The sequence below is a fragment of the Thamnophis sirtalis genome, unplaced genomic scaffold (genome assembly GCF_051295495.1).
Source record: "Thamnophis sirtalis isolate CommonGarterSnake01/CBP01778 unplaced genomic scaffold, rThaSir2_p1.2 scaffold_2, whole genome shotgun sequence".
In the NCBI taxonomy this organism is placed as follows: Eukaryota; Metazoa; Chordata; class Lepidosauria; order Squamata; family Natricidae; genus Thamnophis; species Thamnophis sirtalis.
In genome coordinates, this window is record NW_028261382.1 from 170387506 (window position 1) to 170531684 (window position 144179).

General features: G+C 42.2%; 1 protein-coding gene across 3 annotated transcripts; it reads right to left on the reverse strand.

Annotated features, from left to right (window-relative positions):
- Positions 1-17592: 17592 nt before the first annotated feature.
- HIVEP1 (HIVEP zinc finger 1) lies at positions 17593-97432 on the reverse strand. Of its 3 annotated transcripts, none has more exons than XM_087707463.1 (10): positions 97329-97432; positions 95993-96114; positions 89167-89296; positions 43513-43566; positions 33790-39629; positions 26407-26531; positions 25313-25488; positions 23195-23296; positions 20322-20839; positions 17593-19493 (listed from the first exon to the last, which is right to left on the reverse strand). In XM_087707463.1, the coding sequence occupies exons 3-10, from the start codon at positions 89210-89212 to the stop codon at positions 18318-18320; spliced, it is 8037 nt and encodes a 2678-aa protein (XP_087563589.1). In that variant the 5' UTR covers positions 89213-89296; positions 95993-96114; positions 97329-97432; the 3' UTR covers positions 17593-18317. The 3 variants fall into 3 exon arrangements, with proteins under 3 accessions (XP_087563589.1, XP_087563586.1, XP_087563587.1); XM_087707460.1 differs by having other exon boundaries at positions 26407-26534; XM_087707461.1 differs by lacking the exons at positions 89167-89296; positions 95993-96114; positions 97329-97432 and adding an exon at positions 61602-61678 and having other exon boundaries at positions 26407-26534.
- Between the last annotated feature and the right edge of the window lie 46747 nt (positions 97433-144179).

The following is a 144179-nucleotide window of genomic DNA, read 5'->3' on the forward strand; positions in this document are numbered from 1 at the left end:
AAAAAAAGGAAGTGTGTTTTCAAGCCCCCCCCCTCCCCTAACCCCAAGACATCTGAATGCACTGATAAAACATGTTGTTATGAATGTATCTGCTCAAACTTTTTTTTTAAAGAAAAAATCCAGATATAATATTGTGTTCGCTTGCCAGTGAGGAAGTTTCTTCCCCCACGTACATTCCAGGATGATATCTCCAAACTCAGCTGCATTCCTTTTTAGGGCCACAGATGAGAGAGAGAGAGAGAGAGAGAGAAAATGATTGAGAGTTCCACCCATGGGGGAAGATGGATGGGATGGGATGAGCATATTTTGTATGCCCATTTCCCACCTGGTTCTGGAAATAAAATCACTGACTTTTCTCCAGTGCTGCTGAATTGGTGTCTAGCAGATAAGAGGTCAACACCCATAATTTCTCCATCATTGCTGGAGGAAGCTACTCGTTCTGGTGAAGAAGGTCTGGGCAGGTTTATGGAGCCTGTCAGGAATGTCTTAAAGCATCCTGAGCTGTGTCCCCCTTAACGTTAGGCCAGGAAAAGATGCACATGGTTTGAGATATTCTAGCATAGATGTCCATTTACATTCCATATTTTGCTCCTTGAATCTAGATCACTGCACAATCCTGTTAAATAATGGTATAATAGCCAGAGGTGGGTTCCTACCAGTTCACATCTATTCGGTAGAACCGGTTCGTCAAATCTACCGAACCGGTTAGAAGAGGTTCCACCAGTGGACCCGGAAAGCAGGCCACACCTACAGAAGAGGTTCCAAATTTTTTTGAAACCCACCACTGGTCCTTGGATATGATTATTCTACACTATCATGCTCATATTTATAAAACTCAGTGCCTCTGGGAAAGGTAAGGATGACTACTGCGTTTGTGGTGCAATCAGAACATTGCGTGTGTTGAAGTTGTTTTAACGCAAACCAAAGATGCCTTTTGAAAAACAAGTTTACGTCATATTCTTATGCATGCCAGTGCTGTGTGTGAGGTAATTTAAGGTGGTTCTGACAAGTGTCGTCGGCATCTTCATATCCGGTCACATGGGCGGCAAGCCACTCCCATCCGGTCACATGGGCGGCAAGCCACTCCCACAAAGGAGGCCACACCCACAGAGTAGGTTCGAACAATTTTTGAAACCCACCACTGGATAGGCTACAGTAGGTCCACACAAGATGCTTAGCCTGGTGATGTTTTCCGAGTTTGCTCAAAACACTGAATAATGAACCAACCAAACAGACTGCATGCTAAGAGACAAACAAACAAGTGAATCCTATCCAAATTTTGCACATGGTACAAATGCAACAACTGGGTCTTTCAATTTGTTTGGCTAAAACATATTATGCAGATTGAAGCAAACATTATGAATTCAGGGTAGAAGCCACAAGCCAACATCCCCGAGGACTTTACTCACGTACAGTGATGTTGGATTCATTAAAAAGGCGCATAACACATTCCCCAAATGGTGCTGGTTATTTTCTTCATTACTTTGCTCCTGTCCACTGCCTTAATCAGATTCATTTGATAATGAGTTTGAGTGAGCTATCAAATCAAATAGGATGAGTTTCGGCTTTGTTGCCTATTTCAGAGCTGTTGCCATATATTAAAGGAATTCAAAATTTGAGAGGACCTGGGCAACTCTCCATGAAAGAAGTGACACTATTGAAAGAGGGGGTGGGGGATCCATTCAGCCAGAATCAAATCAAATCAGCAAAGAATGAATGCCTAGATTTTGCTCCTAGCTATCCTAAGGGAGGGGTTTTGTAAAAAATACATTAGTTTTTGAGAGTATTTTCCTACAAAATGGTAAACAACCCACAATTCCTGAACCTCACAGTAAATGGGCATGCAGTAATGAATTTGGGAGAAAATGAAAACTAATACAGTAGGCACTATTCTGTATTATATACTACATAGTATTATAGTTTTGCAGCGTGACCCGTCAAAACCGCGCTCGACTAAGCCGCGTCCGATTAAACCGCGTCGCTGATGTCATCAACAGGGCGACAACAGCCAGCGCGGAGAAAGAAGGGCGCTTTAAATAGCGCTTTGAAAGCAAGCCGATTAAACTTAAGGTAAGGGTTAGGTTTAGGGTTAGGTTTAGAGTTAGGGTTAGGTTAATGGTTAGGGTTAAGTTTAGGGTTAGGTTAAGGGTTAGGGTTAGGGTTAGGGTTAGGGTTAGGGTTAGGGTTAGTTTTAGGGTTAGGGTTAGGTTTAGGGTAAGGTTAAGGGTTAGGTTTAGGGTTAGGGTTAGGTTTAGGATTAGATTTAGGGGGGTTAGGTTTAGGTTTAGGGGTTAATTTTAGGTTTAGGGTTTACAGCGTGCTTCTGTCTCCGCGCTGTTGTCGCCCTGTTGATGACATCAGCTACGCGGTTTAGTCGGACGCGGTTTAGTCGAGCGCGGTTTTGTGGTGGAACCATTTTACAGTAGTAAATGGTAATAGCCCTTCGTATGAGGGAAGCTTTCAAATGCCTATTTTTTCTTCATTTAAAACTCTACGGCTGACTAGTGGCCAGACTGAAAATAGAGAATATTCTACCCTATTTATCTGCCAAAAACAGCAATTGTGTTTGGATCTATTTGGGGAAAGGAATGTCATATGGCATGAAAAAATGCTGTGGTGTTGCGTGACCCGACAAATGCGCACCCGACAAATGCGTGCCGACAAAACCACGGCGACAAAACCGTGATGTCAAAAGCACGCCCACAGAAGTGCGTCAACTAAACCGCGCCAACAAAAGCGCGGTTAGGGTTAGGTTAGGGTTATACCGTTGTTTTCGCGTCCCACTATGTTGTTTGTTGATGACACATTTTTGTTGGTGCGCATTTGTCGGCGCGCATTTGTCGGCGCGCATTTGTCAGTGAACCATGGTATTGGCCTTCCCTGGAGACCAAATATTAAATTATAAGCCCACAGGGCTTTTTCAGGTAGGGCTTTGCAATGGAAGATTATATTGATTGGCGTTCTTCCATAGTGGATTTGGAGATGACACCTTGATGATTCACATGCTGTCATTGAAACACAACTTCTGAGAGAGGACTAACCTGTCCCCCCATAGTGTTAGGTTGGGTCTGAGTGATTTGGACTACACTGTAATGCTGCTGTTGTTGATTATAGTTTTTTTAAGCTGTTCCTATTTACAGTCTGTTCTATTTCATTGAATGTCTCTATCCTATAAATGTAAACACTAAATAAATAAAGATTCCAAATCTAGATGTCTATGGAGATTCTCAACCATCCAAGTTGTAGTTTCCCCAAAGGTGCTTTTTCAAAAAGCAACTGGACTTTCTTGTTGTTGTTTTTTCCTTTGAAAACAACTGAACTGAACAAGCTTCTTGGATAAGAAGCAAAATGTGTTTTGTTTTTTTAAAAAAAGAAAGTTCAATTGTCCTATGGAAAAAGCACCTTTGAGATCCCAAATCTAAATCTACTTAGCAACAGGATGGTAGATGTGCGCTCTTCTTCTTCAGACCCTGCCTTGATGACAAGCCTTTGCTAGGTTCTTCAAAATGTATGATTCAAGAAAAGAAGAGAGAAAATGCATTCAATTGCCTTGTTAGGCAGGAGATATGTCACCTGGGAAGTGGAGTCCACCTGGGTGTTTGGAGTATGAGTATCCGTGACCCGACAAATGCGCGCACGACAAAAGCGCGCTGACTAAACCGCGGCGAGAAAACCGCAACGTCATAAACGCGCCCACAACAACGTGCCGACAAAAGTGCCCCCACAAAAGCGCGATTTCAGTTAAGGTAAGGGTTAGGTTCAGGGTTAGGTTCAGGGTTAGGTTTAGGGTTAGGGTTAGGGTTAGGGTCAGGGTCAGGGTCAGGGTCAGGGTTAGGGTCAGGTCTAGGTTTAGGTTTAGGATTAGGGTTAGGGTCAGGTCTAGGTTTAGGGTTAGGGTTAGGTTTAGGGTTTGGTTTAGGGTTAGGTTTAGGGTTAGGTTTAGGGTTAGGTTTAGGTTTATGGTTAGGGTTAGGGTTAGGTTTAGGGTCAGGGTCAGGTTTAGATTTAGGTTTAGGTTTAGGTTTAGGTTTAGGTTTATGGTTAGGGTTAGGGTTAGGTTTAGGGTTTGGTTTAGGGTTTGGTTTAGGGTTTGGTTTAGAATTCACAGTTATTACTTGTTTGTTGAAGGCGCGCTTTTGTCGGCACACTGTTGTCGGTGCAATTTAGAACTCGCGGTTTTCTCGCTGAGGTTTCGTCGGCGCGCTTTTGTTGAGCACGCATTTGTCGGTGAACCATGAGTATTACATGGGGGAAAACTACCTCTTTTTTTCTCTCTCTCTCTCTCTCTCTTTTTTTTTACTTGTAAATATGTTTTATTTTCATTTTCATTTCATACAGTCACATATATACTGTGCATAACCGGGGCCGTATAACATTGAACAATAAACACAGCCATTCTTGTCAACAATACCCCCCAAAATACAAACCCAATATACCACTTCAACCCTCCATACACCCTTTCTTTCACCCCCCTCCAACTTTCCTTTCTCCCCTCCAACATTCCCCTCTACCCTACTTCCCCTCCCCCTCTATCACTCCTCTCTCCCAATAAACTCCCTCCCTTCCATCTCACCCTCCCTCCGATCCTCTCTCCCACCCTCTCTACCCCTCTTTCTTCTTTCCCTCTGCTCCTCCCTTCGGTGTATTTCTACTATCTATCAATATATTCAGCTTCCTATTTTTACACTAAAATTAAAAAAGCAACAGTATACAAGTACAATCATGTTACTTTAAAATCTAGCACATACTATATTTCCCCCCTCCCCCCTAGAACCCCACCTCCCTTCCCCCCCCCCCCCGACTTCCCAGAGCCCGTACACGGTATAGCTTTTTATCAAACACAGTCTGAAATATATTAAAACCAAGAAAATTAAAAAACAAGAAAAAAGAAAAAAAAGTCAGTAAGATCTCTGCATTGAACTCAGCCTCGTGCCGTTACACAAACTTTAAGCAGTTTACATTATTCCTAATCTTAGTTGTTTGATTACCTGCAGGATTTCCCCAGAGGTTATTGGTTGGTTCAACTTTTGCCTGTACTCTTCTCTAACTAGGGGTATTTTCTCTTTATCTAAGTATTTGTCCATATCTAAACCCTTAATTTTGTCCCCTTTGTACAATTCTGTAAAAAAAATTCCCGGAATGCCTTTTAAATCTCCTCCTGTTGAAACACCTCCTTCCCTCTATAACACAATTTGGATACATTTCAAATTTTTCTTTTAATTTCCTCTTCCAATTCTTTTCGTTTTTGCCCTTGTTTATGTCTATGTATTTTGTTTATATTCATCAGTACTCCTCTCATATACACTTTACTTGCATCCCCTACAAATTCCATGAATGTACCCTTATTCGTATTCAGAACACTACCTCTTTATCTGGGAATGAATCCTAATGCCTGTTTTCCTCCTAAATGGGCAGATAGGATTATATGAGAAGTGCATAATGCCTCCATATCTTGCTCCACATTTTTCTAGAGCTGATCTCAGGTGTGAGTTATTTTAAAGTCATGGTTGTTAGTTTGAGAAGACTGGTTTTCTTCTACCAATGATATTGCTTTAGTAGAAGTATCAAGCCACAAGATGGTGCTGTACTCTACATTTTTATGATACCAAAAAAACTAAACAAACCCTGGAATGGAGTAAAATACAAGCTAGAATTTAGTAGTAATCAGTGGTAACATTTTTCCCCTCCAGTGCTTTTAGTAGTGGAATAAAAATTCAACCTTCCTGCTTTCTCCATATAAAAGTAAACTATAGGTGAGATAATGAAGCCAAAGGAATGAACACAACTTGAAGACACAAGCAATTTTAGAGAACTAGGAATAGAACTTTGGAGACATTCTTTCAAATTTCCACCGAGCAATGAGGATCATTAGGAGATTTTAAGCAGTGGAAACACTGTGTTGTACCAAGGCAACTCCCATAATTCCTCAGCCAAGTTGGGAGTTGAAGTCCACAAGTCTTAAAATCTCCAAGGTTAGATATCCCTGCTATAAATGCCCAGATTGTATGGACCCTGGATGTAGGGTGAAAGCTATATCATAGATACAATATCGGAGGTAAGATGTATCGTGTGTTTAGGTAAGAGCTTTTGGATAAGACCGTTTTCTAAAATCTGTTGAGCTTTTTGTTCCGATGCCTCATCTTACAAGGCATTGCCATGTTAAGATTAATTATTTTCGTTTGAATTTTACTTCATTAGATTTGCTGTGTACTAAATAGATTTTTTTTAAAGGAAATGAGCCAGGTGGATTATTAGCATTTAAATAACGACGTGCTCTATTACTTAGACACAAGTCTCCCGCTTCTGAGCATTCAATTCAGCCATATTATCGCAAATTATTTCAAATTCAAGCTCTTAATGAAAGTGCTTCCTTAGAGCTACTGATGAGCACTTGCAAAAAAGATAAAGTTGCAACTTAAACTGCATTCCTATATTCCACTCACCTGGGAGTAATTCCCACTGAATTTAATGGATTTACATCTGAATAGGCATATATAGGATTATGCTATCAGTACCGGAAGTCCTTCAGGATATAAAATGCATTGGGGTTGGGTAAAAAAAAACCACAACCATTTAGGAAGAATTCCAAGCTTTCAGCTTTTCAGTTTAGGGATTTACAATTTGATTGCTAAGGAAGCAATATTGTGTTGTCCAAGAATAGACACAATGTCACTCAGGAAGAGATCTGCAAATAAAAGCTGATAATTAAGTAAATTTTAAAAGTGCAAACTTTTATGGTATGGTGGGCCATTAATGATCATTTCTACCACGGGTGGGTTCCTGCCAGTTCCAACCTCTTCTATAGAAGAGGTTCCACAAATCTACAGTGCCGTTTAGAACCGGTTCCAGCTCCCTCCCCCCGCCCGTCCGGACATCATCAAGATGAAGAGCGAGAGGAGGAATTCTGGGAGTTGAAGTCCACAAGTCTTAAAGCTGTCAAGTTTGAAAACCCCTGTGGTTTTTTTTCTAAAGGGTTAGGAGTGCAAGGGTCATGTAACTTGACAGATTTAAGACTTGCACACTTCAATGCCAGAGTTCCTGAGTCAACATGACTGGAGGAGGAATTCTGGGAGTTGAAGTCCACAAGTCTTAATGCTGTCAAGTTTGAGCACCCCTGGGGTATTTTTTTCTAAAGGGTTAGGGGTGCAAGGGTCTTGTAACTTGACAGCTTTAAGACTTGCGTGCTTCAAATGCCAAGAGTTTCTGAGCCAACATTTTGGTTGCTAAGCAAGAGCGTTGTTAAGTGAGTTTCACCACATTTTACAAGTTGGTCACGCCCACCCAGTCACATGACTGCCAAGCCATTCCCACTCAGTCACATGGCCGGCAAGCCACTCCCACAAAGCATGCCACACCTACAGAAGAGGTTCTAAAAAGATTTGAAACCCACCAGTGATTTCTACTGAGTGCAGAAATCCAAATCAGGAAGCAGAGGAGCAACCCCACAAAACCAATAAATCACAATAAAAAGTTGATAGTCTGCAAGTGTCTAAAAGGGCCGTAATGTAGTGCAAGACACTGTCTACTGAGGGATGCATCATCAAGAGAGGTAAAGGCATTTTTTGTACTGGGGGGGGGGATGTCTGTCTTGCAGTCAGGGTTTTTGGGGGGCATTTCACCCTGTTTTTTTCCTATGCCAGGCCTTTGACCTTTTAATCCGTCTGAAATAATCCAGCCCTTCCTTGTCTGGATTTGTTTTTTGACCTGATATGCTTTAAGCTTCTGAAGTAGCCTTCGGGCGGGTTCAGCTCTATTTTGGCTCTCATGCATTTTGCAAGCAATAAATTACAGGCTAGCAGTTGTGGTGAACCTGATGAAATGAAACCAAAAGATTTACCACTACAAGTTGCATGTAGCTAAAGCTTTTTGTGTGATTTTTCAAGGAATCGATGTTTTATATCTTTTCTGATCAGCCAACTATCCGATACAGTGTGTCTGTCGGAAGGCAGAAACAGCCTCTCAAAAACTAGGTATATTTAAGTGTTCTATTATTATCTGGTCACAACAATGTGATGTCCCTGCTGCTAGTTCTTCAGTTGGTGTTGGCCTTCACATGCACTGTATTCTTCCCAAGGACCTGGGATGTCATAATGTACTGGCATAGTATATGTGCAGATCCAAGCAGTGTGGCTTTTTGCAAGTAACAGATGGAAATTCTCTCAATGCACAGATTTTCTAAGCGCCATCCAAAGTTTTTTGGTATGGCACCCAGTGTAGGGGGTGAAATCAGTGGTGGGTTTCAAAAATTGTTCGAACCTACTCTGTGGGTGTGACCTCCTTTGTGGGAGTGGCTTACCGCCCATGTGACCGGATGGGAGTGGCTTGCTGCCCATGTGACCGGATATGAAGATGCCGACGACACTTGTCAGAACCACCTTAAATTACCTCACACACAGCACTGGCATGCATAAGAATAGGATGTAAACTTGTTTTTTAAAAGGCATCTTTGGTTTGCGTTAAAACAACTTCAACACACGCAATGTTCTGATTGCACCACAAACGCAGTAGTCATCCTTACCTTTCACAGAGGCACTGAGTTTTATAAATAGGAGCATGATAGTGTAGAATAATCATATCCAAGGACCAGTGGTGGGTTTCAAAAAATGTTTGGAACCTCTTCTGTAGGTGTGGCCTGCTTTCCAGGTCCACTGGTGGAATCTCTTCTAACCGGTTTGGTAGATTTGATGAACCGGTTCTACTGAATAGGTGCGAACTGGTAGGAACCCACCTCTGGGTGAAATGCTACTGGTTCGGACTGGTTCGCCCGAACCAGTTGTAAAAATGATACTGGTTCACCCAACCGGTAGTTGGGGGGAATGCTATCGGTTCAGGCGAACCGTTTTTTCTGACGATGAGCTGTGACATGCAATTTATATTAGGAGAAAGTAGGATTTCCTGCTTTCTAGATAATCTAAATCGCGTGGCACAGCGGATTCCCCTCCACTGCTCACTGTTTGCTTACCTTTGTAGGGGCGCTCTGCCCACCTACCTGGACGTCATCACATCCATTTTTGACCCTCTGCGCATGCGAACGGTAGCAAAGGTAAGTGAATTTTACCCTTGACCCAGTGTGCTGATAACCACTGGGACCGCCGTAGCTGATTCGTCCCATTATCTTTCTATTTCAATTTTCAGATTATGATACTTTGTGGTTATCTTCAATTCTTTGTCTTCTATTTGACTATCCCTTGGTAAAATGTTGAGACTCTAGAATGAGTGCAGAGAAGAGCAACCAAGATGATTAGGGGACTAGAGGCTAAAACATATAAAGAACAGTTGCTGGAATTGAGTATGTCTAGTTTAATGAAAAGAAGAACTAGGGGAGACATGAAAGCAGTGTTCCAATATCTCAGGGGTTGCCATAAAAAAGAGGGAGTCAAGCTATTCTCCAAAGCACCTGAGGGTAGAGCACGAAGCAATGGGTGGAAACTAATCAAGGAGAGAAGCAACCTAGAACTAAGGAGAAATTTCCTGACAATAAGAACAATTAATCAGTGGAACAACTTGCCTCCAGAAGTTGTGAATGCTCCAACACTGGAAGTTTTTAAAAAGAGATTGGACAACCATTTGTCTGAAATGGTATAGGGTCTCCTGCCCAAGCAGGGGTTAGACCTCCAAGGCCACTTCCAACTCTGTTATTCTATTCTTTTGCCACATCAATTATCCACACTTGCTTCTTTTGTATTATTATTACTATTAACTATCTTGGATAATCTCCAGATTAAGTGTAATTCAAGTGAATTTAAGATATGGTGCATTGAATTGAGTCAAGAGAGCATAAGTTTCATCCCTCAACCTGGCACTTTCCAGATGTGTAAATACCACCCTTCCAAACATTCTAAGTTGTAACACATTTGAGAGGTGCCACTTGGGAAAGGCAACCCTGCATAGAAACTTTATGCACATTAATTTGTAATCAATGAACCTGATTTCAAAAATGAAATCCGGACCCTACTCACTCTCATAGCCTTCCGAAAAGCTATTAAAAGCTGGCTATTCCGGCAGGCCTAACGAAACAGTTCAGCATATTCACCTCTGTTTGGAATGTCTCTATATTAGCAAAGAGTCTTTTAAAACTTTAAAAGTGAAACTAATTAGTAAAGATCTGTTGGCCGACTGTGAGGTGAAATTCCCTCCCTTTCTTTGAAGTTTTGAGACTCCGTATAATTAGATAAACAATGTTAGTCAGCAATTCAACTGGCTCGTCGCCATTTTAGACACTTCTTTAAATAGGTAAAGTAACGGAAGAGGATTTTGTAGCAAAGAAGCTAGATTTAAATAGACAATTAATGATCTCGCATACGAATTCTGCTCGTTTTGGAATCAGGTAATTCAATCTTTGAACTGAGTGGGAGGGAAGCTTACTTGGGGCTGCAAGGCAGCCGGAGATTTCCAGCGCGGAGCAGTTCTGCCTTCAGCTGGCCCCCCTTCTCTTCACAGACACAAAAGCTGCAAAGATCAGAAAGGCATTTGCTTGACAAAACGTCTCTCATTTCCCTTCTTTTCCCGAAGAGGAAGGTGTCTGTCAGATGTCTGATGGATGATCATCTTAACAGATAACGCCACTAGTAATACAGGAGCAGCTGTGTTTAGCTGCTACCATCAGTAAGTCCCGCCCAGGAAACCCTGTTTTTAATTTTTCTTAATGTCTGTTTCTGTAAGCCACCCGGAGTCCTCCGGGATTGGGCGGCCTATAAATTAAATAAACAGTTAAACAGATGAACAGTTAAATGCTGTGTATGGAAAGAGGAGTCATCTAATGGAATTGCAATGTTAGGAAATGGTTTTTTTTCTGTCCCATAAGCAATCTTACCCCTTCTCCAAATATATGAAAAAGCCAGGGCATGAGATAATTTGGCCTGTTTGCAGATTTTGATCCTTTTTTCCTCTTCATATTGTATGATTATATTCGTTTAAGTCACCATTAATGGGGCAAGGGCATGGAAACTGGGCTTACTAATATATACCACTCCCAACTTAGTAACTTCACCATTCCAGCTGAGAATAAATGGCTGTATTCATGCTTGCCATACTTACTGGCAGACTTACCAGTATCACCAGCCTCATCTTATGGAAAATATTCAATTGATGAGTTGAAGAATATAAATATAATGATATTTCAACCAATGCTCTGTCCCTTTCTTTGAAAAGTGCCCTTTTGACGCTTTCAATTAATCTCAGTCCTTGTAATAAGAAAAAATAGCAATAGCAGTTAGACTTATATACCGCTTCCTAGGGCTTTCAGCCCTCTCTAAGCGGTTTACAGAGTCAGCATATTGCCCCCACGGTCTGGGTCCTCATTTTACCCACCTCGGAAGGATGAAAGGCTGAGTCAACCCTGAGCTGGTGAGATTTGAACAGCCGAACTGCAGAACTAGCAGTCAGCTGAAGTAGCCTGCAGTGTTGCATTTAATCACTGCGCCACCTCGGCTTTACATGAAACTCCTCTCTGCTCTACTAAAGCCAGCTGTGATGGAACTTGCACATTTATGGTGAAATGAGGGAGATGAATCACTGGGACGAGGAGATAATTCTAACTCCTCTTAAAGTCTGTCTTTTAAAAGTGGAAGTAAATTGACTCAGCAGTGTAAGAATGTAGGACTGCAGTGATTTTGAGAGAATGGCATCAAAAAACAGGTGGGAATATCTTCAATTAAAGAGAAACAGAGCAATAGCAATAGCACTTCAACTTACATACTGCTTCACAGTGCTTTATAGCCCTCTCTAAACACTTTAGAGTCAGCCCATTGCCCCCAAATAATCTGGGTCCTCATTTTACCTACCTCGGAAGGATGGAAGGCTGAGTCAACCTTGAGCCTGGTGAGATTTGAACTGACAAATTGCAGGCAGCCGGCAGTCAGCAGAAGTAGCCTGCAGTACTGCATTCTAACCACTGTGCCTTCATAGTTAGGCTTATTATATAAACATTTACATTTCTACAGGTTTCCACAATAAATCTAATCGTATTCATAGGGAATCCTTTATGATTTAAGATAATATTGGTTCAGATTGGAAAAACTGACACATCTATTGGTTTCCAAATAATTCCTGAAAATTATTTGGAAAACCTCCTAATCATACTCAAGAAAATGAATCCAGTTGGTGGCGCAATACTGGAAGAAGGAAGACTTGCCTACAATCCAAGAATGGACATTGAAAGTCACAAACTTAGCCGAGATGGCTAAAATATCGGCATATCTTAAAGATCACTCAAATGAGAGATATAAACGAGACTGGAAAAAATGGATTGATTATATACAAAATAAATACGGGACCAAGAAATTCCAGTTAGCCTATGCTTAAGATCAGAAATGATTTAAACTGTTTAAAGTTAGTTCAGTAAGAAGAAGCTAAGGTCAATGTAGAATGTTATTAATTTCTTAATTTCTTTTTCCTCAATAGATTTTAGACTATGTTAGTTAAAAATCCATACCGTGTACGGGTTCTGGGAAGTCGGGGGGGGGGGAGGAGGAGGGGGGTTGGGGGGGTGGAGGGAGGGAGGGGCATACAAAAAAAAATGTACTTCAATGTTTTAATGATTGACGAATGATGAAATATTTGTGTTTTTTAGAAGAAATAAAATAAATATTTGAAGAAAATGAATCCCAATTTTGCAACGTATTATCGTTTCTGACTGGAATATCATATTCCAGAAATCTAAATGCCTCAGCTTGCAATTCAATAAGTTCATAGTGAAGTTTACGGAGGATTTTATTACAAAGAATAAATTTTCATAAAAATGACTACTACAGCACGGCTTTAGTAAGCATTTGCTCAGGAGAAAATTTTGTTGGGTGACATCAGACAGTCTGGAGAAGTGTTGTGCGCAACCGTAGGGGAGATGTTGGGCTAGGAAGAGCTAGTTTCATTTTCCTATTCAGCCATTTAATTTATCAGGGATATTGTAACAGCTGCGATAGAAAAGGGGAATGGAGAAATCCAGTTTCCTTGGGATAACACTGAATTACTTTTTTTTTTTCATCTTATAAAATTTTTTATTTAACTGGTAAAAGACAATACAACATCCACCGTTTCGCTTTACATTTGACTGCGTTTCAAGACATTCCCATAATATCAAAATCATTATAGACAACAAAGGTTTGGTATCTTCTTCCCTCCCTCCCTCTTTTCTTCCCTTGTTTCTTCTTTCCCACTCCCCTTCCTTCCCTCCCTCCTTCTCTCCTTCCCTCCTTCCTTCCCTCCTTTCTTTTCCTTTCCTCCTTTCCTTCCCCTTCCCTTTCCTCTCTTCTTCCCCCCTCCTTCTCTCATATCTTCCCTCCCTCCTTTCCTCCTTCCCTCCTTCCTTTCTCTTCTCTTAAGTTCCCTCCTTTCTTCCCTCCTTCCTATCTACTCTCCTTCTCTCCTTCCTTCCCTCCCTCTTTCCCTCCTTGCTTCCCTGCCTTCTTCCCTCCCTCCTTCCTATCCCACTTTCTTCTCTTTCTTCTCTCCTTCCTTCTTTCCACTTCTCCCTTCCCTTCTCTCCTTTCTCTTCCTCCTTTTTAACCTTCCCCCCTTCTTCTGCCTTTCCCTTTTTCCTGTTCCTCTCCTTTCTCCTCTCCATCCTGTCTTTCCTACTGCCTACTTTCCTACTTTTGAATTTCAGCCGATGACATTGTAAACCTTGCCATTCAAAACCATCATCAAACTCAGCAGGCATGCAACTTGAGATAACCATTTTCATAAAACTGCACACCAAAGTGTTTCACCGCAGTGTTTAAGTCAGACATTATGTCAAGAGAAGACTTTTTTTTCTGGCTGCAAGAAACTTCACACAAACCTTCTTAAACAGTTTGGTGGCAAATCAAACAAGTCTGTTTTAACATTTGACCTCTTTGGGCAATACAAACCGTGTCTCACAAAATAAAGCGAAGCACGCCTGGTTAATTAACTCATCTCAATGCAAGGTTTGGCTTCACTGACTGAACTTCAGGAATGCAGAGTGGCTTTGTTCACTTCAGGGGAATCTTAAAGTGGGTAGGAAGTATTCTGCAGGGATAAACCACAGTGATCTAATGGTTAATCTGGATTTTCAACGTCTTGGTCTCCAGCATGATTTCCTTACGGCTTCTACCCAACATTAGATCTCTGCCACCTAAACAACCTTCAGCAACGTTTCAAGAAAGACTGGCAAGAAAATCAAATGACTTTATGCTCGATCTCTTGCAGGATTTTGGAAGTCTGCTCAGCAGTGTTATGAAAGGTAATACAAGCGCTCATATAATCTAATGGCATCATATGAAACAGCAGATTAGGCTGAATTTTGCACTGAAACTTTAGCGTTTTTATTGCCATATATTTCTTCTCCTAGTCAAGCTTGTTAGGAATGTAGTCTAACAGTTGGGTTAGCAATATATAAGCCATGATAGTAGTACTGTTTCTTTTAAGTACTGCTGTAAATGTGATTGGTTGCTGTTACCTCAAGCGGCCATAAGATGGAGCCAGAATGACTGTTAGGTCTCTGATTGTTAGATGCTGATCGGTGGATACTGCTTGTAGATGTGTCGTGTATTGCTCAGCGTGAATTACTGTGAGTTTTGCTACTGTTAGCAACTTTGTGTGCTGAACTGATTATATCAGTGGTAGTCAACCTGGACCCTACCGCCCACTAGTGGGCGTTCCAGCTTTCATGGTGGGCGGTAGGGATTTGCTGTAACTCTGCTTTATAAATTTTATAAAGTAAAGTTGCTTCCCTACTTTATAAATCACCATTACTGTGGAACCGGTGGGTGGTTAGAAATTTTTACTACTAACAGAGATACAAAAGTGGGCGGTAGATATAAAAAGGTTGACGGTTCCACCACAAAACCACGTTCGATAAAGCGCGCTCGACAAAACCGCGTAGCTGACGTCATCACAGCGCGACGAAAAAAGCATGCTGTAAACGCTAAAGCTAAAATTAACCCCTAAACCTAAACCTAACCCCCCTAAACCTAACCCTAAACCTAACCCTTAACCTAACCCTAAACCTAACCCTAAACCTAACGCTAAACCTAATCCTAACCCTTAACCTAACCCTAAACCTAACCCTAACCCTTAACCTAGCCCTAAACCTAACGCTAAACCTAATCCTAACCCTTAACCTAACCCTAAACCTAACCCTAACCCTTAACCTAGCCCTAAACCTAACCCTAACCCTTAACCTAACCCTAAACCTAACCCTTACCTTAACTTGAATCGGCTTGCTTTCAAAGCACTATTTAAAGCGCCTTTTTTTCTCCGCGGTCGCTGTTGTCGCCCTGCTGATGACGTCAGCGACGCGGCTTAATCGGTCGCGCTTTAGTGGAGCACGGTTTTGTCGTGCCACGAAAGTTGACTACCCCTGGATTATATGATACTGAACTGTGTTTGATGGATCACCCCTTAACTGAGAACGTTGATGACTGACCGTTTTAACCATGTATGAATTGAACTCTGCATACCTCTATTTCCACAGACATAAAATACTATCTGTTTTACAATTCAGTGTCTCCGTATGCTGGTTTATGCGTTTCTTCCACACCACTCTCACTACGCTTCTCTGAACGCACTCGTTTTCCTAATGGGGAACTTAACCTAACAAAGCTTATTCTGTGCTACCATATTAAGAATGTAGTGTTAATCAACATATATGTGCATATAATCCACTTGGCATCTTAATAATGCAAGAGCTATTATTTTCAGCAAACAATGGTGACTTTTTTCCTTTTCTTTTCCAGGATATATGATCAGGAATTGTGCATTCTAAGGCAAATTAAGTCTAGAATTTTCCATTCTTTTCCCGTCTCCTCTTAGTATTAAGAATGTTTATATATTAACATTCTTGTTAATGTTGTTAATGTTTATATAATGAATATTTAAATAGCCTTTAAATATTAAATCTTCTCATAACTAGCTATGGACTAGGATTGTATAGGATCGCGATGGCACACATGCCACAGGTGGCACGCAGAGCCCCCTGTGGGCACGCGAGCCATCACCCTAGCTCAGTTTCGCTGTGCATGTGCACGCCTCCTGCCAGATGGTTTTCGTGTCTCTGCCATGCATGCATGGGGGGCAGGGCGCATGTGGGAGATGTGCACTCAAGCGCCAGGAGTGGGTTGCACGTGCATGCATGAAGGAGCGGGTTGGATGCGGGGATCACATGTGGATGCACAGGATGCATGGGGGGGGGTTGCACGTGTATGCGTGGTCTGGGCGTGTGTGTGGGTTGTGCATGTATTTCATATGGGTGTACACGCACACCAGAGGTGGGTTCCTACCAGTTCGCACCTATTCGGTAGAACCGGTTCATCAAATCTACCGAACCGGTTAGAAGAGGTTCCACCAGTGGACCCGGAAAGCAGGCCACACCTACAGAAGAGGTTCCAAAATTTTTGAAACCCACCACTGGTCCTTGGATATGATTATTCTACACTATCATGCTCCTATTTATAAAACTCAGGGCCTCTGTGAAAGGTAAGGATGACTACTGCGTTTGTGGTGCAATCAGAACATTGCGTGTGTTGAAGTTGCTTTAACGCAAACCAAAGATGCCTTTTAAAAAACAAGTTTATATCCTATTCTTATGCATGCCAGTGCTGTGTGGGAGATAATTTAAGGTGGTTCTGACAAGTGTCGTCGACATCTTCATATCCGGTCACATGGGCGGCAAGCCACTCCCATCCGGTCACATGGGTGGCAAGCCACTCCCACAGAGGAGGCCACACCCACAGAGTAGGTTCAAACAATTTTTGAAACCTACCACTGGCGCACGCACGTGTTTTTGGCACTCGTCGCCAAAAGGTTAGCCATCTCTGGTATAGGATGCGATTCCTCACAGCTTCCCTCTCCCCCATATATATCTGTTGTATGATTCAACCTCATCCAATCCTTCAAAGGTTAAGGGGCAGGTGACACTCATGTTACTTGCTGTCTTGGCTTATCGAAGGAAACACTTCTGTTTTAAAGATGTACTCTAAAACAGTAGCCCCCAACTTTTTGGGCACAAGGGTTCTGGTTCTGTTTTCATGGACTGGGGGGCATGGTTTCATGCGCTGCCTGGATCTCATGCATGCGCTGATGGGGCTTCACTCACTTGTTCATAACGGTTCCTGGCAGGCCGCAGACCGGTGCTGGTTCATAGCCCGGGGGTTTGGGACCCCTGCTTTAAAATCTTCATCCTATGCAAAAATGCTCCAGAGCAAGTATAATTTAAACTACTAACATAAATGAACAGCTACTATAGCATTTAAATCTTAACTTTGTTAAAAATGGAAACAACCAAAATACCTTTATGCTTGTTTTTCAGTAAAAATAAAAAGTATCCTGAAGGGTTTACCATTGTCACAAAGATAAACTACATTTAATTTTGTGACAGTCTGACTTTAACAAAGCAGCTAAATCTAACAAGAAATAGCATGAGCCTTCCTTTGTTTTTTTTCTTTTAATAAAGGACCTTTAACAAAAAAAAGAGTTGTTTTTTGAGAATATAAAAAAAAATCTATTGAAACAAGGAAAAAAAACTCCGCATTTTGGAAATTCTCTTTACAATCCTGCTAAACAAAGAAATATATCACTTTTCCAGTATCTCTTCTAAGAACTAATTGGATAGGATAGAGAGGAACAAGGGAGAAATTATTAGCAATGTATTTACAATTTTAATCTTTTCATCATCATTATCATCATCACAGAACAGAGTTGTTCTTTCTTGTTGGTTCATTTAGAAAGAGTTACAACTTACGCCAGTAGTAAAATCAGTAAACAAAAATTTTACTGAAATAGTTCAATAACACAGATACGGGATTTTTGTTTTAAGTGTAAAGCTAATGTCATACATGAGAAAAATGGACAGAACTTTTTTCCCTCCCCCCTCCCCCCCAAGACTAATATGGGTACAATAAATATGGAGTTGTACATAACTGAATCTGTACATACAAACTTCGCCCCACAGCCATAAAAATCTACATTTAACAGTGCAACATATAATTTAATCATTTCATTTGACATAAGATTGTTTTACTTACGAAACAAAAGTAACTACCCAGGTTTTAATGTACATATAATATATAATTTTGACAATCTGTACAAGTTTTCTAAACATAAAACACAAAAAAGGCACAATTGTCTATACAACATGTACAAAAAAAATGGCCGGAGCTGACAAGGAAACGACAATTATTGGTCAAGAGTTCATGATTGCACAAAGATTAGTAATGAGTTTGTGTCAGAAAATATGTGCTTTAAGTAAAAGGGAGGTTTGCAAAGAAACCTAGTTAAGTGTTACTTTTAAAAAAAACAACATACACACAAAACGAAACACCCGTAACCCCACACACAACTCAACAGGAAACCAAAACAGCCTAGGTTGCAATTATTAGTCTGTCCTCATCATCACTGCTGCCATCGCTCAAGTCAAGCTTGGGCAGTCTTTTTGGCCGATGGAATTCTTTATCCTGAAGGACCATCTGATGTCTGGGGGAACTGGATAAAATGTCTGGATTCACTTTTGCAGGAGGCTCCGACCCAGAAGGCTGCCCCACCTGAACAGCACTAATATTGCACTTTGGTTTTTTGGGACTCTCCAAGTCAGAACTTTCCAAGTCCGGATTATCCGGGATAATATCACGTCGTCGATAGTCCCTTGCAGGGCCCACTTCCGATCGATTTTCGATGCCGTACCGCTTGTCAGCAAGTGCCTTCTGAGAAGATGGAGCACTGGCAATCTGAGCAGGGTCCGGAGTAGCTAAGCTTCCAGAACCCTGGAGTTGGAACGTTTCACAAGTGTTGTTTCTGGAGGCTGGTGGTTCTACGATCCCCTGATCATCTGCAGTCTTAGGGCTCACTGGAGAAGCTAAAGTTGGCAGTGCTATGTTTAATATTTGCAGGCCCGGAATGTGTGCCTGAGGACTAGAGGTGCGCTGGGAGGAAGGGTTTGCAGTCAACACTTGTAACCCTACGGCGTTGAGCGTTAATCCCGAATGATGTATCTGCGGTGCTAGGCCGGTGCCAGCCAGGCCTAAGATATTCACCGTTTCCATGCTCAGGGATGGAAGAGGCTGCAGGGCTGGTGTACTCAGACTCTGGATGCCCGGCACATTAATTTGGCCTATAGGGATACAGGGAACCACGCTGTTCACTTCTGCTATACCAAGGTGATTTGCAGTGCCGGAAACTGCACAGGCTGGATCGCTGAGAGCGCTTGTAGTTCTGTGAATCACGCTGACAGCAGGAATAGTGAGCTGCACTGGCCCAGCTGGAATGGGTAGAAAAGTAGAGTAGGTGGCTAAGCCAGCAGGTACCACGTGGATCCCCCCCACTGGAACCACTCCATAGGGACTCTTGGTTTGTTGTTGAGAATGCAAGGGGAGGTGGCTAAACAGATGAGTCTGGGGAGGTCCTAATTTCATGGTCTGTTGGTGTTCTCCATGCTTTTGCTCTTGCGTCTCTGCAAAAGGGGATGCCACTGAAGGAACAACAACTGTAGTTTGTGTACTCTGGTCCGTGGGTACAGAAGGAAGTCTGGTAGAAGCTGTGCTCTGCCCAAAAAAAGAGAAAACATGAGAAAGGTGTTTACGGTAATCATTCTGAAATAGGCCCCTGCTAGTTCCTTCTTAGGCTGAAACGCAATAGCAATAGCAGTTAGACTTATATACCGCTTCATAGGGCTTTCAGCCCTCTCTAAGCGGTTTACAGAGCCAGCATATTGCCCCCAACAATCCGGGTCCTCATTTTACCCACCTCGGAAGGATGGAAGGCTGAGTCAACCTTGAGCCGGTGAGATTTGAACAGCCGAACAGCAGAACTGCAGTCAGCTGAAGTAGCCTGCAGTGCTGCACTCTAACCACTGCGCCACCTCGGCTCTGTTTTCCCCCAATTCAAAATCATTCACATCCAAGTAGTAGAATATAGCATGTCCAGAAAGTGATATGCATCTTAGTCCTCGGGGGGGGCTACACGAAAGCAACTTGAATGTGAATATTGAAACTAGGATTCTTCAACCCTACATTTTCAAATCCCTCAACCAGTTTGAGCAGAAAAACTGGAAACAAGAATTTCTGTACACCTGATGGATATTACTCCTCAATTCAGCCATTAAGAGAAAGGATGCAAGTTATATCAGTGTTACATTTTCAAAAATAAATCCTATACATTTTGTTGCGCCAAAGGTACACAACATGCAGTCTAATTTTCCAATTTTGTAGTGACTTGTTTTTTTGGAAATGCCCAGATCAGCATGGTTAATATCTACAGTATATCCAAAAAAAAACAACCCCATAATTATGCCAATAAAACAAGAAGCACTGTCTACTTTCCCTGCAATAAATTCTGGAATTAATAAAAACAACACCACCTTTTTCTCTCACCTTCAAAGTTGCTGTAGTACTAATAGAAGGAGCGTTGCTTCCTAAGACTTCTTTGGCACCTGGGAAATCCACATACATCTGATGACATGATGACCGATGAAATGTTTCTGAAGACACAGCAGGTTCTGTGCTTGTTGCCCTGTCTTGAACGCTTTCCTTTTTTGCTTCTCTGGAAATAGCTGCTGATGTTGGCCCTGAGTTCCTGCAGTCCAAGTGCCCTGTGTGAAGTACTGTCATTTTTGTGAGAAGTGCTTTTGGCAGGCCATCCACAGAGTCTATGTGAACCCCAGCAAAAGAATCCGAAACTCTGCTTTCTTCATCAGCGCTTGAAACCTCATGAGAAGCATTTCTGGAGGGGTGATGCTGTGGGCTGGCTGAAACAGAAGGAGTAGCAGATAAAACGGATTCTGCTTGGCTATCTTCATCGTCATCTTCGTTATCATTGTCTTCATCTTCCGGCCCATCTGAATCCTCTGGGTCAAATCCAGACTGTTCATAATTCAGCCGTTGCTTTTCACCTGTGAAAGAGAACAAAATTAAATTCCCCTCTAACAACCCAGCAGAGGAGATTCCTTGCACTGCATTTAACTTTCCTTTTCTGAACATTAACTTCATGCAAGTAAATGGAAGTATATGCAGAAATCCCTATGAAACCTCCCTCCACCCCCTCCCCCAGCAGTGGTGGGTTTCAAAAATTGTTGGAACCTACTCTGTGGGTGTGGCCTCCTTTGTGGGAGTGGCTTTGCCACCCATGTGACCAAATGGGAGTGGCTTGCCGCCCATGTGACTGGATATGAAATTATGAATTAGTACTTAGGTCAGTCCAAATAGCTATTCAGAAACTCTGGCATTGAAGCATGCAAGTCTTAAAGCTGTCAAGTTACAAAATCCTTGCCAGTGGTGGGTTTCAAAAATTTTTTGGAACCTCTTCTGCTTTCCAGGTCCACTGGTGGAACCTCTTCTAACCGGTTCGGTAGATTTGACGAACCGGTTCTACCGAATAGGTGCGAACTGGTAGGAACCCACCTCTGCCCCCCAGCCAAAAAGTAGCATGTTGGACTGAAGGACTTTAGAGTGGTTGATTCCATAACTGGTAGAAGGTAGAAGAAGAATTCAAACTTTTTTTAAAAAAAATAAAGGGGAATAATTAGGCATGCAAGATATGCCCCTCAAATACAGCACATCTCATTTCGGTTTTAATCAACTAACCATATACAGGGTCACTAAGACCTTACTAAGATTGAATAAAACCCTATGAAAGCAAAGTTTATGTAGTGTAACAGATGGTAAGAATTGACAGGAAAACATTAAGGCTAATGCTCAGATAGAAATTTAAGCCACTCTATTAGCTATTCTTCATCCTTGAATGTCTCTTTATTTGGTTTTCCTATATTTTAAAGCAGAAGAATAACTTTGAGATTGGACAGTTTCTGAGTGAAAAGAGGAACTAGAATGTGTATTTTTTTTTTAAAGTAAAGCTACTGTTGGTCAACAGGAATTTGGGAACTTTCCATCATAGTTGTCATATAGTTTCAATTTGGTTTTGTGAGACTTGCTGGTTAAAGATTGGGAGGATTTAAAACCGCAGGATTGGTAGATTGTGTGATGTTTTCTGGTTTCAGATTCGCTATCATTTGGGTATTAGTAAATAGCACTTAGTTTCCCTTTTATGTTCCCAATCACCCTTCCATCTTCCATCTTCTGATCTAAAGAATGTTCTTCCCACCCAAAATATAAGGTTAATATGTTTGGAATGCTGGCTTCTGAGCTAAGCTGTCAGGTTAGGTGAACCATTCAACGTGATATAGTACAACTTAGCCGTATCATTTTCCACAGTGCTTGCCCAAGCTTTCATTGCGCATTCCATTTAGATAACAAAATGCCCAATTGCCAAATTCATTTGTTTGGAAGAGGTTTCTGTTGAATTCCATGGAATTTCTATAGAAGTATATCCAGGACTAGTTTCAGGTCACTCCCAATTCGATCTGAACTTCAAAAATGTTTAAAAGATGACTCTTCTCAAAAAATTTAATTGATCCAAAAATGTTTGCGAACACTAGCAAAGATTAGTACTATTCTGTCATCTCCTTATTAGGTTACTTTGTAGGATACATAAACTAAGTCTTCATATTTGTTGGTAGATTTTGGACAATGGGTGCATCTGAGATTTAGGCGTGTAAATTAATATATTCAGATCTAAATATTTGATATATACTTAACGAAGTGCAGTATTTTCATACTCTACATAACTTTCCCAGGCCTGATATCCCTTCCCTAATTGTCAAACTATATAACCTTTGGAATTTTGCCAGTTGAAGAGTAACAGGTTGGTAAAGTTGTTGTGGAGAGTAGGAGATTTTGCTTTACATCCTAATTCATGGGGTCTATTTAAACAATAACCTCCCCTTTTGAATCCCTGCATATGCATTTTGCAATTTGTTTATTTATTTATTTTATTTACTGGATTTATGTGCCGTCCATCTTTTCCAGATGCAATTCTGGGGTAGCTGATGAACATTTATACAGATCATCTTTTGTGAGACTCCTAATTAAATGTATTATATACCTCAGTGGATAAAAGTATCCTCTATCTAATATGCTCTAGCCTATGACTCAAATTAGGATCTCAAAATAGAGATTTTGATCTTAGTGTTTAGATCAGTCAGAATTTAATTGGATTTAATTCATTCAAGTTGGATTAAATGGAGGCTTGTGACTTTTCAATATCTTTTTCCAATGTTATTACTAAAAGAAATTTGGTGAGTAAATGCTTCTTCCATGAAAGCAGCTGAATAGGAAGCCTGAGCAGAGAAAGGGGAATATCACAACCACAAATACACAATCGAAATATTAAGAATTATGAACATCTTTACCGTAGTCTTCTAGATCTTGATCATCTATTAATCCCACCGAGACTCCCAAATCCATACACTTCTTGCTATGCGCTTTGGACTTCATATGTTTTGTTAAATTTCCTAAAATAAAAACAAAACCAATAATGTACTGTTTTACTTTTAAAGTTGAATGCACAGCAGCACAGGATCGTGGCCATATCATATGGGATGCTTTGGTTTGTGATAGCTTTATAATCGTGACTCGACAAAAGGGCGAACGACAAAACCGCGCCTGACTTAAACCGCGTCGCTCACATCATCAACACGGCGACAACAGCCAGCGCGGAGAAAGAAGGGCGCTTTAAATAGCGCGTTGAAAGAAAGCCAATTTAACTTAAGGTAAGGGTTAGCTTTAGGGTTAGGTTAAGGGTTAGGGTTAGGTTTAGGTTTAGGGTTAGGTTAAGGGTTAGGGTTAGGGTTAGGGTTAGGTTAAGGGTTAGGTTTAGGTGTTAAGTTTAGGTTTAGGGTTTACAGCGTGCTTCTTTGTCCGCGCTGTTGTCACCCTGTTGATGACGCCAGCGACGTGGTTTAGTCGGGCACGGTTTTGTCGTTCGCCCTTTTGTCGGTGAACCCTTTATTATAAATTATAGAAATTTATAGGAAGTCAATAAATTACTTTTGCTCCCAAGGATTTTAACATCGTTTTTGATACTCCCAGACCAGGGGTCAGCAACCCACGGCTCTGGAGCTGCATGTGGCTTTTTCATCCCTCTGCTGCAGCTCCCTGTTTGCTGGTCGGTTCCACAATTGATAGGGTTATGGTTAGGGCTTTCAGTTAGGACAGGTAGAGGAAAAAGGAAGCCATGGAAGGAGGAGACTATGGTAGGGGAACCAGACTTCCGGTCATCAGAGGAAAAAGGATGTTGCACTAGGAGGAGACTCTATGGTGGGGGAACTAGACTTCCAGGTAGCTCCCAAATTGAACTGGGGTGGGGTGGGGTGGCTTTCGGTTAAGACTTTTGTGGCTCTTTGTCCTAGACTAAGCAAAATAAGGCTTATAAATGTAACAGTGGTTAAAAAGGTAATGGGTAACTATTTCTACACTGTTGTCAAAAAAAACCGATATCTATCTGTGAAGACACCAGGAGTTAAGCTTGATTTGAAGGAGACTTTTAAAGGAAAATAACGCAAACTGTTGCTGATTTTCTGAAATTTGCTGTTTTACTGATATTTTTGCAGCGCTTCTTGTACTGTACGGTGATTAGCTTTATTTAAAGTTGTAACAAGCTTTGACATAATTAAAAAAAATCAATTTTATAATATCAGGCAATAACTTTTCTTCTATAGTTTCATAAAATTTGAACTTTATATTTGCATTTCCTTTAATTAAAATAAGCAATAAAATAAAGCAAGTTTGTTAATGTTAAATGCTATGAGGGAGCAGAATTACACAAAAGCTCTGATGTGAATGTCATCTCATTTTTATATAATTTACAAAAAGGTTAATTTCCTTTTTAACTATCTAGACTTATGGCAGAACAAATAGAAACCAGCATGCCTTTAATACACATTGCTAATTATTGGTTCACAGATAATGATTCAGTATTTTGGGTGATCAAATGTATTCAAAATGTTCTTACATTTTTCTTATACATCCTTGACTACAGTAACTCCTTATAAAAAGCAGTAGCTTACCCAAATCAGCACCATTATAGTTTGTAATAATGAGCCAAGCCTGAATTAATTGCAAGAATGAAAATTGTAAAATCAATACCATTGCAGGGTATGTCTGCCTGATAAATGGCGGTATGGCCAATTATATACAGGATGTGTTCTCAAAAGGGGCAGATTCTTCTGTACCCAAAATTCCTCCTGGGTGTTTTGGCAGGCAAGGAAAGTCTTATTCATACTTAAGTAATAGACATGGCCCGTTATACATTCTTTTGAAGTTCTCATAGCTTTACAACAACCTTCCAAATCCTGAAGCAACAGTTTTAAAAATTGCAAAAATCTCTATGTAGTTTATCATTTCTATATAATTTACAGAAAATCTTGATCACGTATTAATTTCAATATGACATGTCAAGCAGAAAAATATCTGCTAAAGCATCCTGGGGATGGAGGGCACTCAAAACAATGATCCACAACTGAACTTACCTTTAGTCTTGAAGGAAAAATTGCAATAATTGCAGTGATATGGCCGGACATCTGTATGCGTGCGAATATGTTTCTTCAACATACTGGGCTTTTTACAGCGTATCCCACATTCTTCACATATATATTTTCCTCTTCCTCTCCCGCGAACATAGACATATTCTTCATTTGATTTATATCTAGTTTAAATGGGACAAAAAAAAAATTTCTAATGTGAGCAACAGTATTATGGGAATAAATGTTAGGCATGGAATTTGGAAAACACTTGAAACAGAAATCAGCTCATCAACTCTGATGTTGCAATGTTTTAAAAGTTCCTTTTTTAAAAATTACAATTTGAAAATGTGAGAACAGCAGCCCAGCACTATAGTCTGGTTTTAAAAAAAAAGGCGCCGGGGGGGAGGGGGGGAGAATGACAAATTTGGAGTGCCAGGAAACGTTCTAGAGCAATGTTTTTTGCAAACTTGGCAACTGAGATGTGTGAATATCAACTCCTAGAATTCCCCAGTCAGATTTCCCACACATCTAAAAAGTTGCCAAGTGGAAAAGCACTGTCCTAGTTTATTGAAGAGAAAGCACAGGGGGATGTTTTGCTTGCAAGTTCTGTGTGTATTTATGTGCATGTGTTTTCTTGAAAATCACTGTGTATTTTTAATGAAATAAATAAGTTTGTTTCGGGGCAACATGTGATTTTGAACACTGGAATGTGACTTCTCTACTGCCATTATACACTTTTGTGCTCTGAGTTAGGCCTTTTATTTTTTCACCAAGCTACACCTCCTTTAAGCTCATGAATTTGCTTTCCTGAAAATTCATGTTTTGTGACTTGACGCACCCATAATGACTATGAGAAACAGCATAATACATTCAAACTGACAAATGTTTCTACTTCGCTATAAAAGACTCAGATGCCTGTTATCTAAGTTGTACCCCAAAAGCTGTTCAAGAGATTTGCTGGAAATTGTGCTAAAAGAATCAATTCCACATAACGCAATACAAATTTTATTTTTTAAAAAAAAACAGAGGGTGAAATAATCAGATTTCAGTTCAAAATAATCAAAAGTTATAGCACTTTTTAGGGAAAATAAACCACTCACCCTCCATCAAATATTTTAACTCTTCTTGGCTCATTTTTGGCTACGTTCTCAATATCTTGATCAGTACTTAGTTCAGAGTTTTCTTTATTGCTGAATTTCTTTGCTGCCTTTTGTTTAACTAATGCCTGCTGAGATAAATGTAAATCAACTCTTACAAGTTTAACTAGCAGATTAGTAGCATTTGTAGTAGCATAGCAATCAAACCTACCACTTCAGGCAAAATTATTCAATAAGTAGGGTACAATCCAATCCATTTGTGCATCTAATCTTAACTAATTCAGAATGCATGTATACATTACAAATCAGTTATTTTTACATTTTGGTTTAATATGCCTTTTTAACAGGATAGATTCATCAATACCAGCTGTCAGACTGCTTTCATAAGCAACACACACTTTCTATATTAGATGGAAAATAATTATCCTTAGTTCAAAGGATCACCACCTGAGACAAAGTACATTTATGTAGGTAGAAGCACCACTGATTACGATGAGATTAATCATTAATGCAATTAGGAATGGAATTATTCCTTTTATAAATAAAAGAACCTTACATATATGCATTATACTCCTTCTGTAAGCCCCTGTTGCTGCATATCAGATTTATCACAGAGAAATACTGATTCTCACCCAGATTCCCAGTACACTGACTGATACAACCTAACATGAATACTCTCTTACCTAAGGGAGACCCTTGAAATGGAGGTATTCCATAAACTGGAAACCATTCCTTGACTACAACTTAATAATTATTATTATTTATAATATTGATTACTGTATAATTGCATTTACAATTATCCATTGTTAGGGTTTCTCTGTGATTTCAGGTTTATAGAACACATGCGCTTAGCAATATTGATTGAATGTATTATAGCGCATAATTTTATCAGTGATTTATATTGTGTTGACCATCAAGTTTAGCTTAGATCTTAACTAATGGGGCAATTTTTAATCCTTTTAAACCCTGTAATATATTCAGCTGTTCATAATGACTAATAATATATTTAAAAAATTACCTCTGTGACATTTTAAATTTTTTTGTTTATTTATTTGCACTTTATTGCATTTTTCTTGTTTATTTATTTCCATTATTTCTATTTTTCTTTCAAATGCCTCATAATAGCAAAAAGAAAAAAACAAAGAAATGAAGCTATACTATAGACTAATTCAGCTAAATGACCTCAGTATGTAATTTAATATATACTGAGTGAGCCCCAGTATAATGTTATGCTTATGACTCCAGTATAATGTCAAGCTTATCACTCTATATGTTCAAATATCCTTGCAGTTTGAATATCTGGTAGATATTTACTCTTTATGTGTCAAGTTTCTATTCCTTTTAACATTGTGCAATTTATAAATATTAACTATATTATATGTTTTATATATGACCGAAGACAATTCTTCACTCAATGTGGCTCAGGCAAAGCAAAAAGTTGGGACAAGCATGCTCTACAACAGTGGTTCCCAAACTTGGCAACTTTAAGACTTGTGGACTTCAACTCCCAGAATTCTCCAGCCAGCAGAGCAGAGCTTCTCCCTTCTCTCTCTTTCTGATTCTGATTTTGTGTATTGTTGTTTCTCTTGATTGCGTACTCAAACATCTCCAGAATTTCTGTCATAGAATTCATCATAGAATAAGAGTTGGAAGGGACCTTGGAGGTCTTCTAGTCCAACCCCCTACTTAGGCAGGAAACCCTATACCATTTCAGAATGGCTATCCAACATCTTCTTAAAGACTTCCAGTGTTGGGGCATTCACAACTTCTGGAGGTAAGCTGTTCCACTGATTAATTGTTCTAACTGTCAGGAAATTTCTCCTTAGCTCTATGTTACTTCTCTCCTTGATTTGTAGTGTACACCAGTTCATCGGTAGTAGGGATCTACTAGCATCTTCTAGCATGCTAACTGATGGTACTGTTCCAAAGAGTCTCAGTAATGAGTCTTGAGGGCTGACTATAATTAATTCATCCATGGTCTTATGCTTTGTATCAGCTGCTGTGCTCTGTAGCAATAGCAATAGCAGTTAGACATATATACCGCTTCATAGGGCTTTCAGCCCTCTCTAAGCGGTTTACAGAGTCAGCATATTGCCCCCAACAATCCGGGTCCTCATTTTACCCACCTCGGAAGGATGGAAGGCTGAGTCAACCCTGAGCCGGTGAGATTTGAACAGCCGAACTACAGAACTGCAGTCAGCTGAAGTAGCCTGCAGTGTTGCATTTAACCACTGTGCCACCTCGGCTCTGTAATAGAAGGGATGGCAGCAACATTCCAGCTTTAGGTGTTGGCTGCACATCCAGTTGTTCTTTGGGATTTCCTTGAGCCCAGGATGTAATATATAGTTGATCCAATTCAAGTTGTAACAGCAGTTGAAGTATTGGGTAACTAACTGTTTATCAGTTAGTGTGGATGTAGGTCTTCTGTCCATTCATAGTTCCCTTATACATTTCATATGTCCCTACTCATTAGATCTATTGTTGTAGTAGTCCAAATCTTTTGCCTCATGCATGTATGACTTGTTCCAGTAGCCCACGTATCATCAGATTGTCCTGATTCCCCAATATCTAGCACAGACTTCGTTAATTCTGGTGATGTCTGAGCTGGTGTGACTCCCTTAGTTTGTACCCTTATATAAGGTAAACAGGTGAAGCATTAGGAAATCTTTGCCAAAAGAACCCTACTTGTAATATAGGTTCCAACTGGGAGTCAAACTCTGGTCTCCCACATCAAAATGTGACACTTTAACCACTATGCTATCCAAATCTATAGTATTTCTCTCTGTTTCTCTGTCTCTCTTTCTACACACATAGACCACATCAGAGGTGGGTTCCTACCAGTTTGCACCAGTTCGGTAGAACCAGTTCGTCAAATCTACCGAACCGGTTAGAAGAGGTCCCACCAGTGGACCCGGAAAGCAGGCCACACCTACAGAAGAGGTTCCAAATTTTTTTGAAACCCACCACTGACAGACAGACAGACACACACACACACACACACACAAACAGACTCACACAGAGAGAGAAAGAGAAAGAAAGGAAGAAATAAATAAAAAAAGAAAAAAGAAAAAGAGAGATGAAAGAAAAAAAGGAAAAAGGGACAGAGAGACAAAAGGAAGGAAAGAGAGAGAGAGAAAGAAAGAGAGAGAGAGAGAGAGAGAGGGAAAGAAAACACATGGCCAGCAAGCCACTCCCAATAGCAATAGCAATAGTAGTTAGACTTATATACTGCTTCATAGGGCTTTCAGCCCTCTCTAAGTGGTTTACAGAATCAGCATATTGCTCCCAACAACAATCCGGGTCCTCATTTTACCCACCTCGGAAGGATGGAAGGCTGAGTCAACCCTGAGCCGGTGAGATTTGAACAGCCGAACTGCAGAACTGCAGTCAGCTGAAGTAGCTTGCAGTGCTGCATTTAACCACTGCGCCACCTCGGCTCCCACCAGGTCATATGGCCGGCAAGCCACTCCCACAAAGGAGGCCACACCCACAGAGTAGGTTCGAAAATTTTTTGAAACCCACCAGTGCACCACATATACATAGATACATTACATACACATACATACTGTATATATTTACACACGTATACATCAATCGAAACAGTAAGAAACAAGAAACAGTGAAGACAGAATGAATGGAAAGACTAGCCAGAAACACGAAAGAAAAACTATGTGCATGAAATAGACTAGGATGGAGATGAAACAAAATGAAATGATATTGGACAAAGGAGGGAAGAAAAAGAGATAGATTATAGAGTGCTTAATAGCCAATGCATTCTAGTAAATTCCACTGACTTTTACTAACAGTGTATATGCTTCAAAAGATAAAAATGCTCTCAAGTCAAGTTTGAGTCCTGCTAACTGCATAAACAGAGCCATAAAGTTTTCTTGACAGCAATACATTCACTGCCACCAACTCCCCAGGAATTTTCTAATGGTCTTCTATCCAAATACTAAACAGAACTCAACTAATCTAGACAAAGTCAGCTAGAATGCTCACTTCAATCATTGTGAAATCTGCAATACTCTAATCCAAAGGAGAGTAAAATGAAAGGAAGCTAACCCCTCTTGCCTTTTACTGAAGTCAAAATCACTGCTTCCTCCTCACTAGGAGTGAGGACTCCGAAGGGAAAAATAGAATGACAGAGGCAACTTTCTGACTGTGACCCGTCAAAAGGGCGAACGACAAAACCGCGCCCGACTAAACCAGTCTCCAGATCTCAACCCCATAGAAAACCTTTGGAGGGAGTTGAAAGTCCGTGTTGCCCAGCGACAGCCCCAAAACATCACTGCTCTAGAGGAGATCTGCATGGAGGAATGGGCCAACATACCAGCAACTGTGTGTGCCCACCTTGTGAAGATTTACAGAAAATGTTTGACCTCTGTCATTGCCAACAAAGGATATATAACAAAGTATTGAGATGAACTTTTGATATTGACCAAATACTTATTTTCCACCATAATTTGCAAAAAAAAAAAAAAATCTTTCCAAATCAGACAATGTGATTGTCTGGATTTGTATTCTCATTTTGTCTTTCATAGTTGAGGTCTATCTATGATGTCAATTACAGGCCTCTCTCATCTTTTTAAGTGGGAGAACTTGCACAATTGGTGGCTGACTAAAATACTTTTTTGCCCCACTGTATAGCATTTCAAAAGTACCAGTAAGTATCACTAGTAAGAACATTACATGCAATTTCTGAAGATGACATTTATGTTTACAAATAGTTATTCTTTGTTCTACGTCTTTCAGATTTTATCTGAGCATTCCTAATAAAAATGTATACCAAGGATATACATTTGCTACATTTTAGTTACTGTTCAATAAATCCAATATCTATGATCTGGGTTTTATCAGCTTTCAACTGATAAGAACACTACAAAAGTAATAGCAATAGCAATAGCAGTTAGACTTATATACCGCTTCATAGGGCTTTCAGACCTCTCTAAGCGGTTTACAGAGTCAGCATATTGCCCCCAACAACAATCTGGGTCCTCATTTTACCCACCTCGGAAGGCTGGAAGGCTGAGTCAACCCTGAGCCGGTGAGATTTGAACAGCCGAACTGCAGAACTGCAGTCAGCTGAAGTAGCCTGCAGTGCTGCATTTAACCACTGCGCCACCTCGGCTCTAATGCTGGAGTAAGGAGAGGCTATTAAACGAAAAAATGATAAATAGATGCTCTTTCTAGTAAATTAAGCAATTTGGGCAACTGAAGTCAGAATTCTTATATAATCTGAAATATTAACAAAAAAATAAACTTGACTAGCAATCAAGGATCTAAGAGGGGGAGCTATTTAACTTTTTACTTCAGTTAATAGTAGTTCTGGAACTATACTTAAAACATCAGTGGGTGGTGGTGGTGGAAATGGGACAATTTCATTTATACCTGTAGGAGGTGAATGTATACCACTCTTGATCTCTTATTCCAAGAATTGATGTGCAAACTTTGTGTGTGTGTGTGTGCAAGTTACTCTTATATTGCCATAACAAGTTTTAGTGCAACTGTTTATAGAAGTATCTATGTTTTGGCAGGTGCTTCATGGAATGTATGCTACTAATAGATCTGTTTTTTTTTTAAATCTATCTTTTCTTTCTCTGTATTTTATTTTTTGATTTATTTCTGTACTGTAAGCCGCCCGGAGTCCTACGGGATTGGGCGGCATATAAATGTTATTAAACTTGAAAACTTGCAAACTGTAAATTGAACTGAGTACTGAGAATTTCATTTGATACTTTTAAGAGTTCACTATCATGATTATTGCTGCTATGAACACATAAAACTCTAAATTGCATTATTTTCTATAAGAATGGATAGATAGCAGTGGGCATGTTAAGTTCATCACTTAAGCAATGTCATCTTGTGCTACCCAGGATATGTTTTATGTTTTTTTTTTTATGTTTTATTTGTCATTTATAGACCGCCCTTTTCCCTGAGGGGACTCAGGGCGGCTTACAATTCGTGGGAAGGAGTGCAAGACAAAACATAAAATATGTGAATAAAATAAAATAAAACAATAAAACACAACATTCATTCAACATTCGGGTGGGGCGGATTAGGATCTTATCCCCAGGCCTGACGGGATAGCCAGATCTTAAGGGCTATGCGGAAGGTCTGGACGGTGGTGAGGGTACGAATCTCCACGGGGAGATCGTTCCAAAGGGTCGGAGCTGCTACTGAGAAGGCTCTCCTCCGCGTAGTCGCCAGTCGGCACTGACTGGCGGATGGAATTCGGAGGAGGCCTAATCTGTGCGATCTGATGGGTCGAAGGGAGGTAATCGGCAGAAGGCGGTCTCTCAAGTACTCAGATCCACTACCATGGAGGGCTTTATGGATGGTAAGTAGCACCTTGAAGCGCACCCGGAGATCAACAGGTAGCCAGCGCAGCTCGCGGAGGATAGGTGTTATGTGGGCGAACCGCGGTGCGCCCACAATCACTCGCGCGGCCGCATTCTGGACTAGCTGAAGTCGCCGGATGCTCTTCAAGGGCAGCCCCATGTAGAGCACATTGCAGTATTCCAGCCTAGAGATCACAAGGGCTCGAGTGACTGTTGTGAGGGCCTCCCGATTCAGGTAGGGCCGCAACTGGCGCACCAGGCGAACCTGGGCAAATGCCCCCCTGGTCACAGCTGACAAATGATGGTCAAAAGTCAGCTGTGCTTTCTCTGTTATGGTACCTGCCTTCTGGAAAACAATATTTCCTTAGATATGCAGGTGAATTCTACCACAATGCTGTCCAGGAAGTTATTGAAGACCTGGCTCTGGATTAGACCCAAATTTGAGCCCCTGTTGGATGGGTTATTGGTTATATGTTTTTTCTGGGCCCATACACCATTCTTTTTGTATGTTTTGTAGTTTTGTATTTTTAAAAAATTATAAGCTTCCTGTGTTCGTTGGTAGCTAAGGAGCAATATATCGTTTGAAATAAATAACTAAACATTCTTCAGTTTGATAATACATCTGTTCATGCAGATATTATCTGGCTATTGCACACCTCTAGAATGGTCAACCTCGATTTGGGGAAACTGTACTATAAAGTAGCTGAAGGCCTTCCTATTTCATCTCACTTTAAAAAAAGTCAAATTCATCTGGCAAATTTAAGAGAAATATTATGTGTGTGTGTGTGTACGTATATACACACACAGACAAAATTTCCACAATCATCTGGCTTTTTCACTGCTAAAGTTATGCTTCTCATGAAATGTGATCATGTTGTAATTAGCAATATTGTTAAGATGTATTAGCAATAAGAAAATATACAGAGTACTGCGAAGTTTTTCCCCAAATGCAAATCTGTTACACATTTTTTTTAAAAAGCTACTTAAATACATTAAACGTAGAATTTCCCAGTTTAAGATAAGTGTAGTCAATGCAGTTATTAAATACCTTAAGTAAGTTGTTCTCCCATTTGCTCGAGTAGACCAATGCGTCAGATTTGAAGGTGGTGCTTATTGCTTGAGTATAAGATGATTTTTCGTCTTTCTGTTTTGAATTCAAGAGGGAAAGTGCAATCTTTGTTGGCAAACCAAGCGGGTTGGAATTGTTGGGACTGACAGACCAGGAAGAATAAGCTGAAGACTGTTGGTCATGTTGTAATAGATGTACTGGTTTCCTTTTTAACAAGTAACACCATGTAAAGTTTGTTGCGGTCTTTAGACTTGGAAAAGATAATCTCTGTGTAACGCCTGTATTTACAGCAGAAAAATTAGTTCCAGAATTTGCTTGGCTGTGGATATCGGGTTTCTTGCTTTCATTAAATTCTGGGGACATCCTTTCTTGACTGTCACCTAGAATTTTTAGAAACGAAGGAGTGTTCTGCGGAACAGACTGATGCGGCTTTCTGCCTGCAAAGTCCGTGGTTCCAGAAGCTGGTAGACTATCTTGTTCTAAGGAGTCTTTTACAAATGGATAACTTTTAGACTGAGCAGATTCCGCCGAATCAGACAACAAGACATCTGATGAATTATTGGCTCCACCTCTTTCATCATCCGGATCCAACGGGAAACTTTCGAGGGGCTCAGTGGTACAACTCTGCCTTACTAAAAGTGGCTTCTTTTGCTTACTGAGTTCATTTGGTTTAATGTTCAATGGATGCAGGGATACAGCACCTGTGATAGAAACAGCTCCACTTTCATCTTTGACACGTTTCTGATGTTTTTCCATGGCAATGTCTAAACTATTGGCTGGGGAAAGCATGCGTTTGCTTGAAGCTGTGGCTTCCTGTTGAGGGAAAAGTCCACCAACCGGCACTTTCTGAATCAGATTTAAAGATCCTAATGAAATTGGCATCTTGCCTTCTGTCTCGTAAACTAAGTTTTCAAACAAAGATATTGGCTGGGAACAAGGCAAACACCTCACATTGTTTTTGTGGGTCTTTGGCATCGAAGCCTGGTCTTTTGCTACTGTCCCTGATGCAGTATTTAGTATGCAAAGTGGCTGGCTTAGTTGATCCTGGGTAACTAGAATTTGAGGAACGGGTGCAACAGAAGCTAAGCCATAGGATGGAATATTACTGTGAATACGTACAGGAACAACAAAAGGTTCTGCCTGATAGACTGAACCACTGTTGTCATTAGGAACAGTTTGTGCTACATATGGCTTGGACACGTTATTATTTAACTTACTAAACATCTCTGATGAAGGCCCAGTTTGATCCATGCCAGCTGTTTCCAGAAGACCTGAAGGATATTGCTGTTCTACTTGCAAGGTTTTAACATGAAGTTGATATTTAGGTGCAAAACAATCCTCTTGCTTACAGTGCTGGTTCACATTTTTTTGACTTGCTGATCCTTTAACGGACGCTTGGGAATTACGACTCAGTGAGGGCTGCTGATCAGGCTGGTTTAGACTCGATCCTACAGACTGCTGAGTGGAGGGAAAGTTAAGAAAGTTGTTGCTCTTTACCGATTCCTGCAAAGCCTTGCTATAATTTTGTGGGTGCGGAGAACCTGGAGACATGTCCTCCAAAGGCGTCTCAGAACTTTGCAACTTTTGAAAAGACTCTGCTGAAGTATCTGTTTGCAAGGAAGCCTGGGATACACTGTCGGGCAGATTCTTCTCTGGAGCAATATTTAAAGAGATCTGTCTTACAAGAGGTCCCCTCCTCCTTTCCAAAAGAGGTACATGTCCAGGGCCACCACTACTGGCATTCAATTTGGAAGAGGAGATCTCTTTAAGCGAGGCAGGTTTCGATGCAGACACACTTCCGTAATCAAAGCTTTTGCTCCTAGAGTCAAATACTTCCATGGAAGGCTGGGTACAATTAATTTGTTCAGAAGCAGCACGTCGCATCTCTCTGTAATGAGGACCAGGCACACTGAGTGTGTTTGAACAGGGGGGAATTTTGATAAATTCCACTGATTTGTTAACAGGATCTGCTCTGGAGGCATTCTCATTCTTAGCGAGTTCATCTCTATCAAACGATGCCGAGAAGCTAGATGCCCGCGATAAACTACTCTCCCGGCTGAAACTTCTAGAAAGTGTAGATTCAAAGCTCGAATCAGCAGACGACTGTTCAATTTCAGCCAAACGAATTCTTTTCTTTTTGGGAGGAAGTTTTTCGGTGGGTAGCTTTGATAGCGTTTCGCTTCGTTGAGGCCAGTTGAATTTTTCTGTCTTCTCCAGATCGCCGCATTGGCATTCCTGGTCTCTATCTGGCTCTTCTGTAACCAGTATTTCAGGGACTTGTATGTTATGTTGGCGAACAAGTCTTAGGGGCTGTACTGCTGCATTCTTTTCATTAGGGGAAACTCTACATTCATGATGAATTTGATGCCGTGTTGCTTCGGCTGCCTGAAGACTTTGGGAAGCACTTAAGCGTGGATGCTTCTCTTCTTTAATTGCATTATTCAAGGAATGGAACTTCTCAGGCTTATTAGCTGGGAAAGAAATAGGTGATATTCTTTCGAATGAATCTGCTTTTTCAAATGAACTAGGTCGGCTTAGGGAATTTGTGTGCTGAATCACGGAAATCCCGGCTCCTTGCCGTTTCAGTTCATTCTTTTCATGCACAATTGGAACACTGTGATTCTTCCCATGCAGCAACGTTTTTGGCTCTGTGGCTTGCTCTGTGATTTGAGTCTCCGTCTCATCATGTGCCAGTCTCTGGACTGAAGTGTTGTATGAATCCAGGAGAGCAGCTTGTTTAGAGACAGCGTCACCTGGTTTATTTTGGCTCTCTACTTCTGCAATATTCTTTGACAGGCTACTAGTATCATTTGTTGGTGCCTCGTCATCCTCATCGCCAACACTTTTCATTTTCCTCCTTTTTCTTATCTGGGGTGTCTGCTCCCACACACCAGTCGACGTCGCTACACGGTAATGAAGGACTTGTGGTTGTGTACTGTTCACAGTAGTTTTATGCTCAGAGTCTCGAATAGCTGCCTTGGTTTTTGGTCCATGCAACTCTGAACAATAAAACTTTTTATGGTTCTCAAAATTCTCCAGTTTTCTATATCTATTTCTGCAAGTCTCACACTCAAACATTATCCCTCGGCCTTGATGTGATTTTTTGATTTTATCCAAACTTGAGCCTTGTACAAATGACTTGCTTCTTGCCAATAATAATTCATTGGATACACTGGACCCGTAAGTTTCATCTACAGATCGTGCCGGTCCAAATGTGTGCCCTTCACTGGATGAAGAATCTTCTATTGCTGTTTGACGAACAAGTGTGCGAGTGTGCCCTGTCTGGAGCTGTGGAGGGGAAGGTCCTGGCGCAAAGACATCATCATACAAAGAGGCAATTTTATCATCAAAAGACTGACTTCCACGTAGTGGATGTGGAGGAGGGATTACATTGGTAGGTATAGCTGAATAACTGGTAGTGGGCATAGAATTACTTCTGGTTATGGGCAAACAGTCAAGGGTTGGTACAGACAAGAGAAAAACTTGCTTTGACTTTTCAGTTGGTGTAAAAGGAGACTTTGGTATATCAGAACTTGAGCTTGTTCTTCTCCCCATTGGTTTTAGGTCAAACTGGAAGGAATCTTTAAAAATATAGGATTTGGGGGAATCAATACTGCCTCTTCTAGAAAGGGATGTTCGACGTGGTTTCACACTGTCCAACTGCTTGTCATCCACTACTGCCTCATTATCAGATATTAATTTTGAAATGCGTTCTTCAAGGGTTTTTGTGGCCAAGGGTGGTCTCATTTGACCTGATGAAAGGAAAGACTTGTCAGGACAAGTAGTTTGTGCAGCAGTAACCACCGTGGTGCTCATTCGTGGCCCACAAATTTTACTTAAGTCTTTTTCAGTTGAGGGGGGTCCTTTCAGAAATGGAGCTGGTGGACTCATGGTCTGGTCTGCACTTTCTGAACGTGAGAAATAGCCTGAATCAGTGCTGCCTAAGCTTCTAGGGCTCAGGAGACCTTTTCCTTGTTCTTGAGAACAATCTGTTGCCTGTTGTCTTTGTAACTGTGCGTGTATTGTTGTCCCTAGGGGGGTTCCGGGCCGTTCCTCAGAAATCTCTGCTTGTTTTTTCTGATATTTGTTTGTATCAAAATCTTTTATCAAGTCACTGTAAGGTACATCTGGTTTCACATTTGTGACTGTAGAGCTGGGGACTGTTACTTTGAGCCCATCATGTTGTAAAGGAGACACATTTATAGGGTAAACAATGACCTTAGGTAAAGCTGTTCTTGCTTGAATAGTTGACTCCTGAAATGAGGAATTGCCTACCGTATACTCTGAGTTGCTTAGTGAGATGGGATTCCCTTTGCGTAAGGGTTCGGAATTAGGAGGGATCTTCACTCCATGAGTTGGTTCCAGTTCTAATGATCCTTGATCATCATGCCTCTCATCCGCCGTACCTTCATCATCACTGTCACCACTTTCTTCTACATCCGAATGAATGCTAAGTGCTTTATCAGATTCATGGGAGAGAAACATCCCGGAAGAGTCTGGCTGGAGGACACGCCCAACTTTGATAGCGTGGGCGTGGGATTTCTTGTGCTTGTACAAATTGCTTTTAGTTTTAAAAGAAAATCCACAGGTCTCACAAGGATACGGTCGTTCTCCTGTGTGGGAGCGGATGTGCTTTAGGAGAACGCTGGGCTTAGCACACGCCCTGTTGCAATACTCACAGACATATTTCCCCATTTTTTTAGGCTTCTGGACTTTAAGGAGGTTACATATTTGTTCTGAGCCAGGGTTGACAACGGAGGCTATCTGGGCTGAATTGTACAAGGGAGCGATGGGTACCTGGGCAGTAGAACTGGGTAGTAGAGCTGGATTAATTGACAAAGGAGAAGATGACTTTGCTACTAAGTGATTTTGACAAAAAGCCTGAGAAACAGACGACTGGGAGGTGACTGAAGAAGTTACCGCTGTGCTGTATACATGTTGGAGTTTGAGATTTTCCTGATTCTGTTGATGTACCACAGAACTAGTGAAATTTGGGCACGCCGTTACTTGCTGATTGCGTGGTCCAGCTTTGGTGGGAACCTGTTCTTTTGAGGGAGCAGCTGAGTGCGTCTGTGCTTGTGAAGTCTTCCCTGATGTTGTTACATGCACAGTCTGCGGAGTGCAAGGATAAAACTGAGATGCAGCTACATTTTTTTGCTGTAATGAAGCCTCGTGACTTTGGGCACTCCGTGTATTGGATGCAAGAGAGGAAGAGGTGTTAACAGTTCTGTTTGGTCTCAGTTTATCAATCTGCATTCCACTAGAAGGGCACTCGTGTGCTAAAGTGTTCAGCTCAGGCTCCATAGCTTTCAGTAAGACATCAAATGCAGTATTGGTACAGGAGGACAAGTTATTACAATCAACAAAACTAATACATTCATTATTATCTATCTTTGATATACTTGAACAGCTAGTGAGACCTTTCTTCACTGGTAAATGTAGTTGAGTTGAACTGTATTCTTCTACTGGCCATTTATTTAAGTCCAAGGACTGAGGTAACAGAGGCGGTTTCGTGTGTAGTATAGTCTCTGCTGTAGATACTTTAACAGCTACCTCGCTATTAAATGTCCCCACGTTTTGTTTATTTTGTTTCCCATTTTGTGAAGCCAAACGAGGAGATTCTTTCAATAGCTCTGAAGTATCAGGAAGTGTTTTAGAAGATGCTGAATGGTCTTCTACTTTTTCTTTAGACTTTGCCTGAGTTGGAGTTCTCAAAGGTGATTTGGGTATTTTTGTCTGATGATTCTCAGCTACAATCTTTTTACGCTTCACACCTTTAACTGTGTCTGTGCTTCCTCTTGTAATAGCCTTGGAGATGTCTGCCCAAAGACAAAAGAAATAAAAACACATCATGAAATCAGCAGTTTAATTTACAAAGCAGTTTCAACTCACACAATGCTCAGTTCTTTTTAATCCATGCTTTTTAGAATGGGCAACTCCTAAGCTACTACCGTGATTTAAAAAAAAAAACTCATAGTAACTCATCCAGGTTTACCTGAACCTACTTCAGCAGAACGAGTCCAACATAAAACTTCAATAATTTGGCCAATTCCAGAGCCTCCACTTTCTTATAATCTGTTTGAATTCTACAAAATATTACTTAAACTTCTTTTTTATATGAGACTAAACAAAGACAAGAAATGTATCAATACTTGTTATTCCACTTCCATCATTTACTATTCCGTTAGAACCTACTTGCATAACTGATTAACAAGCAAATAAATAAAAATAGACTGTTTATGCACAGTTAACTATGGTCCACTATAGTTTTATGATTTGGAGGGAACAGTTTAAAACTGCTACCTCTCTGGATACTGGATTTAATATGAATGTGATTAAAATGAAGTTTGACTCAAGCATATTCGATAATACGTTCTGTATTTATTTATAAAACTCTGGGTGGCTCAAATGCAAAACAATAAAAACAGCATAAATACAACAAAGCGCGCGCACACACACAAACACATATATAAAACAAACTTTGAATACAAAATACAAAAGCTGAGGCACCCTGTCAACAACATCGTCCAGTACTGGGTTTCACTAAACCCTCACTCCTAATCCCTACGGGATAACACGGGATTTTACAGACTTCCCGAAGGGCAACATACTCAGTGTCACCAGATTTATTGGGGGGGGGGGGGGATGTTCCAGAGGGAAGGCACAACAACATTCTTGAATCTTACAATGGCATTGTTTCACAAAAGACATAAGCCCACATACGCTTCAAGGCGCTAGTCATCACTTATAAAGCCCTTCATGGTATTGGACCTGGGTACTTGAGAGACCGCCTGCTCCCAATTACCTCCAATAGACCGATCAGATCCCATAGATTAGGCCTCCTCCGAATTCCATCCGCCGGCCAATGCCGACTGGCGACTACCCGGAGGAGAGCCTTCTCTGTGGCTGCTCCGACCCTCTGGAACGAGCTCCCCGTGGAGATTCGAACCCTCACCACCCTCCAGGCCTTCCGCAAAGCCCTTAAAACCTGGCTGTTCCGACAGGCCTGGGGCTAAAGAGTTTTTGCCCCCCTTCTCGAATGGTATGGTTGTTGTGTGTTTTTAAATTTTGTATTGTTATGTCTCGTCTTTTTTATCCCCCTGTCTGTACCCCTTTCCCTGATTGAATTGTGAGCCGCCCTGAGTCCCCTTCGGGGAAAAGGGCGGCATATAAATGTAATAAATCCAAATCCAATCCAACATGGCCCTGTGCCATGAATAGCTTTAAAGGTGAAAGACAACGCTTTGAATTGTACTCAGAAACATGCTAGAACCAATCAGCTCTTGCTGTAGAGTACAGTGGTTCCCAACCTTTTTTTGGCCATGCCCCACCTAAGCATCTCTAAAATCCTGATGCCCCCCCCCACCCTCCCGGGGTGGGTTCTGGCAGGCACTACTGCTAGTTTGCTCGTGTGTGCGCTGCACACATGCGTGCACTTGATGCACAGTGCAACAAGAATTGTTCTGTGCAGAAGCGAAAAACAAGATGGCAGCCCCTACAGCGCTGCCCGGAGAACCAGTTCAGGGGCGTGGCAGGCCTGGGTCCCTGCCGGTTCCAGCGACCCAGGCTGCCAAACCATTATTGGTTTGCCCGAACCGGTCCAAACCAGTAGGAAGCCACCACTGCCCCTGTGACATATAATTTTTACTTTACTTTTACTTTACTTGAGAGACCGCCTTCTGCCAATTACCTCCCTGCGACCAATAAGATCACATAGATTAGGCCTCCTCCGTATTCCATCGGCCAGCCAATGTCGGCTGGCAACTACAAGGAGGAGGGCCTTCTCAGTAGTAGCCCCGACCCTTTGGAACGAGCTCCCCGTGGAGATTCGTACCCTCTCCACCGTCCAGGCCTTCCGCACAGCCCTTAAGAACTGGCTAGCCCGTCAGGCCTGGGGACAAGGATAGCCGCCCCTCCCGAATGATGAATGTATGTTGCTTACTATTTTATTATATGTTTCTATGTCAATGTCTGTATTCCCCCTCCCTGATTTTATGTGAGCCGCCCTGAGTCCCCTCAGGGAAAAGGGCGGCCTACAAATATTAATCAAATCAAATCAAATCAAATCAAATACTCAAAAGGTGAACTCTACTCCACGGAGAAAGCCTAAAAGGCCATTAACTTGGTTTAAACAAGGTTCAAATTGCCCCCATTAAAAATCAAATTTCCCCCCTGTGGGGCATGGGCCCCACGTTGAGAACCTCTGTATCTTCAACACTGCATTATGGTTTTGATAACATTTTTTTTATTTTACCAACTTCCAACTGATGTCTAATTCTCAGCAAGTTGTTGGCTTTTCTGTTCAAACTGAGTATTTCATAACCATGAAAAGCACCACAAAACCTGCTATAATCATTTGAAAGTGTAGTCAGTATCCTTATGAAAATTCCGTATTTGGCAAACAAAAAAAAGCATTCAATGTTTCCTACATAATAAAGATAGAATAGCATTAAAAGTAGAAGAACTAAATCAAAACACACAGTGTGCTTCCTTCTTTATTGTCAAAACAATCCCTGCTCTGATAGTTCTGGCAGTTAATACATTATTTCAGCACTGGAAGATTTTTTTTTAAAAAAAAACATGCAATTACAAATGCTACTGTTCTTTGAAATTCTGCATCAGAAATGAATTTTCTAGTCAGTTATTGAATCAGAATTGAGTGTTTTATATTGTACAGTACAAAGACGTACTAAAATATTCTGAAATCTGACACTGATGTTCCCAATTTCTTTCCCTCAAAATAACTTATAGCACATCAAGCATGGCAAGTACTATCTTACAGGAAGTAAAGCTGTATTTTAATGAATTCATAAATGTACACATTGTATATGTATTGTATATACATATATGTGCCGCAGGGGTGGGATTCTACCGGTTCGGCCCAGTTTGGGCAAACAGATAGCTCAGAAGATCAGCTGTGAGCGAACTGGCTCGCTCCTACCTTCAATAGCAATAGCAATAGCAGTTAGACTTATATACCGCTTCATAGGGCTTTCAGCCCTCTCTAAGCGGTTTACAGAGTCAGCATATTGCCCCCAACAACAATCCGGGTCCTCATTTTACCCACCTCGGAAGGATGGAAGGCTGAGTCAACCTTGAGCCGGTGAGATTAGAACCGCTGAACTGTAGATAACAGTCAGCTGAAGTGGCCTGCAGTACTGCACCCTAACCACTGCGCCACCTCGGCTCTTCAAGTGGGTCTGCCCGCCCACCCCCCATTATACTCACCTTTATTTCCCTGTTTTTTAACCCAGCTGATCAACGCGGCGGAATGGATTGTTGCACCTCAGCTGTTTTCCTGTAAACTGTGCATGGGCACACAGCGCATGTCAAACATGTCAGGAGCATGCATGCGGAAGCGAGTGCATGCACGTGAAGTGTGCACTCAGCGAACCGGTTGTTAAACCAGTAGGATGCCACCCTTGATGTGTTAATAGCCTAAAAGAGTATGTGTAGTGAATGATAATATAATCTGATTATTATTTTTTCGGGTATCATGGAGCATTAATCTTTCCTTTGGGGAAAAAATGTTCTTCATATTAGTATAATTCAAGCTTTTTATTGCTTTACTGTAACAATTTAGTTTGTGCTTTTTCTTCATTAAAATCATTCCAAAATCAGACTAAACTTTTTTTCACATCAGAACCACAGAGTTTATATTATGAGGCTGATGGGCAAGAATAAGAAGGAACGTGATTTTACCTTTTTTAGAATCTTCTGTTTCATTTAGTTCTTTCTGTGCTTCTTCAATTTTATCTAAAAGGAAAAAAAATATCAAAACTAAAAAAGCAAAACTTATTTTAAAGTATTACACTTTCTTAGCTAAGTTGTTGAATAACCAATTTGCAAAAGATTCTTGATATTACTGAGTAGCTTACACGTACATAATGAAAGTACTTCCCATAAAACCACATAAAAACAATATTATTCTCAAAGCAAAATCATTTTTTGCAATTTGAAAAGTAAGCATCATAGCCACTCATTTGCATTTGTTAACTTTAGTTTAAGTTTAAGTTTAAAGTTTTATTTTATTTAAATGCCACCCTAATTCCCTAAAAGGGACTCAGGGCGGCGAACAACTTAACTTTCTTAAGCTTCCAACAAAACACAAAACAATGAAAATGCAGGATATTACTTTTATAAATAAAACTCCCAGAAAGAGTACAGAAGCAAAATTAAAACACAGGAACTCATGAATGCTCATGTTTAATCTGTTTAGTGAAAAGAATTAAAAACAGCAAGAAATGTATCTACTAGGCATGTCTGCTACTAATTCTTACTCGGGCTGCCTATTCTTCCTTGAATGAGATAGCTTGGCATGTCAAAAATTTTCTCATCCCTCATCTAAATTAACATGAGAGTTATGTTAAAGTCTTTTCTCCTTTTAACTCTCCAACTATCTTGAACAGAAAAAGAAGAATATTTGAAACGTTCTCAACTCCTAGTGACGTCATTGACATGGCCATATAGTTTTACTGGGGACGGGGGGGGGGGGGGGGGGCAGGGTGGAGGTAGGAATGGTTTGTATTGCCTTGCTCCAGGATGCTTTATAAACTTCTTGATCTACTTTTAACCTGGGATTCTGGTAGCCTCCAAATTAAGGATTAATGAAATCTGACCCTGCTTAAATTTTTGATATCAACCAAAGTTGGCTATATACTTGTCTGCATTGGGCAATTATTTCCACAATTCCCAATGCATTTTATTGGAATTATGAAGGTTATAGGTTACAATATTCACCAGCTTCACTAAAGTAGAATCAGTAGATTATCAAGTAGATAATCAAGGATGCTTTCATGTGCTCAGTGATCATCAGCAATACGTGACGATTACAATAAAGCTACCCAGAATGCCCTGATTAATTGATTGCATAAAGCCCAAAGTATTTAGAACTCTTTCTCAGCATATATGTATGTGTATGTATAAATAAAAAACTGGAACTATTTTTCTTTATCTGTGAACTTGCCAAATTGATTTACAGTCTCTGTTTCAACTTATTGCCTTGACAACCATGACAGGTTGCTATTATTTTCACATCACCTTGCTCAGTCAAAATGAGATTTACACAGGCCCATCCAGTGAAATCTTATCTGAACTAGGATTTGAATCGATTGCAGTCTAATAATCTTTCACAAAGTATTTTATTATGCATTTGCATTTCATAAATTGTCTGTGTGTGTGTGTGTGTGTGTGTATTTCCTTATACTCCAAATTCTGTAATTTTTATTCATTAAAACATCAGGATGCTGCGAGGGTGGATGAATGGGAATGTTATTTTAACAATGAATGTTTTGCAAAATATATATATATAACTGTTCTGATCCCCTCCTCCGTCCAGTAACGAATGCCGAGACAAGCTTAACTGGAATGTACTTTAATAGCAAGACACCAAAACCGTGGTGGCTGAAAGCCAAGCAGAACAAACGGATAAGGACCTTGGCAGCAACTCAGACAAACTCAGGCAGCAATAAACACAGATAAGGCTCGGCAGCAATCCAGCCTGCCAAGCTCACAGAACTGTCCTCCGACATTCAATCCTGCGTTGACTTTTACAAAGAGGGGCGTGTGCACAAGTAGCTTTTTGTAGTCTGGAGAGGAGCCTAATGACCACCAGCTGAGTACAATCACCTCCTGTAATTGCGTAGTAGCTCTTCGATGGCATGCATCCAGGAACAACTCACTACTGGCTTCCGGCTCACTCTCCCTTGTCTCCTCCCTACTGGTCCAAGGCTCAGGCGCCTCCTGGTGGCCAACCAGCCTCTCTGCTCCCTGCTCAGAGCCGGAACCCTGTCCAGGGTCCTCCACATCCTCCAGAGCCGGCTCAGAGGGCCCCTCACTGTCGGAGTCTGGTGGCAGCTCCATCGGCACCTGCTGGGCCACAACATATAACCATGGAAAATAAGCACTGCCTACACAGCAAATGTTTATGATAATCAATTCCACCTCCAAATCTAGCTGATGAAATCTGAAATCTCCATCAACAGTAGAGATGTTTCAGAACTGATGCCCACAATAATCCAGAATTCCTGAAAACGCGGAAAGCAGAGGCAGTATCTACTCAGAATTCCCCATACACTGTAAACCATTATAATAATTTCCAAATGGTACAATCAGAATCAAGTGTTCTAAGGCAGTGGTCTCCAACCTTGGCAACTTTAAGACTTGTGGACTTCAACTCCCAGAGTTCCTCAGCCAGCTTTGCTCTGGGAGTTGAAGTCCACAGGTCTTAAAGTTGCCAAGGTTGGAGACCACTGCTCTAAGATAAAGAAGTAGCTGATGACTATCCCTTGCGACCTAAAATAACTGAACAAAACAAAAACTGAAAATAAAGTAAAGCCTCTTAATGCTTTGACGTATTTTGCATCCCATATTTCATTTTTTTATATCATCTAACACTCCTTAGTTTCTAGGGCTGACGTGCTTTTTCAGAGCATATCAACCCTGTGGCCTTTGAATCCTGCGTCCCTTTGCCTTTGTGTGGTTTGAACAGATTACTCTAATCTCAGTAATGGAATTCTAGTCCTTGCTATCAGTTCTCCAAATCAATCAGACTCAAGTTATTATGAATAGCTCCAATCCCACGCAAGCAACAATTTTCTTCGATGGTAAAGCACAATGATGCTATTTTGTCCCACCTTGGTGGCAATCTTTAGGGGACATTATTATGTGCCCAAAGACAGAGTTTCAGACAACAAATTTCACTGCAGCTTTACAGAACTGCTGAAAGCACAAAAGAATGAAAGAAGCAATTCCAATGGCCCTTATGATTTGACATCTTTCTATTTTAGTTACATTCCCACCTCCACTTCCAAGCTATGTTTTCCCAGATCCTCCTTCATGGTTCTATGAAATGCAGCAGCTCTTTTTAGCATTCAGCATTAAACATGGGAGAGCTCAAACTGAGTAAAAAAATAATGTCGCAGGTAACAAGGCTACATTCAGCTGGCAGCTCCCCATGAGAGTTGTATTTGCATTATCTGGAACATGAATAGTGTTTTCTATACAACCCAGAACCATGTAATATAAGGATCCCAAACCGCAAAGAGACTTAACATCTGTGATTATGCAAATGTGTATAACATTTCTCCATAGGTTTTGGTTGAATGAGTGAAGGTTGGACAGAACAGAGGTCAGCCTGCATTTGCAGGATCATTTTTTCCCACATTTCCAAGCTTGCTTCCTTTCAAGTGAGCACATGAAGTTAATCTATGGTGGGGATTTTTCAGAAGTATTTCTACAGCATCCTGGCTGAGATAGACTAATCTGTCCTCTTGTTATTTCTTCATTGGATTAATTTAATGCACACTGGGCGGAATTAGTACCGAAAATAATTCAGAACTAGGTTCCCTGAAGATGGGCTTGGGGGGGAAAAACCTCTGGTCCCAGTAACCAACTCAGATTGGATCCCACAAGATTATCCTAGGACAATTATATTCGCCTTCCTTCATGAAAATTCAGAACTGTCTGAAAAAAATAGCGGGAAAACATCTAAATAAGCCAAGAGAACAGAACATAGAACACTTATTCTAATTGTACTGCTTACCAATTTATTCTTATGTAGAATTTAAACTCTACTCAAGAAGAAAACTGGAGATGCCTTCCTCAAGTGTGCCTTTACCAAGGAAGACATTTTATAGTATGGAAGTCAATCTTTGCTAATTACTATCAAACTGTAGAATTCTTTCAGTTGTGAAAACTAGTTTTGTTTTGTTTTTAAAAAATGCTCATTGGATTTCTGATGATCCTGACACTGCAGAGAGTGTTCAGATGCTGCATTTGTTCACTTTGATTTGTTTGTTGCTTGCGTTTTGAAGAAAGGCACATGTTTTAAATAGATCTGCTATTGTCAGCTTACACATGTCATTGGTGCTGACGGGTAATACCTCTTCAGTACATTATGTGGACAGATGATACAGCTTCCGTTGGAAGGCCTGTAATGTTCCCAGGCAAAGTCTGCAAAGGAATTGGTTCTTTATTTCTCAAGTCCTGTTCTTGAAATGTGGCTCTTTATATCCCAAGCAACATGGCTTGTGCGTATTCCTTTGAGGTTTGACTGCATTGTCCGCTATTTCCCATTTTCAGTCTCAAATGAAAACATTCAAAAGAGCACTGGTATATGCATAGCAATAGCAGTTAGACTTATATACCGCTTCATAGGGCTTTCAGCTCTCTCTAAGCGGTTTACAGAGTCAGCATATTGCCAGACTGTGGGGGCGATATGCTGACTCTGTAAACCGCTTAGAGAGAGCTGAAAGCCCTATGAAGCCCTATGAAGCGGTATATAAGTCTAACTGCTATTATGGTTACTCAGTTATATTTCTATCATGCAAAATGTTATTCACTAACAGTGAACTGGTCTTGAAACACTTAATGATCGAAATTCCAGTCCCAATTACTGTTACTTAAGTGATGACTACTTGTACAAAAGTAACATCTTTGGACCCAGCCTAGAAAGTTAAGTAACAGGTTGTGCAAAGTGTTACACACTGAATGCACTTGAATTATATTGATAGTAAGCAAATGTACCTTCACCTAAAGCGTTCCAACTGATGACAATGTTGCTTTGTCCTATGGAAGCTGAAAATCTCTTGGTTTCAACCCATTGTCTATTGGACTGTCTCTGAAGACTGAAAAGTTTCATTAATTCCAAATTATGTGACTGGCATAAAATATCCATGTGTAGTATATAAAACATAGATCCTAAAGTAGGTTTCACCGGTTACCTCTTCCAAAGTTTACCCGTTACTTGAAATATCTGGAAATCCACATGCTGCCCATCTTATTTCAGAAAGACCTTTTGCTACCAATAGGGCAACTACTCTCTTTTGGTCCAACATCTACAACTATGTGGACTTCCACAGCCAAAATGATAGTATGCATGCTGTTAAAACATAAAATAGTTTCACATTACGGGATACATTTTATATGTCCTCATACTAGTTCATTGCAATCTAAACAATGCGCAGTGTTTTTAGCACTGCATTTCTAATCATTTGTTGCAAAGAAACAGATGGGGACAAGCAGATGGTATTTCACAAATAACTTGGAATTCACAGACTATAAAGACACATGGATTCGGTATTTGCAGCGACTATTTCTCATTTAGGACCACAAGGCCATGGTATATAACCATGGTAACAGACTGAATGATCAGGTATGACCAACAGCTTTCCTTCTGAGAATTCACTGAAGAGCTGTTTCATCTTCTCAGCCTTTACACAATAAACCTCTAGTTTCTGCCAATTACCTCCAATATACCGACTAGATCCCACAGATTAGGCCTCCTCCGAATTCCATCCGCCGGCCAATGCCGACTGGCGACTACCCGGAGGAGAGCCTTCTCTGTGGCTGCTCCGACCCTCTGGAATGAGCTCCCCTTGGAGATTCGAACCCTCACCACCCTCCAGGCCTTCCGCAAAGCCCTTAAAACCTGGCTGTTCCGACAGGCCTGGGGCTAAAGAGCTGTTGCCCCCCTCCTCGAATGGTATGACTGTTGTGTGTTTTTAAATTATGTATTGTTATGTTCGTCTTTTTTATTCCCTGTCTGTACCCCCCTTCCCTGATTGAATTGTGAGCCGCCCTGAGTCCCCTTCGGGGGAAAGGGCGGCATATAAATGTAATAAATCCAATCCAATCCAATCCAATCCAATCCAATTCTTCCCATTTATCACAATGGGCACACACAGTTCACTCCACACATATTCTACATTCACAAATATTGGTTAAAATAGAGAAAGTTGACAGTAGTGAAGTATAATGATCAAAACCTATTGGATTGAATGAACACTGTGTTCAAGCACCGGCTTCTCATACACCTCCAAAATATTAATTTTGTTTCTCCAAAAAATCAGAACTTCCTGTCCAACAGTTTGAAAACTTGTAATTGGATTCCACAGTTCTGAAAGCGAGAATTTAAATAATACACTACTGTTCACTATAAAGATTAAGGATAGTATCGAAAACTGACCTGTCTCCTAAAAAAACAAGATCAATGAACGCTTGTATAAACTTAGACTTACCACTAGGAGTCAGCTTTGTATAAGTAATTATTAGAATCAAACGTTCCCCAGTGTGCAAGGAAAGTTAACGCTAATAGAAATTTTTAAGTATTGACGGAGGGACGACGCGCAGCCAGGGTTTCAACTAACAGAACTCTTTATTCAGATGACGGCGATTCAAAGAACAAAAACTCGCGCCAAGGTATTTATACTATTTTTAAACCAATCACCGGCCGGGGACGAGACAGCAACTGCTGACGTCAGTCCCTCGGCCAATCAACAGGAACATTACGTCGGCAACACCCTCTGGAGCTCTCAGCCAATCAGAGAGCTAGAGGGTGTTACTGACAGCAAGAATAATTAACCAATATTTAACACCCCTTCCCCCCAGTTCTGCGCATGCCCGAAACGGAGCATGCGTAGTCCTTAAGGTACGCTGGGCGGCGCCGGACCCGCCCAGATCTTCTCATTGCAGGGGAAGTCGTCGGCGGAGGAGGACCTCCTCGTGGTAGCTCCTCCCCGAAGGGAGTGTAGCTCCGAGGCACGCCCTTTCGGGAAGGCCCAGAAGGCGGGCTCAACTGCAACGGTAGGTGTAGCCGTGGGGGCGCGTCACTTGTCGTGGGGGGAATCCTCTGGGCAACGTCCTCGGATTGAGCTGTTGGACTGGCGTCCCTTTGGGTGGCGTTGGGTAAGCAGGGCCTGGTGTGGCGAAGGCCCTCGTTTGCGGACTGCCGGTTTGAGAACGCTGTTGTTGAAGCAGGAGGGGGCCTGGTGTGGCAAAGGCCCATGGATGTGGTCTCTCGGATTGAGGGCTTTGTGCTTGGTGCAGGTTGAGGCCTGGAGCGGCGAAGGCTTCACATTGCAACCCCGGTGCTGCGGTGTTGTCGCTCAGGGGTTCGCGGCCACCAGCCTGCGACGGGAGACGCCTCCTCAATTGATCCAGGTGGCGTCTCCATTGGGTTCCATCAGCCAATTGGACCCTGAAAGAACAGGGGCCGGTCAGGGCAACGATAGCACCCGGCACCCATTTTGGTTCCCCCGTAAAAGACCGAGCCCACACTGGATCCCCTAGCTTAAAGGACCGGGGAGGGAGGACCCCCAGATTGCTCGGCTGATCCCCTGAATAGAGCGGATGAAGCCTATCCAGGGGAGTCCGCAGGCGCCTGCCCATCAAGAGCTCCGCGGGGCTTTTGTTGGTAGTTGGGCAGGGGGTGGAATGTTGGCTTAGCAGGTAAGCCGCCACCCTTGCCTGCCAGTCGCCCCGGTCCATGCGGCCCAGTGCCTCCTTAGCTGAGCGGACCGCCCGTTCTGCCCGGCCATTGCTGGCCGGGTGGTACGGGGCTATGGGCGCATGCCGGATCCCTTGCTCGGCCAAGAACTCCTGGAAAGCGGTGGATGTGAACTGGGGCCCATTGTCCGAGACCACCACGTCCGGCAACCCATGGGTTGCGAACATTTTCCGCAGGGCCCTGACCGTACTCTCGGCTGTGGTAGAGCCCATGAGGACTAGCTCCACCCACCGAGAGTAGGCATCCACCACTACCAGGAAGTTCTGGCCGTGGAAGGGACCGGCGAAATCGATGTGGAGGCGAGACCATGGGCCTCTCGGAGCCTCCCACTCACGAGCAGGCCCGGCTGGGGGGTTGGGCCTGGATAATTGACAGGTCGTGCAGCGGCCTACATGGGCCGCTATCTCCGTGTCCAGCAAGGGCCACCAGACATAGCTACGGGCTAATGCCTTCATCCGTGCTATGCCCGGGTGGTCCTTGTGGAGCAGATCCAGAACTAGTGGCCGGAGTGCGGTGGGGATCAGCACCCGATCCCCCCAGATGAGACATCCCCCGTGGAGGGAGATCTCCGCTTGGCGATTTTTAAAGGGCTGGAAGCCCTCTGCCACTTTGTCCGTTGGCCATCCTCTTAGAACCCAGGAAGAGACCTGGGACAAGATTGGATCGGCCTTTGTGTGGGCCGCTACGTCCGCGGCAGAGAGTGGGAACCCGGAGGCGGCAATGGAGAGGACCGAGAGAGAGGGAACGGGGGCGGTGTCCGTCTCCGGGAGTGGGCAACGGCTGAGGGCATCTGCATGCCCTAACTGTTTGCCCGGACGGTACAGCAACGTATAAGAATACGCTGCGAGGAACTCCGTCCAGCGAGTCATGCGGGGGGATAGAATGGAGGGGGTCGGCTTGTCCCCCGCCAAAAGCCCAAGGAGTGGCTTATGATCGGTGACAAGGGTAAAGTGCCGACCGTAGAGGTAGTCGTGGAACCTCTTAATCCCGGACACTGCAGCCAGAGCCTCCTTGTCGATCTGACTGTAGTTGCGCTCCGCCGAGGAGAGTGTCCGGGAATAAAAGGCCACAGGGGCTTCTGAGCCATTAGGAAGGATATGGCTCAGGACAGCCCCTACTCCGAATGGGGAGGCGTCACACGCCAACGTCAGAGGCATCCCATCATGATATTGAATGAGGACTGCCGATGACGTCAGTGTCTCTTTGACAGCCGCGAACGCATGCGCTTCGCGGCTTCCCCAGCGCCAGGCCGCGGATCGGTCGAGCAACCGATGCAGCGGCTCGGCTAGTGACGCCTTGTGAGGAATGAAGGGGGCGTAAAAATTGAGCAGCCCTAGGAACGCCTGTAGCTCCGCCCTGGAGGTGGGAGCAGGGGCGTTCTTAATGGCGGCAATTTTAGAGGGTGTAGGGTGAATGCCTTGGGCATCTATTAAGAAGCCCAAGAATTCTACCCTAGGGACAGCAAATGAGCATTTGCTGCTTTTTAATTTTAATCCCGCGCCCCTGAAACGACAGAGGACCTTCCTTAATACTTCGATGAGTTCTGAGCGGCTCGTTGCAGCGATCAGAACGTCATCGAAATATGGAACTACCCCCGGAAGTCCATGGAGCAGGCGCTCCATGAGACTTTGGAAGATCCCCGGGGCCACGGATACGCCGAATTGTAGGCGGCGACAACGAAAAGCCCCACGATGAGTGACGATGGTCTGGGCAGCCGCCGCATCGTCATCCACCGGGAGCTGTTGATAGGCTTGCGCCATATCCAGTTTGGCAAATATGCAACCCTGCCCCAGGGAATGGAGCAGGTGTTGCACAACAGGGACTGGATAGGGGTTTGCCTGAAGGGCCAAGTTGATCGTCGACTTGTAGTCGGCGCAGATTCTCACCGAGCCATCCGGCTTGACCGGAAGAACTATGGGTGTCTCCCATGGAGCATGATCGACTGGCTCGATGACACCCTGCGCCAATAATTTGTCAAGTTCGGCGTCAACCTTGGCCCTTAAGGCAAAAGGCACCCTGCGGGCTTTCAGCCTAATAGGAGCAATCTGAGGATCTAAGCTAAGGGAGATGGGGGTTCCCTTATAACACCCTAGCTGTCCATCAAACACATCAGAGAACTCCTGTAGGACGTCCTCAATTGTTGAAGTTTTCACTTGGTGTACCCCCCCAATGGACAGTCCCAGTGCCTTAAACCAGTCAAGGCCAAGAAGAGCCGGCAAATCATTTTTTACAATGATGATTGGCAGCTCTCCCTCAAACTTGCCATACCTAACAGGAATAGGAAAGGATCCCAGAACAGGGATCAACTTTCCTTGGTAGTCCCTTAAGAGTACCCGGGATGGGGCTAACTTATTTTGGGAAACTGTAGGGCAGAGATAGGAGAACATGTCCCATGACAATAACGATCGGGAGGAGCCAGAGTCCACCTCCATCTGGCAAGGCTGACCTGCCAGGTGGACATTGGCTGTGATTTTGCGGTTGCCTGAGGAGGCCTGATTGATGGAAGTCTCCACTTCCTGCGGCTCGGAAACAGTGTGGCAGTCATCTCCTCTGCGAGCTGGTTTCGGGGGCTGCTGGCGGCGCTGCTGCTGCTTGGTTCTCTCAGTAGCTTGGAAGAAGGCAGGGGCCGGCAAGGAGGCTCGGCACACTTGGGCGATGTGCCCCTGCCTCTGACAGCGGCGGCAGATTGCGTTTTTGAATTGGCAAGTTTGGCGGTCGTGGCGGCCTCCGCAGCTAAGGCAAGGCACCCTGGAGTTTTGCGGTGCGGCTGTGGATAGAGCAGGTGGCTTCCGCCGTGGTTGTGCACGGACTTGGTCGATGTTGTCTTGCTCCCGGACCTCACAAGGTGTAATATCATCATAGTCAATGTCATGCACTTGTGAGGCCGGTGCCGGGTTAGTTGACAGCTGTAGCCGCTCCAAATCTGCTGTTGATTGCTCAGAGAGCTCAGCTGCTCTGGCGATCTCGACTGCCTGGAGAAGTGTAATGTCGTGATGGCGGAACATGCGGCTTCTTAAGTGTACATCCCGCACTCCGCACACAAACTGCTCGACTAGATTTTCTTCTAGGTTCGAAAAATCGCACTGGGCCGCCACAGTGCGCAGGGCTTCCAAAAATTGACTGATCGTCTCCCCCGGCTTCTGTACTCGTCTCCTGAACGCGAAGCTGCGGGCAATTTTGGACGGCGTTGGGGCATAGTGCCCCTTCAATTTCGCCATCAAGTTGTCCCAGCCCAATTTGTATGCGGGTCTGGGAGCAGCCATAGCTCTGGCTGAGGCAAACATTGAGGGTTCGCAGCATGATAAAAAGAAGCTGCACTTCTCCTCATCCGTTTGAGCCTGATTTTTGGTAGCGATTAAATAAGTTTCAAAGCGCTCCATGAATCCTTCCCAGGATTCACCGGCGGAGCCGAAAGGAGCGAAAGGCGGCAATGAATTCATACTGATTAAGCTGACTTGTGAGGAGCGGAGTGACTGAGGTCGTGACAGGAAAATTTTTCCTCAGCGTTCGGTGCTGGCGCGGACAGCGACTTACAGCAGCTAGCTGGAATAAACTCTCTGTCCTTAAACCTAGGCTTGCGTGGAATCGCCGGATCCCATCCTCGTCGCCAGTTTTAAGTATTGACGGAGGGACGACGCGCAGCCAGGGTTTCAACTAACAGAACTCTTTATTCAGATGACGGCGATTCAAAGAACAAAAACTCGCGCCAAATTGATAACGTTTTGTGCATGTTAAGATAGGAGGAGTATTAATATAACTATCTTTCTAACATCAGATATAATATATTGGTGAAATAACTCTAACAACTCTTGTTGCAACAGCAGCAATTAATAAGCATGCTATGAAAGCTTTTTTATGAAGTTAAATAGCCCCAGTCAGGATGTGGTACATTAATCCACCATTTGCTAAATAGACAAATGGACTTAATGATATTACTGTGCCTCAAACTACATGGGGCAGCCCTTGAAGAGCATTCGGAGACTTCAGCTTGTCCAGAATGCAGCCGCGCGAGCGATCGTGGGTGCACCTCGGTTCACCCACGTAACACCTATCCTCCGCGAGCTGCACTGGCTGCCTATTGGTCTTCGGATACGCTTCAAGGCGCTAGTCGTCACTTATAAAGCCCTTCATGGTATTGGACCTGGGTACTTGAGAGACCGCCTGCTGCCAATTACGTCCAATAGACCGATTAGATCCCACAGATTAGGCCTCCTCCGAATTCCATCCGCCGGCCAATGCCGGCTGGCAACTACCCGGAGGAGGGCCTTCTCTGTGGCTGCTCCGACCCTCTGGAACGAGCTCCCCGTGGAGATTCGAACCCTCACCACCCTCCAGGCCTTCCGCAAAGCCCTTAAAACCTGGCTGTTCCGACAGGCCTGTGGCTAAAGAGCTTTTGCCCCCCCCCCCGAATGGTATGGTTGTTGTGTGCTTTAAAATTGTGTATTGTTTTGTTTGTCTTTTTATCCCTTATCTGTATCCCGTTCCCTGACTTGGATTGTGAGCCGCCCTGAGTCCCCTCTGGGAAAAAGGGCGGCATATAAGTGCAATAAATTCAATTCAATTCAATACACCTGGATGCAACACCAGTGGCTGTTATTTTCATTGATGTGTGAAACACATAGATAGAAGTTAAATTTCAAAGATTCACATATGCACGAACGAGCAGTAATGTATTTGGAGAAAGTATGTATTAGCAGCTGAGCTACCACATTTTTCTCCAAAGAGTCTTCATGATACTCCACCCTTGATCACCAGCAACCTGGGCATTCAATTGTTTCATCACACCAATAATGTTACACAAATTGATACCATAAATATGTAATTCAAAATGATGAAGTAGTAAGTAGAGCTGAAAGTTTGAGAGTAAGGGCTGCTGGTGTGGTAATTTTTTTTTTTTTTTTTTTAGGTATTTTATTAAAATTTATAGGCCGCCCTTTTCCCTGAGGGGACTCAGGGCGGCTTACAACCATTAGGGAGGGGGAACAATACACAATAAACGATATGAAAACAAGATAAGTAGTAAAAACACAACATGCATTCTGCATTCAACACTCGGGTGGGGCAAATTAAGGACTTATCCCCAGGCCTGTTGGGAGAGCCAGGTCTTGAGGGCTGCGCGGAAGGCCTGGACGGTGGTGAGGGTGCGTATCTCGACGGGGAGATCGTTCCACAGGGTCGGAGCTGCAACAGAAAAGGCTCTCCTCCGTGTAGTCGCCAGTCGACATTGACTGGCGGATGGAATTCGGAGGAGGCCCAGTCTGTGCGATCTAATCGGTCGGAGGGAGGTAATCGGCAGAAGGCGGTCTCTCAAGTACCCAGATCCACTACCATGGAGTGCTTTAAAGGTGGTCATCAGTACCCTGAAGCGCACCCGGAGATCGACAGGTAGCCAGTGCAGCTCGCGGAGGATGGGTGTAACGTGGGCGAACCGCGGTGCGCCCACTATCACTCGCGCGGCTGCATTCTGGTAACACTGATGCTACTATGCCTGTCACAAAAATACTCGTTGGTCTGAAAACAAATTTCTTGCAGTTCAAGAGCACGTTTGAATAGACCATACAATATATTTGATTATGCCTGAAAGATTTCACCTTGCCTTAATTCAAATAAAGGTAAGCTTCTACATACGACTGGAGTTGAGCCTGGAATTACAATAGTAAATTGTTGCAGATAAGCAGGTCACCATGTGACCAAGCCTAATTTCACAATGTTGCTGCAATTGTTAAGTGAACACCATGGTTGTTAAGTGAATCCATTTTAGCCACTGTTTTGGTATGGTGTTCCCAGAGGGCCCACCCACCCACCCGCTCTCCTTACCACTATTTGAGCCGAATAGGGCATTTGCGCATACGCACGGAGCATACGGCACCTGCGCAATGCTCCGCCGAGCAGCTGGATTGTCGTGGGCAGTGGGTACGCATGCGCGTGCTGTGCACGTGGTGGGCAACCGGCCCCATTGCACCGTACCCGTTGCACCGGGATCCAAAACCCACCACTGGCCCACTCCTTACCTGCACCCAGGTTTCCTTATCTTGTTTCAAAAACAAGGTTTTAGGCAAGCCAATTAAAATCCAGTTTTCACTCTTGGTTAGCTGCCCGTAGGCCCTCAACAAGAGCTACCCACAAGTTGGAACTTTGTATGATACTTACAATAACCTTTAGAAGCCTAGCTAGCTTTCAATTTTAGATCTCTGTAGTAAGATTGCAATGATTTGGGACCCAAAAATGCCTAAAAGTCTTTTTATCAGCAGTTGAACATTTGGCCTTGTTGATGGTCTTTATTATGTAATAAATCGGTGCCACATAGAATTAAATTTTATCATATTAACCGCCAAAAGAATGTTGCAGTGCTGCCATCTGTTCACTGATCTTAAAGTTTACTACTGAAGACAAGACATATAATAACTTAGAATAATACATCAATACAGACTACAAAGTGGGGGCTTTCAAATGGGGGGAGAGCTCCTATGGAAACCTGAAGATTAACCAATGTATTATAGTATGAGGTTCTGTGAATAAGCATCATAAAATAAAATATGTTTATTACAGTTATCAGCAAATTAAAATGGGGTAATGTCACAGTGTGTTTTGCATTTCTCTAATTTCCCTTGTGTTTTCATGTTTCCTGTTGAAGGTAACCATTTAATAAAATATTTTAAATGGTAAATAAAATATGGTAATAAAATATTTTATTAAATGGTTTAATAAATTTAGCCCATTGAACAGGACACTGTTTCTATAAATCACACCAAGCCATAATATGGTTTCTTTCTGATTTACATATCATGCACAAATTGATGTATATGCACCAATAAATATATTGTTAATTTAAGAACAATAAAAACGAATGTAAAGCTAGCAATAGTAACATCTGAGGCTTAATATGATGTATGAACAGGTTTATGAGATACAATTTTGACTTCCTGGGTTATGTATAGATATTTGTTTGCATGTTGTCTGAACTTTTAATCAATCCTGAGACATGCAAGGCAAATACTTTAAAAGCAGAAATGGAAATTATTCATCATTATTTTGCTCATCTACAGAACTAACCCAGACTTGATAATAAATCGTGCTTTAAACAAATTTAATGTGATATGTGAACGTAAGGAACTATAATTCAAGTACAAGGGTGGCTTATCAAGAGCAAAAGCGTTTTTTACAAAATAAAATAAGATTTATGTGAGTCAAAGGAGAGAGATAGAACCAAAAATGTTTCAAATATATACTTCATCTCTCACAGTAGATGGCAGCATCAAGCTGACCTTGGCATATCAAGAAAAAGATAAGCACAGTTATTAATATTAGATGAAACTACAAGGAAATCCCAGTTTTTATAACTAAGTAGGGTATTTGAAAAAACATCCTAGAATGTGATTAAAGAACACCATTTTATAAAGTTTCTAAGAATACTTTGCAAGTGGTCATGAGGTCACTAGAATATGTCCTTGAGGAAGCCTTTAACTGAATTATCTAGTTTCTCGGGGGGGGGGGAACCCCACACATTTTAAATTGTTGGGGGTCACATTATGCTACAAGAGGATTTTATATGTCTACATAGCTTATTCTCTCTCTCTCTCTCTCTCTCTCTCTCTCTCTCCTTCCTCTATTCTTTTGGATGGGGATTTATTTTTTGCAGTTTTCTCTGGCCCATCAGTAGAAACAGAAGCATAAATTTTTATACCTGATGCAATAAACCAATTTACAATTCTCAGAAATAGTTAGCATTTCTTCATTTCCCACAAGGTCAGAATATATGGCTCAAATGTATACAACAATATATGTCTCCATTACTTATTTTGAAAATATATTCCAGACTTTTTCATATCCCTCCCTTCTCACCTATATGGGCGTTAGGTGTCTTCTCAAGTCCTCTTCCAGAGACCTGGAAGTTTGAGGGTTCTGCTCAGTACCTTAGCTGTTCCTTGCACTGCACTGTTCTGGACAGAGATCTCTGATGTTGTTTCTGTGATCTGTTGGAGCCTTTCTCCCAGATTAGGAATCACAATCTCCAGAGCTCCTATCACCACTTTGGATTTTACTTGACACATCCTCTCTAATTCCTCCCAGTATTTCTCCAGTTTCTCATACTCCTTGATGTTGCTGTCATTTGGCCCCCTACATCTATCAATACCACTCTCCTGGTTCTTGGTTCACCGACAAATGCACGATAGACACATGCGCGCCGACAAAACCGTGACGGACAAATGAGCACCGTCAAAACCGCTAATTGATTTTCGACACTAGCGCGATGACAAATGCACGACGACAAAATCGCGTCATCAACAAAATAGACAGCCCAGTGAGTGTGCTGGGCCTTTAACATAGTGGGACGCGTATACGTACGTTATAACCCTAACCCTAACCCTAAAAAAATTTCGATGTTATTGTGCTTGTCATCGCGCTTTTGTCGTCACGCTTTTGTCGTCGCAAATTTGTCGCCGCGAATTTGACATAGCATTTTAATCGGCGCTATTTTGTCGGCGCGCATATGTCTATTGCGCAATTGTCGGGTCACGCTGGTTCTTGTCTATTACCACGATGTTTGGTTGATTGATCAGTATCTGTCTGCTTCTCTGGATCCGGAAGTCCTATAGGATCCTCTTATTCTTCACAATCTTCTCTGGAATCTCCCATCTGGTTTTGGGAGGGCCTATGCCACATACTGTGCAGATGTTTCTGAAACACAATGCCAGCTATTTGATGGTGCCGTTCAGTATATGCTGTTCCTACCTGCCCAAAATATATGTAATGAACCAGAATTCTGAGCTGTTGTGCTGGATATCGTCACAATTAACTATGTAATTGTAATGAGATCTAATTCTAATCATACTATCCACTTCAAGAACACAACATAATACAGATGAAGACATTCCATGGTTCCCTTAAATTATAAGGGTATTTTGCAATAAAATCAGGAGATGTGTCATGCTTTATTTCCGTTGCCCAAGAATTATTTACTGAAAATCTGCACTGGGAAACCTCAAAGTGAAAGAGTTTATTCTTTTCTTTCGGTTGACTATAACAGCTAAAATGCAGTTAAAAATAATTGTAAGGTCAGGAAACAGTTCTGATTTCGATCTATTTACCAAGTAACTTTTTACTACTCAAGCTAAGAATCAAACATGCTTGAGAAATAGATTCCCCCTCCCAAAAAACCAAATTATCCTCAAGCCCTTAAGAAGCTTAATAGTAAAACAACTGTGGGCCTCCCTAAAGGAAAAAAAACCCCATCTGATAGCTATAAACAGCAATTGTTGTACAATATTTATGAAGCTGGAGAAAGACATACCAGAACAGCAACAAAAAGCTCGTACATAAATATAAAGCAGCATTACAGTTTGCAGCACAGTTCCCCAAACCTATGCTAAAAAAAAAGAATAATCAGAAAGTTATACCAACACAAGAAGCCATACTTTGTATAGCTAACAAAATCAATACTGATCATTACTTGCACCCATATAAAACAGTAAATTGAACAGATAATTTTAAACAGATTTGGATTACATATCTTATTTAAAAAAGCAATGTATTTTCTTATAAATGCTATTACCTATTAATATATTTCAGTTAACTGTACAATGTTTAAGACACCACCATAACCAGTTTTCTCCTCCTATGAATTATTACAACCCTATGATAGTATCGTCTTGTTGCGGATATTCATACAATTTGAATATTTATTTCATTATTTTTTTAAAAAAAGACTATCTATAATATGTCTAGAATGCTGGAACAAATATATATTAGCGCCAGCATTCAAAAATAAATGGTTGCTTGTCCCACCTGATGTTTGAAATATCTACTACACAAGAACACAAACATCAGTAAGGCACATGGTAATTAATAACTGTTTCACAGGGTAATTTTAGTACATACAAGCCCCATCAGTGACTATTTGCATAAGTGAGATAATCTCTACCATACAATCCATAACTATCAACCCAAAGATTTTGCATTTACATCTCAAGATTTGAAGCAAGAAGGAAAGTAAAGACCATCTACATTTAGAACACTTGGTCTTTCAAAATCCAATATGCTTATCCTGCAAATTCAGTTACCAGGAAAAAATAGAGGTCAGTCAATTAATTACCACATAATAATTATGAATTGCTCTGTACCTATAATGCAATCTTATTTCCTACTTCTCATTCCTTTCCATTCCTTTCCAACTGCAATAGGGTCATTTTAATATAGGGTATTTACTCGAAGTTGTTGCCAGAACACTTGCAAGCTATCAAACATGAAAAATATGAATAACTAAAGGCAAAATCATATTGACATTCTCTTAATTATAGACATAAATTTAAATTTAGTAAACTTAATAAACATTTTCCAAAACACTGTACTGATATGTTAGGATTACAGAGAAAGAAATCATCAAAATTTATTCCCAACAGAATCTTTTAAAAATAAAAGTAGCAATATCTGCTTTTCTTTAAATGCCCACTTGGACCAGTAATAATTGATGGAGAAAATGAAAAGAAAAAACCCTAGAACTTACCAAAGCAGACAGAGCCTTCTTCTATACAGTAATTTTTTTCATTCATGCTAAAAATCTCCCAGTGACTAACTCTCGGGATGGTAAAACACTTTAACTGCACTAAAGGCAGTGTTTATAGTATACTCTTACTGCAGAAATGCATATTTCTGTTTACATACTGCTACGCTGCAATGTAACACTTGGATGACAAGCAAACGCAAAATCTACTGTACTCTGAATTCTACAGCAAATTAATCTTACAAACCTGGGTATTTAAAGTTTGTTCACGTGACGATATAAACTGCAATCGAGCCTTCGTGCAGATATTCACCCATGAATTATTTCTATTTATAGCCCTCTCAATATTGCAAACTTCTCCCTTTTTAAAAATAAAAGGAAATGCAACATTGTCTAAAACACCGCAGAAATAATCCCTAGATCCCTTCCTTCCAATAAATTCCTACCCATTGCTTTATACTTTTTTTTCTCGTAATCTAGAATAATTAGGCAGCTTTTTAATAGTCACATTACCCGAGAGCTGACAGGTCATCCCCCATTATAATGCCACAATACACCTGAATTGCCCTGCCACATCATGCTATATTCAAAGCGCAATTCTAAGACGTAATCTCTTGCAGGCTTAGGGATCCTAGGGATCCTCCCCCGCTATCTCTCCATGGCAACAGTAGCTACAGTAAAGGCAGTCCACCTCTTACGCAAGCAAAGGGAATATGAAACATTGCCAAGAGAGAGGCCACAAATGCCAGCAGTCAAAACATCACTCTTTACTCCTCCCTGTTTAATTGTCGTCTTAAAGAAACAGCAATCAATCCGATTGGACTGGCTTCACGTTAGGAAAAGCCTGTGCACGTTGATCTGCATTGGGTTGGCTGGAAGGGGGAGGGGGGGAACGTTGCCCCAGATAATGGCAAATTAGAACAAATTAGAAAAGTACTTTCCAGCGCTTGAGAGGCACCTTCTTCTCAAACCCTTCCAGAAAGGCTTTGCTTTCCGCTCCTTTGATTGCCAGGGTTTCAAGCACCATATTTGTCATCCTTCAGTGTGAAACTCTTTTTAAGTCCAGGAATACGACAATATCCTACCTTTGAAAAGTTTTGCAAACTAAAAGCTTCCTTTGTTTTCTTTGCACAACACCCAACAAAGAATATGTCATTGTTTTGCTTTTACAAACTTGTGGGATGTTTAAATAAAGTTAAATTAAGAGTCAGGTGTTTATTTTGAACAATTACTTTAAAAAAATAGATAAGTGAGAGAGTAGAATAGAATCTGGAAGGGACCTTGGAGGTCTTCTAGTCCAGCCCCCTGCTCTGGCAGGAGAACCCTATACCAGTGGTGGCAAACCTTTTTTTGGCTCACGTGCCAAAAGCGGGGGGACCGCAGGGTGGTTCTGCGTAGGTCGTGGCACGACATAACCGCGAACGTCAAAAGCACGCTGACAACACTGCGGCGCTAAAACCGCGATGTCAAAAGCGCGCCGACAACAGCGCGCTGACAACAGCGCGCCGACAGAAGCGCGATTTAACTTAAGGTTAGGTTTAGGGTTAGGTTTAGGGTTAGGTTTAGGGTAGGTTTAGCGTTAGGTTTAGGGTTAGGTTTAGGATTATTTTTAGGGTTATGTTACAGCGTGCTTCTGTCGGCGCGCTGTTGTCGCGCGGTTTTGACGGTGTGGTTTTGTCACCGCGCTTTAGTCACACGCGCTTTAGTCTACTGCGGTTTTGTGGTGGAACCCTGCGTAGGTGTGCCACACCCATAATGCAATGCCGACCCCCAGCACGCATGCGGACATGACCAGCCCTGCCCCCCATTTTTTGCATGCTTTTCTTGCCCTCCCCAGGCTCCAGAGGCTTTATAGGAGCCTGGGGAGGGCGAAAACTGCCTCTATGAAAATGAAACAGGCCCTATGAGCAAACTGGAAGTTCAGGAATGGACTTCCGGTTTGTCCATAGGGCCGTTTTTAGTCCTCCAGAGCCTTCAGGGCCCTTCAGAAGGCTTCCCTAAAGGCTCTGGAGGACGAAAAAACGGCCCTACGGACAAAATGGAATTGACTTCCGGTTTGCTCGTAGGGTTGTTTTTTGCCTTCCAGAGCCTTCAGGGAAGCCTCCGGAAGGCCTCTGAAGGGCTAAAACTGGTCTGTTCCTGAACTTCCGGTTTGCCCGTAAGGCCGTTTTTTCCCACTCCGGAGGCTTCGGGGAAACTCCTGAAGCCCCCGGAGGACCTCTGGGGGGGGCTGTTTTCACCCTCCCAAGGGTCCTATAAAGCCTCTGGATCCTGAGGAGGGCGAGAAATGGCCTAGAAAAAGGCTGAAGTCAGCTGACCAGTGCGCGCATGCACACTGGCCAGCTGACAGGGCAACGCCTCGAGCGCCCTGACAAATAGCTCTGCGTGCCACCTGTGGCACGCGTGCTATAGGTTCGCCATCCTGGCCTTATACCATTTCCGACAAGCGGCTGTCCGGTCTCTTCTTAAAAACCTCCAGTGATGAAGCATCCTGAGGGCAAGCTGGTTAATTGTCCTCATTGTTAGAAGTTTCTCCTTAATTGGGCAAGAGCCTGAAATATTAGATCAGCTTTAGCATTAACCCAGGGTTCAGCAATTTTCTTCCACAGGGGGGCCAGTGGCCTGTATTGTGAATGGATGGTGAGCCCCTTCCCCACTTTCTCTCTCTTTCTGTCTGTCTGTCTCACAAATACACTTGGAAAGACTATTCAGAGCAAGCCATAGAGAAGGATTTCTTTCTTAGGGAAACAAAGGTGTTTTCTGCAGAGTCCTGGAATGCCTCTTTGTGATTGGAGAAATAAATGCTTATGGAGAGGGGGAGAAGAGACTTTAATAACTGAAGGCACACAATAAACACATGTCTATATTTATATATTGGCTTATAACTCAGTCTAAATCAGTGTTTCTCAACCTTGGCCACTTGAAGATGTCCGGACTTCAACTCCCAGAATTCCCCAGCCAGCGAATGCTGGCTGGGGAATTCTGGGAGTTGAAGTCCGGACATCTTCAAGTGGCCAAGGTTGAGAAACACTGATCTAAATTGTTACAATTTATTAAAATAGCATAGTCTACATAAGGTACAAGATAGAATTACAAACATGAATTGCCTTTTTAGGACCACTTTTGAGCCTGCAAACCCAACCCAAACACTGGTATAATTGTTACTCTTGATATTTTCTCTACTTACAAGTGTTTTTTTCCCCCCATTAAGCAGGCATGGAAACAGAATTGTAACACAAGTTTTAAAATGATTATTGGCCAGACATAAATAAGCCTTTAATAAGCTTCCTAGGTCTGGAAAGTTCTCACACACATTATGAGAATTAATCATGCTTACCATAAACCTACTGAACTCACTGGGGCAAATTAATCATGGCACTCTCTTATCTACTTTCCAGAACAGATACACATTAATAGAGGTATTAAAAGCATTATGGAGTAGTACAAGCAAATAATAAATAATGTTGTTAAACAGGGATGCTGCTCCATTGAGCATATGAATGCCCAGAAGAACTTCCGCAGAATTGGACAATTGCAGTAAGAGGAAGGCAACTGTGCATGATGAATCCATACGATTCAGAAAACCCCACGGTCAGAAACATGTATAGAGGTTATATGACTTTAATGACTTGGTTTATGTTCAGAACAATTCTACAATTCAAGCTTCAAAACGGTCAGGATATTCAAGTTAGGATTTTCACTCAAGTTAAGAAATGTTAGTCTAGAACAGGGGTGTCAAACCTGTGGCGTCACGCTGTCATCTCGTGACGTATCGTGAGTTTCCCCCCTTTTCTAAACCAGGGGTGGGCGTGGCCAGCACATGGCGCATCGGCCCCACAGGCGGCGAATTTGACACCCCTGGTCTAGAAGAAGAAACAACGGCGACTCAATAATCCAATTTAGAAGCTACCAGGGGCATGGACAAACTGTCTCTGTATAGAAAAGAGATACAAAGGTACAAAGAGATTTCTATTTGTATAGAAATGTCATTTAAATATGGTGGATGGTTCTTTATGCTACAAAGTCTCATCACAAAAGAAAAAGAATAGTATTGCAGGCTTCGTACTTGGGAGGTTAGGAACCATCTGATTTCCTCGGTAAGACTGTCAAGCAAAAGAAAAGATGTGGTAACTGATCCCTGCCACCACAGCCCAAGTTTACTTTCTTTATATCACTACCATCATCCTTGGTTATATTGGTCTGTACCCAGGGGTGGGTTTCAACCAGTTCGCGGGGGTCCCTGCGAACCGGTTGGTCGGCAAACCCGGAAGTAGGTAACGTCCAGGAACGGCGAAGGGCCCACTCGCCCGCCCGCGGTCCTTACCCGGTTTTGACGAGTTCTGCGCTTCCATGCATGCGCAGGACGCATACAGCGCCTGCGCGATCCTCCAGGAGCAGCTGGAGCATCGCGCAGACACTAGTACGCATGCGTGCACGAGGACGCTGCCAGCTCCGTTCCAACCGAACTGGTTGGAACGGGGGGAGAAACCCACCCCTGTCTGTACCCTACTTATTTTAGCATAATATTTTATGGCCAAATCCATAGGCTTCCAAATCAAAGCACAATGACCAAAGGAAAACGATGCAATGTATATTGAACCTATCTTTCACACTTCAGGTGCCAAAATTCACAAGATTTATGTCATGACAAGATTTATGACACACCATCATGGCCCGTAGTTCATCAATAGCCCTCCTCCTCCACAATAAAAGCTATGCCTTTCTTCACTGCTGTTCTATTGTGCACATTTTCCGTGTTGAGAACCTGGACACTTATTGAAAATCTTTTTATTGCCCTACACTAAAATAGTATATCCAAAGTTATCACAAACACCTGCCATAAGTCATTTTGACAGCACCAAGTGGAAAACAGGATATAGAATTGCTGTAATACTGAAATAAACTATACGATTAGATCACAGAAATATATTTCTACCTTCATGTAAGTTGCCTTTGCACAACAAGCTAAACCATGATTTAATTCAGTAAGTTACACCCATGAAAATGTAATTGGTGAATAATGTGATGTGCCAATCCAGCTATGCTGTTATCTGCTTGCTTCAGTCAAGTGAGAAAAAGGAAGCATTATCTGCCTTTTCTTCATCGATAAGAATGAAGTCAATTACTGTATGTGTAATTGATAAGACACCTATCATTTTAAGTCAACTTTTGATGATTTAAGCACACATTGCAATATGTATCATTTTCCATGACATTTTTGGAAAAATGAAAAAAGCATATAAAATACATATAATGGAAAAAGCTTGGTCGAGATTACCTGTTGCATCCCTATATCCACTTGGATGGGACCAGAGGTGGGTTCCTACCAGTTCGCACCTATTCGGTAGAACCGGTTCGTCAAATCTACCGAACCGGTTAGAAGAGGTTCCACCAGTGGACCCGGAAAGCAGGCCACACCTACAGAAGAGGTTCCAAAAATTTTTGAAACCCACCACTGGTCCTTGGATATGATTATTCTACACTATCATGCTCATATTTATAAAACTCAGTGCCTCTGTGAAAGGTAAGGATGACTACTGCGTTTGTGGTGCAATCAGAACATTGTGTGTGTTTAAGTTGTTTTAACGCAAACCAAAGATGCCTTTAAAAAAACAAGTTTACATCATATTCTTATGCATGCCAGTGCTGTGAGGTAATTTAAGGTGGTTCTGACAAGTGTCGTCGACATCTTCATATCTGGTCACATGGGCGGCAAGCCACTCCCATCCGATCACATGGGTGGCAAGCCACTCCCACAAAGGAGGCCACACCCACAGAGTAGGTTCGAACAATTTTTGAAACCCACCACTGGATGGGACTAAACTCTTACGTTTGCAGGTTTTAAGTTGATTAAGCACATTATCACTTATATTCCACCTGACCACTCAAGAGACATATATAATTCATTTATTCTTCTACGATCCTGTGAAATAATTTGGACTGAAAGAAAGTGATTTTACTCCGGAACTCGGCTTCAGATTCTTCCAGCAGCAGCCGCTCTAGGAGTGTGCTCTATGGTTATGGGCAGGCTGCCGGACAAAGTTCTCAAATTGTTCGGGTCACTCCCTGGTTTACCTGGGTGCAAAGCCGATAAGTATGGGAGTAAATACAACGGTCCAGAAATTGTTAGAGCTATGTCCAAATAATTGGTACAAGATAATAACTATACTTCTGTAGCCAATTTTTTTCTTGTGGACATTGCAGCAACACAGAACTTTGCCACTGCATACGTGGTTTGTGTCCTGGAGGAGAAAGCCTACATAAAAATTGTCTGCTCTCCCTGGCAATCTCTCTAATGAGGCAAGTATAACATTTGAGCTTTTCAAAGCACAGATCATTTTAAAGTTTCTAAGATGGATGTGTTTAACATAAACATGAACAGTCTGTTGAATCTTCTCAGTAATCAACTTACAGATGATTTCCAGTAGGAAAAAAATGGCTATCTGAATGTGTTTCCAGAGAAGCTCTGAGAGTCGAATTCTCCACTGGCTAGGCTTATCAGTTCTCCTAAATTTGAAGAAACTTTTGTCAGAAAGGAAAAAATCTTCAGAATCAAACCTTTTGCTTTTCTAGACAGAAACTGAACTTAGCTGGAAAGCAGGGCAACAAGCAAGTTTGTCATGGAAAGCCCAAGTCACTTTTAAATACTTTTAAAACAGATACTTAAATGAGCCTTCTACTTCTTAGGCATATAATTTTGCATATTTACCTTACTGTTTTAAAGAGTTTGTCAGCTGCAGCCTGATTTTTCTTTTTGATAAACTGTGTCGTTGAAGAGGTTCCGTGATTGAAAAAGGCAAGGAATGGGAGTGTTGAACAAAAATAATGAAGCTTGAAACTATTTTTTCTAAATCTACCTTTGAAACATAGGGATTTGAAGTTTGGGGGGGGACTTTATTTCTCCCTTTAATAAGCCTGCCTGATCCATTAAAAAGCTCTGCAAATACTGATTTTAAGAAGTGTGTTGTCTGAGTAGAAAAAGCTTCAATTACGTCTATATGTGGCCAGATTTTGTAGGAGAAGACAGGCCAAGTTGGAGGGGAGCAAAGTTAAACATGTCATCAACTTAAAGAGTCTCTGTATTCCCACAAGCACTACAAGTTCAACCCTTCTTAAAGTATGTTAACTCTTATCTAATGCCAATTTAGTATTGAACGGTAATTGACCAGTTTTTTGTGTATAGGCTTGAATAAATCTATACTGCACACTAACCTAATTTTTTGCACCTGACAGATCTATAATTCCTGGCAATGTTTGAGTATAACAAGAGAGAATTAAAGAGCAGAATATTGCCTATAATCTATTGATTTATCGCAATAAAGCTTATAACATATTTATGTGACAATTTGTGAATTCATAACATGACAACTAGACTGAAACAAGAAATGATTGCTTGAGGCAATAACAAGCATTTTGGAAAAACATTCAAATAAAACTCTTCAAGCAACTCAGGCAATGGAAACAAAAACTGAAGTAAAGATTGACAAGCTTTCAAAGGAACTTTATAAAGAAACTCATCAACTTTCAGGGGACATTTAACAGATAAAAAATAGAGTGGATTTTTTGGAGTGTAGATTAGAGGATGACCTAGCCAACTTAGTCCTGTTGAAATTATGAGACAAAGAACTGAAGTTACAGTTTCGAGCTGTTCTTGAGGCAGCTGAGGAAAATATAACAAAAAGGGAAAAGAAAAATTGAATTAGAAACAGACAAGGTATGTAGGAAATACTCCCGCTGTACCACAAACAAGAGAACCACAAACAAGGAGAACAACAGAACACGTTTTGAATTGACACTTCAAATCCAAACTGAAGATTGACAGTGTGGACATAAATCATACTGTAGGAAATTCCTGTTAGGATTTTGAGAAAAAGAAAAGATTATGCCTTTCTAACAAATATTTTAAAGAAGAGAAAGATTCCATGTTGTTGGGATAAACTTGAAAGAATGATTTTTTACCTATCAAGAACAAAGATTCAGATTAAACTTTATAGAAAAAGGCAAATATTTCTTGGTTAAACATAAACTAACTATGGAACAAATGCAAGAAATAATGGATTCTGACAATCAGATTGATCTGGACCAACCTCAAACATCAGATATAGAAAAAAAGGAGAAAACTGAGGAAACAACTCCACAGAACTTTTGACACATTATTTAAAGATGGAGAATAAATATATAATATGGGATAAAAATGGAATGAATGCTCCACCAAAGCAAAAGAAGATATTTCACTATTAGAGGAAATTAAATGTTGATATAATTTGTATACAAAGTTGGCGCTTTGTTATTGTATAAGCTGACTGCAGTAAAAATTCTTTATGTGCAAAAATAGAAAGATACACCAATCCCATGATGGAAAAATGGGCTGGAAAAAGTGATAGAGTTAGCAGTGATGACAAAATTAACTTTTTTAACCGGAGAAAAGAATATATCTCATTTCAATTCTACCTGGAAACTTCTTCTAAACTTTGTGCTCAAAACCTTGAATTTGGGATTTGCTGATTAGATTAGTTTACCAAATGTAAAAGTCAAAAGTTGAGGCTGTAATTTTATTCTGCAATCTATTGCACTGAAAAATGCTGGAAGTCAATGCTTATTTTTCTTTTCCCCTTTATCCTACATTTCTCCTTCCCTTTTCTTTTCCTTTTCTCTTCCACACATGTGGGAATCAGAACATACTGGAATTTATTTACAAACATAAAAGTAATAGATGTTATTGTGCCCTACATAACTAGCAATAGAGGGCTTGACCAGCCTGATACATTAAAAGTGAACGCACAATAATTTGAAGTAAGGTTGATGCTGGTGAAGGAGTAACATTCATTTTACATCAACTTTTCCACTGTAAAGTATTTTGTACTATTGTTCCTAGCAACTTGTAGGAATTTGAACTTTGTGGAAATTGTAGATACTAACCCTATACATATCATGAATTAAGCTTTTATTCAAACAATTTGCCTGGAGCAAATTACATTTTAATACAAGCAGCTATAGAACAATACAAAACTAACACGGTTTCAACTTTTCTCCCTCCCCTTAATGGTTTTTTTTTTTAAATTTAAAGTATGCTGTTTTCCATCTAAATGTGGAGACAGCATATTCAGTCCTTTTTCAAATCAATTCTCCAGATACAAAGATAAAATATTTGGCATATGTGTAAAATAATTAAGCATATCAGTTTTTGTCTTTAATTATTTTTTTACATGCAAAAAGTAAGAAAAATAATTAGGACTCTTCAGGTTTAGATACTTTATTTTCACCTGGTTTTTCCTAAACTTTTTTTTCTAAACCTGATTTCAATTCACTTTGGAGGAGAAATGGTGAAACAAATTCTTTCAACCTTGATTCTTGCATAATGAAACTCTTTAAACTAAGAATAACATTTCTTCCACCCCTCTTTTCCAGTGATAAAGTTTATATGTTATTCTTACACTTGTGAAGACAAAGAGTGAATATAGACACAGATTTCAAGCTCAGATTCAGTCATATGCCACAGTGAAAAGGGCAACAAACGTTTTTTTTCCCCTATCTATGTTGCATAATGGAATGGAATGCAATCTAGCTATAGTGTTTAAAGTGTCCTAGAAATCTTTTAAGGAAGGTTGGATTGGAAGTTCCAATGAAACGCTGCTGTGACCTTTTAACTGAATATTTTAACTGGGCAATGATAAAATTGCTCCCATTTACTCCAAGCTAAACGGATGGTCAAAATTGGATTAGTCGATACCACTGGGTCATTACCATGTTAACAGGGAGATTTCTAACGTGAATTTCAAGCCAGTGGGCAAGGTATTTTATTATGTCTCTTCTGTTAAATTTATTGCTTGCTCACCTAGCTGGTTTAGGCTGTCAGGGTGGGATAATGAAGTGGATCTGGGTAGCAGTTAAGATCTCACTACCGAAGGATTTAGATTTAGATTTAGATTTATTTTATTTGTATGCCGCCCTTTTCCGGGAGGGACTCAGGGCGGCGAACAACTCAAAGGGGGAAAGGGAACATAGAACACAATACAAGTGATTAAAATAACCAAGAATCATACAGCCACACAGGTCGAGAGGGCAGGGGAACTCATCAACCCCAGGCCTGCCAGCACAGCCAGGTTTTAACGGCTTTTCGGAAGGCCTGGAGAGAGGTGAGGGTCCGAATCTCTGCGGGGGGTTCGTTCCAAAGGGCCGGAGCTGCCACAGAGAAGGCCCTCCCCCAGGTGGTAGCCAGATGGCATTGGCTGGTGGACGGAACCCGGAGGAGGCCGACCCTGTGTGATCTAACGGGTCTTTGGGAGGTAATTGGCAGCAGGCGGTCTCTCAAGTACCCAGGTCCAATACCATGAAGGGCTATATAAGTTACGACTAGCACTTTGAAGCGTATCCGGAGACTGATCGGTAGCCAGTGCAGCTCACGGAGGATAAGTGTAACGTGGGTGTACCGAGGTGCACCCACAATCGCTCGCGCGGCTGCATTCTACAGAATGCACTACAGAAGGAACAAGTATGCACTACTTTTAAAGAGACACTGGTATGCCTCCTTTTCAAGAAAGTTGCCTTAAGTCCACTATCACCCTTATTGTAAATGTTCCATTTTTGTGGAAGATTGGCAATATGTAATACAATAGTTATCCAAATTTGCTACCCATTCTCGAGGAAAGCTGTAAAGATGGTGAGCCCTCAATTACAAATGATAATGGGAAAGCCGAGGAGAGCCGAGGTGGCGCAGTGGTTAGGGTGCAGTACTGAAGGCCACTACAGCTGACCGTTATCTGCAGTTCGGCGGTTCTAATCTCACCGGCTCAAGGTTAACTCAGCCTTCCATCCTTCCGAGGGAGGTGAAATGAGGACCCAGACTGTGGAGGCGATATGCTGACTCTGTAAACCGCTTAGAGGGGGCTGAAAGCCCTATGAAGCGGTATATAAGTCTGACTGCTATAAAAAGAGGGTTATCTGAATTCTCATCCAGCTGACTATAGGACAGAAAGAGTCGTATTATTAATAGATGGCCTGGGACAGGAGTGGGATAAAAAGAGTGCCACATCCCTGTCCTAGTGAAGCTCTTACTGGTCTTTGATACTGTCTTTTATACTTTTAGTTCCCCATCAGTGGAAGGAAATCCTCGAAATTCAACCAGTCATTTAACCCATTTCAAAGTTATGGCTGCTGCAGTGTCCCACAGTCATTGGCCCTTATGATGACCGTGGGGAGGTTTTAGTGCCCCTTATCTCTCCCCCCCCCACATCCTGACCCCAGAGGCCTTGGGCCTCCTCCCCACATGTCCATCACATACTTTACCTTTTGAAAATGTCAGATCACATCTTGCAGGAGGAGATCAGGCCAGGCATCCCTGGGCCACCTGGCTGCCTCTTGGAAGCGGCTGTTATTTTTTAGCGTGCCCGTAATTCCTTGTGCGTGAAACAAAATGGCAGGCACTTCTGCAAGGCCACTTACACAGCCCACGGATCAACTGCTCCATTTTGCTGCCTTAAACACAGTCTGCAGAGCAGATATTTTCAAAAGGTAAGGGAGGAAGATGTGGGGGGCCTGGTGGGGCGGGAATCAGCCCTAAGGCCTGTAGGAACCCGATGGAGGAAAATGTCTGCAGGGCAGGGGTGGGTTTCAACCGGTTCGCGGCAGTCCCTGTGAACCGGTTGGTCGCCGAACCCGGAAGTAATTAATTTCCGGGAACGGCGAAGGGCACGCCCGCCCGCCCGCGATCCTTACCCGGTTTTGACAAGTTCTGCGATTCCACCCATGTGCAGGACGCATACAGTGCCTGCGTGATCGTCCAGGAGCAGCTGGAGCATCGCGCAGACGCTAGTACGCATGCGTGCACCGCGCGCGTGCACGAGGACGCCGCTGGCCCCGTTCCAACCGAACCGGTTGGAACGGGGCGAGAAACCCACCCCTGCTGCAGGGTATGATGGGGAAGGAAAGACTTACAGTGACCCGGGAGGGGGGAGAAGGGCCTGTGGAGACCTAAGCGGCAGCAAGTGGAGCATGGGGTATCTTGGGCAAGGGGGGGGATGCCCGGGGCCAAGCAGGCCTGGACCTGAGCTAGGCCTCTAAGAAACCCCCCCCCCCATTCAAGGCATCCGGTATTCCACTTAGCAACCTGTGCATTCACTTAGTGGCTGTATTAGAGAGAGCAGGGGGTAGGGATCATAAATAAGGACATCTCACTCAATGGCCATCACCAGTGGTAGCTGTGATAAGCAGGCTCCAGTACAGTGATATTTCAAGTACTATCTCATATTATATCATGCTTTAGTGGTTTTGGTCCTTCCTAAGTGGGCAATTCTACTCAGTGCTTTTAAGGTCCAGACGAAGGACGAGGCAGGAGGCAGTCGGAGGTAAGAACAGCTCTCTTTATTGTCAGACAGTCAGTAACTATTTACACAAGCAGTTCAGCACCTTTCCCTGCTTGACAGCTATTTATACGGGGCTGTCAAGCAGGGAAACCAACAGGCGCGCCCCTAGTGGCCCGTGCTTAACCACGCCGCGTCTTAACCAATCAGGACGCGGCTTGGCTGTTGCTAGCCGCTAGGTCGTAAGTCGAGGACTTGCCGAATAGTCAACAAATGCCTATGATGAGAAGAAAAAAAAAGAGGTCTTAGGCCCAGGGCTCAACCCTCTCTTCCAACCTATAAGGGAGGTCATTCATAGGCATTTGATATGATATACAGTAGATCTGTGGATGGTACCCAATTCTGTATCTCAATCCAGGCTTAAATGGAAGATATGGCTGAGGTCATAGTTTGGTGTATGGAGTTTTTCAGACTCTGGCTAAGGAGATTCTGAAAGACTCTGGACAGGAGTGGATTTAGCTGCTTTCGAACTGCACACAGACTAACATGCAGTGGGGACAGAACAATAATGCTAAGACGCAACCAGTGGTGGGTTTCAAAATTTTTTTGAACCTACTCTGTGGGTGTGGCCTCTTTGTGGGAGTGGCTTGCCGGCCATCTCTCTCTCTCTCTCTCTCTCTCTCTCTCTCTCTCTCTCTCTCTCTCTCTCTCTCTCTTTCCCTCCTTTTGTCTCTCTGTCCCTTTTTCCTTTTTTTCTTTCATCTCTCTCTCACTTTTTCTTTCTTTTTTTTCTTTATTTCTTTCTTCCTTTCTTTCTCTCTCTGTGTGTGTGTGTGTGTGTGTGTGTGCGTGTGTCAGCGGTGGGTTTCAAAAAATTTTGGAACCTCTTCTGTAGGTGTGGCCTGCTTTCCGGGTCCACTGGTGGAACCTCTTCTAACCGGTTCGGTAGATTTGACGAACCGGTTCTTCTACCGAACTGGTGCGAACTGGTAGGAACCCACCTCTGGACTCAACACAAGCAATCTTAAGGCTTTTCTACTTTTCATACTGGGTGAGTTCTAAGATCTCTCTAAGGATCTCTCTTAAGAATACAGGCTGAAAACCTGGAATAAAATTCCAAGTAAAATTCCCCAGCCTAGAAGGTTTTTGCTCACATTCCGTTGATATGCCAATTTTATTTAATCACATCATGGTGATAAATCCATTCATTCACTGACTAGGAAATATAATGCTGAATCTACTATTGATCTTCTTCCCTATCTAAGGAGTCTAACTGGCATGCTTTAATGATTCAGCATCAGAGGGGGGGGAAACCACACTGTTACTGCATCTCTGGTGTCTGTAATTACTAAGTTGCGTGAATCACTCAAAATAAATAATCAATATATTCTTTCTTATCTCCACTATACCACTATGCTATTATTGAAACCTGACTGTTCTTATTACAGTGTTAATTGTTCTTGTCTTAATTTTGCTGGGTTTTTAAATAAGCAACTTTGTAGATAATTTTTAATAAGCAATATTGCAGATGAATTTTTAGATCAGAAAAAGATGTGTTGATAGTATTAAAAAAAGATTCACCTTTCTTTCATATTATTATTATGATGCAGCTACAATTTTTGAAAAAATTACTAAAACTCTTAAAATGTCCAAAATAGGAAGATAACTGCATATTTAATTTCAATTCAATATAAGTATATTTGGAACAAGCAACAGCTGTTTATTTATATCCTACCTTTATTATTTTTACATATAACTCAAGGCAGTGAATATATCTAATACTCCTAAATGGAGAATTACCATAGAGTGGTTAATTATAACTCCACTTATTAACAAATGTGATCCCTCGTTTATTTTTCTTTGGGGCAAGAGCCAGTCATCAAGAAAAAATAGGTTTGAAATTCTTTAGGCAAGTACCTAAAGGTAGGTAAATCTTTACGTTAGATTTATATATAAACTAGACAGATTAAAAATTAAACAGGTAAGCCCACCCTGAAGCCAAATTGCTCAGATAGGCCAAACCATTGTCACCATAGCAATTTATTGTCCTATTAATATTTTCAATTTGTCAGTCTTGAAGATACAGACAGGACTTATGGAAAAGTAAAGGTTACAATACTTGTTTTGGGCTTCTCTTATCTTTTCCAGATGATTGAACTGAATAGGACCAAACTGGCATCATGTTTAAGAGAAGGCTCTGCCTTGTGGCTACGATTTATTTTCTTCTACTTAAAGGAGGCAATTATTAGCCATTATGAGTACCAGTGAACAGTCAGTGTAACGTACGTTTTAAAAAGAGATCAAGTTGATATAAGGAATTATACGCTAGTTAGTCTAAAGTTGGTTCACAACAAAACATAAAAATCGTAGGAGAATAAGAAATATTTTTCTTATTTGTTTGATTAATTTATTTTATTAATCTCCCATACTTTTTAAAATACCACAAGCCTGTTGATAAGAATAAGGATGAATTAATGCAGAATTTGATTTTTCAAGTCCTTCATCAGTCTTTTAAATAAACTCAACAACCATGAGATAGGATGACCGTGACAAACACTATTATGGACAAGTTACTAGTAAAAGGGATTAAGGAGAAAACAATAATTTTCATATCTGGGAGGTGTACAAGTGGAGTCTTCATGGGATCACAGCTTGGCCAATTTGTTTTTATTGATGTGTAAATGCTCTGAAGTTGAAAAAGAATAGTGAGGTGGCCAGGTTTTCTGATGATACCCAAGCTGTGCACATAATAAAATCAACAACAGATTGCAAAGAGGTCCAAAAGGGTCACCACAAACTGGGGAAATAGGCTTTAAAATGGCAAATGCGGTAAAATGTAAGCAAGTGTCATGTGGCACATATTGGCTCTAAAAACTCAGCTTTACACACACATTGAGTTGCAAGCTAACTGTGACTGATCAGGAAAGAAGCCTTACTCAGTGAAAATAACAATTCCGTGTTGCTACTATAAAAGCAAAACAAAAGGTAAATTCTATGGTTGAAATCTGAGAAAGCCAATATAAATCTACAGTGAGTTTTCATTTAGAACAGTATACATGGTTCTGAGCATCAAATACTTCAAAAGGTAGAAGAAAGCTAAAGAAAGTATTGAAAAGGCAATACAATTACTGGGAAAAACAAGAATATAAATCCATCTATAATGTGGAAATGCAGATAAAAGGAAGTGTTTTTCCATCACTCAAAACGTTGAAACGGTGTCAATTAAGCTGCAAATTTTATTGCCAGCAGATCTGATACTGCCACCAATTTAAACTGTTTTAAAAAGAGTGTGGACAAATGTATAGAGCATGGATCGTCAACCTGGTCCCTACCACCCACTAGTGGGCGTTTCATGATTCCAGGTAGGCGGTAGGGACATCGGAGGTTAAAACCTCCTTTTGAGCGAGTGGGCAGCAGGGGTGGGTTTCAACCGGTTCGCGGCGGTCCCTGCAAACCGGTTGGTCGGCGAACCTGGAAGTAAGTAACTTCCGGGAACGGCGAAGGGCGCGCTCGCCCGCCCGCGGTCCTTACCCGGTTTTGATGAGTTCTGCGCTTCCACGCATGCGCAGGATGCATACAGCGCCTGCGCGATCCTCCAGGAGCAGCTGGAGCGTCGCGCAGACGCTAGTACGCATGTGTGCACCACACGCGTGCATGAGGATGCCACCGGCCCCGTTCCAACCGAACCGGTTGGAACGGGGCGAGAAACCCACCCCTGGTGGGCAGGCACGAGCACACACATCAATAAACCAAAGTGCGCGTGCACGCAAACAAGCAAACATGTGGGAAGAGGAAGGGGAGGAGTGGAAACTGATAGCAGGGACAGGCAGAAGCTACCACATATCTTGGAGAATCAGGCTTTAGTGCTGTTAATCATATTATGAGCAAACAGAGAATATCACCGAAAGAGGAGATCTTCGTTTGTTCCTTACGGAAATCGAACCAGATATCAAATATTTAGCCTCGCGGCATCAGCCTCAAAGATCTCATTAATCACTAGTAAAGCTAATTTCAACTTACTTTATTGTTTTCTAATTAAACTTTGTAAAGTTAAAAACATTATAAACATACCTAAAGAAATGAAAAGATAAATGTACGTACATTTCTTTTTTTTTTAAAAAAAAAAAACACCCTCCTGTCTAAAAAAAATATTCCGCACTTGCGCAAAAACTGGTGGGAGGTAAGGATATTTTTCCATCAAGAAAGATCCATTAGTGGGCAGTAGGTAGAAAAAAGCTTGACTACCACTGGTATAGAGGGTGAAGCTATCAATGGCTAGGACATGGTCCATTGCCCTCATCCAAGCAAGAGTCTTCCTGTGTTCTGAAAAGGGTCTATTGACTGCGATGCTGCCCCAAAGAAGAGACTACAAAGCCCAAATGGCTGTACTTTGCCATATTGTCAAAATCTCTTCTGCACAGTTTATGCCAGAAGTGTCAAATCTACAGCCCTGGTTCCTAGAGATTGCCTTGTACCCAGGGGTAGATTGCTGTCAGCATTACTGCCGGTTCGGTGCACGCACAATTTTGCATGCACGCACACCTCCTGCCAGCCAGCTGATTTTCAGGTCTGCCAGGCAGGCAGGAGATGCGTGCACATGCGCGGGGATCTCATGCGCATGTGTGGGGGCGCTGAGGGTGCTCCACGCATTCCATTTTTGATGCCAGGAGGCTTCAGGGAGGGCCTCCGGAAGCACAGGGAAGCTGTTTTTGCCCTCCCAGAGGCTCGATGAAAGCCTCTGGAGTTTGGGGAGGGTGAAAACTCCACCCCCCCCGGTGCAGGGGGGGTCACACATGCATACGCGGGGGATCGCAAGCGCAGGTGGGTGGGGTGCATTGCATTGTGGGTGTGGGCACGCATGCGCGTGCTGTCACACACACACACACACAATTTCGGCATGTGGGGACCAAAAAGTTCGCCATCATTGTACTAGAGAAAGAGGGAAAGTTTATATAGAAGACTTTTGCTTTACACAAGCAGGCCCCTCTTATTATGTTGTGCGAAGTAATTGTTCTTCTTTCCTGATGTGAATTTATAGTGATGGTGGTCAACATCTCAACTGTGTGAGAGAAAGGAGCACATTAGTCCATTGTTTTATTTTTCTAATTTTTTTTATATATATATTTTTTCTCATAAATGTGTTTTTATTTTTTTCCATTTCATTTTCGTACAGTCACATATATACTGTGCATAACCGGGGCCATATAACATTAAACAATAAACACAGCCATTCCTCTTGTCAACAATACCCCCAAAAATAGAAACCCAATGTACCTCTTCGACCCTCCATACACCCTTTCTTTCGCCCCCCTCCAAATTTCCATCTTCCCTCCATCATTCCCCTCTACCCTACTTCCCCTCCCCCTCTACCACTCCTCTCTCCCGGTACACTCCCTCCATTCCTTCTCACCCTCCCTCCAATCCTCTCTCCCACCCTCTCTACCCGTCTTAATAGATTGTGGAAATACACCGAAGGGAGGAGTAGAGGGATAGAAGAGGAGTCCATTGTTCACTAGTAGCATAATTGTCACTCATATTGATATTGACCATTATAAAATTTAGGAGGAAGTATCTTTGGCTGACCCTTTCCAAAACACCTAAACTTTACTTAACTGTTTTCCTTTTTTTGGCTTTCTAACAAGAGCATTCCTTTCCAAAAAAAACCAATCAGGTCAAAATTATATAAATTTTAAAATGTTTATTAAGCAATTCTTTAAAAAGTAATCTGGGAGTTCCTATTTCAACGACGGAGCAGAAGGAAGCACTGAACCTAGACGAAATAATACGCCATCAGGTGATTTCTCAGAAAGGTTGAAAGCTGTAAGTAGAATCTTCAACCCCACCTCACACTGTTTTTGCTACAGTTGCCAAAGCTGCGTTTCCAAAACCTATGGGGAGAAAGCCTGATTCATGAGGGTAACTGACTCAAGAGACATATTTGCAGCATTGTTTACCAGAAGCACAGAATTCAAATTAACAAGCAGGTACAAGTCCATGATTGTATTCAACTGCCTGTTTCTTTAAAGTGCACGGGGAGAGTCCCAAAGGATTAATTGCTAAGTGAAGACATATCAGGAAGAAAAAGGAAGAGGACAGCTGAAATGGTGTTTTTTTGTTTTTTTTTTAAGAAGGATAACCCAAAAAATTGAAAAGGGGAAAAAACATGGAATTCCATTAGAATTGCAAGCACAATTTAAAATAAAGTTCAGTTGGCCTTGTCTTCTCACAAGCCAAATTTAACGGAAATTAACCACCGATCTCCAATATATACACAATCTAATAACTTCAAAAATTGGTTCCACCACAAAACCGCGGACGACAAAATCGCGCTCGACGAAAGCGCGTACGTGACGTCATCACAGCGCGACAAAAACATCGCGCTGTGATCGATAAATGTAAAAATAAAGCGAAAACCTTACCCTAACCCCCCCAAACCTAACCCTAAACCTAACCCTTAACCTAACCCTAAATCTAACCCTAAACCTAACCCTTAACCTAACGCTAAACCTAACGCTAACCCTTAACCTAACACTAAACGTAACCCTAATGCTCTAAACCTAACCCTAACCCTTAACCTAAACCTAACCCTTAACCTAACCCTTACCTTTATGTGAATCGGCTTGCTTTAATTTTATTTTTATTTCAATTTTTAATTTTTTTCGTCGCGCTGTGATGACGTCAAATGCGCGCTTTCGTCGAGCGTGCTTTTGTGGACCGCGGTTTTGACGGGTCACGCAAAAATTACATTTCTAACAAAACTGAATTAGAGGCAAGAACTATTTCAAATTACTGAAATGCTTGGAGATAAACATGCTTTATCTCTTGGCAATTATACACCTAATTTTATAGAACTTTCAAATAAAGATCAAAGCAACCATAAATCAGAAATAATTTCACATACTAGATTCATTTTACAGCTGAGAATGTAATGCAGTCATACCTTCTCATCTAGGTAGATTATTAACATCCATTTCCAACCAGAATATGAATCTTTTTTTTTTACATCCAAGAAAAACGGACCAACCCAATACCAAATCCCATCTAAGCTAAAGTTCTAAAAAAAATCCTGTCCCTTAAATATTTCATAGAAATTAATATGTAACACCTCTAAACAGGTAGAAACTTAAGGAGAAATGGAAGAAACGTGTCCTTGTGTTCCTGTAGTTAACACACCTCTTAGGAACAGACTGTTATTAGAGTTGCCCACAGTTAACACGTGTTGGGTGCAGTAACATGGTTTATATTATACTGTGGGAAGTTATCACCCAGCCCTCTCCCAGAAAAATGAAATATCCTAGGAAATATTGAAAAGGCAAAATATTTCTCTGGTTATGAAAAGAAGGAAACATGTTTTAAAAGACAGAATAGTTGCCTGTAGCTTCCTGCCCATCCCCACTGTTAATGGGCCATTAAGAAGGCCAAGCTAGTCCACTTTACATAATAAAGACTTCTCCACTTCAGATGCAGGGGGGATGGGATTAAAGCATGATAATGGCCCTTTACCCAACTGACCCCATGGCACCTGAGAACTCAACCAAACCTGGATTCAAAACGCAGCCTAGAGAGTTGCCCCTGCATGGCCCCATGGGAGTCTGACAACCAATCAGAATACATTTCTTACACAGGAAACAGAGAGGTGGGACTGAACAGGTTATAAAAAGCCTAGCAAGCCAGTCACTCGAGCCCTTGTGATCTCTAGGCTGGAATACTGCAATGTGCTCTACATGGGGCTGCCCTTGAAGAGCATCCGGCGACTTCAGCTAGTCCAAAATGCAGCCGCGCGAGTGATTGTGGGCGCACCACGGTTCGCCCACATAACACCGATCCTCCGTGAGCTGCGTTGGCTACCTGTTGGTCTCCGGGTGCACTTCAAGGTCCTTCTTACCATCTATAAAGCGCTCCATGGTAGTGGATCTGGCTATTTGAGAGACCGCCTTCTGCCGATTACCTCCCTCCGTCCCATCAGATCGCATAGAGTAGGCCTCCTCCGAATTCCATCCGCCAGTCAGTGCCGACTGGCGACTATGCGGAGGAGAGCCTTCTCAGTTGCAGCTCCGACGCTATGGAACAATCTCCCCGTGGAGATCCGCACCCTCACCACCGTCCAGGCCTTCCGCACAGCCCTCAAGATCTGGCTATCCCGTCAGGCCTGGGGATAAGACTTTACTCTCGCCCCTCCCGAATGTTGAATGAATGTTGGGTTTTTTATTGCTAATTATTTCTATTCACATTTTCTTTTTGCGTTTTGTCCCGCACTCCCCTCCCCTATTATTGTAAGCCGCCCTGAGTCCCCTCAGGGAAAAGGGCGGCCTATAAATGCTTAATAAAAAAAAAAAAAGCCCCTCCCTCAGCCCTTCTCTTCTTCTCCACCAACATTGAAGCATGTCATCACCTTTTCTTTTCAGGGCTCAAGCCATGTGGCCCTGTCCAACAATAAACCATCTTTCCAAGCAGCCTCCGTGTCTCCAGTGTCTTTTTCCCCACTTGGAGCTGAACCCAGAAGGACATTTCTTTCATCAATACTATTCTGCTTTTACATTTTGAATCATTTTATTCTAAGAATATTTTGTCTCTTCTCCCTTGCAGGTGTTTAACTGTACTTTCTTGTTGTTTTCTGTGTTCCTTTTTACACTTTCAACCAGTTCTTACTTACATGGTGCTTTCAACAAATTCTTACTTATATAATGTTCAAACACATGCGCTAATATTTAATGCATTTACTACACTAGATTTCTCATTAATTGTAGCTTTGGGATCTTTATTTCTTCCTCTCTACCCTTTAAAGATTATGTTTGCATTCCAAAAAAAATGTTAGCAGTCGACATGACAGGTCTCTTGACCTTACAATTTTTTTTCTTGCTTTCTCTAATTTTCTAAAGTGGGTTTGGGATGGTACTGGTGTTGCAAGCATTATAATTTACCGGTCAGCAAGTTACAATTCTTCAAAACTTAAAATTTGTTCTCAGAAAGCATTTTGCAATTTTCAAGGAAAGTGTTACTCATTCTTCTTCGCTACTAACAAAGGGCTTGAGTTCATGAGACATGAATAAAAGCTGTCTGCAAGTCAGCAGCCATAGAAATTGATGGGATAAAATAAATAACTGAAAAGACAAACAATGCTGTTAAAATTTTATGAATACATTTTAACTGTTTTCATAGCTCGGATGATTACTACAATATTGAACGTTTAATGCAACTATTTCAACAGCATTTTTTTTCTACTGGAGAATGAGAAGAATCTTTCAGGCCAATTATATGCCGCCCTGATGTAACTTAAATTATAGGCTTATAAAGCAATACTGAAACTTTAAGTGTAGGGGGTTTTTTTCCCCAAGCTAGGCTGTCTACTCATACAAATAATAAATATAACAGGGGGATAAGAGACAGATTGACAAATAAAATTGCTCTAATATAGCTCTCATAGCACAGAAGTATTTTTTTTAAAAAAAAACACACAATAAATGTGTTGCACCAGCTGGAAAATTCACATATTTATTATGGCTTAAATTTGTACAACCTAGAGCATCTGTTAAGTAGATCCAAGCTGGGTAGGAAATAGATCAGGCTAAACTGGTATATTTGGGGAAAATTTGAATGATATTGGCAAGGATTTGCTGAATCTCCATTTTTAACACTGGCAACACAACAGCTTTTCACACTTTACAAATTGAGAAAAAAAAGGTACCCAGGAATGGATTTTATATAAAACCACAGTTTCAATTCGTGAGATCCAAAGAAATTCCTGGGCTCAAATATGTGATTTATTCCTTTTAGGACGTAACGGGACATGATTGTTTTTCCTATTTCTTTTTTGTCTCACCCTTAGTCCTGGAGTAGTCTTTGTAGAAGAACTGTGTATAGTGAGAGGGAAATCAGGAGTCTGATAGTACTTTTTGTGGCTAATAAATTTTATTAAATAGCATACTCTTTTGTGAGCTTTAAAAAAATGTGTTACTCAGGAAAAGTTAATGGGACAAAATATTAACTTTCCTGCAAGCTTTCCTCCAGATTTTGTAAACCAGCCTAGTTCTGATCCATTAGAAGCACAGATGGGATTGCGTCAAGATGTTCTGCATTATGTTCATTCCAAAAAGTTCTATAAGGCTCCTTATGAGCTATAATCTTGATTCTCGCCACTGATCTCTCACCCAAATTCTAACCAGGCTGAACTTTACTTGGTTCCAAAGCCAAGATAAGGTCAGCCATGAACCACCACCTGCTGAGACAAATAGGTGGCGCAGTGGTTAGGGTGCAGTACTGCAGGCCACTTCAGCTGACTGTTATCTGCAGTTCGGCGGTTCTAATCTCACCGGCTCAAGGTTGACTCAGCCTTCCATCCTTCCGAGGTGGGTAAAATGAGGACCCGGATTGTTGGGGGCAATATGCTGACTCTGTAAACCGCTTAGAGAGGGCTGAAAGCCCTATGAAGCGGTATATAAGTCTAACTGCTATTGCTATTGCTATATTCCTTTCCAAAAGCTAGATCACTATTTTGTTCATTTGTTCATCTTCTGTTTGTATTTGGAAAGGAAATTTCTAACTTTAAAGGGAAGCATGATATTCTTTTGAGTATAGCCTTTGTTTGCTGTTCAATAATCACATGAAGTGCAGTATCTAATACAGGAACACTAGCAACATGAGTTAAGATGCTCACTTAAAGGTGGCGCAGTGGTTAGAGTGCAGTACTCCAGACCACTTCAGCTGACTGCTAGCTGCAGTTCGGCGGTTCAAATCTCACCGGCTCAAGGTTGACTCAGCCTTCCATCCTTCCAAGGTGGGTGAAATGAGGACCCAGACTGTGGGGGCGATATGCTGACTCTGTAAACGGCTTAGAGAGGGCTGAAAGCCCTATGAAGCGGTACAGAAGTCTAACTGCTATTGCTATTGCTATTCTCAAGACATCATTGTTATTCCCAGAAATATGAGAACAACATTATCTAGTCCATTGATGGTGAACCTATAACACAAATGTCAAAGATGACAAGTCATGCCATTTTTTGCTAACATGTGGGGCCTGAGGCCTCCAAAAACCACGCAAGCATTCTTGTGCAATTTTCAGAGACTCCGGGGGCCCCCGTGAGAGGAGGGCTATCTCCGGCAACTTCCAGAAGTCCAGATGGGAAGTCCAGACAGGTCTCTTTTGTCCTTGGTAGGGGGGTGGATGGGGAGAAGGGGGAGTGACATACCAGCAGAATTAAGGTAAACATGTTCTGAACTTTTGGCATGCCAAACCCTAAAAGATCCTAGCCTTGGATTCTCAGTAATGCGCATAATTATGGAAACATACGCAGTAAGGATGAATAAAATAGTTCTTGAAGCAACCCCTAGCTCATAAGTTGATATGAATAGAACTTTTTGGATCACAGGATTTTGACTTGGGTTTTACCCAACAACTATGAGAATACTATTTTTCACACACGAATATGGCAGAGAACCTATTCTACAGCACTTCTACCATTTATTTTACTCATATTACGTTGGGACCGGAGTTTAAATTGAAAACAGCCATGCGTATGTCAATTTCTGAAACAAAAATATTGATCTTAATGGGACAAAATATTAACTTTCCTGCAAGCTTTCCTCCAGATTTTGTAAACCAGCCTAGTTCTGATCCATTAGAAGCACAGATGGGATTGCGTCAAGATGTTCTGCATTATGTTCATTCCAAAACTGAAATATGTTTATACTGGAATCAAATCGCTAGAAAAAGCCTTTTTTGGGGGGGGGTTCAGAGTCAGATAGCATATCTAGCGTCAGATAGCGTATCTTTAAAACTCTAGCAAGCAAAACCTCAAGCATTTTTGCCTTTGCAATACTGATGAACCTTTTGGTCAAATAAAGGGACCATTTAAAGCAGTGTTTCTCAACCTTGGCCACTTGAAGATGTCCGGACTTCAACTCCCAGAATTCCCCAGCCAGCGAATGCTGGCTGGGGAATTCTGGGAGTTGAAATCCGGACATCTTCAAGTGGCCAAGGTTGAGAAACACTGATGAAAGCATCAGTGGCCAACAGATAAGTCATGGTTAATATGTAATCCTATAAAAACTTATGACATGCAAGTGAGACATCACTCAAGTCACAGTATTTAATCTAGGCACAAATTTAATGACAAAAGAACATCCTTTTTTATTTCATTCAAGGGGCAACCTATCATAATTCTCAAACTGTAACTTGCAACTCCCAGAAATGTTGTGAACAATTTACAAGAGGTTTGCTATTTGCTTTTTAAGTTTTCCTCTGTCAAGCTTGGACTTTGAATTTTTGCATGCTCACCATTTTTGGCAGAGGCATGGGGATTCTAAAAAAAAAACCCATTTGATTTGATGTTGATACACAATTTTTGAAATGAAAATGTTTATAATCACTGATTTCTTTTACAAAATGTTTTAATATTGTATCCATTAAGATCCATCATTATCTCAACATTATCTGTAAAGTTTTGTGACTTGCTTTGACTACATAATTATGGGTTCACCGATAGCGCTCGACAAAACCGCGGTGAGAAAACCGCGAAGTCGAAATCGCGCCCACAGAAGCGCGCCAACAAATGTGCGCCGACGAAAGCGCGCCATCAAAAAACAACAAAAATGTAATAACCCTAACCCTAACCCTAAACCTAACCCTTACCTTAACCCTAATCGCGCTTTTGTGGGTGCGATTTTGTCGGCGCTCTTTTGTGGGAGCGCTTTCGACGTCGTGGGTTTCTCGCCGCGGTTTTGTCGGCGTGCTTTTGTCGGGCGCGCATCTGACGGGTCACGATAACTATGTACTTTATGGAATAGAGTTTTAGTGGCATTAATATGGACAACATTCCAATTCTGCAACAGCTAATTTTTAAAAAAAAAAATCATTCCATGTTAGTGATGTATTAACATTGACCATCAAAGGTGGGTTTTTGCTTCTGTTGGAAATATTTGTTTTCTCTACAATCTTTGCAGGTGTGGCATCCATATTCTCTGGAGGATCTGTAGAAGTCTACATGTTAGTAATTATTAGCAAAATGCAAAAGCATTTATTAAAGCTTAAAATTTCATAATACAAGTGGGCTCATTTATCTCTTGCTCAATCCTAACCTGAATGAAATCCTTTGTTTAATTCCTGAGAGCTGGCAAAAATTCATTTATCTTTTTTAGAGGGTTTGCAGTTTTGGTAACTTTTGAGAACTCCTGCCTTAGATAAAAACTGGTTAACCTTTCTTCACAGTGTTTTGACACAGGTAGTGTTTTTACCAATACTGTTTTAACAAGAGAGCAAAGGACCACACCAATATGTATTGGTATTTGAATGAATGAGAAATAAAAACCAGTATAACAGTATCGCCTTTTGATTGCTTATTTAATTAACTAGAGAGGACAATGCAAAACAGTACATGGAAAGACCCCTTCCAAATGTATAGTTTTCATTCAACTCTTTTTGTCTTAATTAAATAAACTAATGTGCTTACTAATCCTACCAACAAAATGTGTTTATGCAATGAAGGAACAGTACTTAGCAATGCATTCATATTTTTTCCCATCCATTTTCACAAATAAAGGAACAAACCAGAAAAAAGAAAACTTTTGTGTAATGTGGGACACAAAAACTACAGTTGGAGAAGCCAAGGCATAAACTAATCACAAATCTTGATTTAAAAATTGATAAAGGTAAAGTTTCCCCTCGCACATATGTGCTAGTCGTTCCCGACTCTAGGGGGTGGTGCTCATCTCCGTTACAAAGCCGAAGAGCCAGCGCTATCCAAAGTCATCTCCGTGGTCATGTGGCCGGCATGACTAAATGCCAAAGGCACTCAGAATAACCTTCCCACCAAAGGTGGTCCCTATTTTTCGACTTGCATTTTTACATGCTTTTGAACTGCTAGGTTGGCAGAAGCTGGGACAAGTAACGGGAGCTCACTCCATTACTCAGCACTAGGGATTCGAACCGCTGAATTGTCAACCTTTCTGATCGACAAGCTCAGCGTCTTAGCCACTATGTTTATGTGCGCACGCATGCATGTATTGCTTGTACTTTCCACCCATTCCTCAGGTAGTGACTACCACAGTTAGCAACTATTCACAAATATGACGGTAATAAAAAGACCATTTTCTAACCAATCTGTGCATTCATGATGAAATTTCATGCACCTAACAACAATGTAGACCGGAGAATAACATTTGACTAACTACCGTAATTTTCAGAGTATAAGATGCTCCAGAGTAAAAGACGCACATTAGTTTTTGGGGAGGAAAACAAGGGGAAAAAATTCTGACTCTGCCTAACAGCATCCATCGGTATCCATGTGGCTAGAGGCCCTTGCAGCAAATAGGCTGATCAGCTTCAGCACGTCATTGCAGCCTGATTCTGCACAAACAGCTGATTGGCAGTTGGTTCGGCCTCTCGGAATACCACCAATCAGCTATTCCATGCTACGGGGATCACCACAGCCTATCATCAACTCCATGTGTCATGTTTTCAGCGTCCCCACGTCATGTTTTCAGCTGCGCGGAGGCCGAAAATGGTGTGTGCAGAGGTCGGAAAAGCAATGCGCAGAGGCCAAAAACGCAATGTGAAGAGCCGGCGATTGGCAGCAATGCGCAATGGCGATCCCCGCAGCCTGGAACAGGTCTAAAACGAGAGTGTGCGGAGGCCAAAAATGTGACCTGCGGAGAACGAAAACGGCCGGCGGGTAGGGGCCCAGCTGGTGGTTGAGGCTTCAGCAACATTCATTGTATAAGACACACAGGCATCTCCATCCACTTTTAGTGTGTGGCGGGTGGGAAATATATGTAGAACTTTATCTGTCTGAGATGACAGGAACAAGACTTTGCAGTTTTTCTTTGTGTCCATGTGTTTATTTAGCGACCATTCATTTAGCGACCATTCACAGTCACTAAATGAGAGATGGGTGTAATTCATGTAAATTACGCAAAGCTTTTGAAATTAGCATGGTTTTTGAACAGCAACCAAAACCAATTTCAAATGTCATAGGTGCAACAAAAAAGCTTTAAGTCAAGTTGCATTTAGTACATATAGGAAACTATAGCTTATATGAACTTAATGTCCTTATATTAACCTTTAAAACAGATGAAAAGATTACTAAATAGACCAGAATGCATATGTGCAAGAAAATGGATATTGAAACATATGTTAGCTTTGAGTACAAAACTCTTCTTTTAAATTACTGCCATTATACTAATTTTTGAAAGCAAGTTCATTTTAAACATTACCCCTTAACTTAAAATTAATTCATTGAAATATTAACACTCTCACATAAATGTTTCTTTCTTACCTCTCAAATTTCTAGGATTTATTTGTTTTGTTCGAGGCATTCTCATCCAATCATAGGTAGTTTTGCAGAAATGGAGAATAGATCAAAAGAAGATCCATAAATATGCCAATAGGGTCAATTAATCCACATACTGGGGAGGAAAAAGATTAGATTAAGTAATATCAGAAGCAGTGATCTAAACATACATTATCTACAATATGGACTTCCAGTAATCACATGAGACCAGGCTAACCTTCACATGCAAAGTAATTACTTCTTTATTATTTTATTTTATAGACTATGGCCCAAAAAATACTCTAAAAGCAAATATCCCATTGTGTCTAGCGCAGATAATCTTTAAAAACAATGTACTTAACTATCTCATTCTTTAATTACCTACAGTCAACATAATTTTTTCTACAATCACCTCCTTAAGAAAAAAAGACAATTTAAAAAGCAATACATTAATTATGACTAACTGAAGTCAATCATATAGAACACTTTAAAACTGTATCCAAAATTATATTAAAAACAACTATTTTGAAGTTTCAATCCAGAAGTATTAGAAATACTTCTAATGAAGTATTTCAACCGGATAATCCTCTCTCATGCCAGCATGTTAGGTCACCAAAATATGTGAACAAAATAATAGGTTCTAATATGAAGATTGCGACAAAGTTTCTGAGTCAGATCAAATCTATTAAATCTTACAGTTTTTAAGGAACTGTAAAACCCTTCATGAAGGAGGCGCCTCCCCAAATAGTTTAAAACTCCACTGCAGAAATATTTATTACGTGCATATAATGAATAATCCAATATGGTATTTCAAATCTGTTCCACTAAAGTTTCCCCAGATCTCAGACAGAAATCAAAAGGCCTTTAAAGAAAAGTTCTCTAACAACTCATTTTGGATTTCCATCAAACACAAAAATTATGCACCCTACAAAAACACAAAATGTTCTCTGTATTGCTCAAGAGAAAAATAATTCTAACCCACCTTTCCTAAACTACTTGTTTCAGTTAGTTTTTATTAGTGTGTATATCTTATTCAGGGTTTATCCACTCCAATTTAAGAATGATTAAATTGTGAAAAAATTTAATGTACAGCCATCTTTCTTCCCTGAAATAATGAATGGGAATCATGTAATTCAGGGAAAGGGGAGAGATTCAGAAATGAGTATATGTGGATATGAAGGAGTTATTTTCTTTGACCCCAATATGCAAACTTACTTTTCCCTTAGTTTCAGAACTCTTGAGATTGAAATTTGTTTTATTTATAATGCCGCCCTATTCCCGGAGGGACTCAGGGCAGCGAACAACTCAAAGGGGGAAAGGGAACACAAAAATACATTTGTGTTTTTAAAATGTTATAACTCTTCAGGGCCTTGCTAGGTAAACAAAAATGTGAAAAAATACTATGTGAAACATGGATAGTTCTTTAATTGGCTATCCAATTAAATTGGCTATTACTTGAGAGACCGCCTACTGCCAATTACCTCCACTAGGCCAATAAGATCCCATAGATTAGGCCTCCTCCGAATTCCATCGGCCGGCCAATGTCGACTGGCAACTACCCGGAGGAGGGCCTTCTCGGTGGCTGCTCCGACCCTCTGGAACGAACTCCCCGTGGAGATCCGGACCCTCACCACCCTCCAGACCTTCCGCGTAGCCCTTAAGTCCTGGCTGTCCCCACAGGCCTGGGGCTAAAGACTCCAACCCCACTTGAATAGTATGACTGTTGTGCTTTTTTAATGATGTATTGTCTTCATGTTTGTAACTTGTTTGTCCTTCCCTCCCCCTGAATTGTGAGCCAACCTGAATCCCCTCAGGGAAAAGGGCGGCATACAAATAAAGTATCTATCTATCTATCTATCTATCTATCTATCTATCTATCTATCTATCTATCTATCTATTATCTATCTATCTATCTATCTATCTATCATCTATCTATCTATCATCTATCTATCATCTATCTATCTATCTATCATCTATCTATCTATCTATCTATCTATCTATCTATCTATCTATCTATCTATCCATCCAGGTTGTAAGAGCCGAGGTGGCGCAGTGGGTAGAGTGCAGTACTGCAGGCCACTTCAGCTGACTGCTAGTTCAGCAGTTCAGCGGTTCAAATCTCACCGGCTCAGGGTTGACTCAGCCTTCCATCCTTCTGAGGTGGGTGAAATAAGGACCCAGATTGTGGGGGGCGATATGCTGACTCTGTAAACCGCTTAGAGAGGGCTGAAAGCCCTATGAAGCGGTATATAAGTCTACCTGCTATTGCTATTGCTATTGTTGTTACCAAACTTATTATGCTGCACACGTCTTAGACAAAACAATAGTTAAAAAATATCGGTCTTTTCCTCACAATTCATCCCAGATGCTGGAGTACTAGCTGGTCAGCTATTAACAGCAAATGAATCCTTTACCCTAGCAAGAATTTTTAGACTCCATATATAAAAAGCACATTACATAATATTTATTCTTTTTAGAGTAGTACTTCCGCTGGCCACCAGCAGGATTTCCCTTCTGTTTTTAGAATAGTTTAAGGACATAAAAGGCGCTCGAGTGACAATTCTTTCAAATAGGAAAACATCCAAGGATCTCTTATGGGAAATAACTGAGGAAGGGCAAAGGGGAAGAATAGTGGAGGAGGAAAAAACCCCATCCGAATTAACAAAACAGCATTAGAGGAAATGATGGGAATGAAACGAGGCGCAGTGACGGCGCTGTGAGAAGTACTGTTGCAAAGAGGGAGGCAAAAAACATGAATGAATAAAGAGGGAGGAGCCTGGGAAAACCCCTGTGCAACGCAGAGCTGAACAAAGCACAGCACACATGCCAGGAGGTGGAGGAGGAGGACGAGTGCAAACCAGGACCGGCCCGAGGGAGGGAGAACTCTCGCCGGGATGCCTGGTTACCACAGCCACGACGCCCAAAACCTACCTCGCTGAAGCTGCAGACGCCGCCGTGTAAAAAACGCAGGCAGCCCAAAAGGCCGGCCAGAAGAAACCGCGCCAAGGCGAGCCGAACCAAACCGCGCCAGCCCAAGCCTCCAACGCCAGCCGTGCAGGCTTCTCTCCGGCCCTTGCATTCGCGCCTCCAGCCCGACTCTCCCTGCCCCGAAGCTTTCATGGTTAAAGGAGACTCTATGGGGCGGGCAAGGGGGCTGGGACCGGCTATGTTTTCCCCTCCGCTTTGAGGGCTCGGGGGCTACAAGAAGCGGCCAAAAGAGGAAACTGGCACACCCGGGGGAGCGGGGGGGGGGGAGAGGTGTCCGCGCTTAGGTCTCTCCTTCCGCCAGCCTTCCTGGATTCCCCCCCGCAGCCCTGCTCAGTAGGCAGCCAGAGCTGCTGCTGCTGGTGCCGCTGCTTCTGATGGCGGCGCCGGCGTGAAGAGCAGCAGCCAGCTGGGAAGCTCGGCGACCCCAGCACGGCGGCGACGGCGGCGGCGTCTGGGATCCTCCTTCTGCTTGACAGCCTCCTCCACAAACATGACCCGGCGCTAAAATAGGGAAAAAAAACCCCTCCCCACAATCCTCTTCCTCGCTAAGGCCTCCCCCTCTCTGCCGTACGCATCCCTCCGCCGGCTCAGCACAGACATAAACACGGCAGCAGCGCCCCCCAAGCCCTTCAGCACCTCCTCCTCGGTTCAACTCTCTCTACTACCCCAAGCACGCCGGGATGGGCCGAGAGAGCCCCCCGAAACACGGGGGGGGGGCTTGGGAATGAGCGAAGCCTCTTCTTGCTGCGCCAGGTTGCCCACACCCGCGATTCAGCCCGGAGGAAACGTTTCGCCTACGGTCCTCGAGGGCTGCAGCCGGAGCATGCCCGCGGCCGTCCCAATCCCGGCGGCTCTTGGCCCTTACGCCCCCTCCAGTAAGCCGCCTCCTCGGGGACCGCGCCTCATCTTGGCGGGAAGTTCAGCGCCCCTCCTTCCAGGTCGAGAGTCACCGCCAACTCTCCCCGCATCTGTTCCGACTTGGGAGCTCCCTGCCCGCCCTCCCATCTCTCTCCCGGGGGGCTCTTTCTCCCCCGCGGCTACCTTCCTTCACGTCCAGGCGAGCTGTTGGCTCCGACCTAGGGAACTCCAGGCTCCAGCCAGCCTCTCCTGCCTGCCTCCCGAGAGGCAGGTGTGTCGCGTCCTTTTCCCCCCCTCCCGAGAAGCCTCTCCTTCTGGAGAGGAACCCCTCTCGCCACTTCGCACCTACGGATCTCTCGTTGAACTCGCACCTTGGTTCCAAACCCGCGCTCCCCCCCCCTTCCAAGGACCTTTGCTGCCGCTTACCTTCCCCGTCTCGCCTACCTCATTCCGCGTATTCCACATGTTTCACGAGCTACACGTCAACAGTCTCCCCGGCTTCCACCCTCCCCTGCAAAAACCCACCACCCCTCTTTTTTCCCGCCCCTAGACCAAACACGGAGGCCCCCCGGGCTGCATCCTTTCCTCCCCCGCCGTTTACACCCAGGATTAGCAGCCAAGCCTGAAGGAGCCACCCCTCAAAGCCCACCTCCCCATCCCCTCCCGCCACTATATACAAAGCCCGGGGAAGCAGGCAAGAGGAGAGGAGAGGGTGCGGCGGTACCGGGGGTTAGCAGGTGGACAGCAGGAGGAACACCCAGCCTGCAGGGGCGGCTCGGGGGTGGGGATGGCCAAACGGGGGCTTGGGGGGAGCATGCCACAATCGGGTACTCCAAAGACTTTGGAGGCGAGGAAGTTGGAGGAATTAAAGCGCAAAAGGAGGCAGTTGTGCAGGAGGGTTCAAGAACAGTGGGCAAAAAAGGGGGGGTTCAAAGAAGGTATCAATGGGCGGAGACACCCCACACGGTTAAAGCGGGGGGTTGGGCTGGAGCGGCCGCCGCCACCACTTCCCCTTTTCTTTCTCTCCCCCCCTTCCTCTCTTCCCTGGTGCCCTTCCCCCCCATTCTAGTAAGGGAGGGCGGAGAGAGAGGGAGAGAGTAGAGCACGCGACCGGCCTTTTTTGGGGGGGTAGGGGAGAGGAGAGGGGGGGGAAAGAGGAGATAAATGGAAAGGAGGGGGGGTTCTGCTTTACCTTGCTTCACTTTCTATTGCAGGAAGCGGGCCGGGTGACGTCATCGGGTCTCCCGGGCCCCGCCCCTTCTCCGTCTGCCTAGGAGAGGAGGGGGCGGGGCTTGACGAAGGAAGGGGGTGGCCGAGGGGGCTTTCCTCGCTTCCTCTATAGACCTCGACGAGGAAGGGCAGAAGTGAAACCAAGAACTTAAAAGCAGGAGGAGCGGGGAGGGGGGGGGCGAGGGGGAATTCCTTCGCCACCGTTTGGATCCTCCCACCCGAAGAATCCCAGCAGCTCTGCGAAGCAGCGAGCCGCTTTTCTGGAAAGCCCTGGTTTGCAAAGCAGCTGGGAGCTTGGCGGCAAGGCAGTGTCCTTGGGTTATCAAACCACCATTGCTTTGTCTTTAAAACGTCAAAACTATCTCCCCCGCTTGGCCTTGTAGCTGTGTTCTCTCTGCAGCTCCTAGAATTCCCAGCCCAAGGCTGGCTTGGAAGTCAACGGACTCAACTTCATTCAGTATAAATATTTTACTTCCCAACACTGCCTAACCCCGGCTGTTTTCAGCAGCAAGCTGAACTCCAATTTTACAGGTTATATTTCACATAAGAGTTATTGAGTGACCAGCTTATACAGACACTTTTTAAAAAAATAAATAAGGATTTCTCCAACTTTCCCAAGTATTTCTAAACGAATGAAATATGTATGCTAAATTCCTATTGCTAATTAAGGCATACATAGTTTGAGGAAGCACCCTTTAAAAGGAGAAGTGTCAGGGACAATCATATCATTGTAAGACACGCAGGCTATGATCTTTTTTCTGCCTACCTCATTAAAATTAAAACCCACTATTAAATCTGGTCAAGGGACACAAAAGTATTGGGAAATGTAATAGCAATAGCAATAGCAGTTAGACTTATATACCGCTTCATAGGGCTTTCAGCCCTCTCTAAGCGGTTTACAGAGACAGCATATTGCCCCCAACAACAATCCAGGTCCTCATTTTACCCACCTCGGAAGGATGGAAGGCTGAGTCAACCTAAGCTGCGAAATGCTATATGATAATACTGGATCTGCTATTTAATTATAGAAACACTAGCCCAGCCTTTCTACAAAATACATCTTATTTGGGGGGGGGGGGGTCTTTAATGGACAAAAACATGGAAGTAATAAAAAAAGTAGTAGGGAATTTTTATAGAGACAGAAAGATTGCAAGTGCTCCCACACAATTATGTAAATAAGGTAGAGCAATGACATAATGGAAGCCTCTTCTATTATTGTGTCATTCTAACTTAAGTTTTAGAACAATGGGACAGATACTGATGCACAATACTATCTAGAGCAGTTCTTACATTTCAAGGTTGACAATCTGAGAAATGACTGGGAATATATATATATATATATATATATATATATATATATATATATATGAAGTTGTAGGAAATCAAGCCAATCTCTGAATTTGTCCACCCTGCTCTCGTTGAGACTTCTACCTAAAAAGAATGCTGCACTCTGAAAGAAACAACATCCAATTCTGTAAAATGATGGTCCTGTTATTCAGATCAGGGACAAGGACTCTGGATTCAAGGTATTACAAAATTCCCAGTCTCGGCCACCACAACTAAAAACAAAGGATGGCAACAGCTGTGGGACAGCCCTTTCTGGAGGCCAAAAGTAAGTCACATCTGCAGAAATTGGATGCCCCTGCTATTACTACAGTTTATTCAGAACTAACCAGATCCTAAGTAGTTTTGAAGAGGACAGGTGTTCAAAGACCACTCTTTATCTACATGATCTCATTTTTGCCACTGTGTTTACCTGTTATGCTTGTCCACTATATTACTCTCAGTTCTTGAGTGATTCACAGCAGGAGATGCCTTCTAATGCTAAGCCCAGCCATCTTCCCGGAGTTTCTGTTTTTTTGTTTTAAACATTTTTCTCTAGAAAGAAAAACGATGAGAAAATTCGTGAATAAAAAAAGGAGAGGAGACTTCTTGGGCATTTCACATACAATCCTTTTTTTATAAAAACCCGTGTATTTGTGCAGTAAATTTGCCTGGAAGCTACCCTCTCCCTCAGGCACACCCAAGACGCCTAGCGCCATCCTATACACCAGTGTTTCCCAACCTTGGCAACTTGAAGATGTCCGGACTTCAAGTCCCAGAATTCCCCAGCCAGCATTCGCTGGCTGGGGAATTCTGGGACTTCAAGTCCAGACATCTTCAAGTTGCCAAGGTTGAGAAACACTGCTATACACGACCATGGAAGCAACTCACAATTGGGGAGGGGGTCTTCCCTTGAGGCTGAGCGATCCCCAAGCTTGCAAGCCCAGTAATCCTTCCATAAGCTCTGCTGGGCTGTCGCTCTCCTTGGCGAAAGGGAGCTTCCTGGGATGCAGAAAGGGTTAAAGCGAGGAAGGGGGGGAAGGAACACAACCATGCCTTTGGGTTTTTGGGCATCTGAGGTGGCGCAGTGGTTAAATGCAGCACTGCAGGCTACTGCTAGATCAGCAGTTCAGCGGTTCAAATCTCACCGGCTCAGGGTTGACTCAGCCTTCCGAGGTGGGTAAAATGAAGACCCAGATTGTTGGGGGCAATATGCTGACTCTGTAAACCACTTAGAGAGGGCTGAAAGCCCTATGATGCGGTATATAAGTCTTACTGCTATTGCTATATTGCTATTTTTGGGTGCTTTTCCCTCCCCCGGGAAAAGTCCAAACTTCACCGGGAAGAGGCAAGGAGCGGCAGCGCTGCCGCCTCCAGCCCTGGTGCCCGTCACACGCCCCCCTGCAGAGGCCCATCTCTCCAGGACCGAGACACGCACACACCCTCCCATGTATGCACAATTGCTGCTGCTGCTGCTGACGCGGAAATCCCGGAGGTTCCTCCTCGCTGCTGGCAGGTCATGCAGGCTGCGCTTGCCGGGCACCGCCTCCTCCGCCTCCGCCTCCTTCCTGGTCGGGTTTTCCCGTTCGCTAAAGGAGCCACGCTTTAATCCCCCCCCTCCTCCTCCTCCTCCTCCGCCTCCTTCCCGTTGCGACAGACTGAGCCCGAACTGCGCGGGCAGAGAAATATGCACAGCCCCGCACCGGGCGAGCCTCTCGCCCGCTGTCAAATCTGTCCCCCCGAAAAAACCACGGGGAAGGAAAACTTACCCCTCCAAGTCGGCGCCGGTTCTTCCCCCAGTTAAGTTTTAAGGCGAAACGACAAAAGCCGAAAGGAAAGGAAGGCAAACCCCCTTCGCTGTTGGAAGTGGGCGGGAGAGGAAATCAAAAGGGGAGGCGCCTAAGGCTCGCTCACTCGTTCTCTCTCTCTCTCATTCTTTCTCTCTCTCTCTCTCTCTTCTACCTCCGCCCCCCCTGCCTCCACCACCACCCACCACCACCCCGCTCCCCTTTGGCCCTGTCCGGCTTGCATTGGCTTGCATTGCAACCATCAGCTGTTTATAAAGACCGTCCGTAGGGCAACGGGATCCTTTTTCTCCAGAATAGGAAGGAGTGCCCCGACGAAATCCTGGCTTTAGCGGAAAGCTTGATTTGTTTTTATTTTATTTTATTTTATTTTATTTCCAAAGCGTATACAGTTTAAATTTCTAGTGTGGAATTTCACATAATTCACATAATTTCTTAATTGAATTAAGTATTTTTTCAATACTCAATTTTGCTCTTGAAAAATTTCACCAATAAAGTGGTACAGGCATCAATGTTCTGTCAGTGAACATGTGTGTACATATGTTCACTATATGTGTCTACTGTACATATATGTATACATACATGTATGTGTGTGTTTGATGTATATATGTGCAATGCGACCTTTTTTTTCTCTTAAGATTGTACAATACCGGTGACATAACAATAAATACCATTATCCATGGAGGTTAAGTAATGGTAAAGTCATAAACAGATATACAGAAATGAATCTGGTAGCTTTCCACACTCATTTGTAAAATAACACAGTGCTCTGATTCGTGTATCTCTTCTTTACTTGGAAGTGCGTTTTACTTCATTTTTTTCTAAAAAGTTCAAGGTAGCTCATAACTTTCAACAAATATAGCAATAGCAATAGCAGTAGACTTATATACCGCTTCATAGGGCTTTCAGCCCTCTCTAAGCGGTTTACAGAGAGTCAGCATATTGCCCCCAACAATCTGGGTCCTCATTTTACCCACCTCGGAAGGATGGAAGGCTGAGTCAACCCTGAGCCGGTGAGACTTGAACCGCTGACCTGCTGATCTAGCAGTAGCCTGCAGTGCTGCATTTAACCACTGCACCACCTTGGCTCTATAAAGCCTTCATTCTATTCTACGGTGCTTACCTTATTGCAATCCCTGCTGAATGCATTGACTTGAGTAAATTTCCTGAATCTTTAAGCTTGCCTTGCTTAAGTGCCATCAATAAAGGCTTCAGGACATCCTTGATGAGCCAAAGGCAGCTTTTGGAAACAGGCTGCAAACTATTGTTGTAGATTATTTTATTTTCTATTTAGTAAACTTTCTATGAGTTGGTGATCTCTACTCACAGTTCACTCACTCAAAATCCCTTGCCTGTTCCTGGAATGCCTGGAAGATCTTTTATCTGTTCAGCCCTATCTATGTGGAAATGTCCCATTATCCCATTGCCAAGTAAGTTACAGAGGTTTCATCATCCCCAACATCTGATCTAGTTTTAAATGGTGTAGAAAGTTATCACCCAGCCCTGTCCCGGAAAAATGAAATATCCTAGGAAATATTGAAAAGGCAGAATATTATATTTCCCTGGATGTGAAAAGGGAGAAACATGTTTTAAGACAGAGTAGCTCCCTGCAGCTTCCTGCCCAACCACTTTGTCAATGCGCCATTAAGATGCCCAAGCGAGTCCCTTTATATAATAAAGAGTTCTCCCCTTCAGCTCCAGGGTCATGGGATTAAGGCATGATTAGCCTTTACCCACTCACCACATGGAATCTGAGAACTCAACCAAACCTGGATTCAAAACACAGCCTAGAGAGTTGTCCTTGCATGGCCCCATAAGAATTTGACAACGAATTAGAATACATTTCTTACACAGGAACAGGAAACAGAGAGGTGGGGCTGAAAGATTATAAATAGCCTTTATTATTTTATTATTTTATTTATTTATTAAAGATTATAAATAGCCCTTCCTCGGCCCTTCTCTTCTTCGTCACCCAATATTGAAGCGCGTGATCACATTTTCTGCTTTGGCACTCAAGCCATGTGATCCTGTCCACCATTAAACCATCTTTCCAAGCAGCCTTCATGTCTCCAGTGTCTTTTTCCCCACTTGGAGCTGAACCCAGAAGGACATTTCTTTCAACAATGGTTAATTATGTTGGGGCATTTTACAATATCCAAATGCTTCTTTCTTTATTGGTAAATAACAATAACTCTATAACAAAAGAGTTAACTGACGCTTGAAACCTTTGATTTTGAACACTTACTGTACATCTCGATTGGAGCTGATAGATGTATAAAATGTATTTACCCATTTTGCCAAGTTCACTGCACTAGATAACAATCAGCTTGGATTGCTACCTAGGAATAAGAAAGCTCTTAGGCCTATAGCATTGCCTCTAGTCTTAGTTAAAAGTATTGGGAAGCTTTATTTTAATCTTGTAACAGCTAATTGGTCCTGACAAATTATTGTGGAACTTCATTAACTTCCACATACGGTTTAAATTTCTATTGTGGAATTTCACATAATTTCTTAATTAAATTAAGTATTTTTCAATACTTAATTTTGCTCTTGAAAAATTTCACCAATAAAGTGGTACATGCATCAATGTTCTGTCAGTGAACATGTGTGTACATATGTTCAGTATATGTGTATACTGTACATATATGTATACATACATGTATGTGTGTGTTTGATGTATATATGTGTGTATATACATGTATGTATGCATATATGTATATATGTAGTGTGCCATAAGATAAGGTATATCTTTACCTATAGATATATTGTAAATATAAATATAGTATAGATAATTTGTTCACATCACAGCCAAGGGATACTTTCTATCTTACTTCTTACATATTCACTATAATTTACAATGCCATGTAAAATGTACATGTTGGCTGAACATCATGTACAATTTGACCAAGTGCTGGGGCAATTATTTCAAGTGCAGAGTACAATTCACAATAGGTATGAATTTACTTCCCAAAAAGTACAACAAAGGGTATTTTCATCTAATCATTGCAGGATCTAGAAACAGAGACAGGTGTTTTCCATATTTTCCTATCTGAGTTTTAACTTGAATCACCCTCTCAAATAGGAACGTGTTTAGTATTTTTTTATTTTATTTTACCTCTATTTTTTCTCTTTGCCTTTTTTGTTTTTCTTTTAGAGGTATGCCATGAGAATTCACGACAATGGAAATAACAATTTTAAAAAAAACTACAGGTACTTCTCCTCCTCCTCCTAATTATCTGCAGTTACATTCACAGTCTAAAAGTGGCAAATGTTTATGCCAGATCAACTTTTAGGCAAATTAATAAGAGTTGCATGCTATGATTCCTAGCCATTCATAGATTTTTTTTTCATTATTATTATAGTTGGTCACACAGCCAGCCAGACATCTAGACAATTGGCATTTTTATCCATCTTTTGGGTTCTTCCCAAAATCCTAAGATAGGCAGGCATTGTTTAATGGTGTTATCTAGGTATCATTGCAGGATATAAGCTGTACCAAGTAAAGTTGCCTTTTGCAATTGATTAATGGTGATTTTGTCAATGCCGATATTAAAGCAGTGCTTCAACTTTTTTGGGATTGAACCCAAGGCATATATTACATTGATACCATTTTTGCTTTCATTTGCTAGTCATTTTACTTCTGGTTGGTTGGTCACATAGCCATTATTACTATTATTCAATTATATGAATAAACTAGAAAAATATAATTTTAGTGTCCAGCACATTTCCAATTAGACAAACTATTTTCCTATAGGAGCTTGAAATCACCTTAAAATTGACGTGTATATAACTATAGATCTATATAAATATACAGTAGGTAGATAGATAGATAGATAGATAGATAGATAGATAGATAGATAGATAGATAGATAGATAGATAGAGATATACATACATATACACATACATACACACACACATACATATACATACACACAGATTATATGCATTATATTATATTATATTATAGTATAGTATAGTATAGTATAGTATAGTATAGTATAGTATATATTCCTTTTTTTCTTTCATCTCTCTCTCACTTTTTCTTTCTTTTTTCTTTATTTCTTTCTTCCTTTCTTTCTCTTTCTTTCTCTGTGTGAGCCTGTGAGTGTGTGTGTGTGTGTGTGTGTGTGTGTGTGTGTGTGTGTGTGTGTGTGTGTGTGAGTGGTGGGTTTCAAAAAATTTTGGAACCTCTTCTGTAGGTGTGGCCTGCTTTCCGGGTCCACTGGTGGAACCTCTTCTAACCGGTTTGGTAGATTTGACGAACCGCTTCTACCGAACTGGTGCGAACTGGTAGGAACCCACCTCTGTCGCACAGGCCCGAGCAAACCAGTAGTAAAAAAATTCAAAACTCACCACTGATTACAGTATGCAGCAAATAGGAGGAAACTGTGGTCTCTAGGTATTGCAGATCTAATAATTTTCCCCCCAAAGCAGAGTTAAAGTGCTATCCACCCATCTTTAAAACAGCAGAAAACTATTATCAGCATCAAATTGGCTGTTGCCATTGCTAATCCCTATCTTGCGGCTGCTTCTTTTCCCTCCATTCTGCCTGGTACAGTGGACAGTGGTGCCCTGAATTCAGGTGCACCGAGCATGATAAGCAAAACCATTGACTTTAAGCTGCTATAAGTGTCAACTGGGGATAAGATCAAAACAACATCCTGGAGACATGAGGGGGGAAAGTGACCGCCAGGGCGATATTTGTCCTAGCCTGAAATGCAAAACTGTAATCCACAGGTGCCCCAGCCAGTACAGCCAATGGTGATAGAAAAAGATTTAGTTTTTAGAAAATCTGTTGTGGATGTAGACTAAACTCCACAACCTTTATTTATAGTGGTTTTCTCACAGCTATTCCATACAAACTTTCTTTCCTTTATAAAGTGGGGAAAATGTGTAGGGGATGATAAAAACAGGGGTAGAACCCCAGGGGCCTCCCAGTCTCCTAGCCTGCAGCATAAGAGCCGAGGTGGCGCAGTGGTTAGAGTGCAGTGCTGCAGGCCACTTCAGCTGACTGTTAGCTGCAGTTCGGCGGTTCAAATCTCACCGGCTCAAGGTTGACTCAGCCTTCCATCCTTCTGAGGTGGGTGAAATGAGGACCCAGACTGTGGGGGGCGATATGCTGACTCTGTAAACCGCTTAGAGAGGGCTGAAAGCCCTATGAAGCGGTATATAAGTCTAACTGCTATTGCTACTGCTATCTTGGCTCTCTTCCTTTCTTCACCCACCAGTTGGCTGTAGAACTAAAGTGCTGACCTCAAGAGCAAAGAATGTGATGAATACTTTGTTGAGTTAGTCTCTCGTGTTAGCTCAGTCATGAAAAAAAAATTCTTTCCCCTGTGTTTCTTAAGAAGAAATCAGGGGAAATGACTTTTTAAGGAGGAATACTCAGCATTCAAAATAGAATAAACGAAAAGCATTCTTGTTAAACATCAAGCAAAAAAGGTTCTGAAAGGGTGAAGAACTACTTTAAGGCATTGCTTAAATGAGCAATGTGACCTCCCTAAATAATATTTAGATTTTTTTTTTAAAAAAAAGAATAAACATCCACATAACATAAAGATTAAAGAAAGGTACGTATCTCTTAGAAACACTATTCCGGAAATGATGCCCATGTCACGTAATCCTACTTCTAAGTCCAATAAATATGGCACTTTTGTTCTCACTACCAAACAGTTATGAGGGCAACAGTAAGTTGATTCATAATTAATTTGGTATTTTATCTTAGTTTTCCTTGATGTGAGACCTCCCATAATTTAATCTGAATTCTGAATTAATTATGAAGTTGGATCCGACCTCTTGAACATCAGTGCTGATTCACATAGTTCTGGATCAGAAATCTTAGGCAAACGTCTTAGCCATTAAGCCATTGGGTTTCTGTCGTGATGGACTATAAATATATACCTTCTTCCCTGGCTTCAGCTGATAAGGAGGAGACCTGTGGCTTAATGGCTAAGACGTTTGCCTAAGATGCAATACAGCACAGGTTCGAATCCCAGTAAGGGTATGGCTAGCTGATGAGAGCTAAATAGCTTGAAATAGATCTATACTAGTCTCCCTTTATTTATTTATCAGCACAAATAAAAAACACAAATATAACAAAGGCAACAGTAAAAATATTGGGTTTCTGTCGTGATGGACTCTTGTGACGAGCCGATTGACAGATGATGGAAGCAGTTAGCTTCCTCTCATAATTGGGGCTTACCAGGGGACTCTCTCTCTCTCTCTCTCTCTCTCTCTCTCTCTCTCTCTCTCTCTCTCTATCTATCTATCTATCTATCTATATATATATATACACACACACACACACACACACACACACACATACATACACACATATACATACATACCTAAGGGTATGGCTAACTGATGAGAGCTAAATAGCTTGAAATAGATCTATACTAGTCTTTATTTATTTATCAGCACAAATGCAACACACACACACACACACACATATACATACATACATACATACATGTCATCATCAATGACGTTCTCAGCAAATAACACTCATTCTTTGGATTAGCGCAACAACAGCATGTGTCAAAGCTGGATCTGTGGCCAAACTATGGTGGCCGTTACAACAGATTTTGTAGCATGTCCCCTTTGACTTCTATGGTTGAATACATGAGCATGGAGAATTTGATCCACAAGCCCCACATTAGTTAAAAAAACTGTTAAGTTATAATAAACAGATTTTGTTTTATAACATTTCCCCCTGGCTGTTTATGATCTTGAAATCAGAATTGAGAATAGATATTTCTGATGCGTTATTATGCCTACCATTTATTTGCATGCAATTTATTTATTATTTATTTTTATTAAATCGATTTATAGGCCGCCCAATCCCAGAGTTGTTCTGTGATTATTAAAACAACACAGAATCTGAAATATGTAATATGTAATAGGGCCAAGCATCACACACCAACACATAGTTGGGGGAGAAGTTAGGAATTGAAAGGGTGATGGGTCCTTTAATATTAGTGTTGAATACATACCATAATTGCAAGGCTACAGTTGCTGGAAAAATGGGCGATCATTTAGTTTGTTTTTAAATCTTGTAAATGTATGCTTCTCAGTGTGTGTGACATTTTATAAGGAAGTGCTTTACTAAAATTGCCTTTATGGTGTTTTTTTTTATTATCATGATCATATTAAGTTCCATACTAATGAAAATTATAATTCTAACAGAAACATAGTTATATCCTTCCTACTGCTCCTTCAAATTATTATTATCCTTTGTTAGGGTGAAACAAGAACACTTACTCTAGTAATTTTGACTGCTTTAGTTTATGGAATAGCACTCTCCTGGACATCGTTCAAATTAATTGTGAAACTTGTGGATTTACAATTTCTATTAATAAAATACTACGTATATAATTAATAAGGGCTGAAATTAACTATAGCATAAAACAGGAAAGTATTAAATCTCGTAAAATGACAGATTGATGTAGGAAATTATTAGAATTAACTTTATAACATTAACTTGTTGAGGTTTTAACACAACTCTTTTAATGGTAAATTTATATACAATGCAAATTATTTTGCAAGTGAAAGGTACATTTCAATACAGAATCCAGTTACAGTTTTGTTTATATGTGCTCCTATTACTCTTAGTCTTTGCGCTGACTTTTTTCTAAATATTTTTTTTTTCATTATTCCTCACAAAGGAAAAGTAAATAATAGGATACTGTTTAATGTTAAGCCTCAGAATGAAATTTATTTTTATACAGACTACTGGGGAATATATCTACATTTACATTAAGCTGTATGCCACCATTATCATAGCAATTTTTGGACATTTCTGTTACTTCTTTATAATCTTGTATGAACTATTGAGCATTGGACGGAATCCCTTCTAGATATACTAAAATGGTTTAAAATCCTAGTTTTAACACAACTGCCAAGAAAGAAAAAGTGCTATAAATTCATACATTTTGAAATAAATGTAAGGAAAGAGAGCATTTTTCCAATATAAGTTAAAATTATGACAGCTGAACCTACAGTACAAATAATGGAAGTCTGAAATATAAAATATTAGAAATTCCTAAGCTTGTGACAGAATTATTCTCTTGGTACACAGCGTCCGTTGTTCACTCACTATAAATTTCAAAACTGGTTTTTGATCCTGATTCTCAGCTTGTACAGCTCTTTTATTATTTTTCTGACATTTTTATTTATTATGATTTTTTTACTGCTAGGATTATTGCATTTACGATTAGCAAAATAAAGTTATATTGTAGAAATGGCTTTATAATATTTTTTTTAACACTGGCTTGGTTCAGAGAAGACAATGAAGAAATTTATGTTTAGGTAACTACGTATCTTATTTTATTCAATAAGCACTTCTGAAGTATGAACTGTACACCTTGTGCTGCTGTATAAGGTACAGGAAAAATAATAGAAGTTTCCCGTTACAAAATTAAAAGGTAGAAAGGAAAAGATTTGCAGCACATCCTTTTTTTTTTCCTTTTGAGGTCATGAAATGGATCTCTTGCTGAGGTCCGTGAGAAAATAGTAATGAGTGTTTAGAAGGTCTCAGCTGATTGTCTGAACCATTTCCTGTAGGTTTTGAGGCACATCTCCTTGTTGTCCTTCAGTTAAGTGGAGGGAAGTAGTATTAAATCGCTTTGCAAGAATATTATTCTGAAGCAGATCATCTGCAACCTTGACAATGCAGGTCATTTATTCAGAAGATTTGGTTCAGTAAACCCTCCTTTGGAATAAAAGGCTTTCCTCGGTGTTGCTCTAGTAGAAAAAAATATAAGTGATATCCTGTTGTTAGTGCTAGAGGAAGAATCACTATTAAAACAGTCACTCGCACATATACACCATACCTGATGAATTGTACGGGCACTGTAAACCACCACAACTAGTTGCCCAGTGGTGGGTTTCAAAAATTGTTCGAACCTACTCTGTGGGTGTGGCCTCCTTTGTGGGAGTGGCTTGCTGCCCATGTGACCGGATGGGAGTGGCTTGCCGCCCATGTGAACGGATATGTAGATGCCGACGACACTTGTCAGAACCACCTTAAATTACCTCACACACAGCACTGGCATGCATAAGAATAGGATGTAAACTTGTTTTTTAAAAGGCATCTTTGGTTTGCGTTAAAACAACTTCAACACACGCAATGTTCTGATTGCACCACAAACGCAGTAGTCATCCTTACCTTTCACAGAGGCACTGAGTTTTATAAATAGGAGCATGATAGTGTAGAATAATCATATCCAAGGACCAGTGGTGGGTTTCAAAAAATTTTGGAAGCTCTTCTGTAGGTGTGGCCTGCTTTCCGGGTCCACTGGTGGAACCTCTTCTAACCGGTTCGGTAGATTTGACGAACCGGTTCTACCGAATAGGTGCGAACTGGTAGGAACCCACCTCTGTAGTTAGCCCAACCAAAGCAATGGTAAGGGGCTGGGAGTGTAGTTCAGCAGTCACATTGGAGCCTGAACTTCTCTGCTTCATAAAAGGACTTCCAAGGGCTTCTGAAATGCCTCGCCTGTGGACCCGTGCAGTGAGTTGCACAAGCACTATGAAAGTATTGGCTTTGGCACACATAAAAGGCTAAAAACAGAATTTCCGCCAGTGGAAGACACTCTGCATGGCTGGAATGGTGCCACTGGAAACAACCCAGCAGAGTGTTAATAACCCTGCCCTTTGGGCTAATAAATCTGATTCAGCACTTCATTGTGCACAGCTGCTGATTGTACCTTACTGGAAGAATTGTTTCAATAGGCTCTTAGTTTAATATCCATTGGACTAACCCAAAGCCTTCTAAGTTAAAACAAAGCAAGCGCATGCATGGAATCAAGGTTCCTTTCAACAGCCAAGTAGTAGTTGTGGAGTAATTTCTCCAATTGTTGTTTTTAATTGGTTATAATAGGATTTAAGCTACCCGTGTATTTAAATGTTCTCCAGCATACAAACACATCACCACCATAACTTGAGGCTTACATGAGCTAAAGCAGGGGTCCCCAGCCTCAGGGCTGCAGACCGCCATCAATCCGCAGCCCGCTAGGAATCAGGCCGTGTAAGTGAGCGAAGGGCTACCTGCACATGTGCAGGTTCGAGGCAGCATGCAAAACCACGCTCCCCCTCCTCCCACTGGACAGCAGGTCATGGTTGTCAACAAAGGTATTTTTTCAATAGGCAACTGGACTTTCTGGTTTTTCTTTGATTTTTCTTTGATTTTCTTTGACCCTGATGACACAGATAAAACCTCTAGGTGACCTTAACAAGTCTCTGAAAGAATGCAAATGAGCTGTTTGCAAGTATAGTATAAATACTTCAGTGGTGGGTTTCAAAAAATTTTGGAACCTCTTCTGTAGGTGTGGCCTGCTTTCCGGGTCCACTGGTGGAACCTCTTCTAACAGGTTCGGTAGATTTGACGAACCGGTTCTACCGAATAGGTGCGAACTGGTAGGAACCCACCTCTGGAGAATGCTGGCTGGGGAATTCTGGGAGTTGAAGTCCGGACATCTTCAAGTGGCCAAGGTTGAGAAACACTGGTCTAGACAGATGGGTCTGTTTAATCGATGGAACCTGGAGCACACCAACTGCACATCTGGATGGTTCGAGCAGTTCAAACACCCAAAGCCACTCAGTCTTGGTAGGATTGGAGATAGTTCCTGCCCATCCATACCGAAGCAGCCTCCTGACACATGGGTAGAATTTGACAGCCTCACTTGGAAAGATATAATTGGGTATCAACAATATGCTGTTACTGAACCCCAAAATGGCAGATGACCTCATCTAGCAGTTTCATGTACCTGTTGGAAAGGAGAAGGGAGAATGGCATCCCATGTCACCTGACAAATATGGGACCTAGGGGATAACTTCTCGCAGCCGATTAACACTGACTAGGAGTAACTCCAGGGAAAGGAAGAGAATCACAATAAACTGTGATTTATTGTGCGCAATTCCCAATTTACCAAACCAGCTCACAAAGAAGCCAGGGTTGATGTTATTGAAAACCACGAAGAGATTGAGGATGGATACTGAACCACCACCCCAGGTCACAGTTTAACAAGCACAACCAAAGCTATCTCAGGACTAATTCTGGCCAGAAATGGGTCTGAAATGAGTCTAGTAGATAATCCATTTCATCAAAGGTCCTTATCAACTGCAGACTGACTACCTTCTCAACAACCTTCCTCCTAAATGGGAAGGTTGAGGACTCATCCATAGATATCCCAAACCATTATGTACAAGGAGGGACTCTTGAGGAGGGAGCACACTACTGCCTCTTGGTTGGTATTGGACCTGGGTACTTGAGAGACCGCCTGCTGCCAATTACCTCCCATAGACCTGTTAGATCGCACAGGGTCGGCCTCCTCCGGGTTCCGTCTACCAGCCAATGCCATCTGGCTACCACCCAGGGGAGGGCCTTCTCTGTAGCAGCTCCGGCCTTTTGGAATGAACTCCCCGCGGAGATTCGGACCCTCACCTCTCTCCAGGCCTTCCGGAAAGCCGTCAAAACCTGGCTGTGCCGGCAGGCCTGGGGTTGATGAGTTCCCCTCCCCTCTCGACTTGTATGGCTGTATGACTCTTGTGTATTTTAATTACGTGTATTGTGTTTGTATCCCCTTTTCCCCTTTTGAGTTGTTCGCCGCCCTGAGTCCCTCCCGGAGAAGGGCGGCATACAAATAAACTTAATCTTAATCTTAATCTCTTTCAAGGCTGGGGCCCTATCCTCTCTGTCATAAAGGCTGACGCTATTATTTGGAGGACCACAGTTAAATTCTTCCCTTTATCTATATACATTTGAACCAGAGGTGGTATTCAGCAGGTTCTGACCAGTTCTGGAGAACTGGTAGCAGAAATTTTGAGTAGTTTGAAGAACCAATAAATACCACCTCTGACTGGCCCTGTCGCCATCTATTCTCTGCCTCCCGAGTCCCAGCTGATCGGGAGGAAATGGGGATTTTGCAGTATCCTTCCCCTGCCACGTCCACCAAGCCACACCCACTAAGCCACACCCACCAAGCCACACCCACCAAGCCATGCCCACAGAACCGGCAGTAAAAAATTTTGATCCCACCACGGATTTGAACTTATCGTCTTGATTTAAGAGCATCATATTAAACATATGCTGAATCATACCATCTCATCATTATAAACAATATAACTCAATTTTCTACAGGTGTTTAGATTAAGATGGCCTCATCACACACCTTGCAATTGAGACAGATTGTTAGCTGTGAAATAAAATCTGAGGAGAAGGAAAATATTAAATTGTTAATTTGTGGGGTTCACCGACAAATGCGCACTTGATAAAAGCGCGCCTGATGAAACTGTGGCGAGAAAACCGCGAGTTCTAAATCGCGCCGGCAAATGAGCGCAGAAGTGCGCCGACAACAGCGCGCCGACAGAAGCACGCTCTAAACCTAACCCTAAACCTAACCCTAAACCTAACCCTAAACCTAACCCTAAACCTAACCCTGAACCTAACCCTGAACCTAACCCTTACCTTAACTTAAATCGCGCTTCTGTCGGCGCGCTGTTGTCGGTGCGTTGATGATGTTGCGGTTTTCACGGCGCGGTTTCAACGGCGCGCTTTTGTCGTGCGCGCATATGTCGGGTCACGAATTTGTGGCTCAGATCCAGCTTCTGGTCTTTTCCTATCTGTTTTTATTTCTGCCTGCAAAGTTCATGCATTTAAAGGGATGGTATGGCTTTGAGAGGAATTCTTGGTATCCACGTTATTTGAAATGCCTCACACAGAGACCAATAAAATTTCTGACATTTACAACTCAGTTGGTAACGACTACTAGGAATCTTTTGTAGTATAAAACTAGCCTAAGGAATCTAACCACTCCTATGTGTATGTGTGTGTGTGGTAGATAATGTGGTGTAGAAAAAGGGCGCTGGCCTTTTAAAAAAACGAAAATGGGAATAGGCAAAAATAACTACCAGTAGTAGCATCTCAAAAAACGTCAGCCTAAGCCTATAGTGGAGCCAGTAGCACAGAAATATTGAAATGCTGATTTCTCACTCCTCAGATGGATTATCCTTGGTCAGATTCAAAAGCTTTTAGGGACGATGAAAGGAATATCATTTATATGGGAATATATTAAATACATAGGATAGATAAATGGGATTTACGGGCAGGAATATATAAAGGGGATGGCAAAACTTTTGCAGGCCGTGGCATCATCATAATGAATATATTTTATTCATTAATTCCTGGATGGAGCGATAAACCTTGAGGGTAATTAGGGGCATGGCCATGATGTCAGTGGAGGAGATGGCTTGACTGCATTTTTCTGCATTCTGTAAACGCGTCAAGCCTATTTTCAAGAAAACAAATGATTTGGGGATTGTTACAAGGGTGAAAAAATGGATTGCTACAGGTTTTGGCCTATAAGTTGACTGCCATGATATATAATATTGAATTGCATTTTTACTGAGCTAAATTGTCCACATTGGATCAACAAGAAGCTGCCATGATACCAACAATCTGTTCTTAATCCATGAGAATGTTAGTTCACCGATTTCACGCACGTTTGAACAGTCTTTTATTTTTATTTTATTTTTTACAAAAATTAACAAAAACAATGGATGCTCATCTTTTGCCATTCGGCTCAGTACTAGGATGCTCATCCTAGTATTTAACAGGGAAATACCAAAAATAAAGCAGGACAAACTTTTACATATGAAGCAAATTAAGATGGGGATGAAATAGCAGAGTTCCAAACTGCGAAAATTGGTTTGTTCCAACGGGAACAGTTTCATACTACAAGAATAAAGAATGAAGGTAAAGGTTAAGGCTCCCCTCGCACATGTGTGCTAATCATTCCTGACTCTAGGGGGTGGTGCTCATCTCCATTTCAAAGCCGAAGAGCCAGCGCTGTACAAAGACGTCTCCGTTGTCATATGGCGAGCATGACAAAATGCCAAAGGCGCACGGAACACTGTTGCCTTCCCACCAACAAGAAGACTGATATGAGGAAATGGCAAATGTTTGGGGTGAAAGAAAGCATGCACTTTTGAGAAACTGGATCACAGAAATGTGACACAAATGTGCTTTGTCTGGGCAGAGTCTGTCTTTATCATGTATTAGCCGCTAGTCCCTTCCCTGCTCCTACATGTAGCAAGTCCAATCATTTCCAAGATCTCAGCTGTTAGAGCTACAAATTTTTGTTCTTTGTACCTCCCTTCCAAATATGCCAAATCAGTTGATAAATCCTGGTGGTGGCTGGATAGCAAGTCTCACAGAATGTTTCTCAAACTCAAAAGCTAGCCAGCAGAAGTTCAAGGACACAGCTCTTTGATAAGCTTAGCTTTATCACAGAGGAAAAGTCATAACAGAGCAGAAAACCAGTTCCCACCAATTATACAGCTCCAAAATTCAACACTGCTTAATGTTTTTAAGAAACAAATATCTTAAATCAAGATCCTTTTTGTAGCAAGGCAAAACCAAGCTATCTATGGTATTTATATGTGTGTTGAAAGAAATGTCCTTCTGGGTTCAGCTCCAAGTGGGGGAAAAGACACTGGAGACATGGAGGCTGCTTGGAAAGATGGTTTATTGTTGGACAGGGCCACATGGCTTGAGCCCTGAACAGAAAAGGTGATCACATGCTTCAATGTAGGTGGAGAAGAAGAGAGAAGGGCTGAGGAAGGGGCTTGCTAGGCTTTTTATTCCCTGTTTAGTCCCACCTCTCTGTTTCCTGTTCCTGTGTAAGAAATGTATTCTGATTGGTTTTCAGACAACCATGGTGCCATGCAGGGGGCTACTCTCTAGGCTGTGTTTTGAATCCAGGTATGAGTTCTCAGATGCCATGTGGAGACCTGAGTAAAAGGCCAATCATGCCTTTCTGTAGCTGCTGCTGAAGTCTTTATTATGTAAAGTGGGCTAGCCTGGCTAGTCTTAATGGGCCTATTGACAAAGTAGGGGGTGGGCAAGAAGCTACAGGCAACTATTCTGTCTTTTAAAACATGCTTCTTTTCACATCCAGAGAAATATTCTGCCTTTTCAATATTTCCTAGGATATTTCATTTTTCTGGGAGAGGGCTGGATGATAACTTCCCACATGTGAAAAGGCAGCAAAATTCGCCCATGTTAGCTCGTTGTGTAAGAAACTTCGTAAAGCAAATATTCAGGCTTAGGCAGCGCCAAAAATTCCACAAAGCCAAACACTTTTAGAAGTTTAAAGGGAGAAAGATACTGAGGTCGCTTGGATGGAATGGGTGAGAAAAAGAATGGGAAGATGAAGGGAAGTGAGAATAAATTCAGGAGAAACTAAACAGAGAGGCATTTGATAGGTGGAATACTCAGGAATTACATGTGAAGGCGAAAGGGCTTTTTTGCCCATCTTATCCACTGCTCCTGCTCATCTATAGGTGGTTTCAAATAAAAGCTGATTGATTCTGAAAATACTGACATCATCAAATCATCAGTTGCTCAGATTAAGCTGGACAATCTGACACTTCCAGAGGGTTAAAAAAAAAAAGTCTTTTCTTGCTTTTGCAAAAGAGCAAAGCATTGAACCCCAAGATAATAGGAATAGGAAAATAAACTTTCACAACTTTAACTGCAATTTTGTAAGGCCCCTGGTTAGAAAACCTTATGGTGGTTTCACAGTCAAGTGATAGAGCAGCTATTCTGAAATTGTTCCATTTGTCCATGTTTAACGGAGGAGATTCTTCACAGATATCCAGCAACAAGGGAAAAAAATCTACCACCAGCTTTGAAAACCTAATCTGTAGCTTCTGAATCCTGCACAAAAAAAGTACATTTTTATTAATAGTCTAATGCAAATTCTACTTGATGATTTGGTCAAATCAGGTTATAAGGTTACAAGGCAAGTTACAGCTTAGGTAACAGCAGAAGTTTCCCAGATGAAATAGGTTTAAATCTCAGGCTTTTTCCTCCCATTCCTTCGAGTCCATAGATTTTTGGCTGTTGTCTTCTCAATCAGAGTCCAAGGCAAAACTATGCTTAAGGTTCCAATTTAATAAGACAGACATGTCGGCACATAGCTGTGGAATTCCAATACTGGAAATGACATTAGAATCCCACCCAGTTAAAAGTTCATGATCTTGTTCCCACACCCACAATCCATCACATGGTCCAATCTTATTTTTCCACGCTGGCATCCACACCCAGCTTCTTCCGGTCAGGTGTACTGGTGCGGAGACAAAGGATGACCTTGGCTTCTAGTAAAGAATGAAAAACAATACATTCCACAATCCTACTCCTTCTATTCCCCCCTCCCATCGACTATACTTAAAGAAACAGCATAATGAAATAAGAGAAAGTGTGGCAGGCCAAAATTCAAAAGGGAATATAAATGCAGGCCTGACATTCTCAGCCTTTGAATGCCCTGTTCCTTATCTACTGTGTATAATGGATCTGTCTGAGCACCAGCTCTGTTCACCAGCTTTAGCCCTGACGCCAAAGAAAATGCACATTATAATTTGCATAGAAAGAGGAGTCAGTTATGTAACTGGAATACTTGGTACTACTTTACCCAGTTAGCGGCACTTAACCGTAGGGTGAATCAAGCATAACCTTCAACAAAAGCAAAATCTTCCTTGCCTCGGAAATATACAATATTGGCTGTATCCAGGTTTTCTGACTTCTTGTGCCAGTTGTGTTAATTTTTTCTTTAATTAGCCTAAGTATCTGCTTCAATCCAAACATACTTTCTTGGGAATAAGACTAACTGAATTCAGGGGCTCTCTTTCTAAATAAACATCACACTGTCAAACTTTCATTGATTGCTATGATGGTTGCTACTATGTTGTTAAGTTACACAAGTTTTCAGTGAATAACTTGCAAAGAATTTGGGTTAATTGAGGTGAGTTTTTTTTTTTTTGCAGAAGATTTTATGGAGATGTTTCCTACCCAGTCAAATCTAAAATCATCTCTCATTCTGAATGTGTTTGCTTTGGGAAAAGTGGTTCATAGTACAATAATGTTACACTAAACCTTAGTCAAATTATACATTGTAAAATTATAGTATTATGAACCACTTTTCCCAGAATGAATATTGGGATGTTCAGATAAGATAATCTTTTCCCCAAACCTTTTCAGTGTCCATTTAATTGCAAATAAGAGTTCATGCAAGTTTGTCTAATACTAATGAAAAAGGCTATGCGTAAGGTTATAGTCAATCTACAGCCGAGGTGGCGCAGTGGGTAGGTGCAGTACTGCAGGCCACTTCAGCTGACTGCTATCTGCAGTTCAGCGGTTCAAATCTCACCGGCTCAGGGTTGACTCAGCCTTCCATCCTTCCGAGGTGGGTGAAATGAGGACCCGGATTGTTGTTGGGGGCGATATGCTGACTCTGTAAACCGCTTAGAGAGGGCTGAAAGCCCTATGAAGCGGAATATAAGTCTAACTGCTATTGCTATTGCTATCTTGTTTTTCTTAATAAAAAGTCTTCAATTCAAATTTGACTCCTGATAAGTACGTGGGCACAGTCTGTGTTTAATTACTTTAACAAAATACAAATTTACAAAAAACCATTCTGCCTTAGTCAGATTAATCAGCTAGTATAATTAATTTCTGTCCTAGACATTTATACATACTAGTATGTTTCCAAATGTATGTTAAGAAAAGAAATGATAAAGCTTTTTATTGAGGCTGAAAAATTATCACAGTGGAGTAGCAGATCACCTGACACGGTAAAGCTGTGATTTATTTTATATTATAGTTATAATAACGTTGTTCAGGCATGCAAGATTACTTTAACTGTGCAATTTATGTTTATAACCACATGAATATGTTGTACATTAGCAAACTCTTAATTTAAAGCAGCAGAGGAAATTGATGGATGCAACTTACAATCTGAACTCTTTAGAATTATACTATGTGACCTTTGAGAATTATATGCCATTGTTTATATAGTTACACTGAATTTTGTTTGGCCCAAGAAATTTTTTAGAAGGCAACATTTGAAGGAGGTTGGAGGATTTTCTAAATGTGTCTCTTGGTTTGCTGTTTTTTTTATAAACTTCTTGCCACTTGTTTACGGATCCTCCTTTTTGTGGTTGACAGCAAAAAAATGTTCTTAACAAAAGGAGGCTCCTGCAGCAATATAGACCAAAGAGGGACCACTCTTGGAAAAAAATAGATAGTTTTGTTTTTTTTGCCAAGAATCAACTAGACAATATTTAGGGAAGCAGTTTAAATTTAGGAGACACAGAGGCTTTATTATAAAATTTGACATATTTTTAAAGTAGTCTCCGGATGGAATGTTTATACGTAAACTAGATGTTTAAAATAAGAAAGAATTTCCTCAGCTGGCCCTGACTCCTGCTGATTCATCTGTGTGCTTTTCTTGGCGGTGTTACAGAAATGGCTAAAGGGCAATCAAGCTGCCAGGATGTCAGTTGTCTTTCTTCCTTTTCAAGGCTTAATATTTAGCAAAATAAATCAAAGGAGTAGAAGAACGTACCGAAACATACGGAGATCCCTGCTGGATGAGACAAAGGACTCATCCTGGAAGCTCACAAGCAATACAGGGGCCAACTACTACACAAGGCATGTCAAACTCAATTTCATTGAGGGCCACATCAGGGTTGTGTCTGACCTCGGGGAGCTGGGGTGGGCCTGGCCGGTTCCACCACAAAATCGCGGAGGACAAAATCGCGCTCGACGAAAGCGCGCATTTGACGTCATCACAGCGCGACGAAAACATCGCGCTGTGATCGAAAAATGTAAAAATAAAGCTAAATCTTCCCCTAACCCCCCCAAACCTAACCCTAAACCTAACCCTAAACCTAACCCTAAACCTAACCCTTAACCTAACCCTAAATCTAACCCTAAACCTAACCGTTAACGTAACGAAAAACCTAACGCTAACCCTTAACCAACGCTAAACCTAACGCTAACGCTCTAAACCTGACCCTAACCCTTAACCTAACCCTAACCCTAACCCTTAACCTAACCCTTACCTTTATGTGAATCAGCTTGCTTTAATTTTAATTTTATTTCAATTTTTAATTTTTTTCGTCGCGCTGTGATGACGTCACATGTGCGCTTTCGTCGAGCGCGATTTTGTCCTCCGCGCTTTTGACGGGTCACGGGCCTGGCCAACATGACATCACTCGTGTTAGGGGAGCCTGTGGTGGCTCAGGTGCTCTGCCGGCAAAAACGGGCTCCCAATCTCCATTTTCGGCTGCGAAGGCTCCCGAGCTCCATTTTCACTGGCAGAGGATTGCAGGAGGCCGTCCCAGCCGAAAATGGAGATTGGGAGACCGTTTTCACTGGCAGAAACACTGCGGGCTGGTCCTTCGCTGTTTCCAGGGTGGCCCCACGGGCCAGATCTAAGCACCTCACGGGCTTGATTCGGCCCACGGACATTGAGTTTGACACCCCTATACTACACTCTTCTACTATTGCTTTCAAACAGCAGCTATTTATGGAATGCTGACTTTGATCCTGGCAATAGTGCACAGCTATCAAGAATAGTAACCACCGATAACTCAGCTTTCTGTGAATTTGTCCAACCTTTTCAACGAATTGTGTACTTTTTAAAAATCAATTTTAATTCTGTCTTCGGTTTCCACAAAAGCACACAAAATCTGTCTACAGACTCTATCCTGCACAAGGCTTCATAGATTTTTAACATATCACCCAGTACAACCTTTGCTATATATATATGTGTGTGTGTGTGTGTGTGTGTGTGTGTGTGCGCACGCGCACGCATACGTACACACACACACACACACACACACACACACACACACACACACACACACACACACACACACACACACACACATATATATATATATATATATATATATATATATATATATATATATATATATATTTAAAGTCACAACTCCTGGTATGCCCAAATATGGGAGGAAGATCACTACTTCCGTTCTCTGTCCTTCGGCTCATCACAAAAGACCATCCAGACAGAAACCCAATATTTTTTTACTGTTGCCTTTTTGTTACATTTGTTATATTTGTGCTGATAAATAAATAAAGGGAGACTAGTATAGATCTATTTCAAGCTATTTAGCTCTCATCAGCTAGCCATACCCTCGCTGGGAATCCAACCTGTGCTGTATTTATTTATTTATCAGCACAAATAAAAAAACACACGTATATATATGTGTGTGGTTTTATTCTCACAAGGACAAATGATTCCCCCCCCCATAATTTATTAATGTCAAGAAAATTCAGTAACCATGATCTATGGAACATTGTATTAGCAGCATCCAGTGATGAGAATGCCAAGACTTTTGCATCCGTAGCTATCTTCCTGATCCAAATAAGCTTGTACAAATGATTATTGGATGTACTGTTTTGCTTTTGTATCAGGTTCATTCTGATACGGTTTAATAATCATATTCTCTGATTCTTGGCAACAGAACTGTTCTTTCTTCTCCACAATTTTCATAATTTCATTAGCAAATAATCTTTGTATCTTTTGTGAAGAAGAATGGAATTTCTATCCTGGATATTTGCTATTTGATATCATCATATGACTTTCATTGTGATTTTACATTTCTGCTCATTTTTGACAAAGCATCACAGTAAAAATAATGAGTACAACTCCTGTCTAGAACTATGTAATAGATTAATGTGTTCAGCAAACTCATAAGCAAACTGGGAAATTTGATGATGCAGTGAAAATAGTAGCCATTAAATCAAACCCGCACCAGGTAGTTATTATTTGATATATATTTTTCTGGCCATGCAATATTTTATTTGCTTGTTGATTTGTTTCTAAGACTTTCCAGGGCAAATTTCTACTGGTGTAAACCAAAAGTAGAAGCAATCTGAATAGCAAGGATTACAAATGTAGGAGTCTACACACATACAGAAAAAAAGAATTGCAGATTTTAGAGTACTATACCAGCAATTCAGATTTTTTAATAACTTTTAATTTAATAACCATTCAAAGTTAACAAACAAAGTCAAGATTTATTTTACAAGCTTGTTAGTAACTTAACAACTGTGGTGGTATTTATTTAACAACTGTGGCAAGATCGCAAAATGGGATAAAACTCACTTAATAATTGTCTTGTTTGGCAACAGAAATTTTGCGTTCAATTGTAGTCGTAAATTGAAGACTATCTGCCCTTGAGTTTGGTTCATGGAAGCCACAAGATGCCAAGATGACCTTCTATCTATCTCAGCTCAAATTTTCCATTTTTGGATTGTTGGACTGAAATTATTTTGTGGCTGTTGTGTTTCCCTCCCAAAAATTTGGTTAGTATTCCATCACTCAGGCTGGGGGGTGAAATTTTACGCCCCTCAGACAGGGCTCGCAACTTGGGAGTCCTCCTGGACCCACAGCTGACTTTAGAACATCATTTGTCGGCTGTGACCAGGGGGGCATTTGCCCAGGTTCGCCTGGTGCACCAGTTGCGTCCCTACCTGAACCGGGAGGCACTCGCAACAGTCACTCACGCCCTCGTGACCTCAAGACTGGACTATTGCAATGCGCTCTACATGGGGCAGCCCTTGAAGAGCATTCGGAGACTTCAACTGGTCCAGAACGCGGCCGCGCGAGCGATTGTGGGTGTACCTCAATACACCCACGTTACACCTATCCTCCGCGAGCTGCACTGGCTTCCAATCGGTCTCCGGATACGCTTCAAGGTGCTAGTTATTACTTATAAAGCCCTTCATGGTATTGGACCTGGGTACCTGAGAGACTGCCTGCTGCCAATTACCTCCCAAAGACCCATTAGATTGCACAGGGCCGGCCTCCTCTGGGCTCCATCCACCAGCCAATGCCATCTGGCTACGACCCGGGGGAGGGCCTTCTCTGTTGCAGCTCCGGCCCTTTGCAACGAACTCCCCGCAGAGATTCGGACTCTCACCTCTCTCCCTGCCTTCCGAAAAGCCGTTAAAACCTGGCTGTGTCGGCAGGCCTGGGGTTGATGAGCTCCCCTCCCCTCTCGACAGGTGTGGTTGTTGGTCATTTTAATATGTTTATTTTGTACTTGTATGTTTCCCCTTCCCGTTTAAGTTGTTCGCCGCCCTGAGTCCCTTTTAGGGAATAGGGCGGCATATAAATAAACTTAAACTTAAACTTAAACTACATAAGCAACAAATATCAAAAGATTCAGAACAACCCCAAGCTTTGCAAATGACTTTCAAGTCTTTAGGATTTTTTAGAACTAGGTTCAGGAAACTCTCAATAGAAGCCTGATAAGAATTTAATGAGATACAAGGGGGGGAGTCCATGATTTTGGGGTACGATTACAAATGAAAATGGAATGATTATGTCCACAACATAACCAGATACAGACTGAAGTGTTGATTTAAAAGGGAGAAGAGTAATTATTTCAGTATAGCTGAAATTGAAAATTCAAATTGGAGAGGGGGCGGGGAAGAGAATCTCTCTTCTTACACAGCCTGAGGAAGACACCACATGTTCTGTGGGCCCACACTACTACCAGATATTTGAGAATGGAAGAAAAACCAGTGGAAAAAGTGAACAAAATAATTCATTGGGCAATATGCCATTGCTAGACTCCCTCCTATCGGAGTCTAAACTCATCATTTGAATGTTTGATGTGCACAGATTGAAATGTTTAAATTAATTGCATATTAGCACTGATGGCGGTGGCTTCAATAAAACATAATTGTTTTCACTAGAATTCAGTACAGAGTGTTACTGCAATCCAGTAATGAAAAAATGGAATTACCCACATAGCTATTATGGCAAATGACTGGAAGGAAATTTATAATACAGTGTAAGAAAGATTTGTGCTATCGATGTAAGCCACCTTCACCATGTCAACACAAAGTCTTCCACAGCTTGTTATCGCTATGTATAACAAAATTTTGGTTATGCAGAATAAACCTCATGAGATAGATCCACTTTGTATATAACCTGGGTTGGTCTAGTGATTAAAGAAATGGTCTAGGAAACCACATTTAAAACAGTAAAAACTAACAAAAAGAATCAAATAAATTTATATAGTACAATATAACAAAATGGTAAAAGAGTAGCAGCTCAGTGGTCCCCCCCCCCCTTTTTCAATTTTTATTTAAATTTTTATTTTAATTCAACCATAGCCACTCCTAAGGGTTTTCAAGTTTCACCTCGGCCAAACCGCTATAAGCAAAGTCTCTCCCTCCCCCCGGACCCCTGATGGCTTTGCTATCAGGGTTGTCCGACCTCTACTGACCCAGTCGGGTTTCTGGAACCCCTTTGTGGCTGTCTCTCCCGATCATTGCCAGGGCATTTTTATTCCTTTCCCTGGGCTTTCCCAAGGCATGAATCAGCAGTTCCCGAAAACAGGCATGGGAAGCGCCCTTTGCGTTCATTTTCTGCCTCTGGATTGTCAGAGATGTTAGCTTGTGTTGTGGCCCAGCAGGAGCCGTTGGAGCTGCCACCAGACTCTGACAGCGAGAGGCCCAATGAGTCGGCTCTGGAGGATGTGGAGGACCTTGGACAGAGTTCTGACTCCGAGCAGGGTGCAGAGAGGCTGGTTGGCCACCAGGAGGCGCCTGAGCCTTGGACCAGTGGGGAGGAGACAAGAGAGAGTGAACCTGAGGTCAGCAGTGAGTTGTTCCTGGATGCACGACATCAAAGAGCTAATAGGTGTCAGGAACAGTTGCGCAGTTACAGGAGGTAATTGCGCTCAGCTGGTGGTCATTAGGCGTCTCTCCAGACTATAAAAAGACTACTTGTGCACACGCCCCTCTTGCAGAAGTCAACGCAGGAATGAATGTCGGAGAACATTGTTATGAGCTTGGCAGGCTGGATTGCTGCCAAGCCTTATCTGTGTTTATTGCTGCCCAAGCTTGTCTGTGCCGGTTTGCTGCCAAGGACCTGTCTGTCTGTTAACTAAATGCCGTAACTTATCTTTGGCTCGGAGTGTGTCTTGGTGTGGGACGAGGGAGATCAGAACAGCTTGTCTGCTGGGAGAACCGGATGCCAGACTAGATGGGTCCCAGTGCCTTGAGTTCTGATGTTCCTAATGCCTGTCAGAGCCTTTGGCAATGTTGCCTGAGGTTATTAGAAACTTTGATCCATGAGTTGGAAGCTTGGGAAAGAATCGTCTCTAACTTTAGGCATTTATTAACTGTTTGGTGTCAGCAGTTCACCTGTGACAATCTGGAGTTTAGATTGATTTTGGATATCGCAGTTACAGCTTTTCACAGTCTCCTTTTTAAAGTTTTTGCAAAGAATCATTGAGGCAAATTAATTTGTTAAATGCTTGACCTAAACATTAATAATCGTAACCTGGCGGATGTTTACCCTTGTAGCCTTATTTCTGGGAAGAAAAGGGCGGCGGAAAAAGTTGGTGCATGGCTATCAAAGAGACACAAAATCAACAGATGAAACTTCTTCATAGTTCATGCCCCATGTGGTTCATTATTAACTGTGATACATTGGATAAATAACATCGTTTAAATTCATGTTTCAGTGTTCATCAAAAGCCGTTGACTGTAAACCACGCTGCTTCAGTTTTGGGTATAACGCACTAAGCCAAGATCAAACCATATTACGACTTGGTTGAATATGTGAACAAAGGCCACAACTGCATCTTCTTACTGTTAAAACAACTATTTGAACCACCCTGGAACAAATGCACGCGAGTCATGACGAGAAGCAGGGTCTACAAAATGGTTGAAGTTAAATCAATTGTTCAATAATCTGAAATTTCACTTTTGATTTTTTTGCCAATGCTGAGCTTTCTTACGCTTCGAAGAAAATCATGGGCTTGCAGTTTAGAGAAAGATAATAAAGCTCTTCATTTTTAAAAAAATAAAATGAGGTAAAAATGTCAGCTATATTTTATGAAGCAAATTAAGCAGGCAGCAGGTAAAGGAAAAGTATGCAAATGAGCCATTTCATATGGCCGGACAAATATTCAGGATAGATTTGCAAAAATGGAAGATAATAAAATGGTAGTTCATTCTCTTGTGTTTTCTTACATATGATTTAGCAAAAGACTGTATCTAGCTATAAAAAATCATGAAAGGGCTCATAAAAAATGTTATGATATATATTAACAAGACAAAGCATTTTATAAGAAACCAGCAAAAATAACCAAGGTATTGTGAGATTTATTGCGTAGTACATAAGCTTTTGTCGTCTACAGCCTTTTTAAATCTAAATTTGTGTCCTAATAGAATTTGTTAATATTTTTTTTATTGCCTATTTCTTTACTAAAGTTTAAAGGAATGCTTTTAAACCAAAAGTAAAATACTTTTTACCAAAGTTAAAAGAAAGGAGATCTCATCTTGGACTATTCTATGGACCAGGGGTTCCGGTAGGCACCACTGCCGGTTCACTTGTGTGTGCGCCTTGCACGCACATGCTTGATATGTGCTGTGCACGCATGCAGTGCAGTGGTGGGTTGTTTTAGAACCGCTTATGTAAGTGTGGCCTGCTTTGTGGGAGTGGCTTGCCGGCCATGTGACTGGGTGGGAGTGGCTTGCCAACCGTGTGACCGAGTGGGAGTGGCTTGCCAGCCATGTGACTGGGTGGGCGTGGCCAACTTGTAAAATGTGGTGAAACTCACTTAACAACGCTTTTGCTTAGCAACCAAAATGTTGGCTCAGAAACTCTGGCATTTGAAGCATGCAAGTCTTAAAGCTGTCAAGTTACAAGTCCCTTGCACCCTTAACCCTTTAGAAAAAAAAAACCCCAGGGGTGTTCAAACTTGACAGCTTTAAGACTTGTGGACTTCAACTCCCAGAATTCCTCCTCTCACTCTTCATCTTGATGATGTGCAGACGGGTGGTGGGAGGGAGCTTGAACCGGTTCTAAAGGGCACTGTAGATTTGTGGAACCTCTTCTACAGAAGAGATTAGAACTGGTAGGAACACACTCCTGATGCACTGTGATTAAAATTGTTCTGCGCATGCACAGAACCAAAAAACAAGATGGCGGTGCCTATGGTGGGGATGGGTGGGGCTACATTCGGTGTATAAGACACACCCAAATTTTCACCCTCTTTGGGGGGGAGGTGCGTCTTATACTCCCCAAAATACGGTAATTTACCAACTGCAGTGATTCACTTAACAACTGTGGCAAGGAAAGTTGTAATACAGGGGCGAAACTCACATGTTTCACTTAGCAACAGAAATTTTGGGCTCAATTGTGGTCATACGTTGAGGACTACCTGTATTGCTTCCAGCTTTTCTATTCAAATAATGGAGGCTGTCCCAGAAGAATCAACCTCTTACTGTATTGGTAAATAACAGACTTGTAAGCTGGAAAAGTTGAGATCTTAAGCATTTTTTTGGTTGAAAGTTAGTTCAGTCAGATGTCCTTTAATAAAAATATATATTAACGATGGAAGAATAAATGATTTGTTTTCCTTTATAAATCTGACATTTTAGACAGGATTGTCAAACATACTGTCTCTTCAACTCTTCATCTGCCTAACATCTACCTTTGTATTTGCTTCTACCAGGGGTGGGTTTCTCGCCCCGTTCCAACCGGTTAGGCTGGAACGGGGCCGGCGGCGCCCTCGTGCATGCGCGCGGTGCACGCATGCGTACTAGCGTCTGTGCGATGCTCCAGCTGCTCCTGGAGGATCGTGCAGGCGCTGTATGCGTCCTGCATATGCGTGGAAGCGCAGAACTCATCAAAACCGGGTAAGGAGCGCGGGCGGGCGGGTGGGCCCTTCGCCGTTCCCGGAAGTTACTTACTTCCGGGTTCGCCAACCAACTGGTTCGCAGGGACTGCCGCGAACCAGTTGAAACCCACCCCTGGCTTCTACTTTGAAAAATGAACACTGGCTGGCCTCCGAAATCTTGTGGATATTTATATTTTTGGTGGGATGGCAAAACTAGACGTACAGAACTGAACATGATAGGAACATCCACTTATATATAGTATTTGTAGAGTATGTGCACAGAATCATGTGAGGAAAAAAAACGCTTTTGCGTCAACTCTACAGTGGAAACGTCTCCTGTAGTATTTAAACAGGTTGGATGCTGGAATGTAATCACTGCATGGTAGGCATAAGAAAAACAGTATACTAGTATCTATGGTATTTAGAATATGAATATGAGGCACGTGTGGGAGGAAAAGTACCGTATTTTTCAGAGTATAAGACACACCTTTTTCTCTCAAAAATGAGGCTGAAAATCTGGGTGCGTCTTATACACCGAATACAGCATTTTTTTGCTTCCCGAAGCCCCGCCCCTTCACCAAAATGGCTGTGCATATCCTTATGGGGGCTTTCAGAGAGCTCCTGGGGGCTGGGGGGGGGGGGAAATAAGCAAAATGATCCTCCCCAGCCCCCAGCAGCACTCTATAAGCCTCCATAACAAGTCCCCCCAAGGCTATTCATGCCTTTTTATTAAAAAAATGGGCCCGTTTTCACAAAAAACTGGCTGTTTTGGGGAGGTTTGCACAGTGCAAAAACTTTTTTTTCCTTTTGGAAATCTCTTTAACTGATTGAAGAGAATTACATTGATCAAGGGCTGTGCCAGCAGAAACGCCTACCTATCTACTGTATTTCTCTCTCTCTCTCTATTTCTCTCTCTCTATCCCTCTACCTACCTACCTACCTACCTACCTACCTACCTACACACCAGGGGTGGGTTTCTCGCCCCGTTCCAACCGGTTCGGTTGGAACGAGGCTGGTGGCGTCCTCGCGCGTGCAGCGCGTGTGCACATGCACGCAGCGTGCGCATGCGTACTAGCGTCTGTGCGATGCTCCAGCTGCTCCTGGAGGATCGCGCAGGCGCTGTATGCGTCCTGCGCATGCGTGGAAGCGCAGAATTCGGCAAAACCGGGTAAGGAGCGGGTGCGGACGCGTGCGGGCGCGCGGGCGCGGGGGGGGGGGCCTTCGCCGTTCCCGGAAGTTACTTACTTCCGGGTTCGGCGACCAACCAGATCGCAGGGACCGCCGCGAACCGGTTGAAACCCACCCCTGCTACACACACTCTCTCTCTCTACCTCCCTACCTACTGTATCTCTCTCTCTCTCTCTCCCTCTCTCTCTCTCTCTCTCTCTCTCTTTCTCTCTCTCCCTTTATCTACCTACCCACCAGGGGTGGGTTCCTGCCAGTTCTAACCTCTTCTATAGAAGAGGTTCCACAAATCTAGAGTGACGTTTAGAACCAGTTCCAGCTCCCTCCCCCTGCCCGTCCGCACAACATCAAGATGGAGAGCGAGAGGAGGAATTCTGGGAGTTGAAGTCCACAAGTCTTAAAGCTGTCAAGTTTGAACACCCCTGGGGATTTTTTTCTAAAGGGTTAGGGGTGCAAGGGTCTTGTAACTTGACAGCTTTAAGACTTGCACACTTCAATGCCAGAGTTTCTGAGCCAACATTTTGGTTGCTAAGCAAAAGTGTTGTTAACTGAGTTTCACCATATTTTACAAGTTGGTCACACCCACCCAGTCACATAGCTGGCAAGCCACACCCACCTGGTCACATGGCTGGCAAGCCACTCCTACCCGGTCACATAGCCGGCAAGCCACTCCCACAAAGCAGGCCACACCTACAGAAGAGGTTCTAAAAAATTTTGAAATCCACCACTGCTACCTACCTACTCTCTCCCTACCTATCTTCTGTATTTCTCTCTCTATTTCTCTCTCTCTCTCGCCCCCTACCTATCTAGTATTTCTCTCTATCTCTGTTTCTCTCTCTCTATCCCTCTACCAACCTACCTACAAACACTCTCTCCCTACCTACTGTATTTCTCTCTCTCTATCTCTCTCCCTCTCTATCCCTTTATCTACCTACCTACTTAACTACTCTCTCCATCTTCCTACCTACCTACTGTATTTCTCTCTCTTTCTCTCCCTCTCTATCCCTCTATCTACTTACCTACTTTTAAAAAGAATTTGCCTCTTCAAAACCTATACTCCGGTGCCTCTTATACTCCGAAAAATACAGTAGATAGTGCTAGAAGAAATACTACTTCTTTCAATGTTTAACACTATAATAGGAAATGCAGTTGCTGCCTGCTGTGTATGCTAAATGATTTTTGAGTCCTTTTTGCTGATGAATATATAAAGGTCCAAATAACATCTGCTATAAGCATGTCAAAAAATATTTCCCTGAAATTAGGTCAGATACATTATGCTGCTAGGCAATAATCCAGCTTGATTGTTTGTTTAAACAACTAGCATATTAATATTTCTCTCAGAGTATTCCACCAGTAAAAGTGATAATACCATAACTTGGAAAGCATGTGAATTATGAAAGGAAGTAGTGTCCGTAAGATAGAGTGGAGTATATATATATATATGTAGGTCTTTGGTTGTTCGGGTTTTCTCCCGCGTAAAATTGGAGGTGACTTGGCGACGTTTCGACGAAGTCTCATTCGTCATCTTCAGGCTTCGTGCTTCCGGAGCATTGCTGTTTCCTCCCATAATTGGGGCTTACCAGGGGTTGTGACACTAAATATATACCTTCTTCCCTGGCTTCAGCTGATAAGGAGGAGAACTTGTGGCTTAATGGCTAAGACGTTTGCCTAAGATGTAATATAGCACAGTAAGGGTATGGCTAGCTGATGAGAGCTAAATATCCTTGAAATAGATCTATACTAGTCTCCCTTTATTTATTTATCAGCACAAATATAACAATATAACAATATATATATGTTATATATGTTATATAAGTTAAGCAGTTGACAGTGTTGAGATATAAAAAGATGAAGATGTCATCTTCTCTAAATGGAACTCCATTCCCGATGTCTTCATGACATTGTGTCCATTTAACTTTCTTCATAATATAAAATTAAATTTGTTTTTGCTGACTTTCCAGGTGAGCCTAGAATCCTATGCCTTTCCTAATAGTTGCCCATCCAAATACTCACCAGGTACCCCTTCACTGTTCAAACTTAGCCAAAGGTGTCTAGGTGCTGCCACCTAGCCAGATGTAGACATATGACATGCAAGTAGTGTTTTTGGTTTCTCAGCATTTTTTGCTGTTATTGTTAGGAGTGTGTGTGTGTGTGTGTGTGTGTGTACAGTAAATAGACAGACAGACAGAAACAAAGTAAATCATAAAATCTTTAAAGCAAACTGCATTTAAACTTCATTCATTTTTAATCTCTAATATTTTAAGTGGCCCAAATCAATCACAATACAAGAAACAATACCCGATCTTCAAAATTGGGGAAATCAAATAATTCCTTCAAAGGCTTTGTAAATGTGGTAAACTGCACAGTTTAAATGTAATTATAAGGCTAGAAAGAGAACAAAAATGTGTTGATGTCTCCCACTTTTTATTGATTTATAAAACCCAGTCTGTAACATTGATGTTACTTTTGGTACTATAGTTTTTGGTGCTGTAATAATTTTAGCAATGAATTTTATGTTTACATTTTATCAGCCCTACTATTAAGAAATTCATTTTCTTAATAGTATATTTTTTTAAAGAAAGGGGCATTTTTGTTTCCTGGATAAAGATAAACCTCCTAGTTCATTCATCGATCTGTGTTAGCTGTATGTTTGAAGGCTGATCAACTAATTGATCAGGAAGTTATACTGATTGTAGCAGAAGACTGCCACAGGATTAGCAGAAATAATTATATAGGGCAACAAAGAAAATCTCTAAACTCTTTTAGCTCATTCCAATCACAGCCAAGAAGAGAAAGCAAAAATTTAGGGCTCCTCCCCATTTCCATTTTCTTTTATCAAATATTTCTTCCCTTAGAAATAATGAAAGAGAAAAGAATACCCACCTTGATCACATGGTCAAAAATTAGATGTTTGACCCAGTGGTGGGTTTCAAAAATTGTTCGAACCTACTCTGTGGGTGTGGCCTCCTTTGTGGGAGTGGCTTGCCGCCCATGTGACCCGATGGGAGTGGCTTGCCGCCCATGTGACCGGATATGAAGATGCCGACGACACTTGTCAGAACCACCGTAAATTACCTCTCACACAGCACTGGCATGCATACGAATAGGATGTAAACTTGTTTTTTAAAAGGCATCTTTGGTTTGCGTTAAAACAACTTCAACACACGCAATGTTCTGATTGCACCACAAACGCAGTAGTCATCCTTACCTTTCACAGAGGCACTGAGTTTTATAAATATGAGCATGATAGTGTAGAATAATCATATCCAAGGACCAGTGGTGGGTTTCAAAAAATTTTGGAACCTCTTCTGTAGGTGTGGCCTGCTTTCCAGGTCCACTGGTGGAACCTCTTCTAACCGGTTCGGTAGATTTGACGAACCGGTTCTACCGAATAGGTGCGAACTGGTAGGAAGCCACCTCTGGTTTGACCATTAGCTTATATTTATGAGGTTGCAGTGTCCTGGGGCCATGTGATCACCTTCTGACAAGCAAAGTCAATGAGGAAGCCAGATTCACTTAACAACCATGTTACTAACTTAACAACTGTGGTGCTTCACTTAAAAAGTGTGGCAAGAAAGCTTGTAAAACGGGGACAAAACTCACTTAATAACTGTCCCACTTAGCATCAGAAATGTTGACCTCAGTTGTGGGCATAAGTTGAGGACTACCTGTAATTTCTTCCCAAAATTTTAGACTGGGAAAAAATTAGCCAATATAAGTTAGCAATGCATGCAGATTTTGGCTTCTGGAAGTCTTTCCGATTTGATCAGAGGAACAGGATGGGGCTGACGGGACTTAAGAATAGAGGAATTGGTGCCATTCCAATCACTGGGAGAGATATTCTTCAACTACTTCTCTCTCTAGCACTTGGTCTGATCCAACCCATTTTTGAAATTGATTTTTCTTTTGACACCATATCCTGCCACACCAAGTTTTGTACCATTCTATTTCCATTCAGTGGCTAAGACAATCAGAAAGGTCGGCAGTTTGACAGTTCAAATCCCTAGTGCCATGTAACAGGGTGAGCTCCTGTTACTTGTCCCAGCTTCTGCCAACCTAGCAGTTCGAAAGGACGTAAAAATGCAAGTAGAAAAATAGGAACCGTCTTTGGTGGGAAGGTAACAGCGTTCCGTGTGCCTTCGGCATTTAGTCGTGCCGGCCACATGACCACGGAGATATCTTCAGACAACACTGGCTCTTCGGTTTTGAAATTGAGATGAGCACTGCCCCCTAGAGTTGGGAACAACTAGCACATATGTGTGAGGGGAACCTTTACCTTATTTCCACTTTTGGAGTGTAACGCTTGTGATGTCTGCAGCCATAGTCCAATAGCTTCAAAATTATGGGGACTACCAGACAATTGAAGTTGTGCTCCTTTTAATGTGCACTGCATGCATTTCGTGCATATAAAGAGAGACAGGTTTTCAATTGTCTGGTTGCACCAGCCCCTTTGAAATTGGAGACCATTGCTCTATAGTAGTGCTTCTGATAGACAGTCACTAGGATCCTGAATCTCTTGTTCCTTTTGCACATTCTCTTGGATTGGAAAGTATAACACACATTCAGGAAGAAGGCCATAGCAATGAAGGTTGGCATTTTTGCCAAATAAGCAATACGAACTTATCTGTAAAGTCAACAGTTGAAAACAACTTAAAGGAGATTTTACCTATAGTTAACTGTTCTGACCCCCTCCTCTTCATACACCAAAGCACGCCGAGACAAAGATACTTCAAGGATTTATTAACGCACAGACCAGACCTTGGCAGCAATCCAGCACAGACTAACCTTGGCAGCAATCCAGCCTGCCAAGCTAGCCACAATAGCTTCTCCAGCTCTTAGTAAATACGTTGACTCCTGCGACGAGCGTATGGAAAGTCATTCCTTTTATAGTCTTGAGAGGAACCTAATTACCACCAGCTGAGTTCAATTATCTCCTGTAACTGTTCTTTACGCCTATTAGCCCTCCGTTGCCGGGCATCCAGGAACAACTCCCTTGTTTCCTCCCCACTGCTCCAATGCATGATGTCAGGATCACACTCCCTTGTCTCCTCCCCACTGCTCCAAGGCTCAGGCGCCTCCTGGTGCCCAACCAGCCTCTCTGCGCCCTGCTTGGAGTCGGCACCCTGTCCAGGGTCCTCCACATCCTCCAGAGCCGACTCATAGGGCCCCTCGCTGTCGGAGTCTGGTGGCAGCTCCAACGGCTCCTGCTGGGCCACAATAGTTAACCCTGTAGGGTAGGCCCAATTAAGGAATATACTCCATATACTCTAGGCCCAATACTACTTTTATTGAGATGGGCTTTAGGAACAAAATCTTGTAAATCTAAGTAGCAACAGCACTTAGACTTATATATCATTTCACAGTGCTTTACACTCTCGAAGCGGTTTACAGAGTCAGCATATTGCCCCCAACAATCTGGGTCCTCATTTTACCCATCTCAGAAGGATGGAGGGCTGAGTCAACCTTGAGCCGGTGACAATCGAACTGCTGACAGTTTGGCAGAATTAGCCTGCAATACTGCATTCTAACTACTGTGCCACCATGGCTCTTACTATGCTTTCCCTCCCCATTTTTACATTCATGTGAATTAGGGGCTGCCTGCCAGATATTTTTATAGCCCTTCCTCCTCATTTGGGTTTCAGCAGTGATTACCTACCCATTAGTAATAGATCTTCCTTCTCTCCTTCAAGGTAATCTCTACGCCTATTTATCTATTTCACCTTAGGATAAAGTGTTCTTCACCTGTAAAACTGTTGAGTAGGCAAAGAAGACTCACCTCCTGAGGATAGAAACAAGTAAAACAATTCCACATCATTATCTCCCTATTAGCAGCATTTACATGCATTCTCTGACCAGCCAGCCAGTCTGTTACCATCTCTTGAAGAGTGTAACTAAATGTTCCTTTCATGCTCTGGATCAGGAGGTTTGATGGGTCTTGGTCATCTCAATCCAACATTCAAGGTGGCTGTTTTATTTCCCTATAAAGTAATACCAGCCTTGTAAACAAAGGTCAGTGGTGGGTTTCAAAAATTGTTCGAACCTACCTACTCTGTGGGTGTGGCCTCCTTTGTGGGAGTGGCTTGCCACCCATGTGACCGGATGGGAGTGGCTTGCCGCCCATGTGACCAGATATGAAGATGCCGACGACACTTGTCAGAACCACCTTAAATTACCTCACCCACAGCACTGGCATGCATAAGAATATGATGTAAACTTGTTTTTTAAAAGGCATCTTTGGTTTGCGTTAATACAATTTCAACACACGCAATGTTCTGATTGCACCACAAACGCAGTAGTCATCCTTACCTTTCACAGAGGCACTGAGTTTTATAAATATGAGCATGATATTGTAGAATAATCGTATCCAAGGAAAAGTGGTGGGTTTCAAAAGTTTTTGGAAGCTCTTCTGTAGGTGTGGCCTGCTTTCCGGGTCCACTGGTGGAACCTCTTCCAACCGGTTCGGTAGATTTGACGAACCGGTTCTACCGAATAGGTGTGAACTGGTAGGAACCCACCTCTGACAAATGTTGTGCAAATCCCTTATCTGAGATACACTATTTTACACTGGAACTTTCCTCCGCTTTTTCCATTGGCAATATTTGACTGAAATGTTAGTGAAATTTGCCGGGGTAGAAAATAATCCCTGTTCACAGTAAATATGTAATGAACTGTTGAGATAATATATACTATATGCATTTCAAGCAAGGTTCCTAATCATCCAGTAAAAAGCCCTATGTAATTTGAGTGACTTGTTAATTTCAACACCCGCATGCTCTAATATGGCTATGACCCCATGTTCATCAGTTTCCCCTCGGCTCTAAAGAAAAATCACATGCAATCAATTCACATATTTTCCCACAGAACAAAAATACGGAGAAATTGTTTTGTCATAACGACTCAGCAGGCCCTTCCACCTAGCGTTTTGTTGGGGGTTTTTTTCCTCAGCGTTCTATGATTTGCTCAGACTATTCTCCTTTGAAAAAAAATATATTGAGATATAAATCATGAATTTTGCAAAGGAGACAACCAGTGGTGGGTTTCAAAAATTGTTGGAACCTACTCTGTGGGTGTGGCCTCCTTTGTGGGAGTGGCTTGCCGCCCATGTGACCGGATGGGAGTGGCTTGCCGCCCATGTGACCGAATGGGAGTGGCTTGCCGCCCATGTGACCGGATATGAAGATGCCGACGACACTTGTCAGAACCACCTTGAATTACCTCACACACAGCACTGCCATGCATAAGAATATGATGTAAACTTGGTTTTGAAAAGGCATCTTTGGTTTGCGTTAAAACAACTTCAGCACGCGCAATGTTCTGATTGCACCACAAACGCAGTAGTCATCCTTACCTTTCACACAGGCACTGAGTTTTATAAATATGAGCATGATAGTGTAGAATAATCATATCCAAAGACCAGTGGTGGGTTTCAAAAATCTTTGGCACCTCTTCTGTATGTGTGGCCTGCTTTCCGGGTCCACTGGTGGAACCTCTTCTAACCGGTTCGGTAGATTTGACCAACCGGTTCTACCGAATAGATGCGAACAGGTAGGAACCCACCTCTGGAGACAACCATAGCTTATAGATATTCAGAGCAATTGCCTGTTCAATTTATGTTGGCTGAGAGATTGCTAGATCTGCTGAATGCGGTGGCTTGCTGGCACAACACATCTGCGGCTGGCATGAAAAATTCACTGGTTTGTCCAATTAAAACCAGCTTTGGGGATGGAAGGATAGATTAAGGGGACCTTTTTCCTTAGCCCAAACAACAGACTACAGAGGAAGGACGCAGATGGTACAGAAAGCGGAAACATGGCATGAGAGAGGAAGAAAAAGTGCAGTGGGAGGAGACAGCCTCAATATGCTTCCCAGAGTTATGCCGCAGGACAGACCAAATATTAAATATATTTTAAATGGTAAGCTGCGTAGGATGAAGGCAGCAACGGAGCTCAAAATCTGCTATATAATGCAATTAACGGTAAAGGTTCCCCTCGCACATATGTGCTAGTTGGTTCACTGACGAATGCGTGCAGGAGCATGCCGACAAATGCGCGCCGATGAAAGTGCGCCATTAAAAAAGCAATCGGAACAAGCTCAATTTTGTTAGGTATAAGTGATAATAGAAACTGACTTTGGCAGGCTTTCTAGATTCTATTCTAATACTCTAAGAAACAGTAAAGAACATTCTTGAAATCCTAGATGTCCCTGTTCCTTGTCCAGGCCTCAAAGGGTTGATGTGGTTGTGTTCTGACCCGCTCCTCCGTTCAGTAACGAATGCCGAGACAAGCTTAGCTGGAATGTACTTTAATAGCAAGACACCAAAACCTCGGTGGCTGAAAGCCAAGCAGAACAAACAGATAAGGACCTTGGCAGCAACTCAGACAAACTCAGGCAGCAATAAACACAGATAAGGCTTGGCAGCAATCCAGCCTGCCAAGCTCCCAGTACTGTCCTCCGACATTCAATCTTGCGTTGACTTCCACAAAGAGGGCCGTGTGCACAAGTAGCTTTTATAGTCTGGAGAGGAGCTTAATGACCACCAGCTGAGCCCAATTACCTCCTGTAATTGCGTAATTGTTCTTGACGCCAAGTAGCTCTTCAATGGCGTGCATCCAGGAACAACTCACTGCTGGTTTCTGTATCACTCTCCCTTGTCTCCTCCCCACTGGTCCAAGGCTCAGGCGCCACCTGGTGGCCAACCAGCCTCTCTGCGCCCTGCTCGGAGTCGGAACCCTGTCCAGGGTCCTCCACATCCTCCAGAGCCGACTCATAGGGCCCCTCGCTGTCGGAGTCTGGTGGCAGCTCCAACGGCTCCTGCTGGGCCACAACAGGTTGACCTCTGTAAATGGGCTAGGAATTGAGAGAGGAATTTCAGCGATCCCCAATAAATAACAACGGAATAGCTCAGATTGTCATTTATTTCATTTTTAAATTGAGAATAGTTCTATTTAGTTAGCTATTGAGGACTCAAGGTTGCTAAAATCAAGCCGAGCTACGGACGCTGGCACCGAATAAGGGCAAAGCGCCAATGAAAAGCTCTTATTACCAACAGGTGAAGCCCCCTCTTTGCTTTGACATGAAAAAAGGCCTGCCTTCGTCCCAGTACTATGAACTTTGCTCAAGTGCCTTCACCGGAGGGAAACACAACACCAGTGGAAATCCCCTCTTTGCTCTGTGGTGTGAAAATCCAATAGGTGTTAAACCTTCCTGCTGGGTGTGTATGAGAAAGAGGAATGCCCAGTGTAACTAAACCCAGGATATGCTCTGCCTTGTGGTGTGCTGTGAGACACTTCAGGAGTTTGCCAGCTGTTTGAGACTGAAAAATTCAGATCACTTGGCAGATCCCAAAGTCTGCCAGCGTATGTCCAAGGAAGAGAAGTGCTTGTGCTCCAAGATCAGTAAATCTCTTATGGGACAGATACGGGCACATTTATGGCAGCACCTTTTACAATGGACTTGGAAGAGGGACAGAATAATCTACGAGGGCAAAAGGCCAGGATATATCTTTCTGTTTTTCTACTACTACTTATTCCCTTCTTTGCAGCTTTAATAGCAATAGCAGTTAGCAATAGCAGTTAGACTTATATACCGCTTCATAGGGCTTTCAGCCCTCTCTAAGCGGTTTACAGAGTCAGCATATCACCCCCACAGTCTGGGTCCTCATTTCACCCACCTCGGAAGGATGGAAGGGCTGAGTCAACCTTGAGCCGGTGAGATTAGAACCGCTGAACTGCAGATAACAGTCAGCTGAAGTCGGCCTGCAGTACTGTACCCTAACCACTGCGCTACCTCGGCTCTTAAAAAAAAAAACTAACATGTCTTCCAGGGGTGGGTTTCTCGCCCCGTTCCAACCGGTTCGGCGGCGTCCTCGCGCACGCACGCGGCGTCCTCGTGCACGCACGCGGCGTCCTCGCGCACGCACGCGGCGTCCTCGCGCACGCACGCGGCGTCCTTGCGCACGCACGCACATGCGTACTAGCGTCTGCGCGATGCTCCAGCTGCTCCTGGAGGATCGTGCAGGCGCTGTATGCGTTCTGCGCATGCGTGGAAAGCGCAGAATTCGTAAAAACCGGGTAAGGAGCGGGCGCGGGTGTGCGGGCGCGCGCGGGCGCGGGGGGGGGGGCTTCGCCGTTCCCGGAAGTTACTTACTTCTGGGTTCGGCGACCAACCGGATCGCAGGGACCGGTGCGAACCGGTCGAAACCCACCCCTGGTGTCTTCCTTTTGCCTTCCATGATAGCTTACGAACTATATAGCTGTATATATATGGGGTGGGTGGGGGTGATTTTATTACATTACATTAATTTGTTTGATTCTTTTTATTAGTTTTATTGTTTTAAATGAGGTTTTACATTCTGTAAGCCACCTTGAGTCGCCATAGAGCCGAGGTGGCACAGTGGTTAGGGTGCAGTACTGCAGGTCACTTCAGCTGACTGTTATCTGCAGTTCAGCGGTTCTAATCTCACCGGCTCAAGGTTGACTCAGCCTTCCATCCTTCCGAGGTGGGTGAAATGAGGACCCAGACTGTGGGGGCAATATGCTGACTCTGTAAACCGCTTAGAGAGGGCTGAAAGCCCTATGAAGCGGTATATACGTCTAACTGCTATTGCTATTGCTATTGCCATGGGTGAATAGGCGGCAATATACATTCAATAAATAATGATAGGACATGACATGGCTTGATAGTAGTTTTCTAATATTCGAGGGGCTGCTACAGAGAGGAGGGGGTCAAGCTATTTCCCAAAGCACCTGAAGGCCAGACAAGGAATAATGGATGGAAACTGGACAAGGAGAGATTCAACCTGGAAATAAGGAGAAATTTCCTGGACAGGGAGAACAATCAACCAATGGAACAGAAGTTGCCTTCAGAAGTTGTGGGAGCTTCATTGCTGGGGGCTTTCAAGAAGAAACTGCAGTGCCATCTGTCAGAAATGGTGTAGGGTCTCCTGCTTGGACAGGGAGTGGGGGTTGGACTAGATGATCTATAAGGTCCCTTCCAACTCTAATCTGTATCTTTATATCAATCCTAGGGTCTAGAGAAGACAACCTTCGGGATACAGTCAATCCTAAATTTATAACCATTCATTCAGTGACCATTCTAAGTTACAACAGCCACATTCACTATGAAATTGCAGTGCAGCATTGCAGCATCCCCATAGTAACGTGGTCAAAGTTTGGCTGCTTGGCAGCTGGCTTGTACTGATGACAGTTGCAGTGTCCCAGGGTCATGTGATCACCTTTTGAGACCTTCTGACAAACAAAGTCAAGGGAGAAGCTGGATTCACTTAACAAGTGTGTCTGTCAGCGTTCCAAGTATCATGTAGAATTAAATCAGAGTCTAAGGCAAAACGATCCTTAAAGTTCCAATTTAATAAAGCAGACATCTTAGCACATCTGTGTTAATCCCAATTCTGGAAAGCTTTGGACTAGTAGGGAGGAGACAAGGGAGTGTGATCTGGACGTCAGCAGTGGGGAGGAGCCAATGGAGTTGTTCCTAGATGCCCGGCATCGGAGAGCTAATAGGCTTAAGGAACAATTATGCAATTACAGGAGGTAATTGCACTCAGCTGGTGGTCATTAGGCTCCTCTCCAGACTATAAAAGGACTGCTTGTGCACATGCCCTTTTGCAGAAGTCAATGCAGGAACTAAGGTCGGAGAACATTATTGTGAGCTTGACAGGCTGGATTGCTGCCAAGCCATATCTGTGCTGGATTGCTGCCCAAGCTTGTCTGTGCTGGGTTGCTGCCAAGGACCTGTCTGTCTGTTAATTAAATGCCGTAACTTACCTTTGGCTCGGAGTATGTTGGTGTGGGACGAGGGGGGTCAGAACAGTTTTCTATCTAGGTCTCTGTTTCTCAACCGTAACTATTTTAAGATATGTGGACTTCAACTCCCATAATTCCCCAGCCGGCATGGTTGAAAAACACTAATCTAGATTGTAGCTATGTCTGACGCTACTTAAGGTCTCTTTTAGGATCAATCAAGATCAGCTAAGTGCTGCCAGCTCAGCCGAGTTCTCTGAACAAACAGCTTGTATAAAAGGATGACATTCAGCACTTATTTTCATTTTTTCAGCTTTAATGATGGGAAATTGAAGGCATTAAAATAAAGACAGGAAAGAAGACAGCCCAGAAATAAGAAAAGCAGCATTTCTAAACATAGTGTTTCTTAAAATACAACCCAAAGAGGGTGCCATGAAAATAAGAGTGAGAATTAAAGCTCTTTTAATGAGAGTTCATGGACAGTGAGCAAGAAGTTACAGAAAATCAGGTTATATGACCATGAAACCTCATAAAGCTGTAAGAAAAATCATCTGCTGTATCAGAAACTATCAAAACATGATATACTCTAGCATGCTGGACTACAGGATATATTTAAAGCAGAGATGGGTTCCTACCGGTTCGCACCGGTTCGGTAGAACCGGTTCGTCAAATCTACCGAACCGGTTAGAAGAGGTTCCACCAGTGGACCCGGAAAGCAGGACACACCTATAGAAGAGGTTCCAAAAGTTTTTGAAACCCACCACTGGTCCTTGGATATGATTATTCTACATTATCATGCTCATATTTATAAAACTCAGTGCCTCTGTGAAAGGTAAGGATCAGAGGTGGGTTCCTACCAGTTCGCACCGATTCGGTAGAACCGGTTCGTCAAATCTACCGAACCGGTTAGAAGAGGTTCCACCAGTGGACCCGGAAAGCAGGACACACCTACAGAAGAGGTTCCAAATTTTTTTGAAACCCACCACACACACACACACACACACACACACACACACACACACACACACACAAATTAAAACCAGTGAAGTTATTACATAACAAAAGAAGAGAAATGATCAACTTTACATGCATCCCAGAATATAACATTTGTGGGTTATCTTTTAATTAATTTAATAATAAAGGATAAAGCCTCAGTCATCCAAAACCATATTGCTGAATTTTAGTTACTAGAGAATAAAATACTATCTCCCACCAGGTTTACTTTCTAAAGCATACGGAATCCAGAAATCTGAATTTCATTTCAGCAATTCTGCTGCCTGTTTATTTCATTGGCTCAGAGATGGGTTCCTATCAGCTCGCACCTATTCGATAGAACCGGTTCGTCAAATCTACCGAACCGGTTAGAAGAGGTTCCACCAGTGGACCCAGAAAGCAGGCCACACCTACAGAAGAGGTTCCAAAAAATTTTGAAACCCACCACTCACACACACACTCACACACACACACACACACACAGAGAGAGAGAGAGACTGACACACAGAGAGAGAGAAAGATAAAGAAAGGAGAGAGAGATTGAAAGAAAAAAAGAAAAAAGGGGCAGAGAGACAAAAGGATGGAAAGAGAGAGAGAGAGAGAGAGAGGGAAAACACATGGCCGGCAAGCCACTCCCACCAGGTCACATGGCAGCAAGCCACTCCCACAAAGGAGGCCACACTGGTGGAACCTCTTCTAACTGGTTCGGTAGATTTGACGAACCGGTTCTACCGAACTGGTGCGAACTGGTAGGAACCCACCTCTGGTCTACACCTAACAAATTTTATGTACATTGAGGCTACACCTGGGGAATATTGGAATAAGGAGAAGAACATGCCGGTATAACTAAACACAACTCAAATCTGTCTCACTTGTAGGACAGAAACAAGACGAAAGCAGTTTCTGTGGAGACACAGCAGAGCAGCAATGTTGCCCGTGGATGTTTGTATCATGGTAACATGCATGTGGGGAAAAAGCCCTCAGAGGCAGGACATAATAGGCTGTGTATGCTATCGCCTCTCTTTTCCTGGCAATAGAATTTGTGTCTCGGAAATGTTTAATCAGCAGGTATGGTGGGGGGGGGGGGGTTGCATCATAAATTTGTAAACGAGTGAGCAATCAAATTAGGAAGATTCCCTTTTCCTCCCCATAGGGAACACATCCCGAAGACTGCTGACAGTACAAAATGGCACTTTCTTCCTGTTCTGTATTTGAAAAGTGATAAAATGCCAGCAAAGCACAACGGAAGTTCTAGAGATGGAACAATTATATCTTTATAGACATTTGCGCCCAACTAGTAGTTGCTTCCTTACGGTCTGGTTTGTGTAGAGTCTCTGTAAAAGGGAGGAGGGAAAAGAGACAGACAGACAGACAGACAGAGACAGAGTGAGAGAGAGGGATATCTATCTATCTATCTATCTATCTATATATGTATATGTATATGTATATGTATGTGTGTGTTTGTGTGTGCGCGCGTGCGTGTGTGTGTGTTTTCTGAGGTTTTCACGGGTATTAGTATGTAGGTCTTTGGTTGTTCGGGTTTTCTCCCGCGTAAAATTGGAAGTGTCTTGGCGACGTTTCGACGAATGAAGATGACGAATGAGACTTCATTTCATTTCATTTTATTAGGGTTTATAGGCCGCCCTTTTCCCTGAGGGGACTCAGGGCGGCTTACAATCACCAGGGAGGGGGTGCAAATCAAAATAATGTCGAAACGTCGCCAAGACACTTCCAATTTTACGTGGGAGAAAACCCGAATAACCAAAGACCTACATATATATATATATATATATATATATATATATATATATATATATATATATATATATATATATATATATATATATATATATATATATATATATATATATATATATATATATATATATATATATATATACACACACACACACACACACACACACACACACACACACATACACATACACATACACATATATATATCGGTGGGTTTCAAAAATTGTTTGAACCTACTCTGTGGGTGTGGCCTCCTTTGTGGGAGTGGCTTGCCACCCATGTGACCGGATGGGAGTGGCTTGCCGCCCATGTGACCGGATATGAAGATGCCGACGACACTTGTCAGAACCACCTTAAATCACCTCACACACCGCACTGGCATGCATAAGAATATCATGTAAGGTTGTTTTTTAAAAGGCATCTTTGGTTTGCGTTGAAACAACTTCAACACACGCAATGTTCTGATTGCACCACAAACGCAGTAGTCATCCTTACCTTTCACAGAGGCACTGAGTTTTATAAATAGGAGCATGATAGTGTAGAATAATCATATCCAAGGACCAGTGGTGGGTTTCAAAAAAGTTTGGAACCTCTTCTGTAGGTGTGGCCTGCTTTCCGGGTCCACTGATGGAAACTCTTCTATAGAAGAGGTTAGAACTGGCAGGAACCCACCCCTGGTGGTAAATCATAAACAGTTTTTCTTTCCAACTTCTGTACGGTAATCAGTAAAGCTAAAAATCGGCGCATCAGAATCTTAGTTTCCATTCCATCAGACAGGATGGATCCTCTTAACCTTTCTGACTGTTTGTGATTTTGTAGCGGGCTATTTTAAGAGTCTGACATGCCTGAAATGATGTGAACATGTTGCCTTCCCATCAAAAATCCATGTAATTTTAGACTCTTTGACTGGGGCACTTGAAATTTTTGCTAGCTTTTGTCTGTCCCAATCACAGAGCTAGTTTCTTTCAATGGAGGGCATTATTTTTGGGCTGTGATTCAGAAAGCTCCGCCGTTCATGCAGAGAAAGTTACACTGTATGTGTGTTTTTGCCTCTGTTTTCATGGCACGAGAATTGCTGCTGAAGGGACTAATCACCAGGTACAGAGGATTTGCTTCATAAATTTGCAAATTAGTAGTAAACGATCAAATGGCGTCTTGCCATTCTCAATTGCTTGGTTCCTGCTGACTTAAAATGGGAGTTTGCGGTATGCAATAATAACATTCTTACCACCGTTTTCAACTTTTACAAGGAAAAATAAACAAATCTGCATGCTTAATGTACCTACTTGGGTTTCCCTTTGTCTATAAAAATAAATTTAGTGTGTGTAGAGGAGCAGGAAAAACACAGCTCTGTGCAAAGGCATTTTGTGTTTGCTGGAATGAGAGCGGGAATTACGCGGACAGACTTAAACTGGTTTAATCACTTCGTGACCCGTCAAAAGCGCGGAGGACAAAATCGCGCTCGACGAAAGCGCGCATGTGACGTCATCACAGCGCGACGACAAAAATTAAAAATTGAAATAAAATTAAAATTAAAGCAAGCCGATTCACATAAAGGTAAGGGTTAGGGTTAGGGTTAGGGTTAGGGTTAGGGTTAGGGTTAGGGTTAGGGTTAGGTTAAGGGTTAGGGTTAGGTTTAGAGCGTTAGCGTTAGGTTTAGCGTTAGGTTAAGGGTTAGCGTTAGGTTTAGCGTTAGGTTAAGGGTTAGCGTTAGGTTTAGCGTTACGTTAACGGTTAGGTTTAGGGTTAGATTTAGGGTTAGGTTAAGGGTTAGGTTTAGGGTTAGGTTTGGGGGGGTTAGGGTAAGGTTTTAGCTTCATTTTTACATTTTTCGATCACAGCGCGATGTTTTCGTCGCGCTGTGATGACGTCAAATGTGCGCTTTCGTCGAGCGCGATTTTGTCCTCCGCGATTTTGTGGTGGAACCAATCACTTTGAAGCTTTCATTCTTAGCAACTCTGGGAATGGTAGAAAGGAAATACAAAAGAACTTAGCACTTTCGCTAAATCATAACACACAGGATTCTTTGGATGGGGAGCCCTGGATGGGAAGAAAACCATTGCAAGTTTGTATTAAGTTGGATTATTTGCATGGAAAGACAAATATTTTCATAAGTTTGCATTCATGTGCAATTCAGTGTCCTATTAATTACAGAAAATGCCTTAGAAACTAGATTCTCATTTTTCAATAAACCAATTGTCACCTACAGTCTGGATGGTATATAAGTTTAGATGATTGAGAATATCATTTGAACAAGAAATTGAATACAACAAGATTACTCAGATTTTCTTCAAGGAACGTTCGCCTTTTGAACAAATATTTGCCTTCATTTTTTTTAATTGAAAAGATTTAATAAGTTTTACAAATATTTCCCCTTCTCCTCCCCTCCCTCCACCCCAACCCTGCCTCCCCCCAAACTTCCCAGAGCAAAATACAGGTATAAACATTTAACAATCATACACTAACATAAACTAACAAACTATAACATCCTACCTCCCTCTTGTGCTTTAACTCCCCTTTTATTAAACTAAATTTAAATAAATTATAACATTCCTTGTTCATTCATAAGCTAATTGAAATTTCTTAGTCCTATATTTATTTTGGATGTAGTCAATCCATCTTCTCCATTCCAACTTGTATTTCTCATCTGGATAATCCTTCAAATATGCTGAGATTTTGGCCATCTCTGCTAAATTTGCTACTTTTAACGTCCATTCTTGAATAGTAGGCAATTCTTCCTTCTTCCAGAACTGCGCCACCAACAGTCTTGCTGTCGTTATTAAGTTCAGAATCAAATTAGTCTCTATAACTGTACAATCTGTAATTGTACCTAGCAAGAACAACTGAAGAGTGAACTTTATCCTCTTTTTAAAAATATTTTGAATAATCCACCATATTTCCCCCCCAGAATGCTTCATATTTGCCTTCATTTTTGGAGATAGGAGCATGTACTAAAACAGAAGATACTTCCCATACACTATCATTGCCGTTCCTTAATCCCTCCATTACTGCCAGTTTGGTGCATGTCAGGGGTGGGTTGCTAATCCCGTTCCAACCGGTTCGATTGGAACGGGGCCGGCGGCGTCCTCGTGCACGCGCGCAGTTCACGCATGCGTCTTAGCGCCTGCGCGATGCTCCAGCTGCTCGCGGAGACTCGCGCAGGCGCTGTATGTGCCATCCAGCTGCTCGCGGAGAATCGCACAGGTGCTGTATGTGCCATGCGCCTGCGTGGAAGCGCAGAAGCCTTTAAAGACTGGTAAGGAGTGCGGGTGGGCAGGTGGGCCCTTCGCCGTTCCCGGAAGTTACTTACTTCCGGGTTCGCCGACCAACCGGTTCGTGGGGACCGCCGCGAACCGCTTGAAACCCACCCCTGGTGCATATACAGTTTTGTACATGTGTGTGCGCAGTTGCCCATAACATTAAAAAATGGGGAAAAAAACATGCCACGCCGACAGGGGAATCGGTTCGAAGGCATGGCAGGCCTGGGTTGCTACCGGTTCCGGCGACCTAGGCCAGCAAACCACTACCGGTTCGGCCGAACTGGGATGAACCGGTAGGAACCCACCTCTTCCTCGAAAGCAGATTGTCTTCAAACATACCGATCTTAAAGTCCTGAGAGCAAGGACAGGTATTGTAACAAAAACAGTCTTATTCCATACAAAGGAGAAAATGAATTAATCCAATTCATTGCTTACGACCACATGTCTACATTCTCACTTCATGCTGTCTACCCTGTTGCCCTGAAAATAAGACCTCCCCAGATAATAAGCCCAATCAGGCTTTTGAGAGCATGCGCTAAAATAAGCCCTCCCCGAAAATATCGCAACACAGCAGCAGCCATGAGGTGACCACGCTCACCGCCTCCTGCACCTCAAAAATAATAAGACCTCCCCGAAAATAAGGCCAAGCGCTTATTTCAGGGGTCAAAAGAAAATAAGACCTTGTCTTGTTTTGGGGAAAACACGGTATATTTGTTTGGCCGTAGGCAAGTAGAAAAGGAGACAAAAAGATAGAGATTAAAGAAGGAAATAGTTCCAACACTTTGTTCAATAGAGAGCTGAAAGGGCATCAAAACCTCCTTTCTCCTTGAAAGTTCAGGAATCCTGAAGGCATGGTTCCCGCAAACAGAGAAGCACACTACTCTTAAGATTCACAAAGTTGAACTGCTCTAAAAAGAAAAAGAAACAGTAAAAGGACTACATTTACTGTGACTTCAGATGCACCATAGTTGAGCCAGAAAATAAAATAGCTTATGGATCAGTGGCGGGATGTTACCAGGGGTGGGTTTCAACCGGTTCGCGGTGGTCCCTGCGAACCGGTTGGTCGGCGAACCCGGAAGTAAGTAACTTCCGGGAACGGCAAAGGGGCCACCCGCCCGCCCACGCTCCTTACCCGGTTTTGACGAGTTCTGCGCTTCCACGCATGCGCAGGACGCATACAGCGCCTGCGTGATCCTCCAGGAGCAGCTGGAGCATCGCACAGACACTAGTATGCATGCGTGCACCATGCGCGTGCATGAGGACGCCGCCGGCCCCGTTCCAACCAAACCGGGCGAGAAACCCACCCCTGGATGTTATCAATTTGCTTCTCACGTGC

Bases quoted from the DNA above. Each gene is read 5' to 3' on its own strand.
- HIVEP1 (XM_087707460.1), bottom strand. From the start codon at position 89,212: ATGAGAATGCCTCGAACAAAACAAATAAATCCTAGAAATTTGAGAG. The intron at 43,567-89,166 runs GTAAGAAAGAAA...TTTTCCTTTTAG, and splicing joins AAATCCTAGAAATTTGAGAG to ATAAAATTGAAGAAGCACAG. The intron at 26,535-33,789 runs GTATTTAATAAC...CATTTATCTCAG, and splicing joins GGGAGAACAACTTACTTAAG to CAGGCATTAGTTAAACAAAA.